The sequence below is a fragment of the Ammodytes marinus genome (genome assembly GCF_949987685.1).
Source record: "Ammodytes marinus genome assembly, chromosome: 14".
NCBI classification, from domain to species: domain Eukaryota; kingdom Metazoa; phylum Chordata; class Actinopteri; order Uranoscopiformes; family Ammodytidae; genus Ammodytes; species Ammodytes marinus.
The window spans coordinates 17,689,272-17,833,450 of NC_137218.1; the positions used below are offsets into that span (position 1 = coordinate 17,689,272).

The window sequence follows — 144,179 nt, forward strand, 5'->3', positions numbered from 1 at the left end:
TGAATACAGTAGGCCTACATACATTATTTTGTTTTGATCATAGCATAATTGGAGACTGTGGTTGAATGTATGTCATCAAGCATGGATCGGATGTTAATAGCAAAAACTAGGGCATTTCCGTGGGTATTTTGGACGTAGGCTACCTGCAGCTTTTTCTAACCTCTTGCCTGGAATTTGCAACACCCCCTGGCCTATTGGGAGGGCTGAAGATGCTTAAAGGCCTACTTCACCGGTTTGAATATGAAGGTGTATTGAAAAACTTACTTTGTAAATATTACTGTGATGTCTTTTACTGTGACATCACAGTAATATTTACAAAGTAAGTTTTTTTTTAACCCTATATTTCTCTTTCTGTGATGTCACGAGAAAGAGAAATATAGGGTTAAAAAAAACACTCTTTCTGCCTTTTCTGCTAGGATGAACCGATTTCAATTTTCTTCGCACATTTATACTACATAGGATCTCAGAATTCAATACACCTTCATATTCAAACCGGGGAAGTAGGCCTTTAAGTGAAACTATTTTCACACACCTTCTGAAGATAAGTAGCCTACCAAGTTTTGTGATTGGACAGTTGGTCATAAAGTTATAGCAAATTAGCAACTAAGCCCCGCCCTTGCGAAGACGTTTTGATCAATGGCTGTCATGTTTCTTGGCCAATGTTGCTGTCAATTTATACGAATGTGTATGTCAGTCGGTTAAGGCTGCATCCCAAATTCGGTGATGATAGTTTGGAAATCCAAAAAAGTAAATTTCACATGACCGTATTGCTATGCAAATTAGGTCAAATCCATCATGTCAGTTTCTGCAAATTGGGTCAAATCAGTCATGGCAGACTTCTATGGTCAAAGAGGAGAGCACAGTGTGCTGGACTTGTGTTTACATTTTCTAGATAATCGGATTTATTAAGAAAGACGTGGCTTTTCAACATTCAGCATTTTGTATTTAAATGGTTTTGGCATTTGTGGCGCCCCCTATAGGGTTGACTCAAAATGCTTTGAGAGACATGCTACCATACATGTTCTGCATATCATCCCCCCAAACTAATTCCAGGCTATTCTACGGTCTAAAATGTCCAAGTTTCTGCATGCAATGGTGCGGGAGGATAGCATCCCAAAAAATTGGCGGAATAATAATAATTAGAAGAAGTATGAGCCATAGTAATATGCACTGCCTTTCTGGCAGGCATATACTAAACATTATTAAGCTTAAGTCATATTTATATTTGAAACCATGTTTAAGGTTGGTAAATATAAAATAATAATATTAATTTAAAAAGAAAACAACAGCTGAATCTTTCAGTGGATTTTGCATCATAAAGATACTTTTTGAGGGGTATGCTTTGCGAAAGAACAATGAAAAATTCGCTTCACACAAGGTTTACTAATACAGTGATGACTCACGATATATATTTTCTTCCTCTTTTGTACATACATAAAGAAACCCTATTGATTAATAACAACAGCAATATGTTGAGACTTAAAGCTACAGTGCGTAACATTTTCATATAAATTATTTTCGGTTACATTCAAGTCATCTGCAAATGAGTTGACACAGGGTTGATTAAGCATATCAGATCCACAAAACTCTCTCTGTATTTCTCTGTATGGCAGCATTTACAAACAGGTGTCGGCCCCTGACACCGGCACAGGAGCCCCCAAGAAATGTTTCAGTTGTTTATTCTACAACAAATAAAAAACGTGGATGTACAGCAGAAGGTATAAGATCGGTATCATATCGGAAGATATATGCACTGTGTTGATGTAATTACTCAGAATTCCTCATGGGGGCAACATAAGTTAGGCACTATAGCTTTAAGGGGCAACAAGGTTGTAAGGATCTTTAAAAGTCTAGCAATAAACTAAATTTAAAAATGCATTATAGAATAAGAATTACTACTCTACAGTCCAGTAATGTTTGTGAATGATTCCAATGTAACACCTCGAGGTCTACAAATCTGTAAGATCACCATTTAGTTGGTGGTGCACCTATTCTTGCCTGACATCAATCTATATGTTTAGTTAAGTCTAATCTGTTTAATCAGACATTGGGACAGCAGGTAGCCTATTTACCTGTTCAGATGATTTGTGTTATGTAAGGAGGAGAACAAAAACTGTCCGTCAAACTTTCCCACATTGCTTTCATAGCAATGTGAAACGGGTCACCTTTTAGTGATGGAGTGATAAAACGCTGTAAGTAGCAACAGTAAAGGCAAAGGAATTACTATAACGCAGACAACAAATATATTTAATAATTGCAATGTAGATTATTGGAAATGATATGTTGACTGTCTCTCTGCTCTAACAAAAACAAACAAGAACATCCTCTAACCAACTCATCTAAAAATAACACTAATAATAAACCCAAAATTTCACACCTCTGCTTTTGTGAAAATGACCTCATGCCCTATGCGATCAGTAACCATAGATAGTCAGTAACACACTGGTTCGTTGAAACAGTAATTTCTAAAATCAGTGAAATTCTCTGTAAATTCGCACAAAGAACTGGGATGCCTTAGTTTTCCCTGTGACTGACTACTGCCGGGGGAACCGAAGACTATAAATAAATAATAATAATAATGTATTGTAAAAATTCATAATTTAAAGCAAACCAATACAGAAATGTGTCTCGGGCTTCAAAGAAAGAAAGGCGACTCCTTTGGAACATGGAACCACTTTTTTTAGTAACGGAAGTTTTGAGCCAATGAGAAAGGATTGCCATACTCTTCCACCAATTGTAAGTGTGGATGCTCCAGCCCTCCCAGTAAGCGGGAACCGTATTGGTCTACATAGGGAAGGAGGTTCCGGTGGTGTAAGTGGATTTGAGGGGCTTGGGAAGGAAAACAAGGACGCTAGTTAACATTATCTCGGTCCTGAAGGTATGAAATCCGCTTTTTAAAAGTTTAGAAGGTGTTTTTAAGATGCGTGTGCTGAAAGAAATATTAAACGTAGCGTATTAATAAGCTTGGCAAATAGTAGGTTGACTGTCAGTCACAGTCATTAGTTGGTGGGGGGCAAAACCTACCAACCTACCTGACTAACTAATAACTAACCCAACTAACTCACGTTAAGACCCTGGTGGTTTCACGCTGTCGTTTATAAATCTAACATAGCAAACGAACGTGACAACCGTGTAGTCGACCGTCCTGGTCTGACGTTAGGTCAAGCTAGCCAGCGTTAACGTTAGAGGGGTTAGCTCGGCTAGTTAGCCATAGCTTGCTCCCACTGGAGATGTTAGGACCGTGCTGAAGCAACATGGCCAGGGAATTTTCCTTTAACAAAGCTCCGACCCTGGCAGCGCTGCCTCCCCTTACAGTACAGTTTGGTTAACTCTCATTTTCGAAATATCGGTAGCTTGAAGCCTTTGCTAGCAGGCGAGACAGCTGCATTTCTCGCCGCGTTTCTCCCCACATGTATCACCACACACACACTTAGCTTTAAAAGGACTAACTTCACAGTGTGTCTGACTGACAGCTCAACGTGCAGCACCTCTCTAAGGACATACTGTCAACTCCATCACATTGGTGTCACTTAAATCACGTCCCTTTTGGATTATAACAGGAACTAAACGAGGATATGTAACTTTGTTGTGTCCAAATGGACGCGTGTTGCTAATCTTATTATTAGTTTTAAGTAACCAACATCGAGTTTAGTCAACGCCCTTTACTTTGTATGAGTTTCTGAATACAAGGGAGATAGATATTTCTGTCAAGTAACACGCACGGCCGATATTTTTAGCTTCAATTAGCCCAGTTCTGTGTTTAGCAACAAGTGTGGAATGTGATGCAACTGTCACATTTCAGTAAGGGGATTTCAGAAACGCCCCAAAACCTTGCACATCAACAACAATATCTATATTAACACAAGTGCGAATATATTCACTTTACAAAAAAAAAATTCGGCTCTTGCATATACAAAGGCAACAGGCTGGTAATGTCAGGGAAATCTTGACAAATATTCACAAACTGTGGGAAAAGTCTGTCAAACACAAATGTTTACATTTTAGGATGAGCTGGATTTTTTTTTTGATATTCGTTGGATACCAACATTAGGCTCATGCAGAACACTTGAAACTTGTAACTTGTAAAAATGTTTGTAGTTATTTCTATGGCTATTGTAACATCTCAGTTTCTGGAAATAATAATTGTTTAGTGTATAACTATTTACAGGAATTTTTTTTACAGTACATTTTAACTGTAAAAGCTTTATCTTGTTTTTCTTTGTTTTTCTTGATTTCTTTAAAGAAAGACCTTAAACAATAGTTGAACATCCATGTTTTCTGTTTTGGAGGTGTTGTTTTGGCGAGGGTATGGAGCACCCTGTGCACAGAGGGGAGACAATGCCCATCGGACCGCATGAAAGGTAAGGCACAATGTCTCTTCCATTATTTTGTCAGCCACTACTTGACTATTTATTCACTTTAATGGAACAATTCACTTTTTAGCTCAAACGTCAGGAGCTGTTTTATCTGTCTTGAGAAGGTCCAAATGTTGTATTTTCACCGCTCTTATTGCTGATAACCAGACAAAATTAGTTATTTTTGAATCAGGCGTGTTAAGCCATGATTAGATTGTTAGAGAGAATAGCGGTGGGCCTGTGGTGACCAGAGTTTAGATCCCCTGCAAAGAGTCTTACCAGAGTGTTACCTAATACTGCTGTGTGTTTCTGATACATGTATTTATCTGTGTGGAAGCTTTCCACTCATGGATGGTTTGTGCATTAAGTTGGCTGAAGTGTCCTTATGGCAGCAGTTGCTCCAATAAGTATAGTCACATCCCCATTTTGCCCTTTTGTTATAGACAAAGACTCAACTGTTGGTGCTGGCAAATCAGCTAATATTTTTCAGAGCTCACCCCCAGGAAGTTAAATAACCCAACCAGATGTAGGAATTTAAAAGCTAAATAAATGTTTCTTTACAAAAACAGTGGCGGACCATGTACAACAGAATTAGGTAATGAGTAGCACCAAACATATCAGATTAGTTCCGGCATCACACACACATCACATGATGGCCACTGGATCATATATTTAAATCATTGTGTTTGCTTGTTTGTGTCGAGGCATTGACTGGTTGTACTGCTGCTTGTGTTTAGACAAAAAAAAAGCCGATCAAAAATCCATTAAAGAGGTGTATGTAAAAGCTCTGAGCTGTCTGTAGCTATTATGAAGCCTATGAATTTGAGAGAAAATGACAGATGGGCCAATACATATGGACAGGTTTTCCTTGACTTGGCTAGAGTTGAATATTAGTTTGACTGTGCAGAAGCTGCTTAGGAGTTTGGAGTAAGGCACACAAGATGGATGGATAGATAATTATTTAACCACGCTCCTCTAATTAGCAGGATGTGTGACCTTAGGGAACATCTTACATGTGACCTCAAAAGAAACTCCTATTATTACTCCATATCAGCCATGATAGGGCAGTAAGGGCTCACTGAAACACGTGAATGTCAGGACGAAGAAATATACTCTCTTCTAGGACGCAACTGTTTCTCTGGGACCCAGCTCGTGGTGAATTTGTTCCTTTTTATCGAATTGAAACTTACGAACAAGTTATAGAACCCATACCCTTGTGTTAGATCACAAGTTTCCATACCAGCAACGTTTACATCTAAATAATGACGGTCAATGGATCAGTCTTCAGTCCGTGCCAGCAGTAAGAGCATCAATACAGAGCACAAGCTAATTGAAATGTCTTGAGCGTGGCAAGAACAAAGAAGTTTGCCATGATGACACCCCCTTTGTCCTTAACTGGCTTACATCAGTTACAGCAAGTAACAGTCTAACTCAAACCATGGTCATTTTAGCACATTACTCGCATTCTTCTAACCGTATCCTCCTTAATGAATTATTCTCATGTTCCCATTGTTATTATCATCATGTGTGTGGTAATTCATTGCTATAGAGATAAAACGTATCGGATATTTTTGGAGCAATTTTCTTGATTTCTTTCATTGATGGCAGGATACAAAAACAAGGAAAAGTATGGAACTGACTGTGAGGTCTTGACAATGTTGCCAATCGCATGTGATTTATAACTTTGAAAGTCAAATATTTATTTCACAGAGAGGCAGCAGAACATTGCTAATATATCCTGTTGTTGTTGTTGCCACTAAAAATTTAAAATCCTTGCCAACTGCTATTTCCATGACAAATGTTGCCCTGGTTATAATAGTAGGGCTGCAACAAAAAATTATTTTCATCATCGCTTGATACTTGTTTTGATCCAAACTGTTGGCAAAAGATTCTCTTTTACTGGAGAACAGGATTGCGACAGTGTGAAGGTGGATGAGACACTGCACCAACTGGAGGGGCAGTTTACGGACCACAGTGTAAAGTGCTGTAATGAATGCAGTGGAGGCAGCTTGCAGAGACCATCTATCCGCAGCGTGAGCTATCAATAACGGATACTAGAATAACCTGTTGGCAGGTGTAAATGTGTAAAAAGAAGCATAAAGCACCATGCTCTCCCCCTCACCCCCCCAGTTAATTGCTGTTGCATGATTTGCAGAGCCACTTTAGGCATTATTTGAGATAGCTGCTTTACAGGGGGGGCGGGCGTTGGGATTTTTTGGGAGGAGAGTTCATATTGTAGAACTAAGGATAACAGGTGTAGCACTGAGCTCGAAAGGTTTTGACAGAAAAGACGGCCTGACTGCTGTCCCTGAATTAGGTCATTCTGCCTTTTGCTGGAAGGGAGAAAGGTTGTAGGCCAGAAAGTTTAATTGCAAGTGTGTTAAGAGGATGGAGCTGCAGGTGGTAAAACGAATACAGGGGGGGGCAGGGTCATGACCAACATATTTAGAATGTAGCCTCCACGGGCGGCCTTGTAAACCAACTATGCCGTTTTTTAAAAGTTATACAAACAACCACATGAGGCACTCATTTAGCCCAATAACGTTTAATAGGTTCTGTTTCGCGTTCACCTAAGATGACCTTGGGGCGTGTTTGTTCTAGAATTTTCAAATCCGAAAGTCCCTGTTGCCCTAATCTCTTGCACAATAATCCGACAAATCTAATTGATTTGATAAAAGTGGAGCAAGGACGGTACAGGCATGACGACTTCTGTTTTTAGTGAGATATGACTTTTTCACTTCCCCTCTCGCAGTTAGCACATTAGTTACAGCCTTGCAACCCTTTCATCTGCTGAGAACCCTCTTCAACACAGATCGTTACACAAGAGGGTTTAATTGGGAGAGATGATGGGGGAACCTCGGTGGCCAAAGGGCTCGTCAGGGGGTCCTATATAGCTTCAGAAATCTAATTTCTTCTTCACACACTTTGGGAATGTCAGATTTTTTTTGGCAAGCATAATCCTTTTGACATTCACTGCACCCATGAAGTGCGGTGAATGTCAGAAGGATTATGGATGGATGGGCCGTCTTGGTGTAGCAGAGAAAGTATGCAAGCAGGCTTTGAACTTGCTACTTATTTCAATATTTTGAGAAACGAGCCCCCCCACACACTGTTAATGCCTTCCTGTCTGACAAAGTGCACCTTTTTATCCCCCCCTATTTAAACAGGTGTCACAGCTCACCGGGCCAGCTCTTCAACCTATAAACACTTAAGCCTTCCAACGTGGTCAGTCAACATTATTGTCGCTCCTCTAGGAACTTGTTCTTTTCCAGCGTAACTCGCTCCTTAAGGTGCCAAACATCAACTCCAACATCCCCTATGTTTGTGTCTGGCTTTGGAGCTTGTTGCATGTGTGTCATTCCCCCTTTCTTTCTTTCTTTCTCTCTCTCTGTCCCTTATAGTTTTCTGTCATCTCTTTACTTTCATCTGCCAAATAGAGAAAAATACAGGACCGAAAAAAATTAACTACCATAACGTTTTCATATGGCATGTGTTGTTCATTCTTGTGTCTCAGCGGTATGGAGCAGGCATAACTGTGTCGAGGTTATTTTGAGATTCGAGTTAGTTTGCCCGGTGACTGACGCCGAGATGGAAAGAATGGGACGTTGCAAAGTTGATTTAGTATCAAATCATAATGGATTATTTGGTGACTCTGGCACCAAATAATATAACACTCAGCTAAGCGTTGTAGCTGAGTGTTTTTGGTCGTTGCTTGGTGGGGTCGAGAAACATGCTGTGATTGCTCCAGGCAAGTTAGTTTGACTTGTTTGTTGCTAATTATTATTAGCCTGGATGCTGTCTGTTGATTAGTAAAACGTCTTTCTTTGTTGTTGGATAACTGAGCAGGCTGTAGTGGCATTCAATGACGTTGCCATTCAAGCCACTTGAGCCTGCCACTGTAGTTTAGCCTAAGCACATACAATGAAGGTATAAGGCCTGGTCATGCTGTGCACTTGACTGCCCTGGGTTGAGGTGAGTGTAAAATAAGATTTAAAAGGAGCTTAAAGGTCAGGGTCAGGGCTGCAAAGTGGCGTTTCCTTTCAGAGGGCCTTTTAAATTTGACTGTTTAGTTCTATAAATTGCGGAGCTTCAAACTGTTTTGATTTGGAAAGAAAGTAAATACAGGAATATTTGTGCATGTTTTTTTTTTTTTTACTGTGATCAGTTTATGATCAATTTCACCACTTGATCAACAGCGTGTCTGTAGTTTGTTCCTATTGTTTTCTGAAACCAAATGGCTGAACCTTTTATCCACACAGTTAAAGACTGCAATTGCATGAAAACTCACTAAAATCCAATTTTATCTTCCACAAAATATAAAACCCCAGAGGATTTTAAATTTGTTTGGTCGTAAGCAATTTCGTCTGATTAATTTTTCATAGCTTTTTTCTATTTTTCCTACACCCTGTTCAGTTGTTCCCATAGCGAGGCCAGAGCTGTAATCACTATGTCTTTAACAAGGTGGCACTGTTGCTTAGCTACTGGTGGCTTTTCACCAACGCTGAAAAGAGTGATGGGGAAGGCAGGGCTTTCTTCTCTCCTCCTACCATGAGACAAGCGTGAATGCAGCAGCAGCAGCAGCAGCAGCAGGGCAAGTAGACCGCGGTGGATGCAATCTATTGGCTTTTCGGTGCTGCCGCTAAAGTCCCAACCCTGACTGTATAGCCTGCACTGCCTCTACCAGTGTGTTTCTGTGTAGCTGCTGCCACCACCACTACTGCTGCTGCTCTCCCTCCCCCTTCAATGGTGTGGGCAGAGTGGGATGGAAGACTGCATCGGAAACCTCTTCAGGGATATGCTCTTTGCTGTTTGTATTGCTCTAGCACCATTCTGGTGACAACAACATGCCGTTAAAATGGAAAAGTGGTTCTCCCGTCAGCTGGAAATTCCCAGTGCCAGTTCTTAAGACATCCAGGTCCTCACCCCTTTCGCCTGCCTACATGTGAGTATATGAAGGCTTAATATATTGCGTTCACATCATACCATTGTGGCAATGTACGTGGGTATAGATTTCTTTTGCTTTTCAGTTTGGGAATTTCATTTTTTTTTTTTTTTTTTGTAAATTTTTTTTCTTTTGTTGCAGCCTTAATTAGGGCAGAATAAGGTTGAGCCTTGGTGGTGTGTCAAGAGATTTGCCTTTTCCACCATGCATTTCATGCTTCGCTGGCTGGATTTGCTCTTGGGCAGATGGATTCATTTTGCCGCTAGTCTGGACACGGCGAGCACCACCACATCATCCGACTTTTGCCCTCTCCCTGTGGCTATGTTTGTTTGGGAAGCGGGACTCAGCAGCTTGGGAGGAGCCTGCCTTTGTCAGGATGTCTGGCGTGCCCTGGTTTAGAAGCTATTGTCATCTGCTACTGTTCAGGAGGGGGGAAGGGTAGAATGGAAGGGCTTCTCACAGCCTCTCGCCATCCTCTCTATTTACCCGAGCTCGGTATTGTTTGACTTTTCTGCAGTAATATGGCTTTGGCCTAAACAGGGTGAGAACCAAAAGAAAAATAACAGTTATCATGGTAAGCTAGGCTAGTTGATAGCTTCTTATTTATTTCATAGGCTCATGGGGATTACTTGGATGGTTATTTCAAAATTGGAATCATGCAGTGTCACACAGCTTTACTTATGAGCTTAAGAGCTTAATTTAGCTAGTTTCACAGACATTTTTATTTTAAACATTACTGCATCATCATCACATCATATTTTAAATACACCTTCCCATCCTTGGTAAAGCAGTACTGTTAATTCTAAATGTATAAACTGTTTCTAAATTTACCTTAAATCCCTTACCTTTTTTTTTTTTTTTTGCATTTGTATTTTCTTTTCTTTTTTTTTGCATTTCTATGCTTTATTGATAGTGTAGAGACAGAGTTGAAATGGGGCAGAGAGGGGAGTGACATGCAGAGAACGACCGCGGGCTGGAATCGAACCCGGGTCCGCTGCTGGCCGAGGCCCATGGGGGGGACGCCCTACCAACTGAGCTAAGGGCGCCCCCAAATCCCTTACCTCTTAGATAAACCTTACAGAAGACACACAGAATTGTGTCACCTGGGGAGCTCTACAAAATGACATGATGAATGCTTCCCTATAGGCCATATTGACTTAGTAATCATGGGTTTAATCTTGATTCAGAGATGGTAGTCAAGCTGGAAAACCCTGCTAGACACACTCACACTCACACACCCCTAACCCTACCTGGAAACTGCCCATTACAACCATAGTCATAACTCTTGGCCACTGAACAGCTCCACTTGAGCATTTGGAAGTAAAGGGCCTTGCTCAAGGGCACCTATCCTACCCGGATCTATCCAAGGCGGTCAGGCGAATTTCCAGTTATTTTAGCTTCACTGCGAATAAAGTAGCATATGATCTGTACATCATTTAGTGGAATAAGTCCCTAAAAGTAAACCGTAATTTCGATGCAAATCTCCAGTTTGTTGCTTGGCGTGAACATTTGAAAAAAGTCTCCATTGTGTTAAATGTGGGCCTCATTGCATGGTGATTTGTTTGGGTTTTTGGTGTGAGATAAAGCTCCTCAAGGTAACATCAAAGTGGCACCATACGTGCTTGATTTCTTTCTGCCTCATATCTGTGATTGCCATGGACGTCCTTGGAGAGAAATAATTTATGTGGTTCTGTATGTGTTTTTATCCTGTTCTGTAGCAATACAGCAAATGTTCATACTCCATATACAACTTAGAATTCCTATTTAAATAGTCAAACACTTGTCATCTGCTGAACACTTCTGTGTGGTATACTAATAATAATATAAATGTTAAATTAAATTTGGTCTTTTTTTCTCATTAGTATCATTTTGGCTCATGGCAGTTAATTTCAAAACGCTACGTAAAAAAAACAAGTCATGCTATTTCAGTGTGTTAAAATTGAATTAATTTTATAGTTGCATATTATCAGTGAGTCCTGGTATCTCCTTCTACAGCAATAATCAAGACTCAATCACAGAGTGTGCATGCACAGTATTCTTTGTAATAACCATTGACATTGTACAAGAACAGGATCCTCACACCAGCATGACAACATGTCTTTTTGAGGACTGTGACAACTCTCGCAATTAAAGAGCAAGGGCGTGAGTGCATCGTGTCTGCTTAAGTGGCTGGAGACAGTGCGTGTCTTCGACAGGATATTGTGTCCACCTTACCCTGCCCCACCAACAGACCACTTTCTATTTTGAAACGTGTATATTGTAAGCCTTGTTTTTAGCCAAGCTGATATTTGGCCCCCAATTATAGGTTACGCTGTGGTCAGGGAGAAGTCACTCTTTATAGGCCCTTTGAGTGGTGCCTCTGTCCGTTTGGCCTTGGAGACATTTTTAACTTGGTATGCTGCTGGGGTAATCTTTGTTTATGTATCCAAAGCAGCACAATGATGGAGGAGACAGGAGATTTTTGGGAATAGCTGATGAACATTGTATATATTATTCACATAAACATATTGTTTTGTACAGTGTGCTTGTCTGTTGTTTTGAAACCACCCTAAATCTATATATAGACGTGTGGTGACTGCCTGTGGTGCAGAGTTCATGCTTGCATGGAATGGTTAAAGGTTCACTGCCACTGTGGCCAATGGAATAATCTTCAGCTCACAGTAAAAACGCCAATGGGGTTTTATCTTTCCTTCCACAGAAAGTCCTTGAAATAAATGCCGTCCCCTCATCTTACAGTGGTTCAGTACTAAGCACTTAATATGTGTGACTGCTGTCTTTAGTAATCACCTCTTGGAGGCGTCATGGTGAGCCAGCAGCCTCAACTGCGGCAAAAGCCCTGCGTTCCATTCCAGTCGAGGACCTTTTAGCACACGTAGTAACTGTTTTCTCGCCATCACATCCTGCACATTTTGACCTTAATGTTATCTGCAGTGTTAACCTTTTGTTTATTGATTCTCTTTCTCCTTTTGTTGTTTTTGTTGTTAAAATAAATTGACCGTTTTTAACATGCTGCTGGCTGCTCATGAAATGGCTTAAGACTTTCCTCAAAGCCACACATACTCTGTAGAGAAATGTCTCTAGTGTAGAAAGTGTTCAGACTGTAAATAAAACCACTGTGACCAGATTAAATTCCATACAGACGGTACAGCCATGGGTAAAACTTAAAGCTTTGAAAGTCTGTTGCATGGGATTTTTGTTACTGCAGAAGCCTCACATGTCTCATGAGGCTGTTAAATCCTTATGCTGCTGCTAAATCCCCTCCCGTGGTACTGCTTTGAAAAGATTCCCGCGGTCTCTTAATGTGTAAATGGCCCTTTAGTTTACACAAGTTTCTGTTAAACCTACTTTCTTACCAATCTAGATTTGAATGAGGTGTATCAATTAAACATTACGTCTATTCTAAAACAACCAGAACATATTTCATTTGGCAGGTGACATCCAAGTGAATAAGAGCTAGGCTGGCTCTGGAGGATTTCCATTTATCGTCTGACTTTAAGCATCAACGTCCGCTGACAAAGAAGACATTTTTCATGGTGAAAAATACATAAAACAGTAGGATTATTCCCAGGGGTCTCACCAGATAGATCACAGAGGGAAGATGTATGTTTTAATTAGACTCAGTCGTGGATGTTTAAAAGGATATGTGAAAACCACAATGCTGATCTTCTTAGCCAACATACTATATGATTGCACCCAAAGGTATTACTGAAGGTAGACTGCAAATTCCCACATTTATGATTGATAACCGCGCATCCTTAAAGAAGCAGCACACACATTATTTGGATCAATATTTGATTAAAGAGGATTATGTGTCTTTTAGGGTGGTGGTTGTCAGAACCTATCGTTTGTTATTTGTGTATGTTTTTTTCCATGTCTTGGCTTGAAGACAGAGACGTCTCTAAATACATGGCTAGAATGTCACTGATCACCGTGATGTAAACCTATAATCATTTTTCCAAAACATTGTTTAAATGACCTTGCATTGATTGTTGCTCGAAAACCATCCGCTGGAATTTTTTTAACGAAAGGCCAATATGTCATGGTTTTTAATATACAAAGTCGATTTACGCAGCAATCACCTGAGATGCATGTGCTCAGCTGCTAGTGAAAGAAAAAGAGAAAAAAAACATAATAGACCTGAGAGGTGGAGCTTTTAAATTTACATTGTCGCCCTTTGTCATGGACATTGGGTTCTTGCTGACTTGTTGCCATTTTGAACAAAATACTGTAGCCGCCCAGTGGATCATTTATTTTCATTGAAAAGCCGGAGGGGAGGCACAGACAGTCTGGCTCGCAGAACATGAAGTGAGTTCAGTCAGGTGAAAATGTCATGTCTGTCCTCATCACGTACACACCTATTCAAAGCTAAACCGTGATGCATTTGGATATAGGTTTTACGCACACAGATGACCAGTCTTTCCATGCCATTATGTCTTATAAAAAAACCTAAACAAAACTGATGCATTGCAGAGACATGATTGAATTCCAATTACCAAATGCATCATATCAGATGATCCTATTTCAAAGGTGGAGCTTGTTGACAAAATCCCCCTTTCTTAAAATCAGTGATTTATCTCCTCACAATCTGCTACCTGTCAATACTGTACAAATCTGGTGTTGTTGATACACAGCCTAGGCTCTGTAATCAGGCATGTTGCTAGCTACGGTGGGCCCCCTTTGTTTACATACCCTTTGTGTATACCAGTTTACATACCCTAGGCATGGAGACCCTAGGCAGGGCTCAAGACTAACCTTTTTTTATTTTTTATTTTTTTTTTAAGATATTTTTTTGTCATTTTTATGCTTTATTGATAGTGTAGAGACAGAGTTGAAATGGGGCAGAGAGGGGAGTGACATGCAGAGAATGACCGCGGGCTGGAACCGCACCCGGGTCCGGTGCTGGCCGAGGCCCATGGGGGGGACGCCCTACCAACTGAGCTAAGGGCGCCCCTAGACTAACCTTTTTTACTAGGAGCACTGGCGCCCCTAACTCAGGGCCCTTTAGGGACGGAGGCAGAAAATGTAAGGGTGCACTTTAAATGGACCAGCAACGCATCTATTCACATTTTTCCAATTTTAACTATATAAAGCCTACTGATATTGTATTGCCAGCATGTTTTGGACCACACTGACAACAGATGATACAATTCATTGTGTTTTTGATTTTGCAACGCCATGTGAAATCCTTCAGACATTCCTTTAGGAAAAGGGATTTCTTTTTTTAACCCATTTTCACCACAACCCCTTGTACATCTGAGACCTCTGCTTTTTTCTCCTCTATCTCTGCTGACTCCTCTATAAGGAAAATAGTTATTGGCCCAACAGTAACTATTAGTAGCTAGATGACATAATCAACTAATTTGCATAATATGCAATTCTGAAAGAGGCTAAATGAATAGAAAATAAGTCTTGACGCAGAAATGAATTAACCTTACTGCCCTGAGAGGATCTATTATCAATCTATTATTTTTACAGATTCAAAGACGACAGGAATACCAAATCTGTATTCAGTCTACAGGAGAGGTTCCCAGAACTCCTATCTAGGTAGATCATTCTAAATCCCGACCCTATTAAGGGGTTAGGTCAGAGCCACCTGACTCTTTGCCAGTTCCATCTTTTTACATTTAGCTGATTTTCCAAAGAGGAGGAAGCTTTCTTCCTGTTATTACCACCTTAGCCATCATCCTCAACACCTTTTTATACTGCTTCCATAGTTTGCTTATTATGAATTGGCCAACCAGACGTTCAGGTGGGGATTAAAAATGTATATAAAAGTCAATATTGCTGACCTACATGATCGGGGAAGAATCTGCAGTTAATTGTGCTCCCTCCTTGGGTGACAGATAAAGCCCCTTTGTAATATGCTAAGCCATGCCTTTTTACTAATTTGAGTCCAGGCATAATTATGCTGACACTTATTCCCTGTTGCTTTGACACATCTCTGTTGCCTTTTTGCCAAGGATCTTGAGTCCGTCTGTGGGTGTGCACTGTGCACACACCTGCTTTGCTTGCAGGCTTAGTAACTCCATGTATCTCTGCACTGACTTTACAGTTCAGTGTATTTTGTCTTGGTACAATTTATTTTTTATACTTGCAGTAGGTGTCCTTTTGGTTTACACATACTCAGCTGGGGCGGTCCATCAGGTTGAGGAAGCATTTGGTAACATGTTGACAGATTGTCTGCTCCACCTACACGTCAACACATTCTGAAACCTTGTTCTGGCTCTTTTTAAAAGTTTAATTTTAGGTACTCAGAAATTTCCCTAGACCTTTTTTTTATTTTATTTGAAAGCCTTGACCTCAAAGTGTTCTTTGATTATAAAGTGTAATTACAGACTCATTGTAGCATACAGATTGCTTAGATTATAAGCAGTGATTAGAGCAATCATCCGGAGATAGTTTGTCCTGGACGGAGTGAGCCGCAAATATTAAGTGGGTGGGTCTAATAATGTGCTTACAGTTCTTAGTTGTGCTAGATCAAAAATGTGAGGAGGCACAGTGGAACAATGTAATCACTTCACACGGAAACGTCATGCATAGCACGTATAGTCAGTCAGCACATCCTTAGTTTTGTGTTGATTCATATTTTCAATGCACTTTAACTGAAGCTCATTAAGACATCCCCTAATCGTGAATATTGCCAATGTAAAGGCTGTATGTTCATGTTTTTCTTTCAAATATAAAATCATGCCCAAAACAACCCTCTCTTCAGTTTTCCAACTGTTTTAATTACAACCTACCTTGATGAAATCAGGATTCCATACGCGACTCCCAGCATTCAAAAGTGTGGAGTCTGTGAATAGCACATTGCAGAACCATCCATTCATTGGTTGAGCCCAAGTTTTAATTAGAGAAGTGCCAATTTTCATCTAATGGGCAGAGCAAACATTTCTCAGACACATGATGGTGCACAAATGTTTGAGATAGTCCAATTGGCAATGAGTGATCGCTTCCTTTTTCTACTGGAACTTCTCCACTTATTAGATAATGGCCCAGTTTTTGTACATTGGTGCAATACAAATGTCTTTGGTCATTATTTAGGATGATGAACATTCATATGTTCATACTGCAATCAATCCACCAGACGCGCTGTCAAATTTTAGATGCACCAATGTCTGTTTGATTGAATAGAGACGACAATGACAGAATTTTAAGGCCGAACAAGTGCTTTTTTTCCCCCGTGTTCCATTTTTCAAAAATGGGGAAGCAAAACATTATTAGAAAAATTACATCTAAACACAGTCTCTGCAATATTAGAAAAGACTATACTATACATTTTCAAATGGGGGTTCAGTGTGGTTGAGTTTTATATTGCAAGTTTTGTTCTATTTATGAATGTGAAAATAGTGCAGGGCCTCTGTATTGGGTTGCATTACATATAATAGTGGTGACTATACTACTACTGTGGATAAGATGTTTTGTTTTTTTCTTCTCAGGAATAGAAGCTGTGTCATGGTCAGCTTTGTTGCACTGCTGTGATGATCAGTGTTTGAAAAGACTTTAGTAGCTAGGCTGTGTTTCATGGCTCAGTTTGCTTGGACAAATAGGGACTTCTCTCCTCACATCACTTCAGAGGTTCTCAGAGATCTGACCTTGTTTTGTTCCCACACACCTTGTCACCTTTTTATTGTGTGTGTGTGTGTGTGTGTGTGTGTGTGTGTGTGTGTGTGTGTGTGTGTGTGTGTGTGTGTGTGTGTGTGTGTGTGTGTGTGTGTGTGTGTGTGTGTGTGTGTGTGTGTGTGTGTGTGTGTGTGTGTGTGTGTGTGTGTGTGTGTGTGTGTGTGTGTGTGTGTGTTGCTCAAAGCTACAGTGGGCTAAGTTGTGTGTGGGGAGGGGGAGGGGACTGCTGCTGAGTGTTTGAGAACACCAGCCAGACTGTAGGAGACATAACCTTTAGAGCATAGTAGGGCTAGGCGATTAATTGAAATTCAATTTCGATTAAGATTTTGGCTTCCCTCGATCATGAAAACAAGATTATCGTAATAAAACGATCATTGTGTCGCTCGCTGTCTTGTGTGGTAAATGCAGCGAACCCTTCTGTGTGCGCTCCACTCTGCCCCGCCCCCGCCCGAACACTTTCAGCGATTGCAGTGCAATGGTTTATTCTGCATAAAGTTAAAGTACTCGCCCAAGACTGATGTTAAATCGAAACACAAACGCCTTGCGCGAGCGAAATAGCGAGTTGCCAGTTGAAACTCCGTGATGGTGGGTAACGGTGTCATTCACAGTGAAACTCGCCGGTGGGAGCCACCGCACAGAAAAGCCCTGTGGCTTTACGGTAATATGAACCGGGGATATCCTGCCCGTTAACGTTGTTGATGTGGAAGGCTTCCGCGACCGGAGTGCATTTCTGGAGCCTGCATACACAGAGCCATATCGCCAAACTGACAGCGCGACTAGAGAAAATATAGGCTACAGTGAGCCGCCTCCCTCCGTTATTAGTTTCAGTCTACAGCCGAAAAAAATTACAATAACCACCATGGACAGCGTTTAAATAAAGCCTCTTGTTTTTATGATCATTAGGGCTTTGATGCAAATTCTGAAGTCCGAATATTAGGCTACGTTGGCAGCTGCTGTGCAGTTTTTTTTCAGCAACTCAACCTGCACTGAAAAAAAGGCAATAAGTTGATCTTTTTGTAGATTCACACCTCCTCAACATGCAAATAACTGAGATGTTCACAATCACATCCCTAGCAAAATATTAATTTTACTCTTAGATTGGAAGGTTTCACTGTTTATTTATTTAGGGGAGGAGCACATTTGGGAGTTTAATTTATGAATTTACAGAATTTTCATTTTGGAGTATCCCTACAGTGAATAATCGTCTTTAATAATCCTGATTACAATATCAATTAAAATAATCGTGATCATAATTTTTGCCATAATTGAGCAGCCTTAGAGCATAGTAGTTATCCCTTTATACACTAAAGTATTGGGCTTGCTCTTTTCTTGGTGCTGCTATGCCAACTCCACTGCTGTGTCATTGTCCGTCTGTTTTGCTTTGAGGCTCTTCCCGTGGTCTTGTTTCAAACGGTTGCACCTTAGCCCACTGTATCTTTGAGCAACCATAGATACATTTGATAAAACGTGTGCGTTTATTGCAGTTTGGGCAAGAAAAAAATAGGCTCCAATCCATTTTTTACTTGCAACCCACACACTTTACTTTGGATTTCTGAGACTGGGAACTGTCATGATGAAGACTTAATCAACCCAGTACATCAGTATATTATCATATCTAGTAGCTTGCTAACTTTTAACTGGCTGCGCAAATGTTGACACAGACCAGGTATGGCAGAACTGTAATTTCACCGCTAGAGACAGTGATCCTGTCGGAGAAGCTAGGCATGTGTATAGACTTGTGTGAACCCGTTTGTTAACATTTGTGTATAAGTTCCACTGAATAAGTTATTTGGGATTTTACTCCAGACACCATGACATTGGTCTTTTCAGATGTTTAGAAGAACCTAAAAATAGATGAGATGAAGAAGTTCCCATCAATGCATTAGCTAAGCATTACGAGGCGGCAAAGCTAGCAGCTATACTTTATATACACTATTAATCTTTTAAGACCCCTCCACTGTCATCCAATGGAAAAAGCCAGTTGACTTTAGCTTCCTGAACTGTCACTAGTGGAAGGACTCTTTTTTTTCTTCTTCTTTCCACTGTCATCTAGGGGACAGGAGAGATTGCCACCCTTGTTTCTTCATCACTTATTTTTCAATCCTACAACTTTCTCATCTGCATATTTCAATGATGTTTCCTTCAACCCCTCTCTTTCCCCTTAGTTCAAAATCTACAAAGGTGATCTACATTAAGATATGATGTATAAGCCTGATATCAAGATTACATTGTTTGTTAATCTTAAACCCACAGATAAAGGGAGTTTATGTTCATCTATAATTTATCACTTGAGACTTATTGTCATTGACAGCTCCTGACATAACAGTGTGTAACCCTCTCGTAGATAAGCAGTGTGTACAACAATGGATCATTCAATTTGAGCTTTTATATCTCATCTTGTTAAAAATGTAAACTTAAACAGCGGTGTGCTGCTAAGAAAACTCTTATGTGTAAAGATTGATGTGGCAATGGTTTAGTTTGATCATTTGTGAATCATTAAGGATCACACAAGCATTGTAAACCTAGTTTAATATTTCAATGTTCTTGGAAGATCTTCATTTTTTATAAATAACTTGAAAAATGGTCGTCATAAAACAAATAAAAATAAAATAGACCCATAATTGTCTTGTTGTAATTTCACAAGCAAATTGTTGATTTGCATCCTCTGATGTTTACTACCGGTAAATGACATTTGCGCCGGGCAGAAGTGCTGAGCGGCAGTAATGCTTTAGTCACGATTGCCTTCAATACATGCCACGGGTTGAGCGAGACATTTTTCCACTCTGGGGTAGAGCAGGAACTTGATGTGGGATGATGCTGCTGTAGCTGTTGTTGTCTTCTATGTTTCGTTCCGGCAGCCACCAACACTCCTTTGTGGTCTGGACAGCCCACTCTCTCCTCGCTGCCAGCCCAACTTACCACCTGACAGGGTAAATGTACCAGTACATTGCCTGTGTGGGCATGTGTCAGTGTGATTGTGTGACCACTGTTTAAAGCCAGTTTAGTAGTGGTATTCCTGATAGATGTGGTTGTCCCTGATCCAATGCTCACATGTTCATGTTTAAAAAAAAAGTATTTAGAAACCAGATTTGTATTTAGCATCCTTTAGCATGTGTATCGTAGATCATTAGAGTTGTGCCGAATTTCCCTTAGCAGAAATCTCCATGTTTTTGTGTCCCATTTTATTTCTGTGTAGTCGATGTGTCCTTGTTGGTCCTCCTACCAATTCCTCAGATTCTTGTACAGCGTTTGAAAGGAATGACAGTGTCTTTACATGTTTATCCATCACATACTCCCACACATGTCTTTCAGTTGACTGTTTGTCAGCTCAAGTCTTGGTGGTGTGTTCAAGTGCAAAGATGTGAGGCGACAGGAGGTGACAAAAAGCATTTGATCAGTCAGCTCATCCTTGTTTAGCTCAGAGTAACATCACCCTAAAGTCAAGTTTTATTTGAGAGTCCCACATTTCCTTACATAAGGAAATTGTCGGGTGAAATGCAATACATTAGTTGAAATTTGCATACATTTCTTAAACCTTCCGTCATTTTCTTAGCACATCAAGCCGCTAAAGCAGAGCTGACATGCCTCTAGTGTCAACAAACAGCTTTCACCTCCAAGTGATCTTAGACAACTGCAACTCACCCCTTTGCACATAAGTATTGTTGTTTTGCATTTCCAACATTATTAATTTTATTTATTTTTTCATGTAGCATATAATCCCAGCATTCTCATTCAGTCGGTAATTAAGTCAATAACTTCATGAATCACTGTGCAAAGGTTACTTGAGCATACATTTCTGCTGCTGCTGGTTAAAATGTATTTCTTCTTCACAAACAAAAGCACAACACAGGTAGCTATAGACCCTGATGAGGAAATATCAATTAAAGTGTTTTACGTATTCATAGCGGGTTGCATTGGACATGTGATAAAGAGGTTGCCAGGTTACAATTCTTCTTCATTTTTTTTTTCATTCAGATGTGTGCTACCTAAAACAGAACAGGAAGGCAGAGCAGTCTTGATGTAACAGATGTACGAACCTTTAAACCTAATTACTTATTTAATGCTATGTGACACTGTTACATAAAGACCACTCCGCCTCTTTCTTTGCAAATGGAATTCTCAACACTAGGTAGCTAATTAAAACTATGGTTTCTATATAATATAGATATATGCAGAATAAAAATAATTGAACGTGTGTGTGTGTGTGTGTGTGTGTGTGTGTGTGTGTGTGTGTGTGTGTGTGTGTGTGTGTGTGTGTATATATATATATATATATATATATATATATATATATATATATATATATATATATATATATATATATATATATATATATATTAGAGGTGGGCATAGATTATTTTTTTTAATCTAGATTAATTTTGGAATTAATCTAGATTAATCTAGATTAAAATGGCTCATTTGAATTCATTCATAATATGTGTGTGCTCCCTAAATAATGACTCAAAGTAAGTCTTTGAGAACGTGTTTCTCAAGCCAGGTGGCGCATCAGACCAGGGGCTCATCTCCTGTTTCCAACATGCATCACAAACTGCTTGAGGAAGCTGTTCTACTATGATAATTGGTGATGAAAATAAATAATGTTCAACAAGATGTTACATAGTAACGCGTTACCGGCATCGGACCTCTTTTTTCAGTAACGAGTAATCTAACGCGTTACTATCTCCAAACCAGTAATCAGATTAAAGTTACTCATCAAAGTCACTGTGCGTTACTTTTTCTGTCATTTTCCTTAGTGAAACATTTTACATAACTGCACAAGTGACTGCGATTGCGATTTTATGTAAATAAATGTGCGCGCATGTGTCTCTAAACTCTCCAACTGCTCCAACCGCTCCTCTCGTCTTTTTGGTAGCGCCCCTCGTCTCTGCCATGCAGCGTGTGTGTGTGCCTGTGCCTGTGTCTGTGTGTGTGTGTGTAGCAGCATTACGGCCGAGTCGATCTGTGGCGCAAAACAAAGTTTTCCCCCCGATGAAATATAGCGTCTGCTATGGGGATATTTAGGATTCGGGTACGGTGACGTTGACGTTGAAGAGATAGAAGTGTTTAAAACTTGAAAACTTATAGTCACGTGGCGACCGGTGGCCACACACACCCACCCTGCGTTCCAATACCCGATTGTGTCGTGGGCAAGTGATGGAGAGAGAGAGAGCGGCGGGTGTGTGAGAGAAGCTTCGCCCCTCGTCTCTGACATGCAGCGTGTGTGTGTGTGTGTGTGTGTGTGTGTGTGTGTGTGTGTGTGTGTGTGTGTGTGTGTGTGTGTGTGTGTGTGTGTGTGTGTGTGTGTGTGTGTGTGTGTGTGTGTGTGTGTGTGTGTGTGTGTGTGTGTGTGTGTGTGTGTGTGTGTGTGTGTGTGTGTGTGTGTGTGTGTGTGTGTGTGTGTGTGTGCAGCAGCATTACGGCCGAGTCTAAGCTGAACTGTACAAATGACTGGCTCCCTGAGCCGAACAGGAGGTGGAATAAGAGATTAACGGCGATATTTTTTTTATCGCCGATAAGAGTCTAGCGTTAACGCAGCACGTTAACGCCGATAACGGCCCACCACTAATATATATAATATAACAATTGATATATATATATATATATATATATATATATATATATATATATCAATTGTTTTTAGTCTGCTCCAGGTGCAATGTAGCTGTAAATGTTCATATTAGTGAGTCTGATACGTTAAGATATTTTTTTTTATCTGAGCTTCTCACAATCTTTATTTTCTTTTATTTCTGGCATGTACTGTATGTCCTCAAATTTGTCTTAATTTTGCGTCACTGCCATAATGAGTAAGCAAGAGAGAAGGGAAATTCATTTTGAATATCAGATTTATTATCAGCCTAAATATGCCATGTTAATAGTAAATGTCAACATAATCATAATTGTACTGGTAAATACTGCGCCGCTTTAACAGCAGCCTGCCAAACATTTGTAATTGTATCTGGAAAAAAGGGGTTTTACTTGTCAAATGTGAAATAATCTTACAAACCATTCTGCTAACCACAAAAAAAAAGATCAGGTTCATCCAAGGATTGAGATTTGCTTCATTATATAAATAGTCCCCACGAAAAAGCATTAGTCTTCTACATCTGACGAGCACTGCCTTTTCTCATGGGCCCGTTTGAAGTCCCACATTTACTGCCATGCTGAGCCAGACAATTTTGTCAAAGAATATTTGATCAAAACTAAGCCATTCTTCATCTGAAAATGAGCAGGCTTTTACGTCTATGATGCCACATTCATTGACTGTTGAGTCATCCCTTTATACGGCATGAAGAGTAACTGGTAATATTTTAAGCTCAGTTTTTCATACAGTGTGTGTGTTGTTGTGCAGATCTTCGTGGGCTGTAGTGTTGCGTAGCCCTTTTTGTCTAGGCATCACAAACCAAACCAACCCCCCCCCCCCCCCCCCCCATATTAATAGTCACAAGTTCCTTTTTGTTTTGGTGTGACATAACTTCATCATCTTACTTGAATCCAACCTCTGCTGAATGAGACGGTGTAGAGTGTTATCTGTAAAAGTAAAGACTATGAAACAACCCAAGGCCAGCTGTAGGTGCTACGAGGAACTTTTAAATATTTCTGAAACAGTCAAATTTTGATGATCAGAAATGACATGTAACAGCAAACGAGACCATCAGTGCAAAGAATGCTATTTTTATAAAAAAAAAAATCTTAATGCCTTTGTCGTGGATACGCTCACCCAGGAACTACAGTTGATGTGGTAAAAACACTACCACTTGTGTCCAAAGGCGTTAACACAAACTGAAAGTTCCTCGGAGCACCTTTTTTTAAGGAAGGTATAGTGCACAATGACTTGGCATCATAGGCAAAGCAGTGAGTGCCTTTTACATTAATTGCTCATGATATAACCTTCCAGAGACAGCTATGCCGTTTGATAGCAGATGATGAATGCTTGACAGACTCTGATATTTTTTTTTTTGTTCTTTCCCTAATGAGCTTCATTCTCTTATGACAATGTTGTTAGCACAGAATGTTCCCGTATCCCATGAGTAGTACTATTTCTCCCTGAGGCCCTGAGTCACCATTTCTATCTTTCCACATTCATTTCTCTGTGGAGATGTTAAGGACTTTACATTACATTTTAGTTAGACTGTCCTAGAGCACAAAAGAATCATCAAAATTGGGCTGCCCAGTGCACATATGAGAAACTCTTAATATATAATCTTACCACAGAGACTCAACACTGTTCTTTTACATTTACATTAGCAATTGAGCAGTGTTTTGTCTCTTGATTAGTTCCCCCCCTCGTCCTGACAAACTGGGAAATAATGTTTACATGTGTTGTTGTTGTTGTCATATTTTAGTCACAGTTTTTCCTGAAAACAGAATTCCCAAAAATTCCAAGGTTTATTTCATGGCCTCCTTTTAAACTCAAAGCGATGAGAAAGGACAGCTGTGTGGGATGTGATGAATAACAACTAAAATGCTATACGTAAAAAGACACGATTGTTTATATAATATCCAAGTCAGGTTTAAAGCACTGCAAAAAATATGAGTAAAACTTAAAAGTCAGTCATTTCACTTTCACCTTTCAGAATTTTTTTTTTTTGCAAATGCTTTGTCATAATATTATCCTGGGATTCAGTTTTGATGTCTTTGGTCCTACAGCCAGTACAATAGTGTTGGAGAGAGCAAACAACAAGAAAAAAAGGGCAAAGCTGGTTCTGGGTGTGGTGCAAGAGGGAAGGGCATAAAGTCATTGAAGGTTTAATGGCTTGTCCATTTGCAAATTATCCAAACACATTTTATGGCAATATTCCTATTACATTGATGAGATGTATCTTATGTTTCAAGTTCACATTTTGAACTGAGGGAGGTACTACAGTAAAACTTGATAGACTGTCAAAAACAGAAACGGTTCATCATCCAAGGAGCATGAATGTGTTCAGTGCTTTTTTCTTCTTCTTTTTTTGAGGCAATGAAACTTATATAGATTTATATATTTATTGTGTAGAAATGGTGAATGTCTCATTCTCGTGTGTGTGTTTTTGACCAGTGAAAACTGCAGATTGAGCTTGACATTGGCACACACAATTTGACTGTGTGGCCTTATAGGGCAGGAGTTGAGGTTTTCTCCAAAATTATGGAAAAGGTAGGAGGTTGCCGTGGTCACTTCTCCTCTCACCAGGGCTTGCAGACCTATGACTTCTAGAGGACCATTTGTCTAACAATTAGGCTACCACCACCACCACCCAATACGTCCTTAAGTAATGTCACTTTGAAACAAATGTCCTACTTACAACTAGCTACAATTACATAGAAAAAGATAGATGGGGTTTTTTCGCTAGCCTTTGAAAGTGAAAACATCTTTTTCTCTTTTTTCCCTAATAGATCCCTCGTGGAGGACGACGACGCTCACATGAAAGTTGCTCTGGGCTATGGTGATATGGGCATCTCTGCTCATCTTCAGGCATCAAAGACAGGAAACACTCGATTCTTCACAAGCAACACACACAGCTCAGTCGTTCTTCAGGTGAGAGTTCAGACAACGTAGCCGATAATGTCTTGTCTATGAAGAAGGGAACGTTGGGTCAAATATCGTCTGATAATATTGTCTCCAGTTTCATTAACTGCTATTTCAAAGAACACAGTGAATAATGTAGGCTTTTAAAACTTTATCCAAGAAATAGTGCTGACGAGACGGTGATTCAGATCACTTTTGAAATGAGATAAGGCTCCATTTTAAATTAATCTATGCCAATACAAGATTTAAAAAACCCTTCACACTACAAAATTAAAACTATCTTAAAGAACGTGTGACATGAATTACAGGATACAAGCTATTAGCTTAGATTATACTCCTTGGGGTTAGTTGTTGGACCATATGAAAATTTCATAGCATGATCATCCTGTCCAGAATAATTGTGTTCACGATATAATCCAGAAAATCTTCAAAAGATGTTAAAACACTTAAAATGGAACATACTAGGGCTGGGCAATATGGGCTAAAATCAATATCTCGATATTTTTTTTACTATATCTCGATACACGATATATATCTCGATATATTTCAAATCTCCTCTGGAGCACATCCTAAATGCTCAATTAAATTAATTTTTTGCATAACATCACACCAGTAATATGATTTAAATAGTCCCTGCAAAATGTGTCTGCACTAACGATGCATTAGGCTACATGAAACAACATATTGTTTATATTCTTTAGTGCTTTCTATTGGAACAAGAGAAGCGAACACCAGCGAGTTTGCCGGTGGCGGCGGCGGCGGCTAAAAAAAACACATTACATGCCAATTTTTATTCAATGGTCGTGATAGGGTCATTTTATACATCCCGTGGAGAACATCTCGCGATACACCGAATTTATTCGATATATCGCCCAGCCCTAACTGGAATAACATTACCCAACATATTGATAAAGAAACACAAACTACCCTCTGGGAAATATATTGTCAGCACACATAACAAGATACTGTAATACAGCGTTCATTTCCAATACAAACTCGGTAGCTGCTTTAGCCTGTCACCACCGATTTGAATCAAGTTCCGATTCAACTATAGATATCTTGGTTGGGTTCCTGTAGTGCACTGTTTGCTGCTGCCACTGCAATGGCTGCCCTTATTCACCACCAGCTCTCATTGGAAATGAATGGCTGCTTTTTCCGCACATTAATCTCCTGGTGATGGAGCACAGTAAGGGAATGATAATGATTTTTTTTCAAGGCCATCTGATCTCACCCTGTAGTACTCGGAGCTGTTTAGTGCACTCACTTGGTCTCCGTTAGCTGGTGGATTTTGAAGCAAACCCCACCTCCCCCCCTTCAACGCACTCATTGATTATTGCAGGAGTTTATAGGATTAATTCAGAATTTTACATTCTTTTTACATCACTCTCCGGCTAAGGAAACGGCTCAAACAGTTCCTGTGAGTGCATATTTTGATATAGAAATAGGCAAAGGCCACTCATCTATGTTAGCTTAGCTCAAACACTGGTAGTCAAGGGGAGCAGATCAAAAGATAGACTTTACAACATATATATATATATATATATATATATATATATAAGAATTCATTATATATAATATTTTTTTTACAAGTAATGTTATCTTAGAATTAAATAGATAGGTGACCGTCACAGGCATGTCCTGGTTTCCTTCCAGTATGTATTTGTTTTTAAATTATATAAAGTGTGAAAATATAGAGCACAACATACCTTGGTAAATGAACAAGTCCCAACAAGCACACAGGAACGTTAGGTGATGTTGTAAAGTGTATCACCATGACTACCGGTGTTTGAGTAAAGCTAACCTGGATGAGACCTATGACCATTTCTATATCAAAAAAAAAATACGTACAGTTACAGGAACAGTTTCTGTCACCTTTTCTTGAGCTGGAGAGTGAGGCAAAAAGCTAGAAATAAAAAATGTTGAAGTTTAAGTTGTTGTAGAATGCTAAGTACTAAGTACATGTATGGATAATGTGGTGTGTGCGTACAGTATGTTTTGTGAAAAGAAACTCACCCCATCTCTCAGCCTCATTCCCAATCTGTACCTATTCAACTATCAAAAAAAAAACTGAATTCATCTTTGAGGCTTAAGTCTCACAGCTAATACCTTCATGTTGTACAAGTCCCTTTGATGTTTTCTATGCCTTTTTAAAAAGAAAAAAGGGGGATAATAAAATAAAAAATATAATGATTGTCGCGCCATACATATAATAGACCAGAAGGCTGTCAGCTCTATGAGCTCACATCTGACAAGCCCTGGGTTTTACAGTTATTTGATTGATCCTATTACTGAATCATTGAAATTCAATGTTCAAGTTGTCTTTTACCAAGCAGCGGGTTAGAGAAATTTCTCGTCTTACGCGCCCCACACACATCCTGCGTCTACCTCTGGAGCGCGTCGCGTTACCTTACTGCTGCCTCTCTCGGACTTTTCTCGGACACACATGCAACGTCTCAGCAGCTGCTGCTGCAGCGCTGCTTCTAAAAGCCCTATCTTTCTACATAGAGTTTTCATAGATAATTCCCATTAAAAATGAAGTTCTTTCATGTCATCTATGATGCATATGATTTATATTGAGTCTGGACAGTAATCCGTGCGCCCCATTGCCATTTTTTTTCTTTTTTTTTGCCATATTTTCGCTGGTTGGAAGTTTTATTTTGAAGGGGACACACCAGGAAATGGTGAAACTACAGCGAAAGCTGCCAGTATGAAGTCAAAATGACTCTCAGCAGAGTATTTCAAAAATCACTTTACTGATTTATACGGGAGAGAGAGAGGGGGGTGTGGTCGGGGAAGAAGAAGGCCGTAGACACAGATAGAGCAACGGAAAACTGTTGCGCTCATCATGATCTTTTTTATTTCTTCACTATATTGGATCTCTATATGTGTCATTTATCCAAAAATGAAATGCCAGAACTAATTGAAAATTAGGTTTTAAATCCCTCGGATTTTGATTGCACAATTAAATCGTGAAATAAAGGGATTATTCGCGTATACGACTGAGGGATGTTTTATTTTGAAATAAACACACCGGGTAAACGTGTAACTAGAGTGAATGCTGCTGGTATGACTGTCAGTAGAGTATTTCTCTATCAGTTAAAGCACAGAGACGCGAGAGAGACGCGCTGCTCTCAGAAAAAAATAGGCGAGCCTCCTGAGGTGAAGGGGAGCGTCGCTGCAGACGTGCCTCCGACGCGCCTCAGCAGTGCGTCTGAGGTTGGATGTGTGCTCGCTCTACGTTGATTTCACAGTCTGTGACCAAAAGTCAGACGCAGACGCGAGGTAGACGCGCAGTAGAGGTAGGATGTGTGTGGGGCGCGTAACTCATCCTGGCCAGAACTGAACTGAGGTGCCACTTGAACAAAACCCAGGCCATAGTTCAGGTCAACCTAAGCCTGGCGCAGTAACAACTCTCACATGTCTCCTCCTCTCTTAGGGATTTGACCAGCTGAGGATAGAGGGTTTACTATGTGACGTCACGCTGGTTGCTGGAGACGGCGACGAAGTTTTCCCCGTGCACCGCGCCATGATGGCCTCCTCCTCCGATTATTTCAAAGCCATGTTCACAGGTGGGTCCGTTGAAAGCCTCACGCTTTAAATGTGGAGTCAGCGATTCTGGATAACACAAGTCAATATCACTTTTTGTCAAAATCAGTGAATATCTATTTGTTTTCAGGGCACACACAATACGGACAGGTAGTGGATCGTGAGGAGATATTCACTGATTTTAACAAAGTGATTTTGACAACAAGCATTCTTGTGAATGGCCGACTCCAACTTTAACACAGTCTGCTCAACAGGGGTTAAATACTACCAGTTCCGCTGATGTACTGTTTTGTGTCGGATGTGCTTCTTCTTGCTGCTGCGCATTCAATTGCTTTATGTCTTCTTCCCTTGTACACTTGAAGCACTTAATATGCATGAACACTTCAATGCTTTAACACAGTCGCTGTCATGTCGCCTCCTGAGAAATAACTCAAATTGACCTTGTGCCAACCTCCTTCCAGTATACTGTGTGTGTATAATCATAAAGGTTTCCATGTAAAGAAACTATTCATTATCATTGTTATGCATTCATGTTCATGGCCATTTGTATAGTAATGGTATTAAATGGGTATGATTAGCCAGTTTTGCCTCCTTTGGGCGCACTGTTGGCAGAGGTAAAAGAACTTTCAGTACATTTTAAATAAGGGTGTGTGAACGGTGTGTGTGTGTGTGTGTGTGTTTTTTTTTTTAAATGTTATAGGGATAACGGATGAACTGTTAAATGAACCTCATTTTAGATAACAAACGCTTTAGGATGCAAAAAGGTCAAATAAACTAAAAGACAATTGTAATCTTCAAGGTTTTAAGCTAAACCCAGGGAAAACAGGAAAGACAAATGTTGTTTATATAAAAAAAATAGACGATACTGCTTTTAGTGATTTAAGTAGATCATGTATTAAGCGGTAGCCTACTTCAGTTAAGATGTTTATCTTTCATGAGTATAGTTGGTTAGTTGTATAGCACACCCTATTTATTTGCATAGTATACAATGAGCAATGCAAGGAGTCTCTCAACGTTGGTGACATCAGCTAAAGTAAGTCTGGAGATTTGGCATTTTAAGTATGTGATCAAGATGAAGGAGGTCCTGAATTGAGAACAGAGGGAGAGCTTGTTAAAGTAGATGTAAGGGAGAAAGTGTACTTAGAGTGAGGGACTGCTCATTAGTGATAAGGGAGCTGTGTGCGCAGAGATGCTGAGCAATGGGATTCACCCTAACACCTTCAATCCTTTTCCATGAACACTTGTCCTTAGACATTAAAAAAACATTTCTTTGGACATTTTACCCACAATGGCATACGCATGTAAAATAAAAGCAGCATTCTAATACATTGTCAGTTTATTTAGTTATAATTTATTTCAGTTATGTTAGCTTTATTTTTTTTAGTAACGTAAAAGAAAGTCTAATGGATGTTGCTGCCTACAGACCTGTCAATCAAATGAGATTATGTATGGGCCGGACCAAGTGTAAGCCTCTACTTTCTTCTCACCCTTATCCCCTTTCACTCTGCCGATTTGCAGGTGGAATGAAAGAACAGGATTTAATGTGTATCAAGCTCCATGGAGTGAACCGAATAGGACTGAAGAAGATCATTGACTTCATCTACACAGCCAAGTTGTCCCTCAACATGGAGAATCTGCAAGACACACTGGAGGCAGCCAGCTTCTTACAAATCCTGCCCGTGCTGGACTTCTGCAAGGTTTTTCTTATATCTGGGGTAAGTAGCTTCGCATAACTGTGCGGGTAGACAGCTTTTCTCCCCCTGTTCTCTTTACCAGTGCTACGTACATTTGCTGTTGACCATGTGAATGGCCATTTGTTGAAATAGCTAGTTTGATTTAAAAAATAATTTGTAATAAAAGATGTTGTTCATAATACTGATACTTGTTTTTTCTTAAAATATGTTGGCCTTAAACTGCTCTACTACGATGCTTTTTTTTTTTTTTTTTTTTTTACATAGAGAAGAAATAATCTTCATTTGGCTTTGCTGGCTGCCTTACAGTAAGAAGTAAACTGATATAAATAAGTGACCGCAGGGAAGACTAGTGTAAGGCGATAAAGAATAAAAGAGCCGTGTTAAGGTGGACACATACCAATTGGCCACACTTCAGTTGGTGACTAGTGACCAGTTGCTCAAAGATCTGTCTCACAGGACTTGCCTTGTTAATCCCAGTCAATTAGGTTAAAAGAACAGTTTCAGGTTTTCAGTTACTCCCCTAACTTGATATTTCTGCTTGGTGAGAAAGGAACCAGATAAAATGTTAAACATGCTCTTAAAGAAAAAAGCAGCAGCCGGTGTGTTTTACTTTTTAATACACTGCTAAAATGTAAATAAAACTAATTGGGTGAATGGAAATTAGGGCAGCGACTAATGATTGCTTTCAGTATTAATTCATTTATGATAATTTTTTTTCTCCTGAAAAATTTCGCCCACATTGCCTTATTTATCTTGCCAACAGTCCAAATCTAAAGCAGTAAGTTTGCAGTGATTTTAAAACAGAGAACAGCAGATATCTTCTTGTGCACTACTGATATTCTGTTATAGATGTAGAGTAGGGGCTTATCTCGATTTCTCTGTCTGATATTTCTATTTGATTTGTGATTTGTGACTATTTCTAAAATCAAGCTTCAGTTCAATATTCACTGTGTCACAATGTTAATAGATACCTTGTTTTAAGTTAAGAGTGTGTTACAGCGTGTTGTCTCTGAAATCGTAGTTTGTTTACTAGGCTGGGCTAGAGCAGCTCTCTTCACTGTACCTTTTGGCTGTACCCTCGTCATATCCACTGTGGAGCTGCATAATGAACTATATTGCAGTCTTTGCGACTTGCTAATGGTATTTGTTTTTAATCAATCAATCATTCAGCCCTACTGTGGACTGTTAATTTGCCTCTAATCGCGGGATATTTTAATGCTTAATCACTGGTCTTTTTAATGACACCGTCTATGAAAGAGAGTGTCTCTATAAAATTCGGGATATCCAGTCAGTCACGTCCTAGGATGAGTTGTCAGTCTTTGTTGCCCACTTTCCAAGACCTTTTGATTTGATTTCTTCTTTTTCTTTCCTGCAGGTTTCGCTCGACAACTGTGTCGAGGTGGGACGCATCGCCAACACGTACAACCTCACGGAGGTGGACAAATATGTCAACAACTTCATCCTGAAGAACTTCCCCTCACTGTTGGGCACGGGAGAGTTTGTCAAGCTGCCGTTTGAGCGCTTGGCCTTTGTGCTGTCCAGTAACAGCTTAAAACACTGCACCGAGTTGGACTTGTTCAAGGCCGCTTGCCGCTGGTTACGCTACGAGGACGGCCGCATGGACTACGCCGCCAAGCTGATGAAGAACATCCGCTTCCCCCTCATGAACCCGCAGGAGCTCATCAATCACGTGCAGACGGTGGACTTTATGCGCACGGACAACACGTGCGTCAACCTTCTATTGGAGGCCAGCAACTACCAAATGATGCCCTACATGCAGCCCGTTATGCAGTCGGAAAGGACAGCCATCCGCTCGGACAGTGCTCACCTGGTCACGCTTGGCGGTGTGCTTCGGCAGCAGCTCGTGGTTAGCAAGGAGCTGCGGCTTTTCGACGAGAAAGCTCACGAGTGGAAGGCTCTGGCCCCCATGGACGCGCCTCGCTACCAGCACGGCATCGCGGTCATCGGCAACTTCCTCTACGTGGTGGGTGGCCAGAGCAACTACGACACCAAAGGCAAGACGGCCGTGGACACTGTGTTCCGGTACGACCCGCGCTACAACAAGTGGATGCAGGTGGCGTGCCTCAACGAGAAGCGCACCTTCTTCCACCTCAGTGCACTCAAGGGACACCTCTACGCTGTGGGCGGAAGGAACGCCGCCGGAGAGCTCGGTGAGTTGAGTTTGTTTCCTTTGCTTTGTTTGTTATTTAATCTTTCCAACAGAGAGCCTTTTAATTAATTTTGCATGAGATAAACACATTTTTAACTATCAAGGAACAGTAGGAGAAATAAAGGGCACTTTAATAAGGGCTGCAAGCATACTGACACTGGTAATCATGTGTTGTGCCCACACATTATTTTCCCGTTTCAACATGTTAGACTGCATAATCTGTGTAATTAAAAAAAAAAAAATTGAGGATGCGCACAATTATCTTGAACACCTCTTTTACAATCTAATATAATTCTAGTTCATCTGTCACTATATTGGAGAAGTGTTCATCTTTTTTGAGTCTCCATTGTGCGATGTGATGTTTCATCTGTAAGTTTTTATATTTGTCCTCCTTTATACTGCAGTCCAATTCAGTGAAGCCACAGCCTATATCCTTATGTATTTGTGTTGCATTGAACACTTTGTAGATTACAGTTTTTGCCCCAGCTCCAGCTGTGTCCCAGGACAGGAGAAGATTAAGTGAAAAGTTGCGAAAACAATTTGTCAGTGATTTCTAAAGGGGTCGTAATAGAATAATCATAAACCAGTCATCTGATGCTTTTTATAGATTTTAGTAGAACTCACAATCCGCCCCTCTGGTAGAAAGACTTCCCTGAACGGATGTGTATTTATATCAGTCGTCGGTGGTAGTTTGGTTGTTGATGCTGAGTAACCAACCTGGAATCTCTGCACTCCGGACCACAAGAGAGGTGCCACCCAATACTTAAATTCAGCTCTGTAACTGCAGCGGACAGAGAGAGGCCACTCTCTCTTCTGGGTTATAATTAGACCAAAGCACACGGCCCCCGGTTCACTGCCTCTCCACACAACTGCCTCTTCTGCTTTACGTTCCACTGCCCTTTTCACTGCATGTGGTTTTAGCCTTGATGTGTTATCCTGGATGGGCCCGGCCCTCTGCATTATGTTTGTTGACTCTGGGTAGGTCATACGGGTGTGGCTTCATTGTTACGTCTGAAAGGGACAGATTATTAAAGAAAAGCTCTACAACATCAAGACGGGGATTAACAAGAGAAAGCTTTTTATCTGTACTGGCACTTTGACCACCAAACAAAAAGAAACGAAAGAAAGAAAGAAAGAAATGCACTCCATTCCCCGACAGGCTTAACTTTGTTCTTTTAAATGACGAGTATATCATTTGGAAAAACTGTGTTGGTTGAAAGGCGCTGTTAAGGTGACGTTCATCACTAGATATCTTGTCAGTAGATTCAGAGTTGATTACATGACTCATGACAATGTTAAAATGGTAAATTATATTCTTTCACAGGAGCAGCACGACATTTTTTAAATGTAAAATAAAAGCTGCACATAGGACTGTGTTTTTTTATTAGGCTAAAAGGGGGTCACAGCTTGTTGTAAAAATTAAAAACCTGTCCCTAATGTGTGTGTGTGTGCTGAAAAGAATATGGTGTTAATACACAGCCTAGGCCCTGTAAACGTCGATGTTGCTAGCAACGGTTAGCCCCTTGGTTTAAATGCTCTTTACTGTATATCAGTTTACCCCTCAGACTCCACGGATCATAAAAATACCCATTACGGGTCCCTGACCCTCATGTTGGGAACCACTGCTCCAGGTCAGAGAAGTATGCTATGCTACATACAAATAATTATTACTTGATGTCAGGAGCTAACGGCTTGACACCTGGGTGTGTTGTATCACGTTATAGTGAGCAACCCGCAGGTAGAGAAATCTGTGCTTATTAGGGAATGGATGTGACTGTTTCAGCTGATGGTAGGAAAATCTAATAGTAAAGAGTAAACATTTTCAATTTAAATAATTGTGCCTGTTAGTGCAATTACTGAAGATATCGGCCTGTGGTCCCTGTCAGTAAGACGGCGACATTCAGAGTTGAAATGCGCGTGAATTTACCAGTTATTAACAACTGCTCTGACTTGAATTAATTCCCTTTTCGGTCCGACCCCCTGCGCGACATTAATTTAGTTTTACAACTCTGTGCTCCAGATCAGCTCAGTCCAAATATTGTCCTCTAATATGTCTCTACTTCTCCCACTGAGCAGCTGCAAGATTTTTTGTATGCACTGCTCAAGGTCACTTTGATGATAGCTATTGAGCAAGCAGAGCTGGGCCCAAGGATAGCTCACACTCTGCTGTGGTCCTTCGCTTACCGCTGGGTTTTTGGAACCAGTTCACCAACTTCTTTTTCCATCGGCTGCACTCTGTGAAAACAAGATATCTTGTGCAATATATCCGCACTGTTTATGTTGTGCAAAAGTACAGAACCTCTTTATCCTGCGATATGCAGATGAAACTTCCCTCCAACTAGAAGATAATTTATCTGTGGCCCGTCTTGTAATCTATTAGGGTCACCCATTGTGCAAAATGCACTTTTTCATGATTTTTCTACATTAATGTAACTAGACACTCCCAAAGCATGAGAAGAAACAACCCTCCCTCTTTTTCTCCATCTCCACCTATCTGAAAACCTGTGTTAAAAAACCCCAGTCATATTTTCTCTCCCCCTATGACATCATAAGGGGAGCACTATCTCCTTCTGTGATAAACACACCAACCCCAGATACTCCTGAATCTCACAGGCAGTTACATTCAAACCGGCAGATTCAGGGCCAATCAGAGCAGACTGGGCTTTTTTCGAAGGCGGGGCCTAAAGAGACATAACAGGCTCTAAAGGCCAGGACACACCAGTCCGACTACCCGAAAATGGAGTTGGCCGATTCAAGCAGCTCCAGTCTTCCCGTCGCGGTCAAAAAAGTGCAAAGAACACACCAAGCCGACTGCTGACTTTCCGTACGCTCTGCGCTTGCGCGGGACGTAATGTCTCCATAACAGCAGGCGGCGCTAATCTGTATTAGCGCCCGAAAAAATACGGAAGCCGGAAATGATGGGACGGCTCTCTAGACCATAAACATAGATAGAAATACGTATTTATATTTATGGACCATAAAGAGCACCATCCATTTTTGGAAAGAGTGTGTCGAGCATGGTGTCGAGCAGTCAACAAGGGTTGATGCATGTGAGTACTCGCTGAACGAAACAAACAAACACATTAAAACAATGGCTAACTGTTGTCAGCTGTTTGTGCTACCCGCCTCACTTCCGGGCTTCACTGATTCGCTAGCCCTCCACAAATCAAATTGCTCCAACTGAAAGACTGTCCGACGACATCTACGACGGCCGATTTCACGGCACACACCAAACAGATTCGTGTCCCTGCCCTCTCCAGACTCTACGACGGCGATTATCGGGCGGGTGTGTCCGGGCCTTAAAACAAAGTGTTTCAGACAGAGGCTATAGGAGGAGATTCAGCAATGGCACTGTGAGAAAAATTCAAGTGTTTTCTTGACACTACACCATAAGAACAGTGTCTTGTAGAAACCTATATTACAATTTTGAACCTAAAATGAGCATTATATGTGACCTTTAACTATCGACCTCTCGCATCAAATTGCCTCGGTCCATATCACTCATCAGTCATCACTTGTCTATATTAGTGAATAGGCCTGGGGTGCTTGTAAAGGCTCAGCCACCAATCACTCACCTATGAGCCTCACCCATAAATCCCAGTTGTCCCTATTTCGCTTTCTCACTAGATTTACTAGAAGCATCCCCCAGGGCTCAAAAGATAAAGGATATTGAATTCTCCCCGTTTCCCGTGCATTTCAGTGCCTGCAGTGCTGGTGGCGTCGTGGGGATGTGTACTCTATATTTTAAATCTGTGTTTTAGCTCCCACGCTGAGACCCTCCAAGGCCTCATTTGCTGCTGTTTGTCCTCCTTAGTTGTGTCCTGACCTACTTTCTACTAATAAGTTATTTTTTTTCCCCTGTCTTTCTTTCTTTTTCTTTTTCTTCAAGCTACTGTGGAGTGCTACAACCCAAGGACAAATGAATGGACATATGTCGCCAAAATGAATGAGCCACATTATGGCCATGCTGGAACGGTGTATGGTGGTTATATGTATATTTCAGGTAAGTGTCTCTAGTTAATTTTGTAAATTGACCCAAATAAAGAAGGGGTATGTAAGGTTGTGTGAATGTGTGGAGTTAAGAAATAGAATCCATGTCATCATTGAAATACATTTTTAATGCATTGTGTTTTTTTTCATGACAGAAAACGTATTTGTTCGTCTTAACACTGAATGCTATCTCTGCTGTATTTACCTCCGATGATACCTAGATGTACATGTAGAGAGGTGTGTGTGTGTGTGTGTGTGTGTGTGTGTGTGTGTGTGTGTGTGTGTGTGTGTGTGTGTGTGTGTGTGTGTGTGTGTGTGTGTGTGTGTGTGTGTGTGTGTGTGTGTGTGTGTGTGTGTGTGTGTGTGTGTGTGTGTGTGTGTGTGTGTGTGTGTGTGTGTGTGTGTGTGTGTGTGTGTGTGTGTGTGTGTGTGTGTTTTTATTCATGTATAATGGGAACATTCAATCTGGAAATGCTTTTTTTCTAAGTTTCATATTAGGACCTACACTGGCACGCATTAGAAAACTGCAGGGGGGGAGGAGTGTGTGTGTGATCACAATAATAAAACATAATTCAGTATTATCAACACTTGACTCATCTATTCTGAGCACGCAGGTGAAGTTAGTTAAAGTCCGCGAGGGTTGAGTTTGCGGAGGGCACTCTTTATGTGTCCCCTAAATACTTGTTCACTTCATGTGGTAGAAAACAAATCCTGCGTTATGGAGATGAGCCCTAGTTTCTCAGTGTGACTAATCCAGAGCGGTGCTTCGCGGCGAGGGGAAGGGTGCAAAAGGAAAGGAAATTGGGAAGGATTGGAGCGAAGTAGAGGGCTGAAGCCTGTGTGGGAGGTGTTACACTGAAGAGCCTGTGGTAATCTCTTGGCTGTGGGTATTGTCACCATTCTACAACTAGTGAGAATAAACACAGTTCGTTATACTTTTAAAAAATGAGATTGCCAGTGGTTTCCAGCATTGTAGATTTTATTTTGTCATCCATTCCATGACTATCATAACTACATAAGTCTCTAAAATATCTCTAAATGCATGTAAAGGTATATAAGTACACCAGTTGCAGTGTTTTTGTATAAATGTTAATAAGAATTGGATCGTCATCATTTGATTTTTTTGGTCATTTAAAAGTGGAGCAGGATCGAAAAAACAAAAAACACCACCTACGGAATAAACACCCACTAGTAAGAAATGATTCGCCTCAGTGTCTCTGAATTAACACACATTAAATCCTTGCACTAATCACATGCCATACTTGCAAGCCAGGAGGTATTGATGAATGAAAATGAAATATTGAAAACGTCTTTAGTAGCAGTATTGAGCTAATTTACCATGTAAGTTCAACACAGGAGATCCCTCAACTACCATAGCATGTATTTTTACCCTTTTTTGTTTCCTTTTTCCAAATGAAAAAAAGTCATTTTAATTAGCTAATTACTAAATGCATACACCATTTCTGTCACACACAAAACTATTTTGAATTAGTTAGTGTTACACTTGGAAAGCAAAAGAACTGGGACATATTTGGGACCACACAGATCCCCATGACTTGGCAAGCCTAATTCTACTGTGGAGCGAGGATGAAAGACACATTTTCCCTTTTTTCAAAATGAATATGCTGAAATGATGAATAACAATGGACCCAGAATGAGCTAATCTGCTGGTAGCCTGCTGTTTTTCCAGTCTTCTTGCCTCAGGCTTTACTCTTCAGTTCCTAGTATTTATTGTGAACCCCTTTTTGATATCCTAGTTGGATTCCTTTTGCGGTGGTTTCATGTTTCGGTGATGCGCTCAGTAGCAGGCCAATATCCCTGGTAAATGACCTTAACAGTGTCATGATTTGCACCTGCGGCTGCTCAAACAGGTGAAACAGTTGTTTGAATGCAATTCATATAAAAAGAGTCTGTGATGGATTGTATAGTGCTTTAAAGGTTGAGTCAGTGATACTTGAGAACGCTTGTCAAAATCAGTTAATATCTCCTCACGATCTGCTACCTGTCCATATTGTGTGTGCTGGAAGAACTCCAATGTTAATGAACAGCCTAGGCTCTGTAAACTGGTATGTAAACAAAGGGCATGTAAATAAAGGGGGCCCACCGTAGCTAGCAACATGCCTGTTTACAGAGCCTAGGCTGTGATTACACTGGATGTTTTTTCAGCACACACGGTAAGAACTGATCGTGAGGGGATATTAACTGATTTTAAGTGGTTTGGTAAACAAGAATCGCTGACTGCACCTTTTTAGATGCAAAGGGCATTACCCGGCGTTTGTTGCACCGCGGGCCCTGTGGTCCTCGCCAGTCCCCAGTGTTACAGTCTGGCTGTGCAAGGTGCCCCGTGCTGAAGTGCAGTTCTGTGTCCGTCTGTCACAGCGGATCAGGTCACATTCTGCGGGCTGTGCTGCTGTGCTGTCTGAAGGGATTCTTGTCAGCTGGATGAACCTGACAAATGCACTCAGCCCACACAGCATCAAGGCTCAAGTGGTGTGGCAGCACAGTTCAGACATGAGTACTGAAGCCAGCACAGAGCCACACTGCCTCTGGTTCAGCTGCCGACAAATTCAGATCCTTTTTTTAGTTAGTCCACAACAAGAACTCTGAGTATTGGGGATAAATGTTTTTTTGGAGTCCTTTTTAGATTTATTTTTTAATTGTCACAAAGATGCATAATTAATGGGATGTATAGTTGAAAAATAAGCTTGTCAGCGTTCTCTTGAGGGTGAACTACGTATTGATGATGACCCTGTTTCTAAATGATTCTCAAACCTACTTTGGCGTTTTGTATTTTTGCAATTACTTGTTACTTACCAATCCATATCTCATATACGGATACATAATTTTTCTATTGCCATTATGGTTGATGCCGGTAGAGTTGGTAAATGTGACTGGTTTGTGAGCACTCCTGAAGAAATTATTAAGTTGCTCCTGGCTATGTACTGTGTAAGCTTCTTAACTGTAGGTTTAGGGTAAGAAAGGATTTTCAGTACACTTTGTGTAGGGGGTGATACATAACCTGAAAAGGTTTTCTCAAAAGCAGACATTGTGTTGAACATTTGCTGGTTTGTTACGTACATTGATTTTCTAGTTTTAATTGCCTCATAACTATGGCAAAATGATGATAATCTGTCAAGTCTGTAAGCATTATGCCCACTTGATCATTGGGGTGAAAAAGGCATGCATTTAATTAAATAGATGTAGATGTAAAAGTTACATAAGTGTCAGTGCTGCTAATTATAGAGTGAACATGAATGTCTATTATAATGGAGAAGTTTTGTTTGATTGTAAGATCTCATATTTCCATGGGAAGTTATAGACAGGCTGAAATGTCAAAAGGCTGTAAAATGCACTTTGCAATGCTTGTGTGTGAATATTTCTTACCTGAGGTGCAGCCATTAATGAAAAGCACTGTCCATGTGTTCTGAACCAGCGACTAAAAGAAATGTATGAATTCACATAGTAGCTAGATTTTGTTTGTAGCGATGAGCATTTGAGATAATTCACTAAGAAGCAGATTGTTGATAGTTGACGTATGTGCTGGAGATCAGTCCGAACATTCTTTATCATCATATATATTTGAAATATCTCGAGTCCCCTTTTCCTGCCTCCCTTCTGTGTCTGTTTTCTATCTTCTCTCCGGGTCCCATTTGTGCCGGCAATGATTCAACCAACCGAGCAGGTCACTGCTTTTACAAGGGGACGCTTCAGCTGTTTTTATATGGACATGGCTGAACAGGGACGTCTGTTTATATGGGCACATGTAGCAGAAAATACAAAACAATAGCCCGGTACGTCCTGCTCTATCTATGGAAGGGGGCACACGTTTCTAGCCTGTCTCTCTGACATTGGCTCAATTTGGCAAACTGAATGCCTCACTAATGGCACTGATTAAGGCATTAGGATAACAGTGATACTGATCAGACATCATTGTATCAAGGAAAAGGCCAAAGCCCCTGAACTGAATCCCACTAGCTAGGGGCCTCTCTCCAGAGGAATTATAAAGACTTTACATTGACTCCAGCATTGTTCCCACTTGTCAGGATTTTTAATGGCAGACGCCCCAAACACTACTTGGATAAAGAAAGTAGATAGTCAGGCTATCTTTGGATTTGATCAGTGAAGGAGGCAGCAGCAGCAGCAGCAGCATGGATCTGAGTCATGGCGGCTGAATAGACGGCTTAGGCCTCAACAATAAACCAAGCACACTATCACTGGGCAGCAGCAAAAGAGGGATTCGGCCCTCTATTCGGCATGCTCTGCAAATCTTCACTGCGTTTGCTCCTAGTCACTCTAGCCTAAGGGGGAAGGGTGATGGGCTGGCTTCCACCCAAATGCATGCTGGGATTGTGTACTTCTTTATTTTAAGCCTTCCCTGTAGACATGTCCTGTTTTTTTTTTTATTTCTCCCCTCACTTTTTTTCAGCTTTTTTGTGTCCCGACGTCCACAGACGGTTTTATGCGAGTGCTTGTTAACGCTTTTATAACGGTGTTTCTCTTGGTACCGACTGCTCCATCAGTATTATTTCACTGTCGAAAAAGAGGCTGAACAAAATGTGGGTGTCATTCTAGTTAGTAAAATAACAGCTTACACTAGCTATTCGCTGTCGAGTTTTGAAGAAAGGTTTGAGAATTCAAGAAAGGTGAGGTTAAAAAATGGGACTGCCTTTTTATAAGACCATTTCCGCTCTTTCTCTGGCTTGTGCTTCACATGGCCTAGATAAAAGGGGGATATGTAGGTTGACATGAGTGAATGAGTCACCCATCTATATGAATGACAAGCCCGAAAAAAAGCTTGTTTTTCCTTTTCCTCCTCCTCTCGATCAGTGACGTGGCTAATTTGCTCTCTCTCTCTATCTGTTCCCTTCTGTTTGCCTGCAGGGGGGATCACTCACGACACGTTTCAGAAGGAGCTGATGTGCTTTGACCCCGACGCAGACAAATGGACTCAGAAAGCGCCCATGACCACGGTGCGCGGCCTCCACTGCATGTGCACGGTGGGCGACCGGCTCTACGTGATCGGGGGGAACCACTTCAGAGGCACCAGCGACTACGACGACGTGCTGAGCTGCGAGTACTACTCCCCCGCGCTGGACCTGTGGACTCCCATCGCCGCCATGTTGCGCGGCCAGAGCGACGTGGGCGTGGCCGTCTTTGAGAACAAGATCTATGTGGTGGGCGGCTACTCGTGGAACAATCGCTGCATGGTGGAAATAGTACAGAAGTACGACCCGGAGAAGGACGAATGGCACAAAGTCTTTGACTTACCCGAGTCGCTGGGCGGAATCCGAGCCTGCACACTCACAGTTTTCCCCCCCGAGGATCTCTCGGGCTCGCCCTCCAGAGAATCGCCCCTCTCAGCGCCTTGATGAATAAAGGGGGGAAGGGAGCTCCTTATTTTAGCTCATACCCCCCCGTAAACCTCCACGCCGCTCCACCCAGTCCCCACTCAACAAACACACCTTATAGACATTGTTTTGCACTTCCTCTTTGGACTACATCTGTACTGCATCCCTTAAGTTATCCCCCCCAAGTCCTCCTCCCCTAACGCTGTGCAGAAACCCCTGTAACAAGGCATTATATAGTAACAAGGCATTGTGTAATAATAAAATGTAATACATTTTCACTTCATGTAATAACACTTGCCTTTGAAATGCAGCATTTTATATCAAACAGCCTGAACGCAATATGGAATACATTTCTCTGCATTTTGCAACGAACTTTTACATAATGCAGTAGTTATTACAAAATACGGGGTAGCACTTTTTTATTTAATTGACATTTTAATAATATGGTGTATTATGTAATAATTTATCATAAAGAAAATGATTACATATTCAGTTAATTCTGTTTTATTGTAAAATTGGACAGATACCAGTATTCCATCATGCTGGTGTTATTACATGAAGTTAAAGTGAATTACATTTTGACGTTTTATTACATAATGCGTTGTTGTTACATAATGCATTGCCACAACCCCCTCCCTAAGCGAATAAAACCGATGTAGTTTGGCAACCTAATTACATGTTGCAAGTTGCATTACTCGGTATATTTTGGCAGGAAAATACCTTGACTTGAAAAGTGACTTTGCAAATCAACTTTTCTACCTGATGTCTACAGAGTTTTCTTATGTCTCGTTTCTTTAGGCGTTCTACGTTGAGATGTTGACTACCACACTGACTCTCTCTTTAGTCTATGCCAGGTTAGATGCAGGGCCCCCCCACCCCCCACCCCCACTCCCCAGAGAGCAAGACGCATAGGGGGATGAATGAGCTCCAAAACACAGAGCTGGTTTTTAACTCAGGGGTTGGCCCAGGCCCCATCTACGTCTCACTTGCTCTCTCGTACCGTTTCAGTTCTCTCCTGCTATTGCTATGAAACTGTTAACAGAATGGTGTTTTTTAAATTTAATAAACATGATTTTGAAAGTAATTTAAATTGTCGTCATTGCAGACTACAGCAGACTCGTGCAAATCCTCATGAACCTCAAAAGTGGATTTTTTTTAATGTAGTGACAGGACATAAAATCTTCGACATGCACACTTAGTATAACGTATTTAAAGCCTTCTGTGGTTTATCGTGTTCACTCTAGAATGTTATTTTTCTTGTGATATATTTTTGTTTATGATGGGTAATTATACATGATGATTTGGTCTTTAGCTGTGACAGGGAACTTCCCTCAATTTTGTTTTGTTAACTTGTTATGAATGTTTGTAAGAATGGCCAGTGAACATATATCTTATTAAGAGATTGAACAATATGGTTAAAAATGCAATGTCAAGAGGGAACATTTCAATCTGGCTACTTTTGAGTTTATCTTTTTTGTAGAAATTGCTGAAATTAATTAAAGGTGGAGTACAAATTACTTTGTCAAAATCGATGAATATCTCCTCATCATCCCCTAGCTGTCCGTACTGTGTGTACGCTGGAAGAAAAAAAATCCAGTGTTAATACACAGCCTAGAATAAATCCCTAAACTGGCATGTTGCAAACTACAGTGGGTCCCCTTTGTTTACATACCAGTTTACAGAGCCTACATTGTGTATTAACACCAGATGTTATATCAGTGCACACATAGTAGGCTATAGACATGTGAGGAGATACTCAATGTTTTTGACAACAAGCAAGGTCGCTGACTCCACCTTTTTAATTACTGTTAAAACAAACGAGTGGACATATCTGGTTCAGGCGGCAATGTTGCCCCACTCTAAAACTGCTGGTAGTTGTCCAATTGAATGGTTATATAAACAAACTTTCCATTGAAGCGGTGTCTCATTAAGTGCTTATCACTCTGTACCTGGCGTCTTGTCAGCTACAGAAAACGTTTAATGTTCTGAATTTTCTGCAAGCAATACAAACATTAAGCTGCTGCTGACCATAGTGTCAAATGCCAAATGGGCGCTTCCACCAGCGTGGCCTCTCCTCTTGGCATCACAGACAGACGGTTGTGTCGCCCACAATCTGCCCACCTGCTCCTGCACAAATAAAGCCGTGATAACAGCATATGGTGTCCGAGACGAATGCTTCCTGCTGTTACCGGGAACAAAAGGTGTGTGTAACCATCGGGTGAGTTTGGTCTGGAGGCCTTCAAACCTCATGATAATCTCATTATATCCCATTAATGAAACGCTGCCGTGGTGCCTCTGATTTTCAAATGTAAATACATGGTCCAGTGTTTTTCTTCTTAGCAACAAGATATCCGCTGTACGGCTGCAATGATAACATTATTTTACATAACAGGTCTTAAACTTTTGACCTGGGCATTTTACTTTGTTGCCTTTTTTCATGCTTCACTTCTAACTTTTGAAAGTCCTGTGTATTACAGTTCCTTGTTTTCCTACTCTAATTGTAACATCTGCATGTTGTCCTATCCTCTTCCAGTCTCGTTTTGTGAAGTGCTGTGTTAATACATCTTTTTGTGACATTTCACTATTTATTTCTATTTTGTAAAGTCCTTTTTTTGGTGAAACGGCATCATTCGTCTAAATTAAATTACAGGCAGTTTGTTTATTTTCCATCTATTCATTGAGGCCTAAGGATAACAGAGGAACAAAAATGGAACTGGCTCGGCTGCTGGCAAAGGCGTACATGACAAAGAAGATGGTTAAAGGGTATAGGGATTGATTTAGTGCAATCTTTCCCTGGACATTTCACTGACAATAAATCATACACTGTAAACGCATTTGCTCTGTGTATCACCTGAGTCTGAAGGCATTATTGAGTGTCACAAGAGAAGATGGAGTGATGCTGGAGATAAATCACCTCTTAAAGACACAAGCGCAACAGTGACCATACCTGGGAAAGTAGGATGAGAAGCAAGGCGACACTGAACGGCTCCAGTAAGGCTAGAACATGACTGAAAATATGTCGCCTGTTTTTATCACTGTGTTAAAGGTTATTTAGTTAAAGGCGCTACAAGGCACTTTTAAATATTTCAGAAGCAGTTTAATTTTTCCTTTGAGGATCATAAATGACGTATAACGGCAAACGAAACCATCAGTGAAAGAATGGATGTCACACATACAAATAAAAGCCTACTACATCCTAAAAATAATAATAATAAAAAAAAGTATACCCTTTAAGAGTTTGAAGTTTAATTTACCAATAGGAGGGGCGCCCTTAGCTCAGTTGGTAGGGCGTCCCCCCTCCCCTCTCTGCCCCATTTCACCTCTGTCTCTGAGTCTCTGCACTATCAATAAAGCATAAAAATGCCCCAGAAATATCTTTAAAAACATCTGTGGATGTATCGGGCCATTGTGGGCAGATTTGCAAATAAAACACACGCACACACAATCAACCTCAGCATACTGCTGAAGCACATGATGATTCGGTGTAGGCCTGATTCCTGCCTCATAATGGCTGAATTGTTTGCTGTCGTTTAAGTGAGTCAATGTCAACAAAAAAACATGACGCAGAGCGTTGTGTACCCTGAAGATATAGAATTTGTGGATTATTTTTTTTAAATGACTACCAATGTGCCCTTGGTGCGAAAGGGAACTGGAGCAAGAAATTACATGGGTTCACCTCTCCTCCCCCCTCCCTTCCACCTCAATACCTGTATTCTCAGCAGATTTCATCACCACTGGAGGCACCAAGCAGATAAAAGGTGTGTGTGTGTGTGTGTGTGTGTGTGTGTGTGTGTGTGTGTGTGTGTGTGTGTGTGTGTGTGTGTGTGTGTGTGTGTGTGTGTGTGTGTGTGTGTGTGTGTGTGTGTGTGTGTGTGTGTGTGGATTGCGGCCTCCCTACACACATGATCACGGCCTTACATTTGTTGTGGCTCGGTGTGTCTCCAGACGGCTCCAGCTCGCATTTCATCCCCATCCCCATACCAGGCAGAAAATGACCTAGATTCTCCAGGCTGTTGGGTGTGTTTACATACGAGAGAGAGAGAGAGAGAGAAAGAGTTCAATCCTCCTCCTGTCATGATATAATGCTCTGCTGGAGCCACATATCCCCGCTGTCCTCTGACTGCATGCGTGATGGTGTTAGTATTGATCCTTCTGGATGGCAGACAGCCCAAACATCCTGATGTTACTCCTGTGTTAGAGTGTATTTATTTTATTTCGCACACAGTCACACAGGCAACTGACATCTGTTATGAGAATCCACAACTGTTTTCGCTATCTCTCTCCTCTCTCTTATCATGAATATTCAAAAAAAGGTCAGGTCCTTGCTCTACTCCCGATCTCTGTCCCCTGTGACTGTGTCCTGAATAATCTGCCCCTGATTCATCGTTTGTTCCGGGGCTTGTTCCTGTCCCTGCTGTGTGTGTGTGTGTGTGTGTGTGTGTGTGTGTGTGTGTGTGTGTGTGTGTGTGTGTGTGTGTGTGTGTGTGTGTGTGTGTGTGTGTGTGTGTGTGTGTGTGTGTGTGTGTGTGTGTGTGTGTGTGTGTGTGTGTGTGTGTGTGTGTGTGTGTGTGTGTGTGTGTGTGTGTGTCCATATATTATTGTAGCAGAGGTGCAGGAGCGGGCATTGGATTGGACTTCTTTTGTTCAACATCTGGCCCTAGATTTTATCTTATGACTCAGTATCTAAAGTCACTCTTGCGTACCCTCAAACTGTTTTGGATTACAGCCACCAAATGTTATTGGACACAAAATTATCACGCAGTTATTCGTTATCCATCTGGCCTTAATACAGGACGGGATGTGCCTTGTGCACAAAACTATCTCCCCCTGCATCTTCAATTTAGAAGTTTCCATACTCTAGATAATGAAGGACTGATTTCAGTTTTTCAGATTTTCCTGTGTTGAGCTCTTCCACTTTTACGTGCAAGTTTCTTCTCCCACAGTTAAAAGTGGATTGGAGACTGTGATGGACTGGCAGCCTGTCCAAGGTGTCTCTCTACCTTCATCCCAATGCATGCTGGGATATGCCCCAGTGCCTCCTTGACAATGAAGAGAGAGAGAGAGAGAGAGAGAGAGAGAGAGAGAGAGAAGCAGGTAAGGAATATAAATGGAGGAGAGTTACAGATAGAACATTTGAGTTTGCACACTGAGATCTCGAAACTGCCAGATTCTCCTTTTGGGGTGACAAAGAACATGTTATTTATCTTATTAAAGTGCAGTAAAAGCCATATCCTGTCTCTCGGATGAGAGGAGCTGGTAACTGGAACAATGCAGCAGGCGCCCTGGGAGAGCCACTTAACCTTACAGGCTTAAATACTTGCTTCACGTCCCTCCAGGTGTTCAGCTGACAGCACCTGAGCAGGAGATGAAGCCTTTTTCTAACTTAATCAAAAGAAGTCAGTGGTCACACATTTTAACTCCATACATTAATATGGGTCCCGGTTGTGTTCCCAAAGAACAGAAGAAAAACAACCTTCTCTCTTTTTCCCCACCTCCACCTTTCTGAAAACCTGTGTTGAAAAACTGCAGTCAGATTTAGAGGATGCGCCATACCCCCCATTACCAACCTAACTTAGCACTGCCTCCACAGCTATGTGAAAAGCACACCCCAGATACCAGCAGTTAGAGAAAACTGTGAGAAATATAAAGGTTTCTTTGGACACTACACCATGGAAACCGTTTCTTGTAGGAACCCAAATTATAATTTTGAATATGAAAATTAGCATAATATTGTGACATTTAAAGCTGGGGTATAAGATTTCTGGTTGGTCAAAGTTAACATGAGCTGTACACTTTGACCAATCAGAGCGAGGCTCCGATTCTCTGTTCTTATTGGCTGTTCGGACTGTCCATTCACTTTGGCATGACTTTGTTGGTGTAGAGCGTGTCAGGGAGGGACCATAGGGGAGGGACCAAAGAGAACAAGTGGAGCGGTTGAGGTATTTGGATTCAAATCTCTATCCCAACTGCCATTTTCTCCCCAAATCCTCCACCCCAGCTTTAACCATGTGTAGGCTTTTTGTTATGCATCCTGATCCCTAAACTGGACACTGTCACGCCGAAAATGACTTTTATTAGGCTATTATTTTATTTTCTCCTGTGCTGTGATGAAAAGCAAAATGTCATGCTGGCCTGTGAAGTCATGTGAAGGATGAAGGAGTGGGCGAACGTTTGCGAGTTTTTATTTATTTTTTAATATATTTTCTTTTGCGTGTTTTGTTGACAGCAGCCAACGTCAATGTGACTGATAACTCTATTCCCATGGCTGAGCTCGGTCTCTCAACCTCCTCAGCTTGTTCCTGCAGTTTGTTGCCATGGTTACCCTTTTGCTCTTCATACAAGAAAATATGAAAAAAAAATCTCCTCTCCTTTTATGAAACGCTCTTGTGGAGATATCCTGGGGAGTTGAGAGAGCGGACGACTTGCTCGTCTGTCAAACGGCGACTGAAACCTTTTATTTATTTAGTTAGGCTATTTGGTGGTGGTGGTGGGGGGGGGGGGACAAACATTTAGCTGCACTTTCAGACGCATAGGCGAGCTGATCAACCACCCTCAGACTAATTTTCATCCCTATGAGAGCAACTCATTTCCATTTCCACTACATTATCACTGAGTGCATGCCAGAGGTGGCTTTGATTTCCACCCTGGCTCTTTTGCAATAATGACCTCTAGTGGTTCCTGCGAAAACCAATTAAATATGGCTCTTTTGACACTTACAGGCTGAACCTGTTTGGAGAGGTGGTGAGTAAACAACAGGATGAGATGCCTGTAGAAAAGGGGGGGGGGGAGGAAGGGGTTTCTTTTGCCACCCACTGATGTGCATAATGAAACCCTTTCATTTGCGTTACATCTATATCCTTAAAAGACCTGAGAAGTGGAACCCTTTCTGCGTTCGAAATAAGGCTAGAGTGCGTTCAGGGAGGACTACATCCAGTAATGGCCACTGATGGATGCCTGACCCACTTTAAGCATTTCATGGCCTGTATAAGCTGACCCCAGCGGGCACGGGAAGCAGCCATTAGTGCCCCTGCACGGTGGATAACTAATATTCAAGCTAAAACATTAATTTCCCCCCAGTGCTGAATGCAAATTAATTTCTCATGAATAATGAATTGCGTGAAAATGAGTGATGGTGCTTTTAATAGGTACCAGTATAATGTTATGAGGGGAACATATTACAACAAACCAAACCATTACTTTGATCGCAGCAAAGCCCTCTGGAAGCCTGAGCTACAAGCTGCTGACGTGAAAGTATACTCGTGAAAGGAGATTATTTTAATCTAGAGACAAAACAATCAGTCCTTATTCAGCGTTGTGTTGGTACAACACAGGGGCGCAGACAAAATAACCATTTATGGAAAAATAAGAACATGTTTTCAACCCATTTTGTTTTATAGTGTGTACAGTGTATCCATCATCTTAATGAAAGGTAGTGTCAATTTAATATGCTCTTCATCTTTGTCATCTCAGTCTGGCTCTATTGGTTTTGACATTGTATACTGTATACTTTTCCAGATTGGTGAAATATTCACCTTGAGATCATACAGTAACAATAAACCAAACTATAGGCCTACATGAGGGCAGCTGTACAGCCAGGCGATGATCCTCTGTGGGTTCGTTAGTACAGTATGTGCGAGACTTTTTGTTCCACAAAGTCATTTAATACATTGTAAAAAATGTTGATGTTGATTAGGGCAGCTTTAAACGTAATATCTAAAAACCGTCTTCCAACCCTCACTTTGCAGTACGTTTGGCTGGTACACCTGAAATGTATGAGCACATGTGACTTCTCCTCTTTGAACAGTTATGTCTCATATTGCTTTGAAAGCTCACATTTCACATTGCTGCTTTTTGTTCTGTGTTTTTAATTGGCACAAGCTGAATATGACCCAACTGGGTAGACATCATTTAATGTTATGGTTATTATCATCTTTTGTGTTCTATGTCCTTTTTGGCCCTACATGCCTCTCCTCACAGGATTGAATGTGACCACCAGATGGCGATAAGCTGACTTTTCACCTCTTAATAGAGGCCTGAAAAAGCTGCATAACTTGCATATAGGCTACTATATGATAATACCTATATATAATACAATATGAATATGACCTCTGTGCTTCTACTGATGGACATCTGTTGCACTACAATACCCTTGTCTCTGTTGTTTAAATGATCTTGACTGCTATAAGACAATGATAAAAGTCCTTGATTACTCAATGCCCCTTTAAAATGCCTCGTCTGCGTCATGTCTTACGTGACTATTTATATTTAGTGGCTTATAAGGTCAGTTATTTTTAAACCCTGTCTTTTTAATCGTCATTAGCCTTGTAACAGAAAGCAACAACCTGCCGAGAGCCTATTTATAAACTTCATAAATTTAACAAAAACAAAGAAAACATGTGAAGCAGCAGTTCACAGACTAAACAAATACTCATAGCCTACTGGTGCACACACACTCTACCGTCATTGGTAATTAACACAGCCACAGTAATGGAGGAGTGGCAGGTGGAGGCTGACACCATGTCTCTATTTTTTTAATCAAGCATTAAATGCTGCTGAGTCACTGTTTCATGTGTGACCTCTTCACCACAAACACGAGTCACTGGATTTCTGCATAAGATAGTATGTGTGATTCAACGTGACTCGGCCTGAATGTGAAGTGTCCCGAACACGACTCGACCCTTTCAAATGACCCTGATGGAAAAATAGGCCTGCAGGTAAAAATACAAACAAAAACAGCATCACATCTGGGACCCTACATCGGCTTTGTATTGCACGGAATGCGTAATAAGGGAAAAAAGCTCACAAGAGCTCAACAATAACTGGGACATTAGCCTGCCCTGCAGGTCCTGTGGAATTGAAGAATTTTGTCCTCAGAAAACCAGGACAAGCCGTCATTAGAAGCATAAAATATGATGATATGAACATCAGCAAATCAGCAGGCCATGTGAAAGTATTGTATATTCATATTATATATAACATTTCAGTTCATTTCATTTATTTATTCATTTTCATTTATACTTTCGTAATAGTCAACAGCTCTCATATTTAAAATGAAAACCTTAACAAGTAAATATCGAACCATAAAAATCCATTGGCCATCTCGTCAGTCATGTGAGGTAAGAGAGACACTTTCAGATGAGAGACAGACGAAAGCACATGCTTTAATTTTCTTTTATCAGTTATTAACCAAACACCTGAAATCCGCTTTCCCCAAAGATGAGAGGAGAATTTATAGCACATACATTAAAATAAATGCTTTTCAAATGAAGGTATTTCACTGCTATAGGCCTACGTAAAGCGGGCTATAAATGTGAATGTTCAGTAATTGTTACATTTTACAAATAGGCATTAATTTGATTTTTAAAATCAAGTTATTTAGGCTTTTTTCTTTTTCTTCCATATACCAGTAGATTATGAAACTCTCTTACAGACAAAATAGTACAAAGTCTCCTCTACATTTTTCTACACACTCATGTTACTTGTATGTCCTATATCAGGTAGATAGATTTCTAAACTCAACATTCATATGATCAAAGCGCATTTAAACTTGTAGGATTTGGCAGAGGGAAAGAACACTTTTCACTTTGAACTATAGTTAGACTTTGATTGCTCCATGATCTTGATGCAAATGTTGCCATAGGTAGAAAGAAAAGCATCATATTTGAGAATAAAGATATCATCATCTACTTTGTATTGCCCCTTGAGGCGTTGTAAATGGAAAACAGCTCAAAAGAGCAGAACAATAACTGTGAAATCTCTCCTACGCATCTTCTGCAACTAACAACTGTGCTTCTTCCATTGTATTCCTATTAACATTACAAGCTGTTTACCGACACAGACCCTGCCTGCCTGGGAGGTGCTGTGGCATTGAGGAATTTTTCCTTAGAAAACCAGGACAAGCGATCACATCAGCAAATGATTAACAGGCCATGTAATAGTACTGGCTCATAGGGCTCGGCAAAGGCAAAGAACACTTAGCTACCTCAGTATGACTGATATACCATGCAGACAGTATGCTCATTGGCAAAGACAAAACGTTTTGGCTTTGCACAACAGATAGACTTTGATATCTTCATAATGAACGTTCAAAAACAAAGTTCTTGAAAAAATAGTTTATTTTTAAAAAAGACAAACCAAATCATTTCTGAAAATAAGATACATGTACATGTATGTTTGTTCATCAGTAAGTACATGTTGTGATCCGCAGGTCCGTCGGACTGCGGGTGCAAGTGCGACAGTCTTGGGGGGGGCCCAAGGCAGAGGGGGGCCCATAATTTTTTTTTTTTTTTTAACAAGCTCAATATAGGCCCCCGATCTTCAAAGGCCCTGAACAATACCATTCCAAAAAAAAAATTGACTGGCTCATGATAGGCCCCTGACCCTTACAAGGAGATCAGGGGCCTATCATGAGCCAGTACATTTTTGGGTTATTTTTAAAAAACATTATTCAGTGCCACGAACCAGGGGCCTATATTGAGCCACTAAGAAAAAAGAAAATAAATACTTCAAAGAGGGAAGGAGCTTTGGGAGTATTAAAAAATTCACAAAGCGGACTGGATTTTTTAAACCTGTAAATTTTTTCTTTCTGCTTTTTGGTAATTCTGTGTCTCCAAATTATTCCATAAAATAGTACTAAATAGTTCACATAGGACACAGTTGATTTAGCCTTCGTTTTCTTCTAAAAGTGCACCAGATTGATGAATTTTTCTTTCAAAGGTTCAAATTTTTCTTCCGGGGGACGATTCCCCTGGATCCCCCTAGAAGGTCCAGGGTCCCCGACACAGTCTCCCAAATTCCTCTGACAAACACTGTATGTGTGTATGGTTATTAAACGTCATTAGACCAGGGTGTGTGTTTATGTACAAGTAACGATTTGGTCATTCATCAAATGAAATATTGCGGAGTTGTCTGGCTCAGAGAGCCATGTGTATTGTAAGACCGCCTTTCAGGGGCCCATCAGGACTTTTTGTTTAGGTGCTACACCCCTGGTAATCTGTTAGTATCATCAGATTAGCACTGATATGGTTGTACATGCTGACCCTGTTTTGCTTTAAGGTTTAAGTACATTACATCTTGGTCTGTTTAAAACAGGCTGCTAGTACCACATGCTATTGTGCTCCATTTCTTCTGATTCTAGCCCTATCGTGTCAAGATTTCCCTCCCAGTCAAAAAATGACTACACCCTACAAATGTGTCATAGAGGCAACAGCTTGAGACCATTTCAGCAATTGAACTAACAAGCGGCTGTGTCTCGATTTACAGATGTCAGCTGACTTCCATAGAGCTCTGTGCGATGTGAGTGGCACAGTGCAGTTGGAAAGAATAAAGACGCCACAAGCAGCGAAACAACCGTTCAGCCAAATCAAAATTAAATTATAACATGGCTGCAAGACATACAGATGGAGCCTTGAACATGAGATCAACTTTTTTATTCTATACAATAGAATAAAAGCCTGGAGCTTCTCACCAGCCCACTGCTGTTTGCCTGGATGTCTCTGTTGGCATGAGAGAAGCCTAACAAAATCCATATCTGCTGGAAAGGCTATTGAACGACAGCTGTGAAAACGGCGGCAAGCACATGTGTTCATCCCGTGTGCTGACATAATGTTTGACAAGAAGGAGACAGATGGAAAAACACACCCATCCAAAAGCAGATAAATGAACGCATGTCATGATTAGTTAAATAGTCAGATTTATGCTATTTTAGCATACATAGACATATACAGTGCAAGTCCAAATGTAACTTTTATAAATATGGTACAGAAAACCATAAAACCACAATCCATCCATTCATTATTCAATTAAATACATATGAGAACTCTCACAGAGAGTTGCAGAGAAAACAAGGCACCAGCTTAAACATTATTCTAGACAGTGCAAAATATATTTAACCAACATCTGCTACCTGAATCAGGATGTTAGTTGAAGACCTGATGCCTGATATTTCAGAGCTGTCCACCAAACAGCACATTTTTGAAAAGTGAAAAAGGACCATATTCACATAGCCTAATCTTTTCTTTTTTGCAACATTCTTGTTTGTCTTCATTTTTAAAGGGACACTGTGTAATGTGACATCATCAAGAAAGTTCTAGAATGCAACGCTCCCTGGGTAACCCCACCCCTTTTGAATAATAACAGAAGCTACAGTGGCCTTCAAGGACAAGAACAATTCTATTTTAAGCAATGCACCTGATGACATTCCAAAAACATGGATTCCTCCATACGACTTGCCCGCTCAATGGACAAAATGTAACACTAATATTTGTAATTCTCCGCTCAGGAGGATAATTCCGATTATTGGCAGAGGTGATTTTACACCAATGAGGACATATTTATGAATGAGGATATTGATTTGAGCTAATGAATTACTTAAAATGTTACAGTGTCCCTTTAAGAAAACACAGTTTAGGAATAACACTTATTTTTGCAGCTGGTTTCGAATCATGGCTGTGTGAACCTCCTATAACACCACAGAAAGATTTTCAAAACAAATCAAGAATAAGGCCATGGACACTACCAGTCAGATGTATTTCAGAAAGCCATATTGTGCAGTAAACCTCAGACGACAGTCTCATGGGACGAAGTCGTGTTTAAAGGTGCAGTGTGTAATATGACATCATCAAGAAAGTTCTACAAAGTTCTAGAATGCAACGCTCCCTGGGTAACTCCACCCCTTTAGAATAATAACAGAAGCTACAGTGGCCTTCAAGGACAAGAACAATTCTACATTTTAAACAATGCATCTGATGACATTCCAACTATGACACTTCCAAGATGGCGGCACTAGGCCTTGGTCCAAAATATGCAGAAATATGGACATATATGAGACCCTTTCTAAGGGAAAAATAAATAATTCAAAAAAAAAATTCAGCTATTATGCACTAAATTAAATGTACTTATGGATATTATAATTACTTTCTACAAAATCTGCTAGGAAATAAAACCCAAAATTCTACACACTGCAGGTTTAACTGTCTCCAGTCTTACATTGTTTTCTGTTCAGTGTGTCTCTGCAGCTGTGTCTTAAAGGGATAGTTCAGTATCTTTTAAGTGGGGATCTATGATGTACTTATACAGTAGTAGTTTGTCTGTTACCTTTTGTAGATGGCGATCAGACAGTCCCTATAAGGAGTTTGGGGAAGATGTTGCTGTAGCAGAGGTCAGCCTTACTATTGCAGAGGGGGCCAGCAGAAAAACCTTTTTTTCACAACAAATATAACTGCTTTCATTAAAAAAATATATTATCCTTTCAATTGTAAGCTAAATGTACCATTTGTAGACCCTGCACTGCACTGGCAGACACCGTTCAGTTTGGCACTTTTTTCACGCATAGTTCGGACATGTATTACTTGTGCAGTGCAGCATTAAATCCTTCATTTAGCGCACAATTGAACAGAGAATTATTATTTTTTGCCACTATTTCTGCTGGCCCCTTCTACAACAGTAGCCTACTACCACGTTGTCTGCTACTGCAACGTCTCCCTTAATAGTGACTGCGCTGCTCGCCATCTACACACTAACTATGCTAAGAACCCCATACAAGATACAAACCCACTTCAAAAATACTGAACTATCCCTTTAACATCGAGATTGCTGGCCTCCTTATTACTACTATTTCCTTTGCCTCTTGTGTCTCCAGAGCAGCACGGCCAGCAAGGAGAGCAGCAGAAGGCCCAGAGCTCCCCCGATGAGTCCGGCCAGCACGGGCCGGTGGCTGTTGTCTCTGGGCTTGTACATCAAACAGGACCGGGTATGAGGCTCACTGCTTCCGAAGTCATTCACTGCGACCACACAAACCTTGGCGATTTGGTCCACGACTCCCACTCCACCGCTCCTTTTGTCCATCTCAAACTTCTTAATGTCTTGCCCCCCTACTGTCACAAAGTAACTTGCGACGTCCGAATTAGGAGCACACCACCGGATCACCACCTCTGACCCGTTCCAGGACACCGATTGCAGTTTGGGAGCCTCTGGAGCTGTGCTTAACGAGAAGCCCGGACACCTGCAGCCAGTGGATACACTAAGCTCATGACAGGAGCTCTGAGTCTCGTCACAGGGATCATAGTCGCAACGCTTTTGGGGTTTTTCATTTGGATCTACTGTCACAGGTAAAATAGGGGTGGGTGTCTTGTAGACATCGTAATCATCCGTGGGAAACACAGAGTCCTCGGCCGTAAACCTGCCTGGTATTATGGGATCCAGTGATGTTGCAGGCAGGGGAGAGTAACCTCGGATGAGAGCCAGGAAAACGATCACCAGAGGAATAGGCAGCTCCCTGATGGCAACCATTGTGCTGTGGGGAGAAAGAAGGCAAAAGTCCATCAGTCTGTTGGGAAAACCTTTTTATATGTATAGTATATATATAGATAGAACTGATACAGTAGGAGCCCCTTGGATTTCCAGCCATTAGTACATTCAGAGCCTGAATGAGGCCGTTTACAGTTATTTCTCCACTGATGCTCAGTCTTTAAGAGATTATATGAGTTAACAGTGAGCCTAAATTCAGTCGGGAAATTAAAAAAAAGTGAAACCCAAACTGTTTTGACAATGCAGCATATACACTTGAGTAAGAACATGACCCTAAAATGTCCACACTTAATTAGTTACAGTGGCATGTTGGTCAATGATTTATGAGCTTGTAAGCAAGCAGCTAAGAATTAATCTTCACTTGTTCGGCTTTGGAGGTACTTCACACTAAAATTCAGCATTCCAGACGGTATTGCACAACAGGTCCAAATGCCTACACACCCACCCAGAGCACAGCACAGACCTCTCAGCTGGCTCCAGTTACAGGCAAAGCTGCAACCGGTGCGATTTCCACAAATAATCCAAGCAAACATACCTGAAACGCGCTCAGTGGTGAGCATGACTAGAGAGATTACAATGAAGCCCATTCAGGAATCTCCCCAAGATGAGCCAGTGTTTAACTACATTGAAGACAGAGCGTATAGCCCACATTTAATACTAATATACTTTGCTGAGCTGAACTCTATATGCTAGTGTTACGGGTGTTAATGTCTAAAATGTTAAAAATATATGACCTTACCTGTTGTAGTAAGTTTGTAATCTTGATCAAAATGTGAGTGAGCTCTTGTCGTCTTTCCCCCACTTGCTCCCTCTCTTGCTCTGTCCCTCCTTTATATGTTTTGCCCTCTCCCAAACAATCACCTCCTTCTTTTCAGCCCTTCCCACATACCCCCCCCCCCCCCTCTCTCCCTTCTAATAATTCCTGACCCTTCTGCACCAGCTCCACCTCCCTTCTTGCTAAAGCTCACTGACTTACTCAATGTGAGTAAGTCAGTGAGCAAATTGTCTACTGCTTCCTAATTTTTCAGACAAAAAGTGAACCACATATTGGCTGCCATTGGGCATTCCTTTTTCAGAGTGTGTCCCACTTGTTAATGAGCTTGTGTTGTCCCTTTATGGATGAGGGAAATTGAATAGGATTGGTGAGTGTCTGTGTTAGGGCCTTGACTCAGTGGAATTTGTCATCTCTTCACACGGCCTATCCCATCCTTTTAGCCCCTATAACCTCTCACCTAAATAAAAGGCATGACTTGACTCCAAAACGCGGCTTTACAAAAACCCAAAGAGCTGGAACTGTTGTGCAGCTGTGCACCAAAAGTCCGGAAACGACTGTACTTGTCCTTGGAATGATATGTGATGCGGGAAATTGGCGTGCCGGTACAAAACCTAGCCACAAGTGGTGTGAATTAATATAGCGATACTGTTCCAAGACAACTCCCCCTCAGCGCTTCCAATTTCCAGGGGACCACCATTGTCCTCTACCAGAGAAATGCAGAAAACTGATGACGTCAGCCAACTGTGACTGAAAAACAACACCTCGCTCAAAGCCTTCTTTACGGATGGAGTCAGTTGGTATTTTACCTATAGCCTACTATGTGATTCATATTCCTGCTACAGTGTAAGAATATATTGATTCAGTCCTTTATGTTATCCTAAGAATCAATATGTTGACACGTTCGTATAACATCCTGAATAACCTAGTTTCCCCCAAGATGAAATATTTATGTATTTTTTTTTACATGTTTATCTCTTTTTTTCTCTTTCTTCTATGGCCATTTGTGTGTGGGTGTAAGTGCACACAGGAAAGAGTGTGGGTGTGTATACGTGTTTGGAGATGCACATACATTTTAAGTATGCAGGAATGTGTCTGGTCATGTTCATGTATTGTGTAATATGAGCTGTGTTTATGTTACAGGCCTGCATCTAACACTGGAAAACATACATTGGCTTTGGCCTGATTTCATGATACTTCTTGTTCATGGTGACGTTCCTATTCGGCTCTATAGTGAGTCAGTCAGAAAGCCATGCCTGAAAGATACTGAGACACAAAGGTTTTGATGAGTTCACAGGAAGACAGATGGTGTGACGGGAAATATGAAGTTCATAAAAACAGGGGCGCAGTCACAGTGCAAGAAATATTTCTGCTGCGACCGACTCTTAAGTGACACAAGTTCAAGCAGATGGTAACTGTTAGATGGGTTGTTGCATCAAACCACAAGGCACAATGCTGTTTGTCACAGACTAAGCCACTTTTCCCTGAAGCACTTTGAGGTGGCTGGCTGGGATGGGTCTGCTTTCTTCAACAGAAAAGAGTTATAAATTACATTAATGGGAGCAACCCAAACGAATACAAGCCCCCAGTTATAGAGGCACCACAATGTACGCACAATAAATAGCACAAGTGTTTGATTTAAAGCTAGCTTGAACAATAAACTATGATCAGGGAAACATGTTGTTAATTACTTGTGCTTTTTTAAATGACCTATGGGAAAACAACAACTGAAGGTGCCAACCTTGGCCCACTGCCTCCTTGAATGAGGCAAACCAACCCACAAACCAGAATAAACCCGCCAAGCAGTGGCGCCATAAGGGAGGTGCCCATGACTTACAGAAGGTTCCAATTAAATTTTTATAACATTTGGCTATTTCCATTTGTTTTACCATAATTAAGGTAATTCATCCATTATTTAGATTAACAATTTACAAAATGTACATTTACAATGAACTACAAGCTAAAATAATGGTTAATTTGTTTTTATTGTCTGGCAAAAATGAACCATCCCAGCCTCTGTACACCACCTGTATTTAAAGCACAAATCCCAAGTCGAAAAAATCTATTGATTTAGCTCCACCATCAGGCCCTTTCATTTCCATTTTGTTGGCCATTTATACTATCAATTAATTTTAATTAAAGAGGTTATGTATTTTTAAGTTAGAATTATTTTTGGGTTATTTATTCATGTTGAGAAAGTTCCATTAAAGAGGCCTAGTCTTGTGCCTGGTGGTGGTGCCTGATATCCCTGACAGCGCCCCTGCCTATATAAGACACATAGAGGAATGAAGCGCTGCAACACAATGTTATAAAGTAGCCTAGTTAATTCTGAGGGAAGTGGGCTAGTCATTCTAATGATAGCCAATCATTTCCATGAGCAAACATTAAAGATATGATCAACATTTTTTAAAGTCATGCTCAGTAGGCTATTTTCATGTTTGTGAGGCATTCGGAAGGCATATGATTAATGTAGACTAGGCTTATTGCCTGACCTCAGTAGTCTTTCATTCATTATATAAGCAGTCAACAGTGCCTCCTACAGCCCACAAAATAAGTAGAATCAACACTTGATTAAAACTATTATTTACTATCTATGGATTAAAAGCATAAATAAGGATAGGCAATAGGCCTATTAGCCTAAGCAAAGAGCCAGGCGGGGTCTTTGTTCGGTCAGTAGCACAATTTAGCGTTGGTGACATTAATTAGTTTTCACGATGGATATAGCTCTTTGACAATGAGAGACTCATCTCTGCGAAGCATCAGAAAGTTCATGAGCCTAAATTCCGTAGCCTAATTAAATTAATGAGGTAACAGCATCCTGCATTCACAGCAGCAGACTGTTGACGTGAGTTTAACTGCTGTTTGTAAAACCCGCTGAGAGGTCCATGACCTGCGGGTGCTTTAGATTATGAACCCATGAGATTTAATTCTAGACTGGAAAAAGGACAACATTCGGCTTTTATCCGCAAATGGCTGCTGCACTACCGCGAGAGAAGGAGCAGATTTCACCCTGTACTGTGACTTGCAGGCTGACAAACAGGATGGATGTTACGCTTGTTCATGGACTCAACTTAGAGAAAAAAAGACAAATAGCCTACATTTGTCAGACATAGAATTAGAATTGAATAAAAGAAAGAAGTAGCTTGCAATGCAATGTGCTGCAAAATAGCCTAGGCTTAAAGAAAAAAGACCAATAATTGTATCAATTACTAGCCTGGAAATCCAGACCCATAGCACAACAGGCGCAGCAAATTTAATTTGCCAGCGGCAGGTCTGGATTTCCAGGCTAATCAATTACAGGATTTAATAGCCTACCAAATTGCTGCCAATTCATGAATTTCTGTATAAATACAGGCTACTGTTTTTCATTCAAAAATAGGCTAATTGTGTGAACTTTTTTCAATATTTATTTGTGTCTTCATTTTACAATTAGTTATAACTTATGTAAGCCTAGTCTTTTGTAACCACTTATGTGACACCAGTGGTCCTCAACAATGGCATCAATGTCATTATAATAACAATTAATACACAAAAAGGGGATAAAAGCACAAACTGTGTCATTTCTGTCTTACTCTGAGAGGTAATTTAATTGTTCATTGACTTTGTATCTCGGTATCTTGTTGTCCACTTCCCAGGTTAAATAACTAAGGCTATCAGACTTAAGAATAAAGCTGAATAAATTAAATCAATGACAACTCATTCGTACATGTTATGTTACCCAATTCTGCCTGCAGCTGGAGCTAAAAAGGCGAAATTTGTGCACAGATAAAATATTGGATGGCATTTAGCAAATACAGTATTAAATCAAGATTTGGGCTAAGCAAATCTGGATGTTTTAATATGCAAGACATAATCGAAACTAATGTAAATTTGGTGGAATGTAAAAAAAATAAAAAAATAAAGTTTACTCTTGCGCTGCACTGCGGAGATGACAGTCCCTTCAAGTCCACACTCGGGGAAAGGTGAACTCCTTTTTCCTAGCCACTTTGTTGACGTCATATCTGTGCGACGGGCCTCAGTTTACAGTACGCAGGACAGTACAGTGCAGACAGAAGCTGGAGATGGGTGAGTCACTACCAAAATCTCTTAGCGATGATCTACGGACTTGAATAACGCAGTGAAACACATTCGGCGCGTTTCTCTCACGGTGTTGGCAGGAGATCGTCTCTGACCGACTGCTAGTTTTAAAGCTAGTAGGCTAATGTTAGCGAGCGGAGCTCGGCCCAACGAACACTTCCCTAAACTGTTTTATTTTGCCAGCGACGCCAATCAAACAGCGAATGAGGCAGAGGTAACTGGCGAAACTTCACTCATTCCTCCGCATAATCCAGCGTCAAAACTCGCACAATTAATTAAATTTGTAGCTATTTTGAGACTGTTCAACCGCCAAATAAAGGTTAGCATAGCCTGTAACGTTAGCTTACCATTCAATAATGACTTCCAGGAGGGCAGGCTTTGCTGGTAGCATGGATTCCCCTTCGTCAAACAGTGGGAGCGGCGCGGTCCACAGTGGAAACCGTAAACAAAGCATAATCAACAACCCCGACAGAGTGGACATTAAGCGTGGATACGGGGCAGCGCAGGGCGGCGGCATGACTGTAACGTCTCTGAAATCCCGTCTCGCCCCGACCATTCAGACTGCCATGTCCGCCGCAGTAGACACCTTGCTGGGCGAAGTGGTGCTGGTGCTCAACGAGACCCAGCAGGAGCTGCTGCACAAGGAACAGGAGAACGAGCGGCTCAAAGTGCGCCTGGAGGTGTCCGAGAGGGAGCTGAAGACTTTGCAGGAGTGTCTGTGCAGCGCTCAGAAGCTCATAGACCAGCTCCAGGTGTCATACACGGGAACCCAGTCCATCGGGCAGTCGGTGTTTGCCCCTTCGCTGTCTTCCATGGCTTCCATGGCCTCGGGCTTAGACCGAGATCACCAGAACTCCAGGAATGTGAACGGAGCCGGTGGTGTCGACATGGGTCTCGGTGGCTCTGTGGACGAATCGCTTCACGGGTTTGAGCCCAGGGATGACTACAAAATGTGCCAGCTTTCAATCCAACCGGATGGCTCGGTGACCAACCACGCTATGGACTTCGCATCCAACACATCTCACATGTGCTCCGACTCCAATAGACCAGGTACATTGTGTGTTATACTTTATATTCTGATTGTGGGTCAGAGAAAATTGATGAATAATGTGGTGAGGAAAAGCACAATGATACGTTTGTTGAAGCATTAGGGGTTATTTCAATAATAGCAAGAAACTCCATGGAGGGTCACTTGTTCCAACACAGGTAAGTATGTTACCCCGTTCCCTTAAAGTCCTGACATATTTAAGGACATTTGCCTCCCAGGGGGGAGTCTAAATTACAATACGTAGGAGACAGGTAGACAGGTTCAAATATACATACTTAAGGAAGCTGGGTGGGGGAAGACGATTAACATACATTACAAGAGGAGGGGGAGACAGGTTGTGAGGCAGACAGGTTGAGATACAACAATGTTCACCATAACAACAATGCAATGCTCTCACTTGGCCAGTCATGTGAGGGGGGGGGGGACAGTTTGAAGATACAGCAGGGGGAGTTCTGAGCATAGTACAATAGAAGAGGTGTGGCCCGTCTGAGTGGTTTGTTGGATACGCATTTGTGGAATCTACATTTCAGTTTACAATTAAACAACATGCAATATATCTCATTACACTTATAAGTCTATACAAGATAAAAACAATGTTTCCTATTGCATTAATAAGCATTCCAACATTTGAGTCCAGAGATATATCATATGCAATATCTGCCACCACAATAATTTACTGCAAATGGATTAATTTAATTTGTTTTTATAGTATTGCTTCAACGTTAACCGTCTCTGCATGACTTTGGTTTGTCTCTAGATGAGAGGCAGTCTCAGGGAGCAGGTGGAGTATCCAGGTTTCAGATCAAAGAGGAGCAGGGTCAGTCCAGCAGGAAGGAGCCTGGGGACGGAGAAGGATCGGACCTGGGCTACGGTCAGGTGGGAGGAGGGGGAGGCTCCCAGCGTCCCTACACTCACCCTCTGCGTCATCAAAGACCTGTGAGAGACCTGGGTGGTGACTTACAGCAGGGCGGACTTGACGGACAGAAACAGTTGGCCAGGATTTCTGGAGCTGGGAGAGGTGACACTAGTGTGTCGCCGGGCAGAGCGGACGAGTCAGCGCGACCTTCGGCCTCTGACACAGCAGCAGCAGCAGCAGTAGTGGGGGAGCCCTCTCCGGATCGGCCTCACCACTGCTTGGAGTGTGGGAAGACCTTCCGTCTGATCTCCAGCCTGAAGAAGCACATCCGCATCCACACCGGAGAGAAGCCCTACCCATGCGGAGTTTGCGGCCGGCGCTTCCGCGAGTCCGGCGCGCTGAAGACCCACCTGCGCATACACACGGGCGAGAAGCCGTATTCGTGCTCCGAATGTGGGAACTGCTTCCGCCACTTGGACGGCCTGCGGAAGCACCGGCGCACGCACACCGGGGAGAAACCTTACGTGTGCACCATCTGCGGCAAGCGCCTGAGCCGCCTGCAGCACCTCAAACACCACCAGCTCATCCACACCGGGGAGAGGCCCTGCTGCTGCCCCTTCTGCAACCGCAGCTTCAAGGAGCCGGCCGCCCTGAGGAAACACATCCGCATACACCGCGAGGAATCGGGACACCTGGGCATCAACGCCGGCGAGGACACAGACCCCGACGCCATGGACGACATTAACAACCTCCACCCAGCTGCCCCGTCCCCTCAGATGAGGTTTGGGGAGTGGGGAGCAGAGGATGACGACAGCTCGGTGGTGGACTGCGTGTAGTGGGTGAATGATGAACAGATGATGAGTAAAACTGCCTGTTGCTGTCTGTACCGTGAAACCTAGTCGGGAGGTGAAAATCCTGGAATAAGGTGGTCATGTAGTACTTTGTAGAACATGACAGATAAGGTCAACTCTGTTCCATGCTGTTAAAGGGAAGCATGAGGCTACATATAACCCCCCTAGCTGTGTAGTTTCATTTACATCTGCCATTTTCATGTTTGATACAAAAAAAAACATCCAGTGTACATTCTCCAATAGCAAGTCTTTTTTTTCCCACTCACATTCCTTAAGCAGTAGCAGCAGTCTGCAGGTTGTTCTTGGCACATTGAGTTGCTGGTTTGCCAAACTATCCGTGAATAATCTGGGGAATTGATGGCAGACGTGGACAGGAGCCTTGTCCCCCTATTTAAAATGATAAGTGCCTTGAACACTCACTCAACCATCAACTGAGTCGCTACTGCTGCTGCTGTTCAAATCAGTTGCCTCCTGGATTTTAGTGTAAGCATTCTGTCTGGAGTTTCTTAGTTTCACACAGTGATCAAATGTGCTGCTCTTTAATATTTGTTTTGCCAAAACACACCAAGCTGATCAGATGGATAGAAAGGAATCCACAGGGTTGGACAATATATAGCTGGACATTAGTGAATACATATCATACAAACATTATGTATTTGGCTTCAATTTGGATCTTGAGAAAGCGAGTATTTGAGTCGGGATGCTTACTTTCACATGATATTTATTTAATAATGTGTTTGGGTACATAGGGGTGTCAAGATTCTCGAAAGCCCTAATTAAGTTTGATTTTTCATGTAAAGGCCACAATTTGATGAATTGATTTTTTTTAATTGTATGTTTTAGGACGGGTGGCTGTGCCATTTTAGACTAGTCAAGGATAATTGGTTTTATGCCATGATAACTAATTTATTTATTCTTATTCTTATTTCAAAAGATCTTCTACATTGTGTTATGAGTGATACAATATCCACCATTAGTTATTTGCAATGTATCTAAGGCCTTATTGTCAAATTGTTCCACCAGTCAATTGGTTTGTTTTTAGAATGATTTAAATCGCGGTCCCAGTCAGCACGACAGGACAAGTCTGCAGACGCACAATGATGGAAAGTACATTGTTTTGTGACCCCGGGGTGGGGATGAATAGTTGATTCCACTTTTAATTTACGAAGGTCGAGATTGATTGTGACATGATTTCGATCGATTTCCGACTTACAATTGAGATTGTGACACCCCTAAAGCCTTTGAAGGTGCATTATCGGCTAGTCACAAACTGCTAGTTAATGAATTTATTCACCTCCTCATCTGATCTCTTCACATAAACAATTGAGTTGAGAGAGTTGTAAGTCATATAGTTTTTTTCCTGAATAATGTTATTGGTTCAAGTGTATGCATTCACATTAGATTCTAGTGCTTAAAAGGTTTTCAGTTTTCCTTACATGCTTTTATTTGTTTACCTAAACATGTATAGTTATTTGAAGAGGATACGGGCACAGTTATCATCTCTCTTCCTATCTTATGGACCATGTCTTAGCATTCCTTTGATTTTGTTATTGTTGTTTAAGCTGCTACTGTTCGTCTAGAAAGCCTTTCCTTTTCTGGACTTGTACTATTGTTACCAGCCAGTTACTAGCAACTGCTAGCGAACAGGACTTTGGTGCTTGCATGTGCATATCTGTACCTGCGGTGGTGCCTCCCGGCTCTTTCTGTAAATAAGAATGTCATTTTAGCAATTTTATCTGAATTAATGAGGGTTAACATGTTATGGAATTGTGCAGTAATGACGCATTTAAAGGTCATATAGTAAGCTCCTTTTCAGGTTCAAAATTGTTATTTGAGTTTCAACTGGGAAACTGTTTTCATGGTGTATAAAACCTTTATATTTCTCATTGCTATTGCTAAATCTCCTCGTCGGCCTCTGTCTGAAACACTCCATTTTAGAGCCTGTCTCTTTAAGCCCCACCTTCCAAAAAAAAAGAAGCCCAGTCTGCTCTGATTGGCCCTGAATCCAGCTGCCAGATTGAATCTAAGTACGAGTATGATCTCAAGGGGGAGACATATCTGTTTTTGAACACAGGTTGTCGGGAAGGTGGACTAAAAGAGATGGTTGTTTTTTTCTCATACATTGGCAATCTCTAGACGGGACCCATTTAGCGTAATATGTGACCTTTAAAACAACGTAACGTGCTCTGAAAACATCAGTAAGCTAACATACAATGTAAATATAATCTTACTGAATTTGTTCCCGATGCACTGTTGTGCTGCCACTGATGCATCGGGGTCGAACAGCTGTACTTTAGGTCTCTGCTGTCATTTAACATGTATACGACTGATCTCCATGTAACCATTCTGTGTACATACATTTACAAGTGTAAGTCATTCTAAAAGGTACTCAAACTGTTAAATACATCTTCCTGTATACCCACAATACGATTTGCCAAGCCAGTCTTTACCCCCAGATAATCTTATTCATGGCTTTTTGTATAACATAAAGGGGGGCCTTTGCATGTAGGTTTAAACTGGCATTCTTAAGAAAGCAGTGTTAAATGTCTTTATGCTTCTGTCTGTGTTCAAACTAGCTCCCCTCCCCCATTCATCAAACTCATGTTACTGACTGTAAATGTTATTATATTAAAGGGCCTTGTTTATACTTCTTTTTATTTCTGTGACTGTTTTTTTTTTTTGGATACATGAAATTAAAGGTCTCACCGTCCGCTACCTGTCCGTCATATGGATGCATTGAAAAAAAGTTCACTGTTAATACACAGCCTAGGCTCTATAAAAGGGGATGTTGTTAGCTATTCTGTGGGTTCCCTTTGTTTACATACGCTTTGTGTATTAATAACCCCAGATTGTTTTTCCAGTTCACACACAGTACGGACAGGTAGCGGATCGTGAGGAGATACACTGAATTTGACAACAAGAGTTCTCCAGAAACACTGGCTGTTGTACAAAACATCCCTTTGAAGAAATTATCCTTAAGAACAATTTGGGACCACATTTCTTAATCATGACTGCAGTTAAGCTATTACCTGCATAAACCCTGCAGCAATTATCTTAAAGCAAATTTTAGATCAGCAGAGAATTTTCACGCCGGCAGAAACGTTGTCAAATAGATTGTGTAGGTGATGCGGTCACGCCTATTTAGACTGCTCCCAAATAACACCCTTTACTCTTCTCCTCATGCTGAGTGATGACATTCAGCTGTATACATACACACAACCTGATATTTGGGATGGCATTCACTCAGTATGATTACAGAAGCTTAGCAGGTTACATGTATTAGAAAAACACTGATTCTCAAATACTTGGATTAGCCTTAGTCTCATATCACTGAAATATAGGTACGTTTAGAATATAATAATTCATATCCTGTAGCATGCAACACAGTTTTCTGTAGGCTATTATTTATGCTATCCTCAGCAAGTCCTGCATGCAATTTGATTTCTCAGTGATTACCTGATTACTTTGTAGCAGTATAATAGAACAAGGCCTGGCATGTCATCCACAGTGGGTCAGCTTAGATATTTATTCATTTACAGTATACTGCCTTGATCGTTTAATTCAGTGGTAGCAGCTTACATTTACTGCAGTTACCAGTATACCTTCAGAACAATAGAATTGACTAATTGAAAACGTTAAATAACCCATTCCAGTGTTGTTTTGAAAAGTCTAAAATCGTGCTCACGTGTTGATAATCTGATTGCAATAAGACAAGCCAGCGTTTGTTACATTTATGGAACTCAAATCCAGTGGGTGTTTAGGCCTGCAATTATTTAGAAAAATTAGGATGCAAACTTTTTTCCAACAAAACAGACCACAAATAGGAATTGCAGTGTCTTTATCGTGTTGAAGCAGGTGCTGTGGAAGGCACAATAGTGGTTGGCGTTCCCACAGTACAGAGGCTGTGATTCATGAAAAACAACCAAGAGAAACAGCTCTGTGGTTAGTGAGAGAGAGATGTATCTGAAGAAGTCACAACAGCTATTTACTAACATCAGATATACTACTACTGCAACCTACTGTACACTCCAACTGATGTGAACCACACCCTTTTATATATATATATTATATATCTATATATATATATATACACACATACACACAATATATATATATTATTTTTTATTTAACTTTTGACACTGATCATAGTGATCAAGTTAAGTATTTTTTGATTCGGTTATCTCTTGATGACAAGTTATTTATCTCGTGATCTCAAGAATACAAAGCTTGTTTCTTGGGAAATAATTTTTTCTCTTATTACTAAATATATTTCTTGAATTCACCACACATAATGTGTGATCTTGAGAAAACAAAGGCTGTTATCATGTGATACGGAGTTGATTATCTTGTGATATCTGTTAAGATAAAGAGAAAATTCATTCCAAACACGGTCGTTCTCTGCTTCTGTATAGATTTGCACTTCTAATGGCATATTTTTTACATGGTGGTATCAGTGGGTAAGGTAATGGATCTAGTTTCTTCTACAAACATCCTCAGCCAGACTCCCTGGTGACATCGGGTTTTATCTTTACTTATTGCTATTATTATTATTGCTATTATTGTCACTATTTGAGCACGAGTAACACCAAGGTATCAGTTTTCAGAAGGGATGTAATCATACCGTACTACTAATAATACTCATTTATTTGTGTTCTCTGTGTATATACTGTGTGTGTGTGTGTGTGTGTGTGTGTGTGTGTGTGTGTGTGTGTGTGTGTGTGTGTGTGTGTGTGTGTGTGTGTGTGTGTGTGTGTGTGTGTGTGTGTGTGTGTGTGTGTGTGTGTGTGTGTGTGTGTTGGGAGCCGATGATGCATGGTGATGGTGACTAGCAGAGGCAGAGAGAAATGTGAGAGCGGCCTGTGAACTCTGTGTAGGCCTATGCAGTCATTTCCTCATCGACTGAAGGTAAACACTCACTTTTCAGAGAGGAAGTGACTCAACTCTCTCTCTCTCTCTCTCTCTTTTTTTTTGTCTCTTTCTCACTATCAACCCCCTTACTCGCCCATGTGACCCCAGGCACTACTGTAGATGGCCCCAGTGGTCCTTCCAGTGCTGTATACGCTCACATTTTTGGGCTGTTACGTGTGGACTTTTCCCAGGCTTGAGAGTCACAGTTCAGCACATGAGCGGAATGACGTAAGGCATTTGAGAGGCCTTCTGCTCTCTAGACTGTGTTGTGTCACAGTCATTGACTAATTTTAGTCTGTTTACTCCAGCGAGGATGGCAGCAAGTATGGGTCATTTTTTTGCCACATGTACTGTTTGTGAATTACTTTTAAAACTTCATTCCATTATTTGTTTGACTTACTACACATCATTTATTACTATACTTTCAGATGCACGTTTGTGTTTATTTATCTATACCTTATACTGCATTACATTTATCTAATGATTGTAGTCACTATAACTATTTGACAAAATGAGGGTTTCACGTGGAAAACACATATGAGAAAACCCATGATGCATTGCTGGAGTTTAAACCAACCAACAGTGTATGGAGGATTAACATCATTTACTAATTTATAGGCTTTATCAACAATGGGAAGAGGACCCATTTGCAGAATTAAGGAATTCACTTTTCATTTGCAGGCCTATGTAGGTTTAAATGCTTCAAACTTTAATTTAGGCAAAGACATTTAGTTATTTAAATTATTTTTTTTTTCTATTTTGGTATTTTGACTTGATGAAAGAGTACTTTGTCTATCGGAATGAATGAACGTTTTTGCTTGCTGAGACATGTTGAAAAGTGCCACACAAATAGATTTTATGATTGACTCCATCTCCACTGATTTATTTATCTCAGGAGGGGCTGCATGTTGATTTTTAACTACCTCGAGACAAAAATGACATTCAGCTGCATACTTACAGGGCGACTATTAGCTCAGCCTGATCCTGATGATGCTCCATTTTCTGTATATTCTAATTATTGACATGATACAGTCAGTGGAGGTATGGTATCAACACTTGGCCAAATGAACAGTCAAAATGTTAATCAACATACAGCGACACATGTCAACATCAACACATTGATAATGCAGTGCTGGGTGGATGGACAGTCATTTATGAAGAGGGTTGCTCTTTCTCATACTTTAATAAAGCAGAAACACAAGGTTTAGCAATACTTTATCAGATTTTTTTTGTATTCACAGTGACACACAGCTTGTGCTGCTATGATTTGCAGAGTGGGGTCTGTCTGTGTGTGGGGGCAGGCAGCAGAGGAGAGAGTAGCCAGAGGAGGGGGTGTGAGGAGAAATAACCAACAAGGAAACCACTTTCAGATTTGCTCCTGCAGTGCACCGCCTGGCTGGCCCGCAGCCAGGTTTCTCCAGAGAGGGTTGGCTCACCCCTTCTCCTCTCCTCCCTCTCTCCCAAACCCACACACATACGCACTCTCTCCAACTCTCCAAAAGCAACAGGCGAGAAGAAGAAGAAGAAGGAAGCTACGAAAAAGCGAAGGGCAAACTTTGACAAAACGACAGCAACGAGATCAAACGGGAAACTTCTGAAGATGACAAACGTGTCGCTTTTGCAGACGGATCACTTGGACTTGGGTGCGCGAGGGAAGTGACTTCTTCTTATTGTTTTCCCCCTTACGGAGCAAACAGGAGGGAGGACGCAATAGGCTATTTTTTAACTTCTCTTCGCCGTATGAGACGTCAACAATAACGCCACGGTTTACAAAAGCAGGCGCCTTTAACTTGAGCTGGAGCTTTTGGCCCGCCTCAGCTTAGTGGTTTTAATGTGCCCGGGTCTCTGTGGAGGTCGGCGGTGAAGGATGCCAGGATGCCCTCTCTGATCTCCCATCTGCTTGTCATCTGGCTGAGCGTCCACAGCAGCAGGCTGGTGTGGTGCACGGAGCGCTCCTCCACACGGGAGCGCTTCAAGGTGGTAATCGCTCCGCTCATCTGCAAGCGGATCTGCCTGAAGGGCCAGTGTCAGGATACCTGCGAGCAGGGCAACAACACCACGCTGATCGCCGAGAACGGCCAGGCGTCAGATACGCTCATCGGACAGGGCTTCAGGGTCGGTGAGTGACGGAAAACAATGGCATTACGAGGGAGGTGGGGGTATAATTAGGCCGCTGACGGTGAATTATTAGTAGTGCTGCTCTGACCTCTGGGATTCCCTCAATAGAGGAGGAGAGATCAGGGAGGCTTGTTTGGGCTGGTCTCTTAACCCTCCTGTTATCCTCAAATATTACTAACACATTTCACCCTTGGGGTCTATCTGACCCCAGGGATGTTTGCCTCCAGAAAATGATTTACAGAACATTTCTGACCAGGTTTTTTTGTTCATTTGTTGAATACATAAATAAGCCTTTGATAATGAAACCTAACAGTGAGTTGACCTGTTCTCTAGCGCCACCATCACCATACAAAATATTGTACTTGAGATCATCATTTTAGAGGGGAGGCATGTGTACTTGGGTAGACTTGGATTTGATCAACTTGCAAGCCTACATTGGCGGGAATTCACCCCCCCCCCCCCCCCCCCCCTTGTTATGTATCAACTCTGCACCTGCAGGTGTGGGGATTTTAGGTCACACACACAGACAGACAAGGTTTAAACAGCTAAAACAGCTTGGGGTCAAATTGACCCCAGAGGAACACCAATGCCTGGAATAGGGCCTATGTGTTCAGCCCATTGAAAAGATTTCATCATGATCATTTTATGGTTAATCAGTTGTCCCCATCAAATTAGGAAAAGTCATGAAATATAAAGCAAAAAAGAAAGTCAAATATTTTTTTTTAATGATAAACATTGAATTATTGACCCCAAGGATAGTAGGAGAGTTAATAATGGACTTTGAGTGGGAATATCTGTTAATATCCAATCTAAAAAGTCACAAACAGGCCTATCAAGAAATCTAGCTTTTTAATCACATTGCACTGTATGGAAATATTCATTCAGTAAGAGAAACTGTTTAGCCACTACAATCGGATATTGCTTCTATAAAAATCAATGAAATGCTCCAAAAATGACTTAATGGTATATGGTGTGCCCCCTGCCCAGATCTTAATGTTATTACAATGCAGTGGTGAAAGGAGTTTTTTTTAAAGAGCAACTTTGCTACATTACAGGAAAAACTCCTTCAGATCCTTATGTGAGTAAAGATTGACACCTTTTTAGTTGTTGATAATGTAAAGAGAGTATTATAATGTATAGTTACTTACTTTTACCATGTTGTATGCAAAACACCTGTAAAAGTATAACCAGTAACTACTGTCAGACCAGCGAAGTGTAGTTTGCTGTTTGTGCCGCTAAGTAATGAGTCAAATTGAAATAATGAAGTACGCTACCAAAACTGTATCCCAATAGCCTATTGTACTCGCATAGAGTCCATGACTCACTGTCTTTTGTTATTCTGTAGGCTACCTCTGTGAAAAATAGGCAAAAATATAAACTATGACATCCTGTAGGCTAAGTTCTTTTCATGAGCCAAACTTATCAAATACAATCACAAATGGAGTATTACTATGGATTTAGTTAGACCTTTAGTCCCTTAAAAGGTCCCTGCTTTATGACTTACATCAATTTGAAACCAGCTACTCATATCCAGCTTCAGTTCACGCCATTAACATTCATGTTGAATGTGTATAAACTCTGCTAATGATCACATACGTAGGCCTGGAGTATGTTTGGCTAAGATGAGGGGAGCTCCACTCCACGGTGTCACCGGAAAATGTTTCCATGTTACGCTTTAATTAGCGAGGGCATGGCTCATTACATAGCATATAAATGTACACTAGAGATCTATACACCCCCTCTCTCTCTCTCTCTCTCTGACTCCAGTGTCTGGTTGGCATGAGTGGAGCCTTTCTGTGCTGTATCAGATCGGCTGTGGTGAGACGTGGAGCCTCACAGTCTACGTCAGCCCTGCGGCCCACAAAGTGGATTTTCACTGGGGCCTCTTATTCTCTTGCTCGCTCGGGGCCGAGAATAACACACTGAACAAGAAAGTGACATGTGGTTGATTGACCGTCTGTGATGTTTTAGCTGTGATAAAGTGAGATTAAAAGCTGACAAAGGAGCTTTAGCTATACTCAGCGACATCTCTGTAGTGGACGCTGTTGTTAACTGCCCCAAACTGATACCTCCCTCCCACCCCCAAGTAATTTCTCTCTTTGTATTATGAGCAACTTTATCATTGTTCCACCAAAATAATTAATTCCAATGTAGTGGAAGTCTAAAATAACACATTGCAGATAGCAGCTGTGCTTCAGTCAGCATAACGTGATGTAACAGCTTCATATTTCTTGTGGACACACCACATTGTCTTCTGTGTTGCAAAGGATAGAGCACAATCAAGTTAAACATTCATCAAAACTCGTGTTATTTTCCCCCTATATTCTTTGTGGTAATTTTTTTTATCAAGCCTTAGATGATTACTCACCTACGTATGTCAGTTTGGGTTAGAAAAGGATGCTGTACTTCTGCATTTAAAGTGTCTCTCAAGCAAAGCCTTATTGTATACAGTATGTGTGAAAAGTAAATTAAAGGTGGAGTCAGCAATTATGGAGAACGTTTGTTGTCAAAATCAATTTTCATCAAAATCAGTGAATATCACCACCTGTACTGTGTATAAAAAGATCTGGTGTTAATACATAGCCTAGGCTTTGTAAACAGGTATAAAAAACGGGGCCCAACGTAGCTATAGCAACCTACCTGTTTACAGAGCCCAGGCTGTGTGTCAACACTGGATTTCTTTCAGCGCACACACAGTATGAACAGGTTTGCGGATCATGAAGAGAAATGACTCCACCTTTAAGAAGTCGGGTAAGATCGATGCTTCATTAATATGTTATTGAAGATCAGATTTGGTGCCCCTACATGTATGGCACACATCTCTGCTGCTGTACGGACATGTTTTAGTTGGTCATACGGATGTAGCCTCTCCAGCTGTTTTCATTGGTTTGCACCACGTGGAAGCAAGCAGCGGGCTAGATTTAACCGAGGTCAAGTTAATTGCAGTGCAGTGACGGTATTCCTCTTCTTTGACACGGCATAGCACTGCAGAGTCAGAGGGGTTGACTCAGCCACCGGTCCTCCCTCTTCTCTCTCCGACTGCGTCACGTTTTGGAGCTTCTGTGTCAAATAATTCAGGAGAGACATTTTGAAATTCCTTGAATACCTCATTCTGCTTCACATTTGGTCTGGGCAGTAAAGACGCTCCCCACTCACCTGTCTCCTGGATCCAGTCATGTTCAAAAAGTATCTGGAAAGATCTGGAAAGCCGTGTTTTAACGAGTGTATTATCGTGTCAGCAGGGGATGGAGGTTTTGAATTTTAGCTCGGGGAGCAGACGTGTGTTGTTGAGTGTGAGGGCTTGAATGTGGTGTGGACAAGTGGAAAACTCTCTGTCCCGTTTCAAAACAGCCATGGCTATAGCATCAACAATATGAACAGTTTTCCATATTTGAGCTGTTGTGACGTCAGTGTGGCAAGGCAGACCCCCCCCCCCCCCCCCACCCCCCAAAACAGAGCAAACCTCTGCTCAAAAGAAATGCAGTTCCTGTGTGTGTGCAGAAATGCCATTCCGGTACAGTTGCATCAATGTGTACTTGCAGTCAGTCTGAAAGAGAATTTCTGTCCAGAATTTTTGGTGTACCAAGAGGGCCAAGAAAAGCAGTCAAGCTTTAATGGTGATCTGGGATTTCTGCCAATGCCATTTTAATGGCTATAACATTGGAAAGTAATAGAGAGAAAATCCCCCCCCCTCTCTCCCCTTCATTGGGCAAGTTGACAAGATAAATTGACCCATAAGCCGGGGATCAGAAAATCAAAATGGGGGCTTTGATGTAAAATGGTACATATCTACTCCGAAAACCATATATTTTACATCCTGTGGGAATGCTGACTGGATGCGAAATAAATTTTACCTTAAATTGTAGTTGTAGATGTCTTAACCAGCTGTAGAACAAGTCAGTGTTGGCAGAGGTTTGTGCTTTCAAGGAGTTGTTTTGACCATGTCCAAAAGTCCAAAGCTTATTTCCTTTTACAATGACATGATGCTAGCGGCATGGCATAAGCTTCTTTTAAAAAAACATGTTCATAGAAAACAATCACTAAAAATGTAAATCATGCTATAAATGTAGGTAAGCCGTGTGAGTGCTTGCCTACCTATGAAGCTGCCCCACACTGGGTTTGACAGACGAGTACCCAGATGTTTGTCTCAGTCTGGATTATCTGCTGCACATGAGGAAAAATCAACAGGCAGCTCCTAAGTACTGCATGTCCTATTCGAGAGTTTACAAACACACACACACACACACACACACACACACACGCACACGCACACGCACACACACACACACACAGAGTTAGCGATGATAGAATATCTGTTATGGCTAAGTAAGCAGCCGTTTGACTTTATATAAATACAGTTTACAGCATACAAGATTATTTTACAGGCGTTCTGAGTTCCAGCATAGGCCACAATTCATATACTATTCTTATCAGATTTGGGATACATACCTTTATCATTAACAAGTGAACACTTAGTGCACGTCTGCATGAAAGCAACTTTCACTGTAATAAAAGTGAAATAAGCCAGATATGCTCTGGGCACATGTTTTCCCTGGATTCCACGTCATTAATATAGATCTACATTTCACTCTACACTTCCTAAAACCGATGAAAGAACGGAAACTTGGAGAGGCACGCTGGATTTGCTCATCATCACAGCTATGCAAGTCGTCATCGGGCCCTGCAGGGACCTACCTCTTGTTTTTTGCCAGGAATAAAATAATGGGTGCATCTTGAGGCAAGTTAGAATTCTCAAAAAGAGACCTTGACTGAACCTTTGCGTCTTTCATATCCCTCTGGAACCTGAATCTGTTTACCGACAGAGGTGGAAGACTTCCTTTATAATTATCTCCATGTGTTTTGTCTGACAATATATCCAACGGTCAACTCTCTTCTTCTTCTTCTTCTTCTTTTAGCCTCAGCACTTGAACACTTGGCGTAAATTGTAGGATAGGGAGAAGTGATTTTTTATTTTTTTTTGCTCCTTGGAGACTGGGTTTTGGTTAACGCGTGTGCATCTCTGTCACTGTGTGTCAGCTTGTTAAAGGAAGGGATGTATTTCTTTTTCAGTTCTTAAAAATATATTTTCAAAAACAAACATAACACAACATACAAATCAGTATTTGTACACATTTGCCCCGTTTGTTCTGACTAAAGTGTTTTCTTTGTGACCTAAAACGTAGTGTGTGTGTGTGTGTGTGTGTGTGTGTGTGTGTGTGTGTGTGTGTGTGAATTGGTGAATGTGGTAAGAAATGTAAAGCGCTTTGGGGCTTGGAAAATCATCTATAAAATGCTATATAGGTCAAGTTTTTTACCTAGTTTTATTTCTGTTTTGGTTACTTTTATCAATGAGAGGAAAAAAATTGTCCATCATTGTACACCCCCTAAAAAATATACATATATATCTATATACTGTATTTACACATACTGTATATAGCCTACATACACACACACAGTACATGCATACATATAATGTTAATACATTAAATACATAGCCTACATACACAAAGTGTATGCTAAATTGTTTTTTAGTCCAAGTCTGATTTTTTCTTGCCGTTGCACACAGGCGTCCAGTCTATCAGCTTTACTTTACAGCTGCCAGACAGCCCCTCTATTCTTCTTCATCTCAGACACAAACGCATCTCTATCAGGGCTCCAGACTTGTAGGCTGCTCTACACTCTCACCTCCTTATGGAACAAATGAAAGCACAGGGCTAAGTTGTGTTGCGCAGGAAGTGGTCTTATCATACCCCAGTCCTGGCCTCACCCCCCCCCCCCCCCCCTCCCAAAATGGGCATCATGAGAAGTGGATATGGCTATTTCAGGAATTCCCTTGTGGTTCTCTATTTGGAGTAAAGTGACAGTAGTAGCCCTGTGGTCTGTTTGGGGGTTTTCTCTTGGCACGGGTCAGAGGTCCATGGGAGCCTGACAATAATGACAACATGCCGGTCAAATACAGTAGACAGCTTTCCCTGTATTAAGGAGGAGGATAGTTTATTTTACCTTTTGAAAGAACCTCTGCTGCTTCTCTTCTCCCCACACGTTCTTCTCACTTCCCCCAGTGCCAAGCTTTGGAGAGGGCGGTCGGACACGGGCGACCAAAAACCTGCAGCACTCGGTACTTTTTGCCACAGGTTGGACTGAACTCAGAGGAGCTGGCCGGGCACGGTTCCCGCGCTCGCACCTTTTCTCAAACACAAACACACATGCACGAGGTAGGCCCTTCACACACACAGCTTGTTTTTTGTGAAAGCTTCTTACTTTTGGTAAAAAATTCAGCATTTTATGTGCGGTTGCAAGCTGATCTTTACGTTCCCTGTGTCAAGGCTGTGTTTTCTATATTCATGGATACACATTCTGTCACCTCTCTCCCTGTCTATTTATGCATGTTGGGAAAATAATACACAAGGTTATTTGGAGAGTACCAGTCTCATTAAGCCCTTTACCACACTATCACTATGTAGAACAAAAATAAAGTTGTTTTTGTAAGGGTTAAATACACAGTCACTTGTATGCTTACTTTCTTAGGACTGCAACACAGCTCAGATTTAGAGGGATTTATCCACATGATCTTAGCAAGAGTTTCCCATGAAATCCAACCCCTCCATGTCATCACAAAAAAAAAGATTCTGTACGGGCAGGTTGAAAAAGGCGTCAAATTGAGCTTGCAAAACAAAGCAGTAATTAAGTGTTTCTTGGAACATCAGGAGGGGAACTGTGTATACTTGCGTGTGTGTGTGTGTGTGTGTGTGTGTGTGTGTGCGTGCGCGCATGTGTGCCTTAATTGTGTTTGGTGTTCAAGAGCAGTGTACTCAACCCAGCTCAAACAAACAGCCTTCTTTGCCATCTTTAACACTCTCCTCCCATTTGGGTTAGCGAAGGGGGAGAAAACGGAGCAGTTATTTAAAGCCGCGCAGAGGAATGCGAGCACTAGGGACTGCACCCACACCGTGCAGGACCTTGTAGCTGCGGCGATTAGCCAGGGTAAACAGAATAACACACAGCCTCTGCCAGCATATGCCTGCCTGCCACGGCCCGGGACAGTGCAGTTTTATAGACATTACCTGCCACACGCTCCCTACGCTGAGTGCTGAGTAAAGGCCTCAGGGCAGGTATCTGACATAATCTCAACAGAGCATTGTCAGCAGCAGCACTGCTCTACCTGCCTGCCCATCCAACCCCCTATAGCCGAGGCTCTTAGACAGTCATTATTCTATGACATCATTCGTATCCAAGCCAAGATGCAGTCTGACTCTCTTGCTCTCCTTTCTACAAACATCTCCGCCAGAAGGGGAGTGACAGGGTAGCACTGGATCGGTGCCCACCCAAGAGCAATGGAAACCACAGCGCATTTTTCAATGACATATGAAAATCGCAATGTGCAAGAGGCAAGAGTTTGATCTAGATCTGGATTCCCCCACTCATGAGCCATCCTGATGAGGATGATGGCGCCTTCAGTTTTCGCTTAGGAGAAGTTCTGCTTTTCGTCAGCGGCCACTTACTTTCCGTAAGGTCAACAAAGTGTTCTTCCAGGGCTGACTGGGGAGAGGTATAATGAATGCCCTTGGTGACAGTGGTCGACTCTGGCAAAGGGCAGCGCGATTGTTTGGATAGCTGAGGCAGAGGCTGCTCAGGGTTTCTGGTTGAGGGGGAGGGGGGTTGACAGAGCACAGGGAGATCTGCAAGGTGGAGAGGGGGGGGGGGATTCGTACGCAGGTTTGTGTTTTGAAAAGGCAGTGATTATGTCATTTGCTCCCAACGTCTGGCCCAGCTTGAATGAGTCTGACCCACTTCATACGTCACTTTCTTCTCACTCCGCGTGGTATGTGGTCGCGCAGTGACAGTCGGTGGTAGGTGTATTCGGGGACGCGGTTTCCCACTTAGGAGCTGATGGTAAAGGAGAGGGCGTCATGTGATGATGGGCATTCCCCTACTCCCCTACATTTTTTGACCACTGACTCTAGTGACAACTGTGTTTACCTTTTATGGGGCACGAGAGACGGGTTGGATAGTAGTAAAATACTATTTTAAGGACGACCCATTTAACCTAGATTAAATGAAACTTTTGACCATGACAAACTGACAGTGTCACTCACTGTGCTGTAAACATTGAGAATGAACACCTGACACTGTAGCTCTGTGTTCTTTTGGTTGGCCTCACTTCTCACATACTCTGTAATAGCCACACCGTAGGTAGCCAAATTTCAGCAAACAAGCTTAAAAAAGTTAAACTATACGTTCAGTGAAAATTGGACGTTCATAAGGGCCAAAAAACTATTTTCCAATGAGTTGCCCATTTTGCACTGAGTCTGTTGTGTACGTAAAACTAGCCAATTGTTCTCTAATAAGTTAGCAATGACTACTTGACAAGCTAGGCTTTACTTCCCTTTTAATTACTTCTATTACTTAAAGCTGGGGTATATGATTTGGTAAAATAGCACTTGAGATAGAGATTCAAATCCAGATACCTCAACCGCTACACTTGCGTTCTCTCTGATCCCTCCCTGACACGCTCTACCTGCTGTAGCTCCTCCCTCCGAACGACAGTTATGCGAGTTCATGTCTTTTCAACTAGTGTCTTTCCCGGTCTTTCCTCGTACCCTTGCTGTCTTAGCAGTGTGGGAAATAAGACATTTAGGGGCCGTTGATTGTACAGACATTGCTGTTTGTTGGCTGCCGTTGTGCCAAACTGTCAGACTGCTAGGGTCTTGAACGCTCACGCAACTGACGACGCAACAACGTCGGTGCCAAGGTGAATGGACAGTCCCAACAGCCAATAAGAACGGAGAATCGGAGCCTCGCTCTGATTGGTCAAAGTGTACATGAGCGGTGGCAATTTTTGGGGGCGGCACACAGAGGCAGGGAAGAGCAAAGTGATGAGTAGATATTCTCAGACCACTTCACCTACATATAGCTGAATGGTTAATATGACATTTTTGCCAAATATTACAGTGAAAAAGTTACCCACCCCAGCTCTAAAGCAGGTGTAGAGGAATTGTCTGACAGTTTTGAAAATGCGTTCATTCACTTTCACTGAGAGTTAGATCACTTCTCATTCCTCCTATCAATCCTATCTGGATTAGGTTAGTTTAGTTAGCATAGGATAACAACTGGAAACAGGGAAACAGCTAGCCTGGCTTAGTCAGAAAGGAACAAATCCACCAGGACCTCTTAAGATCATGAAATAACATGTTATCTTATTTGTTTATCAGTACAAATGTTGAAGTGTAAAAAATGACAAGTTGAGGTTTTTATTTGGAGGACTTTGCAAGGAATTATGGGGCACCGTCCTGATGTTTCCACGTATGAAACGGTGATGATGACTATTTATATGCTGACAGACTCAATAAAAATTTGAGATGCGATGTTTGAGTAAATATGTTTGGAAGTATTATAGAAAAATGGACTTGTTTTTGCAATTGTGGGAGCAACCTTTGCTGAAACTGCAGTGTGAGTGGTAGTTTGGTAAGTCTGAATCTGCACTTGTTACATTGTAACAATAAGAAAACCCCACCAGTGCAAACAGCACTCATCTGTCTGGGACTGAATCACGGGTGAAAGTGATTCACTGAGCATCACCACACACACATGTGGGTGTCTGAATCGTGCAGACTAGGCAAAATGTTGTATTTGTAATTCCACAAGAATATGACTGTGTCCAGACTAGAGCAATACAAGGCACAGGTCGGGCCATTGTATCATATGTACACAGTGAGAGATGATGTCTCAGTAGCTTTCAGTTCATGGAGCTGGGGAGCTTTTTTTTGTGCTGTGGTTTGTTCGGCAGTAATTTGTTGTTTTGGGGCTTGGAGGGTGCGGCTGCGGCTTTGAAGGACGCTGTGGAGGGAGGGGGCCTAAGATGCGTCAGACTCCAGACGGACAGGAGTGAGTGGGTGGGTGGTCACAGGGCAGAAAGAGGGCAAGCTTTCTTTTCATTCTTTCTTTGTTTCTTTATTTGATTGTTCATTTATTTCTTAGTTTTTGTTTGTTTGTTTGTTTGTTTGTTTGTTTGTTTGTTTGTTTGTTTCTATTTGTCATAACACACACATCCGTAAATACCTGTGCAAAGACATTATTCTGTTCAGCTTTGCCAAAAAAAAGTACTGATTAGTAAAATTTTCACACCACCAGTTATTACCTGTCAAATGTGTGTCTGAGTCTGTCTTGATGTGACTTTCATTGACATACATGGTTTCCCTTTTATTGTATATCCTGTTAGTTACTATAGGCCTGCTATAGGCCTGCTTACATAGCAGTTGAGGAATGTACAGTATGTTTTTCCTTCAAGGAAAAAAAAAGTGTCTGGGAATCACAGCAATCCCACTGAAACGTCACATTATTTTTTATTCTCTGGATTTTACATCTGTTCCCTTCGGCCTTTTTTCTTCTCTTTATTCCCCTTCACTTTCCCAGATACATGATACATATGACTAAGATGTCTTCCCCTTCATTCTGTGAAGAGATCTGCCTTTCTCCGGTTGGGAGTGAATCATGACATTATGAAGAAGGAGCTCTCACTCGTATGTCAGATAAAACACTCTGACGAGAAGAGCTCCAAGACAAAGACTTTTCCCTCTTCTTTTTTTGTTCCTGTGTTCAGTTCAGTTGGCTCTTCTTACTCTGAGCGTCTTTTTTTTTTTTGCTGCATGGGAAAATTATGCGTTTCCTGTCTTGGAACGTATACCTGCAAGCTGAGGTTCAATATTAAATTAGGTTTCAAAGCCACATGACAGCAAAGGATAAAGTCAACATGGCTGACTGAATCCATGTATGGTACAAATGTGGCTATATATATTCCGTGGCCTCATTCAAATAGTTGCATTTTGTTAAGATCACTACTTTGTGCAGTTCCTAAGTCCACAGAAGCACGATGAGTCTTTAAATGTGATCCTGGATTGTTGTTGACAAGTGGAAAATAAGGTTCATGTTTGGTTCCCCCACTCCCCCACCGTTCAGTCAGACAACCATGCCTGCCTTTTTTCATGCCTCACATTCATGCAGACCACCAAACGACTCTTTGGTGCATTTGATTTTTAATAACACACCACCTCTAGTCTCAGGAATGTGTTAGATCCACAAAGACAAAGGCGTGGTAGAAAGCAGAGGGCGTCTACCTCAGACGCTATAAGCTAACTGACTAGAAGAGTCAATGGGATTTTGGGATCATAAATCCTGCTAATGAACTCCGAGGTGATGATTTCGAAGGGAAAATCCGTCGGAGAGTGAAAAACCCTTGTCATGATCTCAACTTTAAAGCATTGTGCTCTTCTCAGTGTGTAATGTGGTCGCACTCAGCCCCGACCACAGCAGCTCTCCGGGAGACGAATATACACCCATTCACATACAAGACCTGCAGAAGACATTAGGCCGTGCATCGCCAAAAATTGCTCAGGCTTAAATGAAGGAGGCACATGTGAAGGAGGGGGGAGTGACTGTGTGTTATTAGACCGTAGAAAATATCCACTTCTCCTGCGGCTCTGCATAAAAACAGACATGAGACAGCTAAGGTAAAGCGAATAATACAATAATCAGGATGTTATCGGCATGAAGTTCAGATGTAATGCCACCTGTTGTTGAGAGCTTTAGTTTGATGCTGTGTGGAGGGAGCTGTGAGGAACCTGGAGACCATCCTTCCACAATATGGATGTGTTTAGTGGACTTTCATGTAACATGTTGTTTAAAGAATATGATATAAAAATACAAGAAATAACACCAGTAACAAAAGAAGAAAAATCTAAGAAAACTTCATTCCTGGATGTCTGTGAAGTAGGGCTGTATGTTTAATCGAAATTAAATTGAATTCGCAATTTGAAAGTGCAATATTTGTTAAAGGCTAAATGCGTGTAAAAAAATTGTTTAGAGATGTCCTGCCTACACATCATATTCTACAGACTTGAGAAAACATCTTTGTTTGGTACAGATTCCAGCGATCAATTGTGACATCCAGTATTTCACTGCTCAGTGTACCAACAAATTACGCACTGTGACAAAAACAAGGCATACTCCCAACAACATATTCCCCTGAAACAGAAATACCTTTCATAGCAAGACTACATACAGCATGTCATTTATTTACACAAGTGTACTTTTCGTTTTCGACACATGGAACGGATAAAACAGCGTGTCTCATGAGTCACGGTAAAACTGAGCAGTCATAGATATGACAGCTGTGAGCCAGCATGTGGGATTATTATACACCAAATTGAATGTCGAAAGCAGCGCCTGGCGCCTGTACCAGTAGGGAGTGTAGTATCTGTATGCTCGGAGCCTGATCTGATTAAGCAGGTCGGGTACCAGCTGTGATGTGACCCATCGACATTGAATACAATATCTTGTCAGTGTTGTAAAATTCTGTCCCTCAGCCTATTTGCTCCTTTTTTCAGTTCAGCTGACAATAAACAATAAACGCTAAGTGTGTTCCACGTGAGAAAGATCAATCAATCGGCTGGTATCCTGAGTTGAAGTACTTGAATCGGTATCAGTGAAGATAGTTCAAAGAGGTGGGCTGTGTGTTGTACTTTGCATGGTGTGCTGTATGACACCACACTGGGTTCATTTCACAGCAGGTCTTATTCTCACCATCCCCACCCAAGAAAACCCAAATTTGATTCCCCTCCTTTCCACTATGTTGGTCAGAGAGTGGCATTGACCCTGACTGTGCTCCATCAGAGTGTCTCACTCAGACACCTTCCCAGCCAGACGGTGGGCCCCAGACCAGACTTTCCCCTACAGTATGTAGTCTCTCCGGTCTCTGCGGCTTTAGATTGTGTAATCACGTTTGGAAAGAGGTATTTTTCTGTGTCTGCGATCCTAATTTTCAGCCCCTGCATCTTTTTCCCAGTTTGGTCTCACTCTAAATCCAGAGAGCTGACGAAATCCCGACCATGGAAACTGGAGCTCTTATATCAGAGGACGTCTGACAATGTCGAAGTTGCTCTGTCTTCGCCAGTATCTTCTTTCCCCCTGCCTTGTCTGAGCCTTCCAGCCGGATTCTGCATGTTGCTGCCTGCTCCTGGTTCTAGCGCTTTAAGACCACTGTCACATGGTGTTAAGTCAGATATATTGGAAGGCTGCTTCAGGAGTATCCATCTTGCCTCAGATTAAAAGATATTACCCCACTAGTTAGGTATTTCATTGAGGTCCTTTAATTTTTCTGCCTGACTTTCACTTATGTGAGGATGTCCCTGCTGTGTTTAAAATGATCTAGTCCCCTAATTACGCTGCAGCCCAGACTCCCTGGCAGTCCACGCCTTATTACTTCCATGTGTGTATACTTGGCTCAGCAGCAGCAGCAGCAGCAGCAGCAAGAGGCCTCCTCTCCTCCGCAAGTGAATATTGCTGTGCTCTGGAAGAAGAAAGTACAATGTTAAGCATGTATGCTTTATGTATTTGACAAGGAGGCTATTATTCAATTGTATGTGGAGCCTCAGAAAATTAGACTAATGAGTGATTGAACTGCTGAGAAAACTAGATACACACTTTGCTATTACCACGATAAAAGATGGAGTAATTGGGATTTAACGGTTAACTGTGTAATTAGATAAACTGTTGAGTATTGAGCTGTAATGTGGCCATTATGTTCACAATATAAAGTAAGGCAAGGCAAGTTTATTTATATAGCACAATTCAGACACAAGGCCATTCAAAGTGCTTTACAGGGGCAAGATTAAAATACACAATACACATTAGAGAAGCGAATGAATAAAACATTTAAAAGCAAATGAATAGAAATAGAACATTTAAATAAAATACAAATTACAGGTTAAAATGGAAACAGAAAAGTCTTCAGACTTGATTTAAAAGAGCTGAGAGTTGCAGCGGACCTCAAGTTTTCTGGGAGTTTGTTCCAGAGATTTGGTGCATAAAAACTAAAAGCTGAAGTAGAAAACAAATGTTTGGCCGGTCTTAGTCTTGTATTTACCTTAATCAGCTATAAGGTTGTGACTGAGGATTATTTAAATTATTCATGAATCTGCCTGTTATTTGGTTTATAGAATATCACTAGGTCATTATGAACGATGCTAGTAAGTTTAGCTAAAATGATCCAACCACTTACTTCTGCTTACATTTAGATTTGGCTGCTTTGTGACAAAAATGGTTGCTTATTCATGCATGCAAAGTAAGGAATTACAACACATTTTCAGGGATATCGGCTCACATGTGCCAAAATGTTTGATGTTCAGCCCTAGCATAGGAAAGAGAGTGCTGAGATGAGGTGTCCTCTGTTATTTCATCAGTCATCGTTGCAATATGGCTAGTAGTGTTTGGTTTCAGTTTTCTCCAAAATCTGCAGTTTGCAGTTCTCCCCACACCACCCTGCTCTCTCGCTCCCTCTCTCTCTCTTTCCTTTGATTGTTCTATTGTGGGAATTTAAAAAACAACTGGACCGAAAATGGACACAATGGGAGACCCAATAAAAAGCGTTGTGAATGCCCTATATGCCATGAAACTCAATCCAGCCAGCAGCTTTCCCATAGATTTCCAGATCTTTCCCATGTGTGAGAATAAAGCTGTTAAACAGATCGATGACTTTACCTGCTTTCCTGTTCAGACCTCTGCCACTGACTGGCTGGAGGGACCTGTTAGTCCGTCAAGCTCGTGTGACTCTTACAGTGGTGCAGTTCAAAGTGAATATTTTACGATTCGCCCACAAGCTTTTCTGTCTGTCTGCCATATTTACGTGATACAACACTAAATCATCGTGCTTTTCACGTGATCATTACAAACCTCAGTCTGTTTCTGAAGTAAAAGGATCCAAAATGAGCAATGCCAGACTTATGTTAGTGGCTCCAACGTTTTACTGAGTAACCCTGGTTTCTGGGTGGTTTTATAACTTCTTATTAGCATGTGTTGCTTGTGTGTAAGTTTTTCCTTTTTCTTCTCATTTGATGTGATTCATAGCTACGAACTGTTGACCTGTGGCGTCTCGATATGACAACTCTCCCATCTGTCTCTCTCTCTATCTCTCCACAGTTGTGTGTCCCCTGACGTGTATGAATGGAGGAGTATGCAGCTCGAGGAAGCACTGCTTGTGCCCGCCCGGCTTCACTGGTCGCCAGTGCCAGTTTCCACTCCTGCAGACGCAGCAAGCTCAGGCAGCGCACGGCAACAAACAGCCTGTCTACCCAATGTCTTTGAAGCCAGACATCCAGAAACTAGGGGATCAAGCGAGCATATCGCGCACCCAGCTGACGCAAACCCACTCTGTTTTCACCCTGCCCTTGACACACGTAGGGCACCGCTCATCTGAAGGTATTTATCATTTACTACAGTTTAAGGTGGAGTCAGCTATTTTGGAGAATACTTGTTGTCAAAATCACTTTTTGTCAAAATCAGTGAATGTCTCCTCACGATCTGCTACATGCCCGTACAGTGTGTGTGTGTGTGTGTGTGTGTGTGTGTGTGTGTGTGTGTGTGTGTGTGTGCGCGCTGAAAAGAAATCCAGTGTTAATACACAGCCTAGGCTCTGTTAATAAACATGTAGCTAGCTACGATGGGACTTTATTGACATACCATTTGTTTACTTACCAGTTTACAGAGCCTAAGCTGTGTAATAACATTAGATTTTTTGTTCAGCGCACACAGTACGGACAGGTAGTGGCTCGTAAGGAGATATTCACTGATTTTGACAAAAAGTGATTTTGACAACAAGCATTTTCAGAAATGCTGACTCCACCTTTAAAGCCAGAACTGTCACATCTCTCAGTCGGTTTTGTACGAAGGCCGAGAGCGGCCATGCTTGAATATTTAGTTTGAGTCCGTTATCTCGTGATAGGGTGAATATATTTTTGTGATACTCCTCGTTCCCACCGACATCTTCCCCCTCTCTGTTTTCAGTGCAGTTTGATGTCCGTGTCCACCACACGCCACTGACCTCTGTAGTCATTGAACCTCTCGACCAATCAAACAGCAAGCCAAATACCAAGTTGGGGTTACGCCCGATCCAATCGAGACACAACCCAAAGGGGCGCTGCTTCCAGGAGACCACGCCCAAACAAGCAGTGAGTAAAGACACATGCGGCAGTGATGGATGATCCCTGAACTTTTTTATTGTTCCCTAATTTCTGCTGATAATCTTTCTCTCTCTCGTCTCTCTTTAGTGCAATAGCACCCCACTCCCTGTTCTGACCAATCAGGAAGATTGCTGCGGCAGCGTTGGGAATTCATGGGGACAGAACAAGTGTTATCAGTGCCCAAAACTGCCAAGTACGTTACAGTGTACTTCTCGTCCGTCTTGTATTTTTACCTTACTTACTTTTCAAGCTGCTCTAGTTATTGATCTGAGTTTTTCATTCAGGTGTTGAAGTGCAACACATTTTTTATACGATCTACATTTTGTGTTTTCCTGGCATTAAATTGTTGTTGATGGGGCCAAACATTTCAAGCATTCCTGACAATTTATACCTTACACATTATAAAAAAATGGCCCTGGATTTAAAAAAAAATAAAAATCATAGCTCTATAAAAATGTGTTTGAATGAGAATACAAGTTAGTGGTAAGGTGGAGTTGGGAGTGTGTGAATGGTTGGGAAGGAGAGAAACGGAAGAAATTATGGAAATTACACACAGACAGTGAGACAGAAAGAGAGAATGTGGAAAATAACCCTCTACTTAAGCATGTTCCAATGGGCCTGCCCAGTGCAGGACTGTCATCACATTACTGAAGATTGAATTTCAAGAAAGTCTTGGCTACTCGTGTTTTTTTCCACTCCGCTATTATTCCGTCTCTCAGTTCTGAATCAGACAATGCTGCCTTTAACCAAACCTGACACTGTACGTCTGGTGGGTCTTTAGAGAACTGGATTCCTGCCCGGGGTGCTGTCATTTATCTTACATTCTTATCCATTCTTGGGCTTCTCTTTTTTAATCATTAAGGCTGTAAGTAAGCTGTGATCTTTCCCCCTCTTTTCATTGTGCTTTCAAAATGTTTCGTGTGAGTGTGTGAGTCTTCCCACAGCTCTCCAATAAAACCGCCTTACAATGTTTTTATTCCCTGGTGGAAAGCAGAACATTTTCCTGGAGCTTCAAGGCTCATTTAAGGGGAGAATAATGGATTGTTCATGAAAGACTTCTATTCTATGAAAAGCTACACTTCTTCAAAGGACTCATAACAAAAAAATGTAATTAGGAAAGAGAAAGAAAAACACAAAAAAAGAAAAGGAGAAATACATGAAATAGTCTGACATTTTGGAAATATGCTTATTTGTTTTCTGGCTGAGAGTTACATGAGTTACACCACTCTCATTTCTGTATGTTAAGTATGAAGAAGCCATCTAAAAGTTAGCTTAACACACACAGCTAGCCTGACTGTTTCCAACTCTTACAAAATCCAAATTTTTTAAACCCCACATAATAATGTAGTATAACTGGGAACTGATGCTTTTACATTTAGTTTTTTGTAGGCTACTTTTTAATACCAGTGTATTAAACTGCAGAGATATAAAATGTTATTTTGTAATGTTATTTTAATGTATGTTTTCCACAGACGAGGCTGAAATAGGCTATAGACTATACACAGTGCATGGGCAACTGAGGGTAGCCCCATTTCCAATTGTTTTCAAATAAACTCAATACATGCATGGATGTGAACGTGACATGATCAGATAATTTCGGATTTCCTCCCAGATGAACTGATGAAATTTTTAGGCTATTAATTATCTAGACCAAAACATTTTCCTTTTTTTGTATAATAACTCACATTTGCATAATATGATGTTAATATCAAACACACAAACTTAAAAAAAAAAAACGACCGCTTAGTTCGTTATGCCTCGAGCCGGCTCTGATTTTAATTATAAGGAGCTTAAGAGAGAAGTTTACACCTTAGGCCTACTTAGTTGTAACCTCTTTATACCTGGTCAATGTGTGTGTTGTACTGTCTGTTTCAATAAGTGACACACTTAGCTTGTTGTATTTCCAATGCAGTGGATTTAGGAAAGCTCCATACAGGTGCATAAAGATAATGGCTAGTTTCCCAATATTGTTAAATTTTTCAAATTTTTTCTGACATTGTTCAGGTGTTTTTTTTCAAGCTAAATACTTAGAGAACAGGTTGCATTCTAACTTCTCTTGCAGTTTTATTTTGGTTTTTATCATCCATCTGCAGACCCTTCTCATTCCAGAAACACTATTTCACTCACACATTTTTCACCTCAGATGCATCAGTCAAGCAGACCATTGTGGAGGACTACGGCTCTACCTGTCCACAAGGCTATAAAAGATTCAACAACACTCACTGTCAAGGTAAAACAGAACAGGATGTTTAAATTGAAAGCACAGTTCCCATGTGTTAAAACTCCGGTATCACCCGCCTTTCTGAGTGTATCAAAATAACCTTTTTTCATTGTTTCTCCACCACCACCACGAAACTTGAAGATATCAACGAGTGCTCCATGCAGGGCGTCTGTCAGAAAGGAGACTGTCTGAACACACTGGGCAGTTTTAAATGCTCCTGCAAGGCCGGTTTTGAGTTGGACAAGAATCGATGTGTTGGTGAGTATAGCCTAATTAGACCTTTCACTGAATATCCACTTTTACCGGAAAATTAAGTTAAATGTTCACCCTTGAATGGGATTGTTCTGACTCTCAAATAAAACTCTGTTTTCTCATTTGCCAGAGTCTCCAGCCGAGCAGGCTCAGTGCTTCCTGATGGCGTCGGAGGCCCGGGTCTGCGAGCACGCACTGCCCACCCATCTCACCCAGGAGATGTGCTGCTGCACGGTGGGCAAAGCCTGGGGCCGCAACTGTGAACGATGTCCTCAGGTGGGCACAGGTGAGTGGCAGTGACTGAGAAGGAGAAAAATGGGGGGCGGTTAAATCCTGAGAAAAGGCCTGACGATTTGCAGTCAGTAAAAAATTTCATTAAAGCTAAGGTGCGTAACCTTTTCATATCAATGAATGTGGGTTACATTCAAGCCATCACCAAAAAGGAGTTTACAAATATTTGATCAGCTCCACAAAACTCTGTGTATTTCTCAGTGTGGCGGAGTTTACAAACTGGTGTCATCCTCTGCCCTGACACTGGTGCAGGAGCTCAGAATAATCCACAAAAGCGAGATATCTTTAAGTTGTTGATTCTACTGCTAAGAAAAATCTGGACGTACAGCAGAAGATATGAAAGCCATGCGCGATCTACAGGCTTACCTCATGTAGATGCGCCAACAGTTTTTTGTTATTACCCATAATTCCTCATGGTGGTATGAAAAGTTACGCACTATAGCTTAAAAACATGCTGCAGTTTGCAATATGTGGGAAATCTGTCTGTCTGTCTGCTTGTTACCACAGTTTAGGAACATAATTACATTTACATTGCATGTTTCCTCTGTGTATTTATTACATGATTGTTTTTCACTGCAAAAATGATTTTCTGTTCTTACTGCTTTAAAATATAAAGCCATGTTAACTCATCTCATCCATGCGTGGCTTCATTTTAATTAAAGATTTTATCAGAGCACATTAATTTAGTTTGATTTATTGTGGTGATTATTTAAAGCGATTTCGCAGCTCGAGTGCGGGTTAACGCTCATGAGCACAGTTTCTCACTCTTCTTGTCTGATGATACTCTAGAGATGTAAAGATTGAAGATTTTTAAAACTGCCAGCATGTATTTTAGCTAAATGTGAGATAAGTTAAAAGTGAAAGAAAGTGACAGCAAAAATCCTGTCCTCCTTTTTCTCAACTCCTGCTCAGCGGCCTTCAGTATGATCTGCCCTGCTGGGAAAGGCTATATTCTCCAGAATATCAGAGAGACCGTGGCCTTCCCTCCAATCAACTTCCCCCGCAAGCCTGAAAAGGAGGGTGAGTTCTCAAACACAGCGTCATACATTTCTAACCTTAACCCTTTATATACGTAGATCACAGTTCTAACAACTTTTTATCTACTTTCCTTTCAGAAACAAAGCGGCCGGTGAGATACTATTTTTTTTTTCAAAACTTTGAATACAGTCATAACAACGTTTTTTAAGCTGTTTTCTAAAATTTGATTATGTGTTTCCATCAAAAGAAGCCTCCAGAGACCACGACTGCAGTGCAACTGGCTCCCACCACCACCAGCAGTCCTCGTGTGCCTGGTAAAACTCTAACCCCAGTCAAATTCATACTGCATAAAACTCCAGTGATGGAACATGTGGAACAGCACGAGTTGAGAATGTATTCGCTGCTGGTACTTAATGTACTTTGGCCGTCACAGTCAGGGGGGAAACTTTCTGCTGCCTTGCTTCTAACTACAACAATGACTGAAAGAGTGCAGAGAAATGTTCCCCATGTGTGGCCAAGAGCAAACATTAATATATATTTATCAGGACTAAAGTTCAACATGTCATATTTGCTCCTAAAGTCTGTCCACTCCATCTCTCTTCTGTTGGATCCACAGTTGTTAAGCCCACCCCTCCAACAATCATCCGAATGACCCCAGGCAATGACCCCTTCGAAACACAGACAAAAGTCTTGCGTGAGTTCCCTGCAAAACCTCAGACCGACTCAAACCTATCCTCTGTGTTAAGCTTAGAAAGAGCTACTTCTGTCAAGGCTGGTTCATGTTTCAAGCTCTCCACTTTTTCCCCAGTGAGAGTAGATATTGTGGTGAGCTTTGGGTCCGTCGCTCACAAATGACATGTTGACTTTCTCCATGTAATAAACATATCTTATTCTGGCATGCAAATGTATTCAACCACTGAGGCTAATCTCTTTTTAAAAGAGTGCAGTTTTAACACTTAGAGCCATATCTACCCAGACGCTAAAAGTTAACTGCCTGTTTTTTGGACACGTTGCATGTTGTGCGCTCTCAACCATGAAGCATGAACCAGCCCTAAGGCTATGTTCACACTCTTCTTCATTTTTTTATTGAAGCAAGTGTTGCCATAACTACATTTTTGTACTGGTATTTAAAAGCAGGTTATGGGATCACACTTCATTTCCATAAAAAAAAAAAGAGAAAAACATTCCCCCAGGGATATGAATTATAAGCACTGCCCAGAATTTCTTTAGGAGTCTTTGAAACCTCTGCTTTTCTGCCTTTTACAGCTTTCCTACTGTGGGCTTTGTACCATTTTGTCTTGTGTGTACATTCATATTTTTTTAGAAAGTTATCTTTAAGAATTTCAATACAGATCCTCTGTCATGGCCAATGTCATTGGCTTTTTAAAGACTTGAATAGTGTGAGCATGGCCAAATATAGAGGAATGTAGCTATGGCATGGCTGTTATATATATACTGTATATATACAGTACATATATGTAATGCCGGTCCACTGTGTTCCCTCTTTGAAGCTGAGGCAGATGAATGCAGACTGAGCAGGAACATTTGTGGTCGCGGAGAGTGTGAGAACAGCCTGAACGGCCACATCTGTCACTGTCACCCTGGCTACCATCTCAACACACAGAGGAACATCTGTGAGGGTAAGAGACAATGGTAGTCCAATGGTGGCAGGACGAAGTGCTGGGGATGAAATGTTATGAGTGACAAGTTACTTTGTTACACATTTCAAGGGAATGATTTCCTCCCACAGACAAATATGGATATATGTGTGTATCAAGTTCAAGATTAAGTTCAAGTTCATTTATATAGCACATTTAAAAACAACCACAGTTGACCAACAATAAAGAAAATACATAAAAAAGACAAATAAATATTCGAGACAGCCAACAGTCGAATAGGTCAATGTGTCAAAACTCAACTGGAACTGAAAGCCAAGAAATACAGATGGGTTTCAAGCAATGACTTGAAAGTTTCAGCGGTCCGAGCCGCTCTTATATCCAGTAGGCTATATAGAAGGATTTCTCTGCCGATTTTAATTTAACTGGTTAAAAAGAATGCGTTGTGTCCAAATATCTTGACAGGGCAGAGTGACATATTACAGTTCTTATTGATAATGCTTTTATAGTATATTGTTAAGGTCATCTTAGAATGAAACACATTGATTTGTGAGGTTAGTGTAGCAGTTTTCTTAATTAATGTGAATGAATCCAATAGTAAGAAAGAGGTGATCTAAGAAAAGAGACATTATCAACGCACCATTACTCTGAAAAACACTGATGAATGATGAAATCATGAAAACAATAATGAAAAACCCTGTGAGCACTGTGTTCTCTTATCTCTAGGACCCTCTGCTGTCTGAATGTGATATTCGACCACTGTTTTCATCATGTATGGTCTTCAACTCACTTTTTCTCACTCTTCCCCTGCTGTCCAGATAATAACGAATGTGAGTCAGAGCCGTGCGGCCACGGCAGAGGCCTTTGCGTCAACATCGAGGGAAGTTACAAATGCCTCTGTCGTCAGGGCTATAAACACATGGTGCAGCATGGGAGGCTTAAGTGCATAGGTGAGTTGGGTTGAGTGCTTTCACATGTTCATATGTTTTGTCTATATAAGTTATCAGATCCTGCATGGGCTGCTGAACCCCTCTCTCTCTCTCTGTTCTGCAGATGTGAACGAGTGCTCCAAGCAAGACAGCTGTGGTGTCGGAGGCCAGTGTGTCAACCTGCCCGGTTCATACAAATGCAGCTGTCACAGTGGCTTTAGGAGCAAGTCACACCGCCATCCGGTCTGTGAAGGTATACAAAGACACTGATTATAATGACATAATGGATATAAGCTAAGCGCACAAGCTTTTCCACTGATGAAATACGTATTGCGCATTTTCATGTGTCTGTGCTCTGTGTGTGGGTGTTATAGTGGTGAATACTTGTGCAAATCAAAAAATCATGGGTCCCTGAAACTTCTATCTTCTCCCGTATTCCTATAGACATAAACGAATGTCTGAATCCAGATACTTGTCCCAACGAGCAATGTGAGAACACACCAGGCTCCTATGAGTGTGTTCCTTGCCTGCCCGGTCACGAGGCACGTGCCGGCACCTGCTATGGTGAGTGCAACCCTGCCGAAAACAAAAAAGGCAAAAGAAAACGTCCTCTCTTATTAACTTCTATCTTACTCTCTCTTTCTATTGGTGTGTTTTTGTGGGACACTGCCAAATGGAAAAGATTATTATCATCCTAGAAACTCTATAAAAAAGTCCCATCCCTGTTATCTAATTGTTAAGGTGCAATGACCTAAATTCTCTAAACAGCAGAGGCCCAAGAAAAGCCAAATATACTTATTAGTACTGAGCAGGATAGTTCGGTCATATTATCATTGGCTTATTATTTTGGGCATATCCAAAAAAATATGTTGCATCAAGGCCAATTGTCTTAACTTGAGCCAATAATGTGTTGGGCATTGTCCCAAGGAAACATCTTAGATCAAACTCCCTGTTATCCTCCCCTTCTGCAGTAGTTACATTTCGCTTGGAAATGTTGCCATAAATCAGGTATTTAAGCTGTTTTCCAGGCCACTGCATCTACATCACACATCTGTTACAGTAAATTAACAATATGTAGACCTCAGCTTTGGAAAACAAGACATGAGTTAGTGGTACTGCTATAATGTAAAATATATCACTATCATTATCAGCCAACCCATGGAAAATAACATGGAGTTTTATGGAATAATGTAAATGTTGTAAATCTGTGCTATGATTTTAATAAAAAACGTTGTCAGATCCTGTTAATGACCATCCATTCAAAATGAGTCGATAATGTGCAATTAAACTCAGATAAAGGCCAATTAAAAAACAGCTATCCATTACCGTAAACACGCCATTGCTTCTTTTTTAATCTCTCCCTCACGTTTCAACAGACATTAACGAGTGTCAGAAGCCTGGCATCTGTCCTAACGGGCGCTGTGAAAACCTCCCTGGTACTTACCGCTGCCTGTGCAACGAGGGTTTCCTCTCATCTTTGGACAGCAAGGGCTGTGGTGGTAAGTATTGCTTACCTAACCTTTACGTGACATGACCCTAGAGTAAGTCCAGTCCTTTAATGGCCGTTTGATTTTTTTGGAGGAATTCCTAATCATTAAAGGTGCTCCGAGGAACTTTCAGTTTGTGTTCATTCATGCACCCCCTTTGGACAAAAGTGGTAGTGTTTTTACTGTGTCAGCTTTTACCCATGTACCCATGGCAAAAGCATTAGGTAAAACTATATAAAAATAGCATTCTTTGCACTGGTCTCGTTTGCTGTTACATGTCATTTATGATCATCAGAGGAAAAATGAGACTGTTTCAGAAATATTTTAAAGCTCCTCCTACCTGTAAAGAAGCTTTGTGTTGCATATTTTTACAGATTGCATGATTTATTTTTTCTCTCCCCCAAAAAGACATTGACGAGTGTGAGGACGTCAGGCTGTGTGCTAATGGCCACTGCATCAATACAGAGGGCTCCTTCCAATGCCAGTGCTACCCAGGATACCAGCGCACTCAGGAAGGCAGCCACTGTGAAGGCATGAGTCATCCAGAAAACCCTGTATTTCGATAGTGCTCACCTAGCCCAGTGTTCTATAATTTATCACATTAAAACTCGACTCAAAAAATGATTGTCACTTCATAACTTATCAGCGTTGGCCTGATCTAAAAAAAAAAAAGAAAAGAAAGACCAACAGAGTTCATTCTGATTTTGACCAGTTCATAAATTAAAAGTCGAAAATGCTTAACAACGTGCTTCACATTCCAACACTGTTTCTGTTTCCTTCCCATCAGATATCAATGAGTGTGAGAGGCCATCAAACTGTCAGAGGGGCCGCTGCATCAACAACATGGGCTCATACCACTGTGAGTGCCAGAAGGGCTACACGCTGGTCGGAGGCCGGAGATGCCAAGGTCAGTCTATTCAAATCATTAAGGTCAGACCTTTATTAGGGTAAGAAGATGCTGTGTTGGTAATTAACTCATTTGCAGGAGATGGCAAGCTAAACTGCAGCTGTCTTCAAGTTTGTTTTATTTATAGTATCTTTATTCCTTTTCCTCTATTTTGGAATCCTTATCTCTAAACCTACACCATCTGTAACGTTGATCTCTTTTAAGTGATGGTGTTGCTGTTGGAGACTGAGAACACTGGGCACTCACTCTTTTGTCTTCTCTAAAAATGTATGCTGTGTTAAATGTCCCAATTCTTTACTCATGCATTATTTCCTGCATGATAAACACATTAATTTACCTTCGTTTACCCTAAAGTGAAAAGTCAATTGTGATTTGGACACTTATGAATGATCATTATTATCATCATCCCTCGACAATGAGGCATTGCATTGTGGATTTTTAGATCAATGTTTTCTTTCTTACCTCTGAAAAAAATGTAATGTATCTGTGTGTAACTAAAATTTTGTTTCCGACTGTGTGACTTCCCTTTCAGACATAGACGAATGTGCCGCAGACAGAAGTCTCTGCCAGCCCTACGGCTTTTGTGAGAACAGACCGGGCTCGTATTTGTGTGTCTGCAATCATGGCTATGTCCTCTCAGAGGACAAACACAGCTGTGAGGGTAAGCCTTCTCTGATTCCCTCTGATTTACTGTAGACCCACATTTATCCCACAGCTTTTACCAGGCCTGGACATTTGATCCCTGCTGTCCCAGACCCAAAACATTTGGGTTCAAACCCAAACAAAATCCGAGAGCCTGAAAGAAAAAAATATTTGAATCTTCGGTCTTGAATTTACCAAAGTCACAAGCTCTTTAGAACATTAAAATAAGAAGAGGCCATTTGCAAGCCTGTTTAATGTCCAGTCCAGCCCACAGATTTGCAAACAAAAATCTCTCTTTCCTAAAATCCCCCATGTTTGCATCTGCAGCAGTGCGCGTGATGATGGATGACAAGAAGGAATGCTACCTGAACCTAGACGACACAGTGTTCTGCGACAGCGTCCTGGCCACCAACGTTACCAAGCAGGAGTGCTGCTGCTCCATTGGCGTGGGATGGGGAGATCACTGTGAGATCTACCCCTGTCCAGTCTCCCATTCAGGTACATTTACAGTAAGGTGCAGTGTGCAGAATGCAAGTCGAGACACACTCAACCAAGTCATACAGTACTGTATATGTACAGCTTTTATTGGTGGGTGTGTAGCTCAGTGTGTCAAATATGATATGATTGTGGTTTATTTAAAACATTTCAAATAATACTTTGTAGTTGTTTGAGAAGTTGTGGTCATGATAATTATACTGTATTTTTATATTTGAATGCTATTTGCTAACTACAACAGAGGATGTTCAGTTTGTGTTGGGTTCAGCAGTGCTAAATGCAAGCATCTTGGGTTCAAAGTGATCTCCTGTATCTACTGTGTAACGAATATACTGTTTATTAAACTGCCTGATCTTCTTCACCCAGCCGAGTTTCACTACCTGTGTCCAAACGGGCAAGGTCTCTACTATGATGAAGGACTCATGTACAGCCTGCCTGCCTACCATGGTAAATATTATATTACTAACTATTTTCACAATCTTTACTTATCCTTCAAAAACCATCCTCATTTTGTGGAACAACATGTCCCATAATTCATCATGAGCCCGCCTCTTACTGAATTGAAATGTTTCCTTTCATATTTTCAGATATCGACGAGTGTGCTTTGTTTGCCGATGAAATCTGCAAGAAGGGTCGCTGCGAAAACACGCTGCCGGGCTACGAGTGTTACTGTCAACAGGGCTTCTATTATGACGGCAACCTCCTTGAGTGCATTGGTAATTGCTTAGCTCAAAAATATCTGTCGAAAATATTGTAATAGCTTTGTTTTCATTTGTGAAAATAAGTCATTTTGTAGATGCTCAATAAAAGAGGAATGTTTATCTTTATGGCTGCGTGTTCTCCCTCAGATGTGAACGAATGCCACGATGAGTCTATGTGCACCAATGGCAAGTGTGTCAACACCGAAGGGTCCTTCTACTGCAACTGTATACGGCCTTGGACTCCAGACTCCAACAAGAAGAAGTGTGTGATGGCAACTATAGCAGGTGATTAAAATACTATTTTCTCCCAGCTAGTATGAGTTTATTCTTCAATTATACAGCTTCTGAAGGGATGATCTTGAGCGCTGAGAAAGCCTTTTTTTTCCACAGATGTGAATGAGTGCGAGGATCCAGCCAACTGTAAGAATGGCCACTGTGTGGACACTCCAGGGTCCTACTACTGCATCTGCTCTCCGCCCTGGACCCTGGCCACTGATCGTAACAGCTGTGTGACTCCTGAGGAGCAGGCTGGTGAGTGCAGACCATCTGTGGTGGTGGGGAGGGTTATGAAGAGCAACAAGGCAGTGGTGGGCCACGGCCGTTTATTCTGAAAAAAGAAAAAGAATCTTGGTGTTGTCTGTCTGCTCTTGTGAGAGAGGCAGTATATGAGACACAAAAACTGATTTCTTTGCCAAGTGGAGCAAAGAAGGGGAAGGGATCTTCTTAATATTTGAACCTGTTAATGTGCTGAACAGAAGAAAAAACTGTTGACCTTAACAAGAAGTCATTAACATCATCATATTGAGCAGACAGATCAAACACAAATACGGATGAATTATGTGAGCATGCTGGATATGTTTATGTTAAATATTAAGTGCAACATTTAGAGTGGTTGATGAGGGTTTTTGTGGCCTTACTTGATCAATCTGAGTCTGTTATTGACAATGTTAACACAGCACATTTTAGAGGAACAACTTTGAAAAGCACTCAAAATATTTTAACATACAAGATAATGTTCTTGGAAGAAGTATTATAGAGCCAGCTTAAGCTAAATCACATTCCCTGCAATAGACCTTTAGAAGTGCTGAAAGGAATAAGTAGTGTCAAAATATCCTACCACCACACAGAGTGGAGGCTTGCATTTCTTATCAACTGACATAACTGAAGTGAGCCTTTACTGTAATTGCTGCCTGGATTGGTGGTGCATCAATCAAAAGCGACATTTGGAAAAAAAGAGCAGCCGTGTATCGATTTGACAAAGCCTGAAGCCAATGTTCTTTTTTAACTGATGAAGAGGATCTGAACTGATCAGCACCTGATACCGAGTTGCATCAGATAGCAGACAGGCCAGGCCGACCAGTCATTGAGTCAGGGTTTGCTGATATCCTCTGGGATTGGAATAAGGTTTTTTCCTCGTCCTGGTTGAGTATAGGGACATGCAGGTAAATTGACTCCTTGTTTAAAGAAAGGACGGCTGCAGCTGGTATATATAACATGTTCCCAAAAGTATTGTGTTCGTAGAGCCTTTACGCTCAGAATGGGAGATGTGTTAGGACAAATATGTTAAAAGTGGGCTCTGGACTCCAGCAGTTGTGTCTTTTGTTTGTCATATCTATTGACACACATGGCCAAGGTCTGGCCTGGATTGCTAAAAAATTACACCTACATAACAGCGATGGAGGTCCCATTGCTGTTATATGCAGATGATACTGTCCTTATAGTTTGTGGTCATCAATGTGTATGTCACCTATGGTGACAAGCTTTGGGTGGTGAGTCGAGCAGCCAATGTAGGAATACCCAACACTGCGACTGGGTATTAGACCTAGATTGTTCTTCAGGCTTCAGTATACCATACAGCATATGGTTCAATTGATTCTCTAAGAAAAAAAACAGAAACAAGTGACTATTAGAACGTTTCTGTATCAACGTCACTGCGCACACTGGCCTACATGGCAGTATCATTTTCTCTGCAATTTGCAAACGTCTTGGCGTTTCCTCAGCTAAAGTATTGCTGCAACAAAGCTTACTGTTTCAACCAGCCTTTTTGCAGATATCCCTGTTTGGTTGCATGTTAACTAGAGAACAACAATAAATTGAACAACAGTTTTTTGCATGACCAAAGCTCATTTTTGTCATTAGCAGAACTTTGCATGCAACATTTATGGTAGAAACATAAGAAAAACATTAAGCTGGACATTCAGGGGGTGGACACAATAACAGTTCTCACTGGAAATTATTATCCAAACCAATCCAACACAACTACAATGAATGCTACATCTGAAACTTAAATGTTCAGTCCTTGTTGAGATGCCCCTACACTACAGGCTCAACAATCAGCCGAATAGAATCAACATATACAGTCTCAGGAAAAACTGAAAATCACAAAGGGAGAGATTATTGCAGGATTATTGTACTGAATTTCATGTTGCAGCACAAATGATTTTATTATTGTGTCCACCACAGACTAAGAGCTGGCCCCAAGCAGATGTTCATACTGTAACCAGTGTCTCTGTGGTGCCCTTTGCAGATGTGAATGAGTGCCAGGACCCCTCGTACTGTAAGAATGGGAGGTGTGAGAACACGCCCGGCTCCTTTCACTGTTTTTGCGACCCTCCCCTCACCTTCAGTGCAGCGCTGAAACAGTGCGTCTATGACGGTGGGTAAAATTCAGCGTCAGCTCATCTGAGCATGACCGATGGAAACTAGTTTTGGCTTACGTCGACAACTGCCGCTCATGTTGCCCTTTGTAATTCCACCCAATTTGTGTCCCATCTGGCCTGTACTGGCTTTATTTACAGTTATTTACCCTCCTACCCGCTTTATAGAGACAGTTTCCCATTATTGGAGCGATACCACTCTGTGTAGTTATTAAAAATACAGATTGAATGTATACATTTATGCACACAAAGCACTATTCAGTGTGACAAAAAGTGATTACTTTCAGGATTTTCTCTGCATATTCTCCCAAAAACAATGTGTGTATTTTTTGTCTGTGTTATTATTGTTGATAATATTGATTCGTTCTGGCAGAGAAAAGACAGACTCAGCTTATTTATCAGCTTGAGCTCATTACTGTTCATTTGCATTCAAGACATGTGATAGTGTCAGTACTTTAATCTTTTCAATGCCAGTTGACTACTTTTTTTCCCCCTTAACAAATGTCACTAATATGAGAAGTTTTTTATCTTATCATGTAGTCCAAAAAATTACATTAAACAGTATTTTACAATCACAATTATAGTAGACAAGGAAGTGAACTGATCCTAAAACAATTGAGCTGTAGCAATACTAGTTTGCCTCATGAGTGTAAACTGTCAGCGTATATTCATCATCAATGCAACATATGCCATCAACCCCTATTCCTTTATCTCAACCAAACAGCACTCCAATCTGCACCCAGTGTTTGTCCGTAAGCACACTGTATTCAAAAATTGGTAGAAAGTGAACAATATTTGAACTATTCTTACCAGAATTGCTCTGAAAAAAATATATTACCATACGTCAGCTATTGAGTTCACTTTAAGCATCTCAGCATCGTATGTTGTATGTTATTACACTTAACAAAGTTGTCACTGGAGAACTACATGCGTATTAGATGATCAGCCTGTCATTTCTGATAAATGTCATCATATGCTTTATATAACATTAGCTTCATAAGTGTAGTTCAGGTACCCACTGCATTTTAAGATGGACTAATTTCTGCACTTTGGCTGATACATGCTTGGAAAGGCTTCTGGGCCCCACCTACAGTATAATAAGCGTGTGGATGGGTATTTTGTGTGCACTTGCTTGCTACTTCACTCTGGTTTATAAATACATTTTTCACTGAAGCATGTGACCAGCATTCTCTCACTACATAGATTGCGGGTGTTACACATTATTTTAACCTATTTTTCTTCCAAGACAAATCATTTGTATGTTTTTAGACTTAGTGGTTGTAAATATTAGAGTTTGCAATTCCACACACATGACCATTATTCTTTAAATTAACACAGTGTATAATTTGTGTGTGTACACATGTTCCCCTGGCCTGCAGATTCATTCTAGATCTCATGATTGGCTAAATCTGGCTTCCTGTACTTAAACGATCTCCTGTAACACAAGTGAAAGGAGCTTTCATGTGAATTCAGTGACTGAATTTTGACATTTTACCTTCAATTGTCCTTTTTGTTTTACACAGACCGCACGGCAGCCCACAAGGACGTTTGTTTCCTGCAGGTGGACGAGGGTTTGATTTGCAGCGAGCCCAGGAATGGCATGGTGGTGACCTACTCCGAGTGCTGCTGTCACTATGGTCGTGGCTGGGGGCCCGAGTGTAACACCTGTCCACCTAGGAACTCTGGTGGGCAAACTGAAGGCCTGACTGCACATTCAACTTTGACCACTTTTCCCTTTCTTTGAGCTAAAACAACATTCCTTATTCCTTGCTTTCAGAGATGTTCAGTCGTCTGTGTGAGATGCATCTGGAGACCGAGTCTGATGGGGAGCAGGATTTCCTGGCAGCTTTCGCCAACTACAACCCAGGTAAAACCGTACATCACATGTGTCCATATACAATCATATATCAGATGCACTGATCTTTTTGCCTGCAACAAACAATCATTTTCCTATCTTGTTATGTCCCACAATTCTTCTTTTTCCGTTTTTTAAAAGGTGACAGTTCAGAAGAGGATTCGGATGAATGCAGCTGTGCAAATGGCCGCTGTGTCCGTTCCTACCTGGGCACGATGTGTGAATGTAACGCAGGCTTTAGGCTGGACCACTCCCGCACTCGCTGTATAGGTTTGTACAAACATACACTCTTTGGTTTTCATTAAATCCTTATTGCATTTTGTCGTGAGGAAAAGCACAATGATACGTTTGTTGAAGCAAAAGGGTTTATTTCAATAATAGCAAGGATCTCCGCGGAGGGTCACTAGTTCCAACACAGGTGAATATGTTGCAAGGAGTGACCAAGTTCTCTTAAAGTCATGACATATTTAAGGACATTTGCCTCCCAGGGGGAGAGTAAATTACAATACGTAGGAGAGAGGTAGACAGGTTCAAATATACATACTTAAGGAAGCTGGGTGGGGGAAGACGACTAACTTACATTACAAGAGGAGGGGGAGACAGGTTGGGAGGCAGACAGGTTGAGATATACATTGATATTATAATCGTGGGAGGGGCAGGCTGACCAGAGAAGCAGCAGGGCTGTCTGTAAGAGCAGTGTCCATTCAGATGTATAATCAGGCTGGGCTATTTTACCCCCACACATTTCAAGCAATATATTGCAGCCAATAGAAGTATAGGTGCAGACTAATCTGTGTATTTAGGAACTTTGCATTCAGGACCGAGGTTTAGCTTTGTTTTATTTCCTTTTATGCAGCTTTATGCAAACTCATCCATAAGGGCTTGTGTTTATTTTTGTTTTCAGACATCGATGAGTGTGCGGAGCCAGGAGCTCGGGCCAGTCCATGCAAGAACGCTCGCTGTGTGAACACCGCCGGCTCGTACAAGTGCTTCTGCAAACACGGCTTTACGGCCACGCGTAGGCCAAACATATGTATCCGTCGCAGATCTCGGTAACCTCTCAGTCTTGTCCCTATCGACAGTATGCTATACGATAATAAGAAATGCTGTTCATACACTTCTGTCTGACAGCGCCAACGGGCGAACTGTCTGCACGCAGTCAGTGAACCCTAAAGACACAGCGTTCTCATCAGGAGCCAGATCATAGCCAAGGCTCATACGAAATGTACAAATCATACAGTATCATTGTCAGCTCTTCTTTCACTCCCCCATTTCACATTTAAAGCAATAATCCATAGAGAAAAGGAATATGTTTGTTTGTTTTTTTGTTTGTTTGTTAAACATTGTAATTATTGTTTTTTAAAATGTTTTTTGTTAAGTTTAAATTGTGCAGTTTTGTGATTTTTCTTTTTATTGATATCCCTATTGCATCGATCTTTTTTTTCTTCCTTATATCTGATCTCAAGGCACCTCATGTTTTATTAGGGACATGTGTTACAAAAATCTATCTGGTATTCTTGTTTTCTACTTCAGCCCATTCATGATTTGTGTACTACAGGAAATGCCATGAGAGCTTTTACATGTTAAGGTATTCCCCCTTTACATTCCCATTGAAGTCCACATTCTCTCATGTTTCTAAACTGACGTCATCTGATTCGTATTTTCTAACCCCACATTGTTGATTGTGGGTTCTTGTACAGTTTTGTCTGATGGATCAACAGTGTCTGTAAGTAGAACATCCCTGTCACTGCCCCAGCTTATTTGTCCATGTAAAATATGGGAAAAGTTTTGTATGATTTGACACATGCACCTAAACTAAAAGAAAAAAAAAGAGAAAAAAAAGATGTCATGCACTTAGCAATGTGGGAATATTTGCTGAAGGTAGCGTATCACAGAAAACCCAGAAAATGTGGCATCTATTGTCATGATTGCTCCATCAAACAAAGTATATAAAAAAACAGAGATGCTGTTAAAATGAGAAGGATTGAATTAAACCAAAAAATGTCAACCACGTCACCAGTCACACATTTTTATTTTTTTGCGTATTGTTTTTTGTTGCGTTTTGGGGGTGTTGGGTTTCCTTCATACTTACTGTATGTAAACATCTAATGTAAACGCAAAACCGACCGGACGGACACATTCAGAGTTCACATGCAGTCAGTGTATGTAGGATGGGGGAGTGCAATGTGGAGGATTCAGTGTTTTCTTTCATGCACGCCTAGAAAGCAAATAAACCCAACACATGGCAGGATTTCCAAATAGGTCTTCCGTGGGATTTTTCCACATGCAATTACATACATACATGTAGGATGCGCGGACAGTACATCCTACAGCACTGCATCGGTATTCAAAACAGGATATTTTGGAACATTTGGTTTTATTTTATTTTTATGTTATCGCTATTAGAAGACATTTTTTCAAGTATTAAAATGGGAGGAAGTTTGCTCTGCGCATTTCCTCGAGATGTCCCTGCACCGACTGCTTCCAAATTGTTGACGTAACCTTTTCAAAGCCCACAGGTAAAGCTGTGTTACTCTTATATCATCCAAAATCTCAATACTGTTTGTTCTAAGATGTCGCCAACTCTTAATGAATGAACTTATTCACCCTATGACAGACAAACATGTCACTATACTGAAAACAACATCCTTAATTGCGGTTTCTTAATAAGTTGTCTCTAATGTTGAGCATTTAATAGAGGATGCTTATGTGTAAAAGCTGATCTCAATTCCCTCTGACTGCATTGTGGCATGTGGAGGAAGGAGGGAGGTTCAATTTTGCTTTACCAATCAAGACAGAGCTCAAAATACCTAACTAAAAGTATGAGTGTTACCAAATAAGAAGGGTGCCTCTGTGTAGGGCGGTCAACTTTAATGGTGAGGTGAATATAGAAAAGTGGACCACAAACTCCACATACTACTGAAGAACAGCACCATCTTGTGGCCTCGCTGTGTTTCTATAAATTCTTTCTGAAACTTCAGTAAACACAAGCTGGTGTTGGTGGAAGATCCTGTAAAATTCAGTTTAGTTACCACATATCTCACCCAAGACAGATGTTTGTAGTAGAGCAGAGTGATCAGAGCAGAGTAGGTCATCAGGATGGTGATGATGACAATGAGGCCAGCTGGGTTTTTGTATCCCATACTGTCTGAGTTGTCCCAGATGCTGTTCATCCATACATATTCTATAAGGATTGTAGGTGAGTGAGTTTTGGATCTTTTGCATTTAAAGTTATGTTTTTCTCTCCTTGTTGCGGTAAGATTTGAATTTTATGTACATTTGTATTGATTTCTTTAAATTTTGTCTTTACCTTCTTGCACAATACAGTAGCAGTTTTGAGTCTATAGGCTGAATGTTTTTTTTTACTTTGATTTTGTGTAAATATTATATTTTTACTGAAGGGATGTTGTAGGCATCCTGGATCTGTGTATACAATCTTTTATCTGCTGTGATTTACTGATAGCAGAAGTTGACTATACTCCATTGCACTAACTTTATCATTAAAAGGTTTAATCGCTACAAAAAAAAGAGTACCCTATCAAAACTATATTTTAATGGCCACAGCTCCACAGCAGTTGAAGGTGACATGACTTGCTTATAGCAAAGTGATAGTTGGCGTTCAGTGAGGTAGAGTTTATGTGAGTTCAGGACTCAATCTGGAAATCTTGACTGAATTCTCAATGCTTAAGTTGGTTTTGTTTTGGAAAAAATTACTTAATTTATTATTACTTATGAGCAGCACAGCATTTCAACATTTGGCAAATGACCACAATTATTTTATTTTTAACTGTATTTATTGAATACATTTAAGACTGATTGAATCAGTCTCTATGTCACTGGCTCTGAAGCAACATCGTAGTGGTTTGAAGAGCCAGCGGAAGAAGCGCTGAGATCGCTTCCTTTTTGTCTTTCTGTCTTCTGAGTGCACTTTAACAATGACCCCAGGTTCAAGAGGAAGGTTCAAAGCAGACGCTGAAGCCGGACCCACAGCAGAGGTGTGTTCTCTGGTGGGTATTGGGATCGTATTGTTTTCCTCTTCTTCCCAGACATCAGATATGGAAGAGGGTTGAGTAGTGGAGGTCCGACCAGCTGGTGGAGATGAAACCACTGCAGGGTTTGTCTCTTGGCTGATATTTAGCTGCTCTTTCTCAGCCAGGACGGCGGTTAAGCCATTCTGCGCTGTAATGATGACCAAAGGTTTAACAGTACCAGTCAGAGAACCCTGAACAACTGCAGAGTCTGGACCTCTGGTATGTTCTGGGTCCTTTTCCAGACTTGTCTTTATAACTACATCCCTATTGGCCTGAATCCTGAAAGATGGAAGTTCAGTAGGGACTGCAGCAGAGCCTGGTTCGTTGGTGGTAGCTGGGTCCATCTTTGGACTTGGCATTACTTTAACATCTTCCCTGGCCTGAACCTTAGATGGAGGTTCAGCTGATGGGGGTGATGGTGGCACTGTAACTACTTTAGATTCTGCTTCTGTGGTGGGTTCTTCAGGGTCCTTTTCCAGACTTGGCTTAACTACATCCCCATTGGCCTGAATCCTAATAGATGAAAGTTCAGTAGGGGCTTTCAAAGGAACCTGAACTGCAGCAGAGCCTGATTCTTCTGTGGTATCTGGGTCCGTCTTTGGACTGGGCATTACTTCAACATCTTCCCTAGCCTTAAACTTAGATGGAGGTTCAGCTGATGGGGATGATGGTGGCACTGGTACAACATTAGAGTATGCTTCTGTGGTGGGTTCTTCAGGGTCCTTTTCCATACCTGGCTTTGGATTTACATCCTCTGTGGTCTGAATCCTAACAGGTGAAGGTTCAGCAGGGGGTGTTAGGGGAGGTGGAACTGCACCAAAGGCTGGTTCTTTGGCAGGGGGTTCCAGGTCCTTCTTTGGGCTTGGCTTCTCATTCAGATCCTCTCTGGTCTGAACATCAGTGGTAGACAGAGGTCCAGCAGGAGGTGTTGGAGAAGCCGGTGGAGGTGGCAGCGCAGCACAGTCTGTCTCTGGACTAGCTGTTGGTTGCTGCTCTGTTACAGTCAGGTTGGAATCATCCTGGACTGGAGCGGTTACAGTGGTAGCAGTCAGATGAGACGGCACTTTTGGACCGTGGGGCTGAAACAAGCCACAAATCTGTCCCACTGCCTCCTGCACTATTTCACTGAGCATCAGTGGAACAAGGCAATCAATCTCGTTGACCAGGACATCAGGTGACCATGTCTGTCTGATCTGAGTGAGGACAGACAGGACCATTTCATCTCTCACGGAGCAGGAGAAGGTGGCCTGATGTTCAGTTGTGAGGGCACTGCAGACCCCATCCATAACGGCCTTTGTGACCCCAACAGTCATTTTGCTGAGCTGCTGGGAAGGCATGCTTAAGTGTGGGCCATTAGGAAGCCCCAAGAATCCCTGTAGGACTCGTGGAACGACCTCAAGCACCACCTCTGATGGACAGAGCCGTTTGGACCTTGGTGCCTCCTGCTGCTTCGCCATCAGTATCCTGGCAAAGCCTTGCGCTGTGCTGATGACTTTGGGATGACTGTAAGTTAAAGTTAGTAAAGGGAAAAATTTAAAAAATCTGATTAATTAAAAAGAAAAACTTTAAATTAACTGTTAATAAATATGTGTCAAATCTGACTCACTGAAAATTAGGGGGCACGGCCTCTGGAGAGTTGAGTAGCATCCGAGCTTCACACTCAACGTCCCTCATTTTATTGATGACGTTCACTGACCACGCCTGCAACATGAAATTAGATGTGAAGTGCAGTTTTGACATATTCAGAGAATAAACTCTGTGAAATGCAACAATTTAATCCAATACACTGTAAGTGTTTTCAGGAGTCTATTCTTACCAGCTTCAGAAGTGGCTTGGCTTCTTCATCATCAAAATCCTCCAATTCAAACTCTCAAAGACTTCAAACAATGAAAAACAAGTTGTTTTTACTATTACTCTTTGTATCAGTAGTGTATTATTTGTATAACATGAGCCTAGTTAAGGCTGTTTGTATGTGTTTCAGTAACTCACCATTCTCTCAGTGTACTTTTGCTCTCCTCTAAAATAAGGTTGATCATGTCTTCAGCAGTCACCTGAGATGGGATTTGGTTTTTCTGCTGAAGCCTGAGGAGTTCCATCAAAACTGCAATCTAAAAATATAAAGGAGATAGGTCATATTTATCCTTGACAAGACAGAGTATCAGAATTTGAATTGTATTTTGAATTTGAAGTGTGGGCTTTGGAAGGATAGAAGTTCTTACCTGAACCTTGTAACTTAAAATATGCCAGCAGATCTGCAGAATCCGAGCATAAATGGGAGTATCAAACAACACCTTTGAAAGAAAGAAATGAAATGTTATTTCTAGTTTTCTAAAACACATTCGGAAAAGTTTAAAGTTGAACTCCATGCAGTCAAAAGTAAAACTGGCTCACATACCCTGATGGGTCTGTAGATTCCTTTGCTTCCTTCAATAAACTCCATTGATATTTTGTTGCCGTATGTCAACAAATTCAGAAACAAAACAACTGTCAAAGCGACAACAAAAAATTCTCAAAAACAAGAGCAGTCAAACACAATCGATCCTACTAGCACAAATGAACAGCATGTGTGTTCAGTGAGTGTTCAAGGTGAAGTGTCTGTTGAGAAGAATTCTGATTGTTGTGTCACAGAGCTCAACTTTTTGGAACAGAACTCCATATGTCACACATTCTGGTCAGTCACCAAGGGAACACTTTCTGCTAGTATCTTGTTTTTATTTAAAGAGCAAAGTCAATAACCACCATTTTACTATTGTAAAATGCTAATAATGCATAATGTATCAAACAATTTGGTCATCATAATCCCAGTTGTTGGTGCCATGAGGTGCCATTATTTACATGCCAGCATTATAATATCCAGTGAAATCCTGTGGTATATTTTAGAGTAGACCTAAAGGATAACGCCAGTGATATAGGCTGTGATATACTCTGTTATTTTTTTTTTATAATTGTCCGCAAGCCCATGAAAAGACAAAAAACAACAATGAATGTATCCTGCAAACACTTATAGCCAGTTAAGATGAAAGTGGTTAAAGAGTCAAATATAGCCTACAGTAGGCCTACTATCATCATTAGACCATTAATAGACCTAATAGCCTACTGATTTCAGATGCCCTGTTTGTTCTACAATGTCTATGGGAACAATTGATCATTACTGACTGTGTGGTCATTGCTCTTGGTTTTGTCAGACAGGAGTTATCAAGCTGTAGCATGTGGAATAGAAAAAGAAAAGAGTATGCGATTTGATTTTGAAAAACGATATGTTTACATATTCTACTCTTCCACTAGAGGGAGCTGCTGGTACATGTGAACAGTACTGAATCTGCTTTCCATTAATCTGACTGTGTCTTCCTGCCAGAACTATAGTGTAGTCAGCTCTTGTGGGAAAATGGAAAGGCTTATATTGCTGAAGTGTGTGAGTGAGATAAATCTATGTTTATCCCACTGCTCGTTCAGCACAGTAAATGTGAAATGTATGTCCATTTTTCTTGTTCTCAAAGCTGTGGAGGAAACAAAATGGGATTTTGGGGGAAATGAATATGCTTCAACAGATCAAATGTTCACTGCTGAAGTTCTTTTTTTTTGTCAAAGTAACAAGAACCATGATGGGTGAAATTGTTTATGGTTGATAACTTTCAAAAATGAAACTTTCAAGAATGCAGTATTGAAGATGCTGCTGGTGTGGTTTGGATTAGCTATCACACTTGTTGTGTTTTATTCAAAGATTAACATATTGTCCTCTCCAGGAACATATGACTGAAACCACAATGCACCATCTGATTCAGAAATGTTAACTGCGTGTGACACAGCTCGTTCGCTGATTTGCACACTGAGAAATGGCTTTGATAACTCACAAAGCTGCTCCCACTATACCTCATCCTGTGAGCCCAGAGAGTCACGTTGCACTGTAGTGGCACCACAGCTCCTCACTGTCCTGGTTTCATTCTGTCGAGATTATTATATCATTTTGAACTGGAACAGCAGGGTGACCTCCAGCAACTAGTTTAGGGAGAAAGAGAGATAAGAAAAAGGGACATGAGAGATAGAGGATGAGCAAGACACACAACAGAAATAGAATGGTTGTCCTTGGGAGATGATTTTTTTTTTAAATGTTGGTGAGGGTATAAATATATTTTAGTAGGTCGTGTTGACCGGACTATAACCCAATGGTGCTGGTGGCTGTAGACTGGAAATACAAAACTTTCATCTTTGTTGATCAAATACAGCTTCAGTTGGCTTCAGAAGGACCAACACAGCATAATATTTGAGCAGGAAGTTTTTGTTAGTGCATACTGTATATCTGTCACTTGGTTTACTGCTGTTTTATAACATTTCCAGAGCAGTGGCATGAAGTTCAAGTTGGGTCTTTGACCTCTCTTGAGATCTGTCCAAGCATCAACATCATTTCAATGGTTGATTGAAATAAAGTATTCAAATTGTTGTGCTTGTGTGGATTCCTAACTATGCAGTGACTGACACATGATCACTGTAGGTTTTCTGTAAGCCAGGGCTAAACGAACAGGGCAGCTTGAAGAAAAAACTAAAACCTCTTGATTACTTATTTAAGATTTATCGATCGATGAAGGCTCCTTAACAATAACAAAGACAGCCTTTCTTTTTTTTTTAAGATATTGTTTTGGCATTTTTATGCTTTTTATTGATAGTTTAGAGACAGAGTTGAAATGGGGCAGAGAGGGGAGTGACATGCAGAGAACGACCGCGGGCTGGAAACGAACCCGGGTCCGCTGCTGGCCGAGGCCCATGGGGGGGATGCCCTACCAACTGAGCTAAGGGCGCCCCCAAGACAGCCTTTCTTTGAGAGAAGTTAGAAATTAAACTTATCTGCATCAGCAAAGAACGTATTCCATGCCTGACCAAATCTGGAAGTGAAATTGCTATCAGAGCATCAGAGGTGTTTCTTATAAAGGAACAAACCCAGTATAGGGCAGCCTTATATGGAAGAAGTATCTGTTAAATAAAGAAGCACATAAAGAGGTATACTCTTTGAAACAAGGGTTGGATGTACATATAATAAGGCACAACTCCATCTTTTTAAAATTGGATAAAGGACTTAAAATGTATTTACATTTGACACTTCCCAAAGAGTTTGACACACCAGGCGCTGTGTCCAGATGCTGTACAGTGTAGGGCTGGTGTTTGAGGCTAAGAACGCCCCAGGGCTTCAAACAGGACTTATTTGAGCTGCGCATACAGTATGTGTGTCAACATTGATAGTCCACACACACACACACACAACCTGTTTACGGCCCCGGTCCCCACCCCTGCTCAGCGACCCACACCCCAGCAGAGAGCTCATCCACAATCCACCGTGACAAAGGGAAAAAGCTGAGTGCAGGATATATAAGGCTGCCACTGGCTGCCAGAGTGTGTCCAGCACAGTGCTTTCTGCAGATTGCAGCAGTTTAAGCTAAACCCCCCCTCTGTCTGCTCACTATAGACGGGACCTGGGTGGGCGGGGTCACCCTCAGTGCGTGCTGTGACCAGGGTGGAGTTGGGGGCTCATGTTTGGTGAAGTTGGTGTGACTGTATAGCTTCACAGCCGGGTAGACATGATCGCCATTCTTTTCCCCAGCACAATGTGTGTGTGTGTGTGTGTGTGTGTGTGTGTGTGTGTGTGTGTGTGTGTGTGTGTGCGCGTGTGTGTGTGTGACAGATATGTGCAACCTTAAAGCTGAATCACATGACTCCAATCCCGGGTAATGGAGGGGCTCTCTGTGCTTAAATTAAGTATCTGAGACAGGGACAAACACAAACTGAAAGAAGCGCACAGAGAGTTCACTACGGATTAAATCAAACAGGTCTCTGTGACCACGAGCAGCAGAGTAAACACACTTTACTTGAAGCTGGTGGTAAAGGCATTATACTAACAGCGCTAATGAGTGTAAAACCTTTCCAACAAAAGGTAAAAAGGTTGTAAGAAGAAGGCTCATTCAGATGCTAATCACAACCACCAACATACTGTAGTACTGCAGTCCCTCCTCTAACTTTTACAGTTGCAGCCCGATAGTTGAGATTTACTGTACCAAACGCATATCATAAGCTCATGCAAGGTCCTTTGAATAGTATGGATTTTTATTTTGTCTTGCTCAGATTTTAACAGCTGCATACTTGTTTTGTACATTCACCCTATAGAGGCTTGGCTTCCAATAAAACAATATAAGATAAAACAATGAGATGATCGCATCGAAAATCAGAGACACAAAGTCACATTAAATGAGGGAAATAGAAGATTGAAGTATAGGCCTACTATGTAAAAATACATGTACAAAGTAATTCTGTCGAGATGTATCATGAAAGTTACCAACTGAAATACACAAAATATTGTTATTTCAGGGGGAAACATGTACAATTATACTTTCTGAAATAAAGGAAAATATTGATGTTATAATAGATACTGCTTTGTGTGGGTGGTTGAGATTTGGATTAATCAAAATTTAGAGTTTATAGTTGGATGAGAAATGAGTTTGGCATAGAGTAATATGTGAAGTAAATATGTCTAAAGAGAAAAGGTCTTTGTTTGCCCAGTTCAGGTCTCCCTCTCCATATTGTTGGCTGGGCATCAGTTAGTATGGTTGTTTGAACATGACACGTTTTAATATGCAGACTTTATAGAACAAGCTTGAGCTAAAAGAAAGATGGCGTTGTGTAGATGATAATCTGTCTGGAAGCGACATTTTCTGTATTAATTTCTGTGGGTGTTTGCTGACAATAGTTTTATTTTAAGCATGAAATGTGAGTTCTATTGTTAGACACTTTATAAGATACACTATCATATTGTAAGTGCTGCAACATGTTCTTTTTATTTATTTTTTCAAAATAGAAAATGTTGTTTATGGATATTGTACCGCAAGCTATAGCTGAAATGTTGTATTGATGTCATATAAAGTAATTCGGTATTGGAAGGGCCACTAACTTGCATGCATGACACATAAAATCAACCAATCAATCAACCAATCAATCTCTGTCTGTCTGTCTGTCTGTCTGTCTGTCAGGCTGTCTGTCAGGCTGTCCGTCACCATCCATCCATCCATCCATCCATCCGTCCGTCCATCTATCTATCTATCTGTCTATCTATCTATCTATCTATCTATCTATCTATCTATCTATCTATCTATCTATCTATCTATCTATCTATCTATCTATCTATCTATCTATCTATCTATCTATCTATCTATCTATCTATCTATCTATCTATCTATCTATCTATCTATCTATCTATCTATCTATCTATCTATCTATCTATCTATCTATCTATCTATCTATCTATCTATCTACATGCACAGGAAACATGCAACATACTGGGACCATGCTAACAACACAGCAGAGCTTTTTCATTACCACTAACTGCTCATAATGAGTAGCATGCCATTTTCCACGCTGCTCAGCTCTCCCTACGAGACCCACCATCCCATAAAGCCCTCACCACTACCACTTTGTTGGTTCAGCTACCCACCCATAGTCATATATACACACACCCTATGGAGTCACAAAAATAATGAAGGGGTTGGGAATTTGGGTGCCACTCTACAGGACACCAACATGAGTGCCTCTTTAAAGTCTGGATCTTCTCTAACTCAATTCCAAATAACCACCAAATCATGTTTGCCTGTATTACTGTACCATGCAGATGAGAAAACTCTAACCCTGGTCTGGAGGGTCTCTTACTCGAGGATCTCCCAGGGCTTTATGAATAACCCAGACTTTAAGGGCTTTCTTGATGTCACACTCCAACCAGGTGCTGAAGTGGTTTAGGAATAATTCATTGCACCAGGGATGAAATGCTTAAAGGAATGGAGGAAACCCTGGAAAAAAAAGAGTCTATGGTGGTGGTCATGGGGTTTTGATTTCTAAAAAAGATCTTTTGATTCAGTAAAAGTACGCTACTCACTGATATGGGTGAGATGTTTCAATGGATCACAATTATGTGATCCTGTGGGGATTTACAATGACATTGGTTAGGTGATACCAAGGAGAGGATATAGGCCTAATAATGATTCCCTTTTTGATAAATACTCACCAGGAGACAGCTGGATACACAATGATGACCAGTGAGATGCTTAAATGTGCTGCAACCCCACTGTATGAATGTTTTTATTCATGTTCAATTCATTAACTGATTTCAATACTAGCCTAGGCTTAGCCTACATCATTTAAAAAAAAATATTTATTGAAATCCAAAACTGAATGGTGTGGCTTGTGTTGGAAGCTTTTCATTTTTAGCACCAGGGACAGCACCAACTGTTGGGACAGAGGGAGCAGCATCTTCTTCAGTGATGTGTGCAGTTATTGTTGAGAATAGGCTACTAAAAATGTGGACGGCGTTTTACCATGTGACTGTGAAGGGTCAACACCCCACCCACACATCCACCCACCGCCACCACCACCCACCCCCCACCCCCCACGCACACCCCCTAACTACCACAACCACATCCACTTTTTCTTTCTTCTCCCTGTTGAACGGTAGTACAGGGAGCGCGAGAGAGCCAGTGAGGTACGGACGGCCCTTCGGATGCTCAGCCGCGCGAGGGGGGAATCAAGCTGTTGCGGATATCCGTCTCGTACCTGCCTCAAAACAGGCTCTTCTCGTCGACTATTTTTTTGTTGTTGTTGACCGTTTTGTGTGAAGGCTAGATACAAAAAAAGAAAGAACGAAAAGAGCGAAAAAAGCCTGGTCTGGTTTCGTAACGCGCTGCACCGGTAGCAGCGCGGAGGGAAATAGCTTTTTTCCTCCGAGGATGCGGATTTAACGGGAAGACGTTATCTGTGTCACCTGGGTTTTTTTTAACCGTTAAAATTCAAATTTGCCCAATCGCACGCGGAAGATATTTTTCATGCCTGGTGAAATATCGCACGCAGTGACGCGGGAGTAAGAATATCGACAGCGTCTGTAAAGGAAGACAAAATACGGGGTAAGCTTGATTTTTTTCTGTCTTTTTTCCCTTCCCAACAGCAGTAGGCTACCCACCAATAACAATGCTATTGAGAGAGGGGAGTCTGTGTTATCCAGGTGACTGCTGTTAGCTACTAGCCCTCAGAGCCAGCCGATAACGTTATTGTATATAAGCTAATGCCATTTTGGAGACTCCAAATGAAATGCTGGTTAATATAAACCATGTGTGATTCTGGTATGTTAGCTGCCTGGTTGAGAAATGGAACCGGACTGTAGCGCCTAGCGTTGGTTATTGGGGAAACCATCTCTTTGCATGTCTGTCTCTTGTTGCCTTTGTTTGAATCGATGTCAAATGCAGCCACATTTTATCTGCGTGTTGTGTACAGCCAGTCTGTGGATCTTTGGTTCAGCATCTGTCCTGTAACCAACCGAGCCTAATCGCCTGCATGCTAGCCATCTTATTGTTGGTGTCTCATCAAGACGTGGTAGAATAGCGCTGGCATCTTGCAAAGCTGCAGTTCTCGCTTTCGACATTGTGGGCTGAGTGGGTATGATGTGATAGAACTGAGATTTACACTGCGTCCCTGGCCTAGATTGTGAGTCATAGCAGGGATGCATCAGGTTAAAGTGTGTTAAGAGGTGGCTTACAAGTGAAACATCACTAAAAGCCATGTTGTTTATGGATAGGGTAAGTTTGCCACATGCCCATTAAGCAACATCTCTAATTTTGCAGTTATTGAGAGCTGACATTTGCCGGGCTACCACGTGTAGAAGCTCTTGGAAGAAAATGGCCCAGTGACATCAGCCCATTGAATAATTGTTATTGTGGCATTGGCATAAAATAAAACAAACCAAACAACATATGGGCATGAATAATAATAATGAACTTAATCCTTTAATCATCATTCTTAATGAGCGTTTTAAAATATGATATTCTTTTATGCAAGAAAATATGGCAAGTAGCCTATCTCCCATCCCATAATCTAGACTTCTTGGTAATGATGGAACAGTCATTGTATGCAACAAAAAACTGTGCAGTAGTAAAAGTAGCAGTAGAGGGATAACATTGGCTATGGTGAAAGAGGAAGCCCAGCTACATGCAAAGGGAAGACCGCTATCAGGGCAAAAACTCCAAATAGTGTTATTCTAGAACACCTTACAGCCAGCGAGGCAATGGTTATGTGAACACTTGGGTATGAGCTTTTTAAAAAAACATTAGGTCTCCATTACATGATAGCAATTACCATCCTTCATTGGTTCTCAAACAAACACAAACAGATTTTCAGCCCACTTTATATTCAGTGATTCATTTAAACATTGATGGCTACCTGAATGCAATAAAATGCAGTCATCTAGGATAGAACAGAAGAAGCTGGTTTATAGGGAAGACTAGATTTGACACAAAAAAAACCCATAGGAATGTAATTGATTTTGTCTAACTGAAGTAGAAAACTACCAATGCATTAACATAAATTACTTGATCCTTTCAGCAAATATGTTATAATTATTAATGTTTATTGTTATCCTTTTTGATTCTAATAAATTCTTATTGAATCTTGTTTTGCATTTTCCACTGAGATACTTGTTAATTTCCTATTGGAGTGTATAGGGCACTGACGTGAAACATAAAATTGCTTTGGGTTTAGCCACATTGGTACAAGTCAAAAGTGTTTATAGTCAAAAGAAAAATGAGTTTAAAGCACATTTTTCAGTATGACCCGCGCCTGCTTATTAAATAAATTGTGAAATATAAAAATGAAGAGACCAATCATTTTTAATTGTGTAAAACATACAACTTCAGTGGAGTAAAATAATGCAAAGATAATAAATCATATAATATAATAAATGGTTCTTTTAGCTAACTTCCTGACAGTTACTGCAGTTAGCAGTCCCCTCGCTCGTCCCTACGTCACCACATTAATGCACTGCTGTCTTCAAGCAGCGAGTTATCTAGCATCATCTCAGTGAGACGTGTGTCGGTTTGTAGCGTTGTCTCTTGTGATTGGATACAAATTTTGGGATCCTCCAATAAGTTTATTTGCCGATTACATGCAGAGCAGCTGACTGAGAGATCGGCTTTATGAAACGCGCACATTATGTTAGTGATCACTGTATGAATAAATAACGATTTAACACAAATATTAACAAATAAACCACTTACTTCTCCTTTAAGCTTGGAATAGTCCCACCAGAGGGCGATAAGATATAGTCTTCCTGTTCACCTTGTTGAAATGATGCTCATGGAGCTTTGTCTACATTAGGGCTGGCCCGAATTATTCGAATATCCGAGTATTCGTTTGTTAAATTAGTATTCGGAGCTCAATTCAGTATTCGGGATTTTTTTTTTTTTTTTTTTTTATCAAAAAACATTTTTTTTTTGCAAAGGTAGCTCAAACTGCATTATATTTTGTCAGCAAATAATATTTGGATATACAAGTTATAAAACAATTGTAAAATACAAATTAGACGTTCATTTAAAATATATTATCGAATTATTTGACCTAGTTGGCAGAACCCTTTCAAAGCGCAACCGGTGATATCAGCTGTAGTAGGCTACGTGATGTTACCAGAGTGAGGCAAACTAAAAGCGGCACCAAGCGCAGGAGGGAGAGAGATGGAGGAAGAATAGATTGTGTTCCTAATAACTCTATAGGCTACCACAACATTAGCGCGATTTCGGAAGGAAATGTTATGCTTGACATAATGCTAACATTAGCTTAGCTCAGCTGTTTGTTTACATTCAGCCATGCTATTCAGCCATCATCAACCGTGACTTGCTTGCATCATGGGAATAGGCAGTCAATAATGGATATAATATGGACACAAAAGACTATCAATATTGGATCTTTCAACAAACTACGCAGCTTGCTGTCTCGGCTCACACACTCGCTTTCAGTGAGTACATTGGCATTATTAACGTTGGTTTGATGGTGTGTTTTTCTGTAACGAATATCCGAATATTCGCTCGGAAAAACCAACGAATACTCGTAGCCTGAAAAATGGCATTCGGGCCAGCCCTAGTCTACATGCAACATTAGTGTAATGTGTTGCTGTTATATAGATGTTCTCTCTTAGTTATTTTATACCAAATTCATATTGAGCCAGTTAGTCCTGCATAGTATTCCCAAGAACAACTGTACCAAAACCAACCAGATCAAATGCTCCAACGTTCTTTTAAAATACTTTCCTGTACAATATGTAGCATGTTTGTTCATCAATTTTGGCTCACCGAATCCCAGTAAGAGGTTGAATAAGTGTAGGCCAGACTTTTTGATGGTGAACCATTGGAGTTGTGACGATAGATGAGATATGGCTGTTAGCTGGCTCAATGGCTGGGTGGCTGGCGCTTGATTGAACAGGATTCAACAATAGAATGGAAGTGAGAATGTGGGCCCCCCATAGTGCTGATTCTCAAAATCCCTCTTGAACAAGCTTTTCTTCAGTTCCTGCCATTCACACTTTCATTGTGCTGCAGTGAACCATATCATCAACCCAGCGTATATCTTGGGTGACACGTGCTGCGTTCTGATGCGAAATTCTTCAAAATAGTTGATGTTGTAGTTTTATAGTGGAAAGTTAGGGGCACTTTACACGGCCACGCAAAACGGTGCATACGCAGAAAAATTTCTGCGGTTGCACTATATCATTTACAGGAAAACAGCAAACGCAAACGCAAACGCAGGCATGAACCGCAGATTTTTGAGATCACCTCCGAGGGAGGATTTTTTGGAAAACTTAACGGTTTTGGTTTCCTGTAAACACCGAAACCATTTCCCCTGATAACGCTGACGTCACGGCTCCACCCTCACACATGCGCATTGCGTTTGGATATAAATAGGCATGCGCCGTCTTTGTAGGTCCACGTGCGCCAGTTGGAAAACAACAACAACAATGGCGGATCACCGAGCTGTATTCATTGTGCTCATGGACGTTGTGCTGTTGCTGATGCATTTGTTATCGTGCCACCAATCGCTCCTACAAGCAAATAGGGAAAGAGTTGTGCTCTGCCTGTTTTTCTAGCTAAATAAACGTGTGTCACTTCTATATGCCAGGGACACGGCTCTACATTAAAAAAACACTATCAGCGTGCAGCGGTTAAGTTAGGCTGCTGTTCAACAAAAGGAGCATTAAGGCTATGGCTTCACAGTAAAAGCATTTCACTGGCTAAACATTCATAGCATTTCGCTGGACACACGTGAGTTGACTTTTATTTTGAAGTACGCCTAACAGGAAAATATCCGCTCACGAAGCCCCTTCACTATCAGCAAGTCTGCTGTTTTTCCGAGTTCAATGCGGTGAAATAAGAGGACAGAAAGCTTGTCTTTTACAATATTTGTAACCCCAAGCTTACACCAACCGCTTTATGAACGTTAGTGGCATTAATTTTCGGTTACAGTAAGGTTTTATGCATCAAATTGTACCGGAAGAGCTATCTACTAGGCTGTGTCACCGCTGACTATTGGCTTGGCATGGCTGCTACTTCAGCGATTTCGGCCCGTTTCCTCTGAAAACTTTGTGTACGGGTGAAGATGTCAGATAAATTGTGTCTGAACGGGGTTTTTTTTTTTAAACCAAAAACGGGAAAACTCACGTTTTCACCGTGTAAAGTGCCCCTTAGTTTTGGAAGTAATTGCGCTTTTGTTCTGCATTCATTTACCTAATCTAATCTTTCACATGCGGTTGTGTCTGAAAAAGCCTTGCTGTCGGCACGTGTGTCCTGTGTTGTTAGGCCAGAAAGTGACATTGATGACGACTTGACCTCAGTATTTGTATTTTTTATCTGCGTCCATAAAATGACACAATGACAAAGGCATGTGCCCCTAACTGTGTGACAGCTTTAACTGGATAACAGAAGTGAACACAAAGCTTTGTGAAATAAAACATTATAAAAAGAAAAATTCTTGGTTGGGCTTTTGCAATATTTTGTATTATGTGAGACATAGAACCAGAATACAACCAGCTGGCTTTACATGAGAGCAACATACCCCTCTACGTCATAGCTCTGCCCCTTTCTGGGTGAAAACAAACACTGCCAGTTGACTTGCGGTCAATGCAAATTCTGAGGATTTTGCCAATCAGATCAAAAAAATAAGAATACCGTTTTTATTTACACACAGATATAAGACACTGTTCTGTAGCTTTAAGAGAGAGCCGATGCGGCCTCACAACCAGGCTACTTCCACCAAATCCTTTGTACAGTATGTCCTGGCTGGATCTCCTCAATAAACCTTCCTGAAACACAACGATGAAGTCCGCCTGTTCGAGTCTTATTTTCAAGCCATTGGGAAATTTGGCTCACGACACAGCTTTTAGGCATGATGATGGACCTTTGTTTTTCTGTTGGTGTCAATAGTTTGTTTTCACCTAGAAGGGGGCGTGGCCGTATTTACACCAGGAAGTGGCCTACACTGCTGATCTCATGTAGACAGAACGAATGCTGTTTTGACTTAAAGTTGAAATTCTGGAGATACATTTGAGGTTTTCACTCACTTTAAAATAGTTATAGTTTATTTTCATAACTTTAATAAGTAGGTCATAGGAAGGTCATAAGCATGAATATTATATCTTGTTTAAAACAAAGCGGGGTCGTACTGTATAATATAACAATTATTTCCATAAAAACTTTGTTGTTTTTTATAATGCAAGATAATTTTATCTTAAAACCAATAGATGGAATAACTTTCCTGAACCACTGTGTCCTCTGCATAGACATTTTGTTTTTAAGGATATAGCTGTATATCAATGGCAATCTTGCATAATTTAACGGTAGCCAATCCGTAAAGTTGCTTTGAAATGTATTTTAGTTATTTCATACAATTGCATTCACAGAAAAATATAGCTAATATGCAATCCTTTGTCCATACTACATGTTGTAAACGAAATGTGTTCAGCTTTCCATCATAATGAATAAACCTTTGTATTGCTGTCATGCATGACCATTGTAATTGTCTCCACTATAACCTCAAGTTTCATTCCCTTTGTCTAAACTAACTGAAATAAATTTGATTCATATTACTGCTAATTCCATTCAAAAAATAATCTTGCGTATGTAGTTTCATAATGTTCCTTGGGAAATGTTGAAGACAAGATATTAATTTCTTAGTCTGACCTCATTTAAACTCAAAGCCTAGCTCAGGCCAATGGCAACTATGCTCGATACTAGTAGGCAATCCACTAATCTCCTCTTTTTAATAATTCCAGAACAGTAAAGAGGTAGAAAGAATAAGGGTTTTACAGGGGCACATATGACAGCAGCCAGAAGCTTTAAAAAGGACAACTAAATATCACACACACCCTTATGATTCTGAAAGTATAAACTGTTTTGATTTGGATAACTCTGAAATTACATTTACAAACTAAAGAACCTTGCCTCAAGTTTTCACCAAAAGTTGCAATTTTCCAAACAAAGCCTCACCAGTCAAAAAAGTCACTACCACAAGCAGCAGCTGTTTTACAACATCATTGTACAGAACATCAGCCTGGTGAAAATGTGGCTTCAGCCTTTTAACGCAGTGGTTCCCAAATGGTGTGTGCCAAGAGATTTCTCTGTGATCTCATTGTAATAAATAGGTGTGCTTGTTCCCTGGAGCTCGGATCAGTCACAGCTGCTGTGCAGAGCGATAACTTCCTGACTTCAGTGTCAGGGTCAGTGAAAAAATAGAGTTCAATATCTTCAACTAGCGCGCAAGCATGATAAACGCGAAGTTGGTGTGAACGTGTCTAACAGGAGCGTCATTTGTGTCTTTGCATTGACTTTGTATGTAAAATAGATGTATGGATGGACCGTGCAAAACACGATTGGTGTGAATGCACCATAAGGCCTATTATATTAAACTGTACAAGACGTTATGAATGATTTGGAATCAGGTGTGCCTTGGCCACAAAAAGTTTGAAACCTACTGCTCAATACATGCTATCCTGCAGTCTATTTATTCTACTGTAAAGGTCGACTTGTCTATTGAAGTAGTCTGTCAAGCTAAAGGAAAATAAAACATTTGCGTATTACATAATTTTTTTATAAAAGGATTTTGAAAAGATTATGTAAGCAAAACAAAAAGGATAAAGCAGATCTGATACAAAGGTGAACCTCCTTTACACATGCACACAGACTGCTGATGTTGAGGCTGTAGGATTTGTCGGGATCAACAGATCGTTTGAGAACAGCAGCAAATAAGAGTTGCTGGGATTCTACTGTATTGTATTATTGTCCATCAGTTAAAGCTGGGGTGTGTGATTTCAGATTGGTCAAAATTAACATGAACGGTACACTTTGAGCGAGGCTCCGATTCTTTGGAAAAAAAAAACAAAAAAAAAACGATGCTCTGTTCTAATTGGCTGTTGGGACTGTCCATTCACTTTGGCACCGACGTTGTTGGTGAAGGGCGTGTCAGGGAGGGACAATAGGGGAGGGACCAAAGAGAACAAGTGGAGCGGTTGAGGTATTTGGATTCAAATCTCTATCCCAACTGCTATTTTCTCCCCAAATTCTCCACCCCAGCTTTAAAGCCTCTTGAGTTTATATAGACTTTAATAATAATTATAATAATAATGGATTGGATTTATCTTGTGTGTTTTAATATGGCAAGAACCAATTAACTATAAGCCTAATATGAATGACTATTTCATTCACCAATGTTTTTCATTTGGATTTCTGGCAGCCACAGAGATTGATGCTGACACTTTATCCTCCAGCCAAAAGTACTTGGGAGCTGAGGCTAAGCTCAGAAAGTAGAATAGCAACCACTTCTGTGATGTATTATTTATATCAGTGGGATTATTACAAGGCTAGTTCAGATGTGAATTTGTTTTACTAATACTGTTTTTGCATGCCTCTCAGAGGCACTAAAAGCAAGTACAGCTTGTCTCTACTACACACCTGTGATGTGTTCAATTCAATGAATATATACTATAACTAACTATAACTGACACTATTTTAGACCATTTAGGGGCCAACATTTATTGTCTAATTCGAACATTGAACTTTTATGTGCTGATCTGAGATGTTGGACAGACATTGTTTACAAACCAGACCCTTCTTCATCGGCCTTGCAGAAGCTAAAGGCCAGGACACACCAGTCCGACATGTTCCGACTACGCAAAAAATGGAGTCGGCCGTTTCAGGAAGCTCCAGTCTTCCCGTCGCGGCCAAAGAACACACCGAGACGACTGTTTATTTTCCGTACGCTCGCGGGACGTAATGTCTCCACAACAGCAGGCGGCGCTAATCTGTATTGTGGCCCGAAAAAATACGAAAGCCGGAAATGATTGGACATCTCTCTAGAGCATAAACATAGATAGAAATACGTATTTATATTTATGGACCATAAGAGCACAATTTTTAGCAGAGAGTGTCGAGCATGGTGTCGAGCAGTCAACAAGGGTTGATGCATGTGAGTACTCTCAAAACGAAACGAACAAACACATTAAAACGATGGCTAGCTGTTGTTAGCTGTTTGTGCTACCCGTCTCACTTCCGGGCTTCACTGATTCGCTAGCCCTCCACCAATCAAATTGCTCCAAATGAAAGACGGTCGGCCGCCGATTGAACAAGTTCAATCGGCGGCCGACAGGCTCAAAACAAGCCCGACGACCTCTACGTCGGCCGACGTCACGGCACACACCAAACAGATTCGTCTTTTTTTTTGACGACGGCGATTATCGGGCTGGTGTGTCCTGGATAGTAGTTGTACTGCAGTATGTTGTCATGTGAAATCTGTCTTTTTCTCATTTCTTGACTAGTGACAGGGATGTAAATCTATTAGATTGTGATTACATTGATATGAATTCTTGAACTGAATGGTACTGCTGTGCCTTCAAAACAAAAGTGTAAATTTGACACGGATGTTAATTATATTTAAATAGAGTATTTACAGCTATAAAAACATCTCTAAATGATTTATATTAATAGACTGACGAGCAAAAGCCTTCCCGAAATTTTTTTTTTTAATTAAAACATGTGTTATATACCTTTGTGTTGTATACAGCTGGTACCCAAAATTCAAAGTAAATTGTCTATGTCCATGTGTGGAGGGCATGCTGGCCGCTTGAGTGTTTTGATGAATGCGATGCTACAGGTCAACAAAGGCCCTGTGCTGTCCTATTGAGCAGGGCATTCAGGCCGGGATCAGCAGCCTGTGGAGGGGGCCTCTGATGCACATGTGCCTCTGGCTGCCTCTTCTCTGCAAACAGGAAGAGACTCAACTCTCTGCTGACTCCTCTATTGTATGGGGCCAGTTTGGCTGGGCAGGCTTTGTGCGCTGGCTCCCCACCGACCACGCTCATCTGATATCACAGAGGGGCCACCTCAGCCTAAAGTCAGTAAAATGTGTTAATGTGAAGATTTGAAGCTCTGAATATGAAGCCAACTAATGACTATTAATAACTGAGTAGTGGAGAAGCCGGGGAATGATGAAATAAGCTTGTGCTTCTTCCTATTCCTTTTCAGACATGTTCAATTATTATTTTTATTTTCCTTTATAGCTTTTATTGTATTTTCGCATGTTTTCGAAATAAAGCATTCAGTCATTCATTCATTCATTTGGCTGTCATAAATATATGCTTTCATTAGAATATTTAACTTGTTATTATTTTAAGTACCAAATATCTTACTGAGGATTTTGGTAAGCATTTGTATTGCAAGGCTGATAGCTCCTTTGTTTGGCATAACAGGGTGTGTGTGTGTGTTCCCTATTCCCCTGGTGCACGGTGGCAGTGTGGCTGGCTAATGTGTAGAGGCCTAATTCCCTGTGGGTGACAGTGGGCTCTATTCCCTGATTAACTGGTGCAGTGACAAACCGAGCAGCTGGGTGAAGGGAAGCAGCCCTGGGAGGGGAGGAGGGTTGACGGGGAGTGAGACAGAGAGAGGTGGTGTGTTTCTGCCTATCATGCCTCTGGCTCTGCCCTGCTTCCTGAGCCGGCGGTGTGGCTCTCCTGTGAGCTATAGCCTGACGTGTGTCTGACCGCTCTGAAGCTGGGCTTTTGCCTCCAGGCATTCCTCGTCGCCCTACTTTCACTCTACCTCGTTTTCAGACACTTCAACTACATGTCCCGCTGTCCTATTTTGAGTTTAAAGAAAGAATAGAACCGCCTCCATGCTTTGTTACCCAGCTGGAGGATATTTCACATTGAAGACATACTTGAATCTGTGTTGACTCCATTGTGTTCACACAGCCCTAATATGATGCTCAGTTGTGACGTTAATAGGCTGCTTCTAACAGCAGCACTTTATTTATTTTTTTACATTATTTTTATTTGTTTTATCATTTTAAATTATTATTATTATTGCCTGTACTAGTTAGTGTTCACAGTAATTGATTGACATAAAGGATTGGTGAAAGACACTAAATCTTTCATTACATTAATGTGTGTTATTTGTGTTTGTGGATTAGGCCTTGGGGGATTGTCTTTCATGTTCCCCGTTTTGTGGCGCATCTGTCTGACTGCCTGTCTGGTTGTCTTTGTTTCTCTGAGCATTATTGTTGGAATTTACATTGAAGTAGCCTAACTTTGAGGCCAATATTTGATGTTGGACAAGATTTGTGTATGAACGATATTTGACTGAAAAGGCTCTGCCCCTTGGCATCAATTTGTGGGTGTTCAACCAAGTCCGATCGTGTGTGTGTGTGTGTGTGTGTGTGTGTGTGTGTGTGTGTGTGTGTGTGTGTGTGTGTGTGTGTGTGTGTGTGTGTGTGTGTGTGTGTGTGTGTGTGTGTGTGTGTGTGTGTGTGTGTGTGTGTGTGTGTGTGTGTGTGTGTGTGTGTGTGTGTGTGTGTTGATGGTAAAGTTGTCATAGCTCAGCTTGCCTGTGTGGTTTGGTGCCACTCTGGTGTGTGTGTGGGAGGATGACTACAGTAGGCAGTATCATAGTAGGTCAGGGGATTGTTTGTCTGATCCATTGAGGGGCGATTAGTGCAGACACTGAGCCAAGCCTCTTCCTATACCCACAATAAGGGAAGGATTGCCCTGGATTTGCCACTGCCAGACTCTTGTGACCTCCTGCCCCTACCATAGTGCACGCCACCCCCTCAGACAGATCGTTATGGACTTGATTGCTGCCAGGCCTGTGATGGATATTGTGTCCTCTTTTTGGCTCTTGCTTCCAGATTCTGTGACCTTTTTCTGTTATTTAAGCTGCGTAAAAATCTTACTGCATAGCTATTTGTCAGCAGCACCACAACACAATAGGTTCATGCTGAGTGTTGGTGCAGATTATTTTAATAATATGCTCCATAATTTAAAATGGTGGTGTTGAGGGCTGAATGGCCTGAAAAGGCTGAGAGTTGTCAAAATGTATGTTATTATTGCATTTTGGAAACATTCTTACCTGTAAATGAGAGACCAAAGAATGAACTGACTAGCGATTAGCCACACACTTGGTGGGTTCAAGGCATTAGCCAGTTCGTGGGGTGCCAGTGACATGTCGGGGGACAGTCGAGAAGTGTTATGGTGCCTTCTTCTCTAATCCCTGCATTTAGTTTCTATTCCTAGCCACTTCTTAAACTGCCACTAATAGGATTTGCCAAGCTTTTATTTTATTTGTTAATAGCTATGTGTAACTTTTATTCACTTGGCTTAACAAAAGTAAGGTGTGCTTTAGTGTTGAGATGCTGAACAATGCCACTGTCTTCCCCAAAGTGTCCTACATCTAAAGATTCATTGTATACCACATAATTGCTAAATCCTTTGTCATTTTTTTTGTTGGATCTCATAATTTTTTTGATTGAACATTTTATATTGAAGTTAGTATTTTTAGACCTGCACCACACTATGACACTGTGCTGCTCACTGCTCAACGATGCTAATGTCTGTCTATCATGAATCTTGTTGCACATACGATGCAGCCAGGGAATATACACTCAACAAAAATATAAACGCAACACTTTTGTTTTTGCTCCCATTTTTCATGAGATGGACTTAAAGATCTAAAATTCATTCCAGATACACAATTGTACCATTTCTCTCAAACATTGTTCACAAATCTGTCTAAATGTGTGATAGTGAGCACTTCTGCTTTGCTGAGATAATCCATCCCACCTCACAGGTGTGCCACATCAAGATGCTGATCTGACATCATGATTAGTGCACAGGTGTGCCTTAGACTGTCCACAATAAAAGGCCACTCTGAAATGTGCATTTTTTTGCTTTATTGGGGGTCTGGGGACTCAGAACCTGTCAGTATCTGGTGTGACCACCATTTGCCTCATGCAGTGCAACACATCTTCTTCGCATAGAGTTTATCAGATTGTCAATTGTGGCCTGTGGAATGTTGGTCCACTCCTCTTCAATGGCTGTGCGAAGTTGCTGGAGACGGCTTATGGTGGAGAAATGAACATTCAATGCACGAGCAACAGATCTGGTTGACATTCCTGCTGTCAGCATGCCAATTGCACGCTCCCTCAATGCTTGTGGCATCTGTGGCATTTTGCTGTGAGACAAAACTGCACATTTCAGGGTGGCCTTTTATTATGGACAGTCTAAGGCACACCTGTGAGGTGGGATGGATTATCTCAGCAAAGCAGAAGTGCTCACTATCACACATTTAGACAGATTTGTGAACAATGTTTGAGAGAAATGGTACAATTGTGTATCTGGAATGAATTTTAGATCTTTAAGTCCATCTCATGAAAAATGGTAGCAAAAACAAAAGTGTTGCGTTTATATTTTTGTTGAGTGTATATGGGACCAACCTGCCTATAGCATTGCATTGTATTGAACGGTACTGTGTTTACAGGTTTAAATTACGGGGATACATTGACTTGGCATGACTTGATAATTGCACTTTGAGGAAAAAAACACAAAAGTACTAATGAATACCTCATAAATATGTTGCTTAGCTGGCCTACTTAATTTCCTCTTAAGTATAAATATTTTTTTCCCCTGGCTTTCTTCTATCCTTAAAGCTGGGGTATATGATTTGGGGAGAAAATAGCAGTTGGGATAGAGATTCAAATCCTAATACCTCAATCGGTCCACTTGTTCTCTTTGGTCCCTCCCCTATGGTCCCTCCCTGACACGCTCTACACCAACAACGTCGGTAAGAACAGCCCCAACAGCCAATAAGAACAGAGAATCGGGGCTTGCTCTGATTGGTCAAGCTGTCGAGCTGTACACTTTGACCAATCAGAAATCATATACCCCAGCTTTAAGTATAAACAATGTTTTCCCCTAGCTTTCTCCTATCCTGTCACTGTAGTGCAATGTAATCTAATGTAATAATAAACTAAAGTCATAACATCATAACTAAATGGTTAGCACTCCTCAATCATGCTTAGCCTAGAAATACCTCCTCCAACACCCCAACATTTGTCTTCTTCCATTGTCCTCTCTCTCTCTCTCTCTCTCTCTAAAGCATCATCTAGCTCAGATACTAGACACAACAAAAGATACACAGACAGGTATTAGCAATCTGACCACTCAACGTCTATTAATCCATTCAGTGCTCTTAACAAATGGCCCCAGTTAGTTAATGGGCCTGGTAGGGGGTTTAATCCGAATGTAAATCCCCCATTCGGTGTGAAGACATACTACTAAGGACACGATCTGTCTGGTCATATGCAGTTAGTGTTTAAACATTGGAATTAAAGTGTTTACTTAATAAACACTATAACTGATAGTACATGTCTGAGGTGGTGCAATGTCTCTACCTTTCACTATATTGTTTATCTGAGATGTATGTAAAAAAATTAATAAAATAATAATATGATTTTCCGCCCTGCTTATGTCAGCAGAACAATTACAATGCCTTTATTGGTGTGATGTTGGGGATCCATCATTGTGAACAAGCCTTCAATGCTTCCCTGTTCCCTTGTATACCCACTTTGATTGATATCTAAGACATAATGGGTAATGCTGAATTGAATTCTATGTAGTTATGGTCTGTGCATGTCTGTAACAGCATTTTTGGGCACACAAAATACATTTCTACCCAATTCATTGAGACACACATGAATTTTTTTCAGGCACCAGTTAAATCTGTCTACATACAACATACAGGGACTCAGCCAGCTAAAGAAAGGGGATGGGATTGACCTCCTTGTTTATGAAGTATTGATTCTTGCTATATGAGGGTAGCGTTGTTATTATAACTTCATGCTGAGTTGGTACAAACAGCAGGAATGTTGCATGGCTAGCAGTGAGTGCAAGGACAGGGACTGAGAATATTCTGAGAAATATCCTCTGAAAGCATCACCAGTAGGGGTCGACCGATATTGGATTGTCAAAGGATGATGCTGATGGTAATATTTATAAAGCAGGTCGGCTGATGGCCGGTTTAGGATGGCCGGTTTAGGATGCCGATTCATATTATTATTATTTATTTTAAAATTTGATAAAATATAACAATTTAATAATTACAACACATGAGATACAAAATTGATCTTAAGTGAACATTTATCAAATAAATGTGATTGTAGACACAGAAAAAATATTTGAAAATAAAAAATGTGCATATTTCCTATTGCACTCATCTCTGTATAATATTGTCATATTCGGTCTAATATTATATACCTGTATATTATACATTGATCTTTGATTCTTTCAGTCCTCCAGACTAAAGCTGTTTGCGGAATGTGTGCTTGTATTGATACTGCTTGCTTGCTCAGTTTATCTCATCCTCATTGTGTGTCAGTGTGTGTGTCAGGTGTAGCTTAGGTAGGTTTTGCACATGTGCAAGTCAAGATCTAATCAGTGTAGACTGAAGCTTTTTCTGCCATCAACTTTCATGCTGAAATCTGATGACTGGAGTAGCCCTGGCTTGCAGGAGCAGTTACATTCGATTATTGCAATACATTTGTATTATTGGTTGGACAACTTAACAACTTCATGACAGCTGCTGAACTTCATGACAGCTGAACCTATCTCAAAGGTTTTATCTCATTATACACCGTGGCAGTTGGACTGTCCAGGCTACTATTTGCATATCACTGTCATTTGGGCAAATTAAAACTGTAGAGCAGCTGAGAGGCTGTGAGGAGACAGTGGGTGATGTATGTTACAGTGCATCGTCTGGTCCCTGAAATAGAAATAGATGCCTGGTTTCTGAACTGAATCTCACAAAAATAGCTCTCAAACAGTTCAAGGTCAGTATTAGTCAGTCTTGTGAATTTACTGGTAACGTCATTTCTCTTCTCTGTGTGACCTAACTCTGGATGCTTTTGTCGTTTGACTGTTTCTCTCCAGCCTGAACACCATGAGCACCATCTCGCCGACGGACTTCGACAGCTTGGAGATCCAGCAGCAGTATAATGACATCAACAACCGCTGGGATCTGGCGGCAGAGCAGGACTGGGACAATGAGAACAGTTCAGCACGCCTCTTCGAGCGCTCACGCATCAAGGCTCTCGCAGGTATGCCACACGTCAGGCCCTACTCATTCTTGCAATGGTGACGATTAACAGACATTAGACTCTCCTTGAAACATTTTTGTTTTGTCACAGTTTGAAACATTGTTTGAACAACCTGCTCTTTTTTCACTGTTACACTGTGACTGAACTTTACAAGAGTGTAATATTTGAGATAATTGAGTTTTGCCTAACCTATAGATTGGACCCTCAGGACCAAGCACACCGAGTTACCAGTATATTACATAGAACCATACAATCCTATTCAGTAGAAAAAAGAAAATGCCTTTGTTAATATCATGTTAAGTTTTTGATGACACCAAACACACTGAACCCATTTATTAGTTATTCATCATTTTAAGACTTCTTTGAAGTGACTCTCCAGTTTTAGTAATGAATAATATGTGCAGCAGTCATGCACAGTGGAATATGAACATTATCAACCAATAAACTTAATTGAGCGGCAAATTGCACTGTTGGCTTCATTAAATTCTGCTGAGCTGAACAATATGATGTTATGTTATTACTTAAAAATAACACTATCAATTGCAAGCAAAATAACAAATAAATTAATGCAACTTCTTTAGTTCTACTTCTTTACCCTCCTTTCAATAAACAGTGTTAAACAATAGATTAAGGCTGGTAATGTCCAAAACTTTCAGCAGTGTGACTACTTGTTGATTGGCATTCTTGCTTTAGGTTTTTAGTCACATACTGACACACTCTTGTGTCAAGCTTTTCATGGCAGCCAGTTTGGGACCAACATTAATTCTCCTGTGACTCTTAGCCTTTTAGGGCTGCCTTTTTGGCCTTAACATGTTCTGACATTACAGCAGCAAGCCATGAGGATACGCTGCCATTACAATCAATTAGACCTGCTACACCAGGCCCGTCCACGCTACAGCAGACAGGCGTAATACGCGTAGTCAATTTCTAATACAGACTTGAAGTCTACTTTTACACGCGTTGCCATGGCTGTCTACACCAAAATCAATGAATACATGTGTGTGTTTTCACCATGTGTTTTGTATGACAGTAAATCAAATAATTTGTAGTCATGTTTTGCATCCCTGAATAATATTTGATTGCAGTCCACGGTGTTTGTGTGTTTTAGTGGTAAATCAGGCCGACAGCTCTGGGGGTTTTTGTGTTAAAGGTATTCCGAGAAACTTTCAGTTAATGTTAATTCTTGCACCCCCTTTGGACAAAAGCGGTAGTGTTTTCACTGGGTGAGTACCGGTTCCTGGTGAGCGTACCCATGCCAAAGGCATTAAGAAAAATTATATAAAAATAGAATGCTTTGCACTGATGGTGTCGTTTGCTGGTACATGTAATCTATGATGATCAGAGGAAACATTTGACTGTTTCAGAAATACTTCCTTGTAGCACATTTTTTATTTGTGCCACAAGGCAGTCGTTATGTTGATGTCACCCATCACCCGTGCTGCTATGTCCTGCGTGTAGTTCCTGGGTAATACAACACACCCATATATATTATTTTATTTACAGATTTATTTTTATAACAAATATAGTCACCAGACACAACACTGTTATGTAAAGGCAAACATGTTACCTCTTTAGTAGAACATTTTTAATAGGCTACAGCAGGGGTGTCAAACTCATTTTCACAAAGGGCCGAATTACGACATGATAATCACACGAAGGGCCAGACATGTCGCTTACTGACATGCCTTCTTTTTATTCCAAAAATCAGACAACATATCTAGGTATATAACCTGCGTACATACGGGGCATAGGCTAGGTTTCGTTTACATATTTTGGGGGACAAATTATAGGTGGGGGGTATGGGGGTGCTCCCCCAGAAATTTTTGTGCGTCAAACACTTAATTTCCTGTATTCTGGTAGATGTTTCTGTTTTCTGTGCCTTTTCTGAATCAATTTATTGTGGAAATGTCTTTATTTTTCTAAAGGAAAAGACAACATTCAGGTTCCTGGTGAAACAGTTATAAAGGACTATAATGCAGTAAGGCTCTCAGGCATTCTGGATTGAGCCACAATATGTTTTCTCTTGGATTTTTCAAAACTTTCTGCACTTTCAAAACATATCACGTTTTTTTATTTTATTTTTTTATAGGAATCATGACCCAGCACCAGTGTTAACTATTTATGACACTTTACATTGGTAATGAAATGCAAAGCCACCATTGGAAATGAAAGGGGTGGGCTATCAGCGGCTATCTAACGTTAGCTAGTGAGCTATATTGTAACTTGAGGCAAAAGTTAGAAACCAGATAATGTTAGCATTCATCCTTAGATAGTTGACACAATCAATCATCATATTAGCATGCTATTTAGCCACATAGATTGGCCTATTTACAGCCATTAGAAAACTGACATCTTTTCTTCAATGCAAGTTCATCAATTCATGGCTTAAAATCCTGAGCTGTGGAACTGTCAGCAGACATTCCTAGTGGTAAGCTGTGCGAGTGTCCTAACGGTTGGGAGCGTGTGCGACGTGCGGATATGGCACAGGCTCCGCATGAGAAAAAGAAAAAAAAAAAAAAATCCTATTTTTTTTTCCCGCGGGCCGAATTTAATGGAATTACCGAATTGGTTCGCGGGCCAGATTAAATATTGAAACGGGCCAGATTTGGCCCGCGGGCCAGAGTTTGACACCCCTGGGCTACAGAGTGGAAATGTATACCGTATAACATTTAGGGACGAAATCCCAGACTAACATTAATTTGCACAAATCTAATTAGGCTCTGTAGACTAAGGAACAAACGTCATTCTTCTCCGTCCCAAAAGGCACAATTTTCTCTTTTATAGGGCAAGACAGAAATACTTTCAGAAGGAGGTCAAAGCCAGACAGCTGTATAATAACTTCACCAAAGAGCAGTATGAGGTGGTGAGACAAGATATAGAAGATATTCAATAATGCAATTTTGAAAAAGGACATATTATACTCATTTTCAAGTATTTTTATGTTGGACTCCTATAGAGCAGCTAGAAACAATTGGCCGCACAGTAAACTGTTGATCTTCGGGGAATCTCCCTCTCTCTATCGTGCACTTTCAGCAGTCATTCCACCAGTCTGTGTAGCTACCCCCTCCCCCTTTGCTGTCGAGTGTATCTACTATACACCTTTTTGTTCAATTACTGACAAAAAATAAACTCAGGTAGGACACTAATAAATTGTTACTTACAGCGTGCACTTCTGACTGTTCAATACGACCGAGGATGGTTGGACCAGCTCAGTCCAGCTCAGTAAGATGACCCAAATGAAAATCCTGATGATATATTTGTCGCTTTAGTAAATCCAGTGTGTTTGTGTTAACTACCCAACTACCCCGGGCTTCATATTCAACAGAAACAATATCTATTGTTTTTACCCAAACCAAGTTGTAATATCATAGAGAACCCAGCAGAGGGGAGCAACAGGCAGGCAGGCGCACACACAGACACAGACACACACACACACACACACACACACACACACAAGCACATGCGGCAAAACCACATGCTCTTTTGATCTTTGAACACTGCTATAGTCAAAGTATTTCTGATAGATAAACCTAATAATTTTACTTACAAATGTCACTCGCCTCATTTCCTCAAGCCAACAGAAACCCCTTTGGGAGCTGCCTGTATTCTTGTTTAATATGCATTTTACCATATTTAAAGATATGTTGCATGATGGTGTGTGTTTGTAGGGGGTAGGGGGGTACCTGTGATACTATCTCCATTTGACAAGTGTGGACTTGATGTGCACATTCTTTGACAAGCTGTAGCAGCTATTTCCCCCTAGGCAAAGCTCCTGCCCACCTTTTACAACGTATCTCCAAATGTCAAGCCTTCTTGTAGGCTTTTAAGCTACTGCTTACGTGTGCTCATCTCTCAATGGAACTTTCTCTACTTTGCTCTCTTATATGATGGCATAATTTCCTGGTTCACAGTCACACCTCTTACTTACTCTGCTCTGTTGGGACTCATTTTACTCCTGGCTGGACAGCAGTGGCTGCAACTTGTTTTAAAGTAGAGAGCCTCCCTTGTGTTAAGAAAATTGTAATTTGCATAAATAACCACTACTCTCTTGTACTGTATGGGTAGCAAGGTAAGCTGTGCAAATTTGCCTTTCTTTAAAAGCAACATCATGCTTCACACTCAAACAGTTACATGCATCACTATCACTTGTGGAAGCTCCCACAGTAGGATACATTGTGAGATTTGCACTTTTGTACACAGACCAAGTATTTGAAATATTTCAATTCACTCACATGTGGCCTCATTTTGCCATTTTAATAATGGGACTAAGAATTGAGTGATTGTGGGGAGAGAATTCAACCCTATTTGCTCCAGAGGGAATCCACTTCAGATAAGATACTTACTGCTGCATTTGGACTGTGATACATCCATCCGCCCTTCCCTATATGTCTTTTAGAAAGGGCTGTGTTGTAGGTAGGATCGTCTTTTTCAATCTAGGGTTTTCTCCAACATCTCCTGTTAGCAGACTCTTAGAGTTGGTTTTCATATTTAACAAGATTTAAACAAAGAACTATCCAGTATGTTTTATTCATTCACATATCAAAATGAGTGATAGGTTGTATAGGGAGTAAACAGCCTTAACATCATATGTTGCAACCAGTATGCCAGACAGACAAACACACATCCGCCTCTCATGTTAATTGGGATTGTGAAGTTTGATTTATGCCCAATGGGATCGTAAAAGGCTATTACTGAGGCTTGCTTGATCATTTCTTTCTGCCTGTGACCCTAGAATAGCCTCTGGAAGTGTGTTCTCTTTGGATCTAATTAGTCAAGCCCCCCCACCACACACACACACACAAACACACACACACACACACACACACACACACACACACACACACACACACACACACACACACACACACACACACCAATAAACACCCAAGTCACAAGAGGCCTGGGGCATTTGGTTCTCTAATGAGACCCTTCCAGATGCCCCCTGCTCATCAGAAAAACACTGATAAAAAAAAAAAAGCATGCTACCCCCTGACCAGACCAAAGAGCTGTCCAGTCGTAAGACCTGTGACCCTTGCCTCACTGTTTACAGTCTTGTGTAATCTTTGCACACACAGGCATTTAGTACATCTGTAACTTTGCCTTACTGTTGCAATTTCTAGGGTGTTAATTAGCAGCTGCAAGAAAGCGTAAATCTCACATTGAATGAATTTATTCAACTTTACACTTGTAATTTTCTCTTAATGCATAGTTTCTGCTGACAGTAATCAGATTTAAATAAATACTCACATTATGGAGCACAGCCATGAAATTCAAGTACACTTGAACTTGCTTCAGAATCTGAAGTATGCACTAAAAGGCTGAAATAACTGTTTCTATGATATGATCTTCCTTTGTTCAGTTTTAAATCCTGCATAATTACAAAATACAAGTCCATTTTCCTCCAGTTTTTAACAATCACTTAATTTAACTGTGAAAAAAGTCCACCATATTAGGTTTTTGAAAAACATTGTCCCTTTTAACAATCCCTACCAGGCATGAATTCTATATTTTACCCTAATCTTGTAAGAAATAAAACAAAATTATACAGTATCGGTTTTTAATTGTTTTAGGCAGGTAACCGCAACACATGCCTAACCATCTGCCTGACAAAACAGACACGCTCACAATTTGAAAATCTTGTTCAGGCAGGAAAGAGCTTGTTGTGTGACTCGATAACTTCCTTCCTGTCTTAACGCCTGATCATGGAGCAGCCCCCGTGAACACAAAAAAAGGACATTAAATATTATCTTGGAGAGTGGTAGAAATAAGATGAAACCCACACCGCGAGACAACGAGATAAGAGGACCCAATCCGACGGGGACTGCCGTGATATACCTTTCTTGGCAGGCCACAGGTTCTCTCTGGAATTAAGGTGGAGTTAAATAATCCGCCTCAAGTTACACTGAGCCAAGAGCTCTAATGGTTTAGTCCACCTCTATACCTCCTCCTCCCACACCCCCTTCCACCATGTTTCTCCTTTGTGCTCCTCCCTCAAACACACCTTATGCAAATGACACAATTTTCAGACGGCACAGCAGGCTTTGTTTACACAGCTATCCGACCACAGCCGCTTAGCCTGCTCTGCTTCAGAGTTTGGAGGGAAGGAGTAGGCAGTTTTCATTTGCTTGAACCACGAGGGAGAAGGTTTTTACATTGCTCAGAGGCCACAAGTGTGGTAACATTTCTTCACAGGAGGAGTTGAAACAAGAGAACATTTTGTTCTTCAGTTTTGTTTGAGATGATTCTTTGAAAAAATCCTCCACCCGGGCACTCATTGCTGTGTTTTCATTGGACAAGGTGGGACATACAGTAGATGAAGGAAAGAACACGCGGCAACATTTTCAAACTTGTGTTGTGTCCTACTGAGGCACAGCATTAAGGGAATCTAGAAGAGGATAAACAAGGCATTTTGGATGAACACAACTTTCATCCTCGGGAAAACCAACATTAAAGGATTTGATAATTATTTTGTGTGAACGTTGCTTCTGCTGTGCTATGCAGGATAACTCTAATTCACTCTCTATCTAAGAGGAATATTAAGGAGAGATATCCAGAAAAAAAGGCCATGGAGTTTGACCACAGGGACAGTGAGCCCTGCTTGTCCCCAGCAGCATTTGTTAATCAGGTGCAATACTCCAACATCCTGGAAGGAAGGTTTAAACAGCTGCAAGGTAAGGGTCACACTGTCCTGTTGATTTGGTTGAGAGGGAAACTTCATTCCATTTGAGAATTTGTAATAAATATTCATCCAATTGCTTGTTTAGGTTGGCTAAGTCCGTATACTTTGAAAATACAGTTGTCCTAGTAATGTCGGTTGTCTATTTATGTTAAACGTTCTTGATAAGCCTGATAATTGGATGTGGTACCCTTTTACACATATCCTGTTGTAAGTTAAAGCAGAAAAATTAACTGGACAGTGCTTCAGAGGTAGTCCTACAGTAAATACTTAAGGTTGTGAGACTCCCCTCCCAATTCTGTACTACTCCAGAGCTTTATGTGGAGAGAACTGAGGAGAGCCACAGTAGGCTTCAGCTCAGGTCTAAAGCAAGCAGGCAGGCAGGCAGTCTGGCACCTGATCACTGGGCCACCTGTCCTTTCTTATCTTATTACAATGCACGGCTCTGTCTGTGGCTAAAGCCAAAGAGGTCTGCAAGATCCTACAAACAGAAATCACTGAGGTCTCTGGTTGTGTCGCGCAACTGAAGACATTTTGGGGTAACTTAAGTGCAACTCCCTCCCAATACCAAAATGATTCACTTTAGGGGGACTCCCCGTCAGATTTGAATCTGTAAATGCTTGTATTGAGTGGCCTTTAAACTAGTTGTGGTGTTCCTTCTACATTTCTGTTACTGTATGAATGTCTTTGTATTATAATTTGGCTTGTTCCTGTAAGCTTTAGACATCTTAGATTCTCTTTGACTAAGACAGAAAGTATTTGCAGTAGCTGCATGTTTTCATGCTATAGTGTCAGTCAGTGGTGTGCATGAAGATCACAGGGTTTTGCAAGCTTCCTGTCCCTCCCTGTTTGCTTTCTGGAGTGGAGAGCTGTCTTACATTTTACTTGAGGGCTACCTCTTCTCTTTCTGAATGTTTGAAATTCTTGTAGTGGACCAACATATGTTAACTCTCCCACATTAAACAAAATCTTCATTACCACAGAGGAAGTGACTGGTCTGCTGAATGTGCAACTCAACAGTTGACTGGCAAAGCAGAGACGGTAGCTTTCACTTAAAATGTATAAGATTTACAACATAGTCACATTCAAACATGCAGCCTCATGCACAAAGAAGCTATGGGTTCATGCAGAACCTACACATCAGCTTGTCAGGCAGGAAAAGCCTTTAACTCACCAAGTTATTTTTTGGGGTCAGAGATCAGTCACCAAATTTGCAGTGATGGGACTTATTTACACTTCTATATTGTGAAATAAAGTTAATTCAAACATATACTCTATTTATGAATATATAGAAATACTAATTTAAGATTACAAACACATTTGTAATACATATTCCAAACTCCTTATGACTTTGTTTGTTATCTCGGTGCATGGATATGTTCTGGATGGAGTTTACTGTAAATATACTCACACACTCCTATTCTCAGATGCACAAACACATTTTGGCAACACCCACTTGTATTTCCAGTTTGACGAGCCTTGAGGCTCATTCCTAGTGTCACTCCCTCTCTCTGTCTGTAAATCCATGATAGCAACACGGATGATGAAACACAGTATATACATAGACATAGTTTGGTGTTACTATACAACCACGTTTAGAAGATGGAAGCATTTCAAAAATTGTTTGTGTATGCATACAAAACAAACATTGTGTTTTCCTTCATTCAGTTTGTGGTTTGGAGGTCAGTGGTTCCCAACATTTTCTTCTTTGATGAAAATTTGACCTCAACTCTGTAATTGATTTCCATTTTAAGAGTTTAATATCCAAACAAAGGGACTTGCGATGGAATATATGACGTAAACATATTACTGTCACTTTAAGGGGCTGGACATAGGTAAAGACAGATTTTCAGGTTCAAGTTTCAGGTTTCAAAGCATGATCTAACTCAGTGGAAAATGATATCTTACCGGTAAAGACTAAACCTAGTAAGTTTATAACTATGGCCAAGGGAGACATGTTTAATGATTTGAAATATTTCTTTTTTTCCACTCACCCTCACATCAGTACAACAAAGAGATGCCTTGTGTGGAAGTTGATTTTGCCTTATACTTCCATTATTGATCGTGGTGCCAATCTAGCAAGTTTGGTTTAGACAGTGTGTTAGGTAAAGGCTCATGGTCCGGATCCAAAGGTCACTGTCCTATCTACCTGCACCCTGAGTCAACTGCTGTGGACTTTGTTTGGACTTTCACTCAGCAGGCATTAGCAAGATGACGTTATTTAAATAGAAAATACTAGACACAGGTAGTTTTTTTTATCAAGTTGTGTACTGATAATCTGCCTCTGCAATCATTTTTACTCAGGTCATTCACACTTGGCCCGGTTGAACCGTGCTTAAGCGTGATTGTACTCCTTCCCTCCTCCCCCACTGGCCCGGCCCACCCTTTACTCAACACTGTTCCAAAAGATCTGGGCCTAGGCACGATTGCTTCTTGTCAAAACCTCACCATGTCTTTACAGGCGTGGATTGGTTTTTGAAGAGTACATGAGTATCTGATTGTTTTTGAATATTTTTATCCGACCAAATTTGCAGCAAACGTCATGAGACCAACTTGAGCCCTTTGGCAACTTTACATTTTTGTCATGGAAGTAGTGGGTCGTGGGGAACAGTCTCATAGTTAACATCAGGGCCCTCGTCTGTACTTGTGCTTGTGCTTTTGCATCCGTACCGTGCCAAAGCACACCTCTACAAACCGCCCAGTACAGATCTGGTCTGTTAAGTCAAATCTCAAAAAAGAGACCAAGGTACTTTTTTTTCCTTCTCTCCAAGTGAAGGCTTTGCCGTCTTGGTCAGAATCATTTTTGTTGTTATACTTCATATCTCCACGTCATTGTAAATGAGGGTCACCCCTCAATTGGTCTCTCGAGGATAAATAAAAGTTAAATAAATAAATAAATATACGGATTTGAATAGATACTGGAAGAGATCAATTTCACATTTGAGGTCAAATTTCAAGTCTATTAAGGCACTATGAATTGAATGTTGTAACTTAATATTTCTAACACTCTTAGTGAAAGGTTTAACTCTACTGGCCTCCAGCTGTAACTCAGAGTCACATTACTCTGGCAAAGGTTCACCATACAAACACCCCCAAACGCAAACAAAACCTTTTTGTTTATACACTTTTATTAAAATTGACAGTTTCCTACTTGGAAGGGTAACAACAAAGTGCCATTTGGAGGCTTTAGCACAATTATTGTCTTGTGGATTTCACACCCTTTTTGTTCCAGATGTTATGGCTGAGAGGTGCCTGTGTTTGTCTTCGCTCTCATGGGACTGGCCTTGACCAATCCCCTCCTCCCCATATCCTCCACATTATGAGCTGCAGCTGCAGGTGGTGCAGAGAGGCATGACCTAAAGTACATGTTTAGTGCCTTTACTGTCTACACGAGGAAAAGAGAACAGAGGTCTTCTTCACCCAGTCAGTTTTTGTCAATGTATGAACAAACCTGTTAGAGTTGGGCAGAACCCATGGACTTTCTACACTTGTGTCCTCAAACTGAAGAAAGATGTAAAAATAACTCATGCCACATGTGGCAAGGCGTCCGTTGTACTTTCAAAGACATACCCCAGGAAGGGCAGTTCCGCTTCTGTAGAGAGAAATGTCAGAGCATGTACATCGCACTTTCACTTTGTTTTGCAACAGTTGGTCTCATATGCAGGAACCCCCTTACACAACATCAACGGCTAATATTAAATGTAAAAAATTTCCTACACAATTATTTGAAGGAATTAAATATTATTTGAATTCAATAATTTGATCAAACATTGACAAGTGCAAAGTACAACACATCCTAATACAGTATATATTACACAGCTACTGATTTATTTTTTTGAAAAAATATTTCTGACTTCCTAATACTGTTATATAACTAGAGCAAATGTTGACTTTGAAGGTGCACAGTAAAGATAGACCTTTAACGGTTAACCTATGTTAATTATTACTTCAAAGGAAAACACAATTGAATTTTCAAATTTGAGTTTGAGTGGTGTTAGCCCTGTTCTGTTGCTCATCTTAACTCAAAGTGACCTTTGTAGAAGCCCCTCTGATCCACAAGGAACAAGCCTCAAAGTGTGTCCTATAGGTCAGGTAGATAGTGGCAGATTTAAAGATTTGGAGCCAAGTGTTTATCATTAATCAATTTCCCCACGTTTGGTCAAACATTGTCAACAAATAGCTACTCCTCCTACAAGTACTCTAAGATGATAGGTCCTCATTGTTTGCATTTTTTATGGCATCCAAGAAGTATCGCACACCACAGCTGTCTGAGTTGTCCCTCTCGGCTCAAAACAACCACTGGTGTCAAGAAAGAATGGAGAACACCACTAACCACAAAGTTGTTAAGCTACTGTTGACACTCTTGAGTTTTTGTTGTGTATGTCACTACTGGGTGTGATAAATACTTTCTGCAGACAAATAACAGACTAAAATTCAAGATGCCAAGTATTCCTTTAATGAGTGCCTTGGCTCCACTCTGTAATCTCGGACAGCAAAACAGTTGAGAAATAGATTATTTGTTAGAGGAATTCATGCTAACTATCTGGTAAATTAAAACCAAACCAACTTGGATTTAGATTTACTATTTTGTTTGTACACTTAAATACCTTTTTATTAAGTATTAATTCAGCAAAGAATGAGTTGTTTTATTCTCTAAATATATTGAATGCATTTTATTGGAGTTTTCAATGTTTGCAATATACAGTAGTTTGAATATTTATTTATTAAGAGCAGAGCTGAAAGCAAGAGAAAAGTCTAATGACTGCCTTCCATTGTACCCTTTGGCACATTACCATAATCTTGCCCGTGTGGGAATGTCCAAGAGAAGGTCATTTAAGCAGATTAAAGCAGACAGATTGATGCAAGTAGTTACAGGGTAACCAGAGGCACTCCATTACATAAGCTCAGGGCGGGTGAGGGACAGGATGTCAAGAATTTACGAAATCAGGGCATGTCATCCCAGCTAGAAAGGGAACCAGGAATGGCAAGGGAGGAAGGCATGACCTGGCCAGAAGATGAAATGAGATGACATTGTTGGCAGTACAGACCTATTGCTCTTTTGAACCTCTTAAAACAAACATGTTTAGGGGTTGGGAAATGATCACAAGACAGTATTCCAGCCTGTTGGCTTATGGTCAGGGAAATAAAAAAAGGGAAGAAAATCTGCAGTATTTGATGCTGTTGTATGAAGTGCTTACTACAATATGCTATTTAAGGATGGAGTCACTCATCCTCTGTGCTGCTGAAATTATGCCACAGTGGGTAAATGCTGACATTGTAGTAGACAAGTCAAGCTTCAGCATAGGACAGCGGCTATTGATTATTTAAGGAATTTAGTATTCTATTTGCTTCAACATTTTCATATTACCAATTTTTTTAATCTTCCCTAGGCACATAGAAATACATTACCTCATCACGATGCATCATGGGGTCTGTCATTCACTCGCTTCCAAAACGAATGCACACACTAGCAAAGATCTTTATGACAGCAGGTGCTGGTGTCTTTAAAACACTACTACTTGTGTCCAAAGGGGCTGCTAGAATCAACAAACACTGAAAGTTCCTTGTAGTCACTTTAGATAACTCTTTGACTCCTAGCCTCCATCCAACTTCTGGCACTGTCAAATTGTTTGAACATTTTGTATGTTTATGCAGAACGAAGGGCCAATTGAGGGATCAAAAAGAATGATCATCATTGAGCATGAAGTAAATGTATCAGAAATATAAAAATACAATCACTTCTTATTGGCAGAGTGCCATTGCCTTATCTGAAAGTAATTAACCTGTGAGGAGCAGGACAACTTCCAGTCAGTTTATTTTATTTTCATAGATGTGCTTGAGCCTTGGACCCAGACATTCTTTGTTAGTGTTGTATCAGTCTAACTTGTCCTTTATCACGTACTTTATCCTCTATGAGCCCCACAGACAAGATTAAGTCTGGCGGCATATTTCCTTGGATTACCTGCAGATAATGATCATTATCAACGCTGCATAAGTTTGTTTGGGGGTTAAATAAGAAAGCAGAAGTGGCCTAAACCCCAGTACCTTCAACTTGAGAGAGGACACTGGTGAAGCAATGCAAGTCCCCATCCCTTACATATACTTAAAGCTTACGACCCGAGACAAAAATGCTGAAAGTGACTGGGCATGCCCAAATATGCTTTTGAAACATTCAGTGATGCCTGTAACAACTTTTTGTCGTCTGCCACTAGTAAACAACGGAGAAGACCATTGCATAGAAAAGTCTCAACATTTTGTCACAAAGAGGCAGAAGAAGTACAAACAAAGGTCCAGAATAGTCAGGGGAACTTTGAAACCGTTTGAATGCTCACGTTTGTTATAAACAAATAAATAAAAATTATTGAATCCAAACTACACATAGTATGTACTTACTTTGATTGATATAAAACTCAGCCAATATTGATTTAGTACTGGATGATAAGTGTGTCAAAATATGTATAGGGCAGTTTTATCACAGCTGGCAGCCCCTGAAAATGATTTAAAAAAGTTGTCCATGTTTCAAGGCTGGTGTGAAAAGTAATGTTAGTATCAGCCAGTCACAAGTGGAAGAACAAATACTACGGTTGACATATCCACCCGTGCACTAATAACACAATCCCCAAATGTCACATTGTTAGTAAAAACAGCTGCACCAGTTTTGCCCTTATGTATTGTAGCCGCAACTGATGACAGGTTTATGTTTGCTTGCCGTAATAAGCTCACATGTCAGAGAATGACGTCTGTGTTTGTGTTGTCCTGCGTTCTTTTTCAGTAGCCTTGTGATTAGCTGTGCAGCACCAGCAGGGTAGAGTTAAGTAGCAGCATGTCTCCTTTAGGACCCCTGCCCACTTCCCCACTGCCTCCTCCTGAGTGCTGGGTGCTGTCACAACATGATCAGGCGTCAGGAGGAATGTACACTGTACTTCACCTGACACAGTAATCCACCTCTGCTGACTCACTGAACAGCCTCAAATCGCTTAGTAGTCCTTTTTGATACTCAGTATGCAGCTAAAGTCTGCAGCTTACGCTGTTTGCACTTGATGCCACAACAGTCTGATATATTTGTATAAC

General features: G+C 41.0%; 5 protein-coding genes across 10 annotated transcripts in view; 4 read left to right on the forward strand and 1 right to left on the reverse strand.

Annotated features, from left to right (window-relative positions):
- The first annotated feature begins 2,800 nt into the window (after positions 1–2,800).
- Positions 2,801–43,162, forward strand: klhl13 (kelch-like family member 13). Of its 2 annotated transcripts, XM_080040617.1 has the most exons (8): positions 2,801–2,878; positions 4,290–4,361; positions 25,288–25,429; positions 28,857–28,989; positions 30,485–30,681; positions 32,036–32,831; positions 36,720–36,833; positions 41,702–43,162. In XM_080040617.1, the coding sequence occupies exons 2-8, from the start codon at positions 4,309–4,311 to the stop codon at positions 42,187–42,189; spliced, it is 1,923 nt and encodes a 640-aa protein (XP_079896743.1). In that variant the 5' UTR covers positions 2,801–2,878; positions 4,290–4,308; the 3' UTR covers positions 42,190–43,162. The 2 variants fall into 2 exon arrangements, with proteins under 2 accessions (XP_079896743.1, XP_079896742.1); XM_080040616.1 differs by lacking the exons at positions 2,801–2,878; positions 4,290–4,361 and adding an exon at positions 9,063–9,297.
- Positions 43,163–52,600: 9,438 nt separating this feature from the next.
- Positions 52,601–57,295, reverse strand: LOC307260351 (leucine-rich repeat neuronal protein 4). Its single transcript, XM_080040565.1, has 2 exons — positions 57,215–57,295; positions 52,601–56,461 (listed from the first exon to the last, which is right to left on the reverse strand). The coding sequence occupies exon 2, from the start codon at positions 56,455–56,457 to the stop codon at positions 55,780–55,782; it is 678 nt and encodes a 225-aa protein (XP_079896691.1). The 5' UTR covers positions 56,458–56,461; positions 57,215–57,295; the 3' UTR covers positions 52,601–55,779.
- A 3,976-nt stretch (positions 57,296–61,271) lies between these two features.
- On the forward strand, positions 61,272–66,731 carry LOC307260366 (uncharacterized protein). Its single transcript, XM_080040585.1, has 2 exons — positions 61,272–62,374; positions 63,130–66,731. The coding sequence occupies exons 1-2, from the start codon at positions 61,681–61,683 to the stop codon at positions 64,062–64,064; spliced, it is 1,629 nt and encodes a 542-aa protein (XP_079896711.1). The 5' UTR covers positions 61,272–61,680; the 3' UTR covers positions 64,065–66,731.
- A 3,750-nt stretch (positions 66,732–70,481) lies between these two features.
- ltbp3 (latent transforming growth factor beta binding protein 3) lies at positions 70,482–104,160 on the forward strand. 3 transcript variants are annotated; one of them, XM_080040602.1, is made up of 29 exons: positions 70,482–71,106; positions 86,079–86,357; positions 86,943–87,106; positions 87,206–87,311; positions 89,262–89,348; positions 89,481–89,597; positions 89,722–89,877; positions 90,795–90,902; positions 90,998–91,011; positions 91,108–91,174; positions 91,477–91,554; positions 92,372–92,500; positions 93,295–93,426; positions 93,530–93,658; positions 93,850–93,969; positions 94,782–94,904; positions 95,301–95,423; positions 95,680–95,799; positions 96,332–96,460; positions 96,769–96,939; positions 97,303–97,383; positions 97,524–97,652; positions 97,785–97,922; positions 98,028–98,168; positions 100,165–100,293; positions 101,818–101,979; positions 102,072–102,161; positions 102,291–102,419; positions 103,054–104,160. In XM_080040602.1, the coding sequence occupies exons 1-29, from the start codon at positions 70,863–70,865 to the stop codon at positions 103,203–103,205; spliced, it is 3,747 nt and encodes a 1,248-aa protein (XP_079896728.1). In that variant the 5' UTR covers positions 70,482–70,862; the 3' UTR covers positions 103,206–104,160. The 3 variants fall into 3 exon arrangements, with proteins under 3 accessions (XP_079896728.1, XP_079896729.1, XP_079896730.1); XM_080040603.1 differs by having other exon boundaries at positions 91,111–91,174; XM_080040604.1 differs by lacking the exon at positions 100,165–100,293.
- Positions 104,161–136,489: 32,329 nt separating this feature from the next.
- sptbn2 (spectrin, beta, non-erythrocytic 2) overlaps positions 136,490–144,179 on the forward strand; it is a 32,063-nt gene continuing 24,373 nt past the window's right edge. For all 3 annotated transcript variants that reach the window (XM_080041267.1, XM_080041268.1, XM_080041269.1), the window contains exon 1: positions 136,490–137,103. In XM_080041267.1, coding sequence (XP_079897393.1) covers positions 136,998–137,103 — 106 coding nt within the window. In that variant the 5' untranslated portion in view covers positions 136,490–136,997. The remainder of the gene's footprint in view (positions 137,104–144,179) is intronic.

Coding starts and splice junctions, on each gene's coding strand:
- klhl13 (XM_080040616.1), top strand. CDS start 9,200: ATGCCGTTAAAATGGAAAAGTGGTTCTCCCGTCAGCTGGAAATTCCCA. Junction 25,430..28,856: donor ACAGCTCAGTCGTTCTTCAG/GTGAGAGTTCAG, acceptor CTCCTCTCTTAG/GGATTTGACCAGCTGAGGAT. Junction 30,682..32,035: donor AGGTTTTTCTTATATCTGGG/GTAAGTAGCTTC, acceptor TCTTTCCTGCAG/GTTTCGCTCGACAACTGTGT.
- LOC307260351 (XM_080040565.1), bottom strand. CDS start 56,457: ATGGTTGCCATCAGGGAGCTGCCTATTCCTCTGGTGATCGTTTTCCTG.
- LOC307260366 (XM_080040585.1), top strand. CDS start 61,681: ATGACTTCCAGGAGGGCAGGCTTTGCTGGTAGCATGGATTCCCCTTCG. Junction 62,375..63,129: donor CTCCGACTCCAATAGACCAG/GTACATTGTGTG, acceptor GTTTGTCTCTAG/ATGAGAGGCAGTCTCAGGGA.
- ltbp3 (XM_080040602.1), top strand. CDS start 70,863: ATGCCCTCTCTGATCTCCCATCTGCTTGTCATCTGGCTGAGCGTCCAC. Junction 91,555..92,371: donor AACACAGACAAAAGTCTTGC/GTGAGTTCCCTG, acceptor CCCTCTTTGAAG/CTGAGGCAGATGAATGCAGA. Junction 102,162..102,290: donor TTTCGCCAACTACAACCCAG/GTAAAACCGTAC, acceptor GTTTTTTAAAAG/GTGACAGTTCAGAAGAGGAT.